We start from the raw sequence: 144179 nt of genomic DNA on the forward strand, positions 1-144179 counted from the left end.
CCACATCTTTTAATGATGCTCTGCGAATTGGGACATTGCCTACATCTATGAGGGAGGCGATAGTGGTGGTTATTCCAAAGCCCAATAAGGACCCAATAAGACCTTACTCAAGTAGACCCATTTCACTCCTATCAAATGATGTAAAGCTTCTAGCCAAAGTATTTGCCAATCGGCCTAATAAAGTAATCACTCCCTTACATAAGGATCAGGCTGGCTTCATGCCAGACAGAAGCACGGCCAATAATCCTTGTCGTCTATTCCTGAATATCCAGAGACCATTAAATACGGGGGGAGGGGGGGGGGGGTCGTGCAATGATTTCCTTAGACGCTGCCAAAGCTTTTGACAGCGTAGAATGGGAATACTTATGGGAAGTTTTGGAAATCATGGGCTTTGGACAGGGATTTGTCTCTTGGATAAAATTGCTGTATAAGTCCCCGCTAGCAAGGATTAGGGCAAACGGGATACTTTCCAATAAATTTCCATTACATAGGAACACACGACAACCTTATCTTCACTGCTATTTGCAATAGCAATTGAGCCTCTAGCTTGTCTTTTACGCACCTCCCCAGACTGGAAGGGATTTCCAATAGGGCCCCGGGATGAAAGAGTCTCGTTAAACGCAGACGATTTATTAGTATATGTAGGAGACTTACAGGAGTCTATAGACCCCATAATGCACGAAATTACCGATTTTAGGAAATACTTTGGATTAAGAATAAACTGGGACAAATCCACAATTCTCCCATTGGATCCTACCCCACCACAATTGGATCTCACTCGTATACCCCTGCAACTGACCACTCAATTCAAATACTTAGGGGTGATAACACCGATACCAGCTGAATATATAAAACTGAATCTAGAGCCATTGATTGCTAAATTTGTAGTCAAAACTAATGTTTGGTGCAAACTACCCCTAACGGTAATTGGCCATTGTAACCTACTTAAAATGATATTCATGCCGCAACTACAAACCGGATTCCAAAAAAGTTGGGACACTAAACAAATTGTGAATAAAAACTGAATGCAATGATGTGGAGATGGCAAATGTCAATATTTTATTTGTAATAGAACGTAGATGACAGATCAAACGTTTAATCCGAGTAGATGTATCATTTTAAAGGAAAAATACGTTGATTCAAATTTTCACGTGTCAACAAATCCCCAAAAAGTAGGGACAAGTAGCAATAAGAGGCTGGAAAAAGTAAATTTGAGCATAACGAAGAGCTGGAAGACCAATTAACACTAATTAGGTCAATTGGCATCATGATTGGGTATAACAAGAGCTTCTCAGAGTGGCAGTGTCTCTCAGAAACCAAGATGGGTAGAGGATCACCAATTCCCACAATGTTGCGCAGAAAGATAGTGGAGCAATATCAGAAAGGTGTTACCCAGCGAAAAATTGCAAAGACTTTGCATCTATCATCATCAACTGTGCATAACATCATCCGAAGATTCAGAGAATCTGGAACAATCTCTGTGCGTAAGGGTCAAGGCCGTAAAACCATACTGGATGCCCGTGATCTCCGGGCCCTTAAACAACACTGCACCACAAACAGGAATGCTACTGTAAAGGAAATCACAGAATGGGCTCAGGAATACTTCCTGAAACCACTGTCAGTGAACACAATCCACCGTGCCATCCGCCGTTGCCAGCTGAAACTCTACAGTGCAAAGAAGAAGCCATTTCTAAGCAAGATCCACAAGCTCAGGCGTTTTCACTGGGCCAGGGATCATTTAAAATGGAGTGTGGCAAAATGGAAGACTGTTCTGTGGTCAGACGAGTCACGATTCAAAGTTCTTTTTGGAAATCTGGGACGCCATGTCATCCGGACCAAAGAGGATAAGGACAACCCAAGTTGTTATCAACGCTCAGTTCAGAAGCCTGCATCTCTGATGGTATGGGGTTGCATGAGTGCGTGTGGCATGGGCAGCTTGCATATCTGGAAAGGCACCATCAATGCAGAAAAATATATTCAAGTTCTAGAACAACATATGCTCCCATCCAGACGTCATCTCTTTCAGGGAAGACCCTGCATTTTTCAACAAGATAATGCCAGACCACATTCTGCATCAATCACAACATCATGGCTGCGTAGGAGAAGGATCCGGGTACTGAAATGGCCAGTCTGCAGTCCAGATCTTTCACCTATAGAGAACATTTGGCGCATCATAAAGAGGAAGGTGCAACAAAGAAGGCCCAAGACGATTGAACAGTTAGAGGCCTGTATTAGACAAGAATGGGAGAGCATTCCTATTTCTAAACTTGAGAAACTGGTCTCCTTGGTCCCCAGACGTCTGTTGAGTGTTGTAAGAAGAAGGGGAGATGCCACACAGTGGTGAAAATGGCCTTGTCCCAACTTTTGGGGGATTTGTTGACACCATGAAATTCTGATTCAACATATTTTTCCCTTAAAATGGTACATTTTCTCAGTTTAAACTTTTGTTCCGTGATTTATGTTCTATTCTGAATAAAATATTAGAAGTTGGCACCGCCACATCATTGCATTCAGTTTTTATTCACGATTTGTATAGTGTCCCAACTTTTTTGGAATCCGGTTTGTATTATATATATTACACAACTCGACGGTATGGATCCCACAAAGGATCTTCTATCAGATCCAAGGAATCTTTAGATCACTGATATGGAAAAAGAGATTTTGCATAGAAACATTCCAAAAAAGTGAGGAAGAGGGCGGCCTGTATCTTCTGAACCCATGGTCCTATTATATAGCTGCACAATTACAACACATTAGAGGGTGGATTAATACAACTAATTTAGACCCCTCAGCTGATATTGTTGCCCCACTATGAAACAAAAAGCTCCTATTACCCTCTGGGTAAAAAACTACCCATGCTTTCCCTTTTATTTAAGGTTTGGGCAAAATTTTAAGAATTATTGCATATGACTGAATTCAATGACATTACACCAATATGGCAAAATCCCCAACTACCAGAAATATTCAGGCTGGAAGGTTTTTCTCCATGGGAGGAGAGGGGCATATTCTTTTTGGACCAGATTTGATCGCATGGAGTGTTTAAATCTTTTACTCAACTCCAGGAAGAGTTTGGCATACCCAAAACGGCGTTCTTCCAATTCCTTCAATTAAGACATGGATACCAAACCCAATTTCCAAGGAACATAGAAATTGCTGCCTCTCCTCCTGTGGTGAAAGAATTACTAGAAGTTAGAGTTGCCAAAGGCCTGATATCCCAATTATATAAACACATTCTTGACGCCAGTACCCCATCAAACCCTTTAGTTGTAAAGGGGAAGTGGGAAGAGGATGTTGGGACAATATCTCAAGACCAATGGAATGACATCCTGGCTTTAACTCCTAGTCTTACTTTGAATGAGTCTCAGAGACTCTCTCAGTTATACCTGCTAGACAGAGTGTACCCCTAAACTTCTATTCAAAATGGGTGTGCGACCGGACTCCACATGCCCTAGATGTGGTGCAATGGAAGCGACACTGCTTCACATGGTATGGAATTGCCGAAAGCTGGGAAAATATTGGGAAGAGATACGGGTAATCATAGCTACATCGACTCAGATACGATTGCCCAATGATCCCAGAGTCTGTGTGTTGGGTATACTGGATCCCACTGGATTAAATGATAAATTATCCTCATGTATCCACAGAATGTTGTTCCAAGCGAGGGTTCTAATCACTAAGCATTGGATAAGAGATAGACCTCCCAACAAGCAGGAATACATAAATAGGATGAATACAATCTTACGTCTTGAAAGAGGGGTATATGTCAAGAGGAAATGTCCAAACAAATTCTGGTTAATATGGCAAGGCTGGTTAGAATCTGGGAGTTTGGCTTCACTAGCACTGACTAGTGACTGCATGAGAGGACAACTGTCCTTAATGGGACATTTATCTTAAGTTTAGGCTACATATTAATGAGGATCGTGTGCTCAATTTTCTGTTAACTTAGGTAGTTATGACCTCCTTTGAGAGATGTTTAAATAAATTACAATGAAGATGGGATGGTGTAGTCATCTCTCTGCAAGATATTAAGGGGGGGGGGGGGGAGTTGGGTGATAGTTAAATTTGTTATTTAATACAATTTTTGTATTGCTCTGTATTATCATTGCATTCGATTTTTGTCCATGTAAATGACTGGCTGGATCCTGATCATTGTGTGCAATGTGTACTTTATTTAAAATCAATAAAAATGATTTTGATTAAAAAAAATAATAATAAAGGAGGGAAATAGTTTGTGGAGGGGAAAGGAGAACAAAGTGAAACATTTTTCTTCCCTGTTTTCACAGAGCTATAACGTTTTACATTTTCTGTTCACGTAGCTGTACAAGGGCTTGTTTTTTGCTGGACAAGTTGTACTTTCTAATACCACCATTTAATATAGCATACAATGAAGTGGGAAGCAGGGAAAAAATTCCAAATAGGGTGGAATTGGAAAAAAACATAATTCCAACACATTTTTACAGATTTCACTATTGCGTTAAAAACTGTGCCCTTCATACTCAGGGTCGGTACGATTACTGAGATACCACATTTGTATAGGTTTTAATACTTTTAACAAAAATATATATTTTTTTACATTGGCATATCCTGACCCCCATAACTTTTGGGAAGATCTGCAGTTTTTATTTATACTATTTTGGAGTGTGCGTGACTTTTTTTTTTATCCCATTTTATAAAAAAAAAATTGGTAAGAGAAATGATGAAAAAATTGTGAAGTGGCCATTTTTTACCATTACTCTATTCGCTGTATGGGATAAATATTTTTATATTTTAATCGTATGGCAATTTTCGGACACCGCGAATGGCCCCACAGAAAATTATGTGACTGACATCCCCCTGTTCTCGTCTGCAGGAGACTGCACCTAATTTACATGGCCTGTGCCTGCCTTGAATAAGTTAGATGCATCCTCCGGAAGAGCAGGGGATATCATAGACCGTTGTAAAACACCAGTCTATGTTAAATTCTATGCCGAATGATGAATTCCTTGAGTGTGTATTGTCAGTGTAGAAGAAGCTGGAGAATCTCCTTACATATCTCCTGCAAAGAAAGAGAATCCACAATTGTGTCTGGTGTTCTTCTACAAGGGCCATCATTGTGATGTCTGGGAATGCCATGATGTCATGGAATGATGTGATGTCACATGCTCATTTGCATATACAGCTACCAATCTGATGCTTTTAAACTCTTGAAACCCACATTAATTGCCTCCCGGATTAAAACTTTCCACCCATTGGATCCTGTGGATCTAATGTGAAACATTTTAAAAATCAATCTATCCATCCATCTATCCAGGTAAAACAAAAGTTAGCAGTACTCCAATAAAAAACGAGAAAGAAAAAGGTACCAGCAGAGGATTTATTAATCCATCATCCATGTGCAAAAAATGCAACGTTTCAGTCCTATCACAGGACCTTTCTCAAGCGAGATAACATAATAATGGTAAGTGTAGATAGAAATACATAGAGGCGCACAATGATTGGTCAAACGATAATTAGTGATTAAACAATATAAAACTACAATCAAAAGATAAAAAATTAATGTGCAGTTCATAGTACAGGGTGAGTCAAAAGTCATAAGACAACCTTTTATTTCAGAAACTAAAGGGAAAATGAAATATCTCAATACCCAGCAAGTAATGGATGAGGGGGCCTATCTTTTAGGCTATGATCTAGAACATGGCCGCCATCTTGAAAGCCGCTATATTGGATCAAAAGCAAATTTTTCCAAGGAAGGGGGTCATGTAGATAGATAAATAACGAATTCCCCCAGTGTGTCCTTCATGGAGGACTTTTCCTTCCGTCAAAAATAACACATCTCAGATGGAAATGGCTATAAGGGATGCAAGATAAGCATAACAGATGTTCAAAATAAGAGATTATTTTTTTTTGGGGGGGGGGGGGTCGTATTCTTCTGACAGATCAGCAACGTGATGTGAACCTACCGTAACTCCATTTGAGTTGTCATTCCTACTTCAAACAGAAGAGGGCAGTGCACACCTCTGAATTGAGAAACTCTTTCTTGAAGTGTACAGTTTTCTAAAGGTGCTGTCAGGCGTGCTGTTTTTGATGCATTTCTTTATGCAGATTTTAAAGTCAAAATAGGACTGTGAAAACTTTCTTATATACCTTTTTTTTACCTTCATAATCCACTACTTATCTTGGCATTGAAAACTACATAAAAATAAATTTGAACAGCACATGTGAATGCATCCTAAGGTTACCTTAATACGATGCAGATTCATATGCCGAAAATGTGCATTAAAATGCTATAAAGAATGCATATAAATATGCACTATTTATTGTGGCTTTTGGTGCAGATGTATATTTTAACAATCCTATTGAAGTCTATGGACAAACCACACAAAAAAATTGACTTCATGTGGATTTTAAAAGCTACACCACGGAGCCGATGTGTGACCTGTGAGCTCCACACCATTCACTGCTAATGGACTCCTTTAGCACTGCCAAGCAGCTCCACTAGCTCCAACTGGACCCTCCTCCCCTCTAGGACCATGACTAAGTCCAAAAAAGCATCTGGCCCGGCTGCATCTCAGCCTCTGTCACAGTCGATTCTTGTGACCACCTTGCAAGCGGCGTCCAAGATGGCAGACTCCTCTTCCACAATGGGAAGTGAAGAGCTGGATCGAGGAACGTCGAGCTCCCCTCCATCAACTCCGGTCTCTCCAGCACCTGATCCTGCATCACAATCGGAACTATTCCAGAATATAAGGTGCATGTTTAAAGTTGAGCTAGCACAGGCAGTAGCTGAATTTACCCGGCAGATTCAGGAGCTGAGTCAACGTGTGGTGGATGTGGAGGCCAGAACCGAAAGCCTGGTGGATGCCATAGCTGCATGACAAACAAGAAATTGGAGATTGAAGATTTGGAAAACCGATTTCGGAGGGCGAACCTCCGTATACGGGGGGTTCCCAAAAGCCAAACCTCAGTGAAGGAGGTTGCCATGAATTTAGTCAAAGCCTTACTGCCTTAACAGGAGGAGTCATTATTCCACATTGGTAGGATCCACCAGGTCCTGGGAGCACCAAGAAATCCTGGTATACAAAGGGACATTATACTAAAATTTTATCATCCAGGGGCCCGCAATTTGATTCTCAATGCCGCCCGCAACCTGGAGTCCCTCCCGGGTCATCTCCCCATGGTTTGATTTTATTCAGACATTGTGTTTTCTACCTTTGGGCGTCGCAGGGCTACGAAACCCGTCACCTTGGCCCTCCAACAAGCCCAGGTGTTCTCCCGTTGGGTGTTTCCATTTTTCCTTGGCTTTCACGCACAACTCTAGGCCTTACCTTTTCAGGAAGAAGGCAAAGACACCCTGGGAAGGACAGGCATCTCTATGGAATCTTCAGCGCCTCTCCCGTCTCAGACACCTAGGCCAGCACGTTCGTGGATCACTAAACAATGTCCTTAACCGATGGCAAGGCCCATGGCCTGATCCCACACTGACTCGTGCTTGATGGACATATCCTGATTCTACTACTTTGAACGATCACCTAACTTTGCTCAGGTTTTTCTTCTTGCTGTTTCCTTTATTTTTTCTTCTTTGGTTTATTTCTAGTTTTTCCTGCCTTGGCCCCATAATTTATGGCCCTGGGACACTTGTCTAACCAAGAGGGGACATAAGGGGAGTCCCATAGTTGGATTTCTTATTCATGGGACTCCAAGCAGTAATATGGACTACCATGTTGCTTTCCCACATCTCGGCCTTGGGACTCTATGTGTTGGGATTCCCATTCCAGACAAACTGTTCAGTTTTTGCTATATGCTACCTGTTCTTTGTTGTGTTTCCTTTATCCAGGCTTTTTTCTGGTGTTGTTATGGTCCCACGCTATCTATTTCTCTAATATGTGACAAGTGAGTACATGGTGGAGTGGTGGGGAAGAGGAGGAAGGGTGTAGGACTGGGGCTTCTATACAGATAGCTTTTTTTTTTGTTAATCTGTGATGTGTCGTATACTGTCACATAATGTATGGGGTTTTAATTCCCCTACTAAACGTAAAAATGCTTTCATAGATTACATGAAGCATGCTCCTGATATCATCACCACCTCTTCCCCCACATTTCTTCTTCCACAATACATAACTTTTTATTCGGCCTCTCTTACCTATAAGACTCGAGGGGTTGTTACAGATGATCTTTTGCTGACAGTCACTTATGCAGCAGTCTCACTCCCTAATCTCACTGTTTTGCTGAAGTAATTTTCTGTAGTATCTGGTCTTCAAATAAACCCTACAAAATAAGAGGTTATGTATTGCAATACCCTTCCCTCCACTATTGCCCTTGTAGAAAGTGAATTTAGCTACCACACATGTCATGCTAATCTTGCCTATCTTGGTATTTATCTGACACCACACTTATCAGACCTATGCAGATCCAATTATACCCCCCTCTTAACGGATATCCGAGCCAACCTTGTTAAATGGGAGTCCCTGCTACGCTCCTGGATAGAATGGATCCATTCTATTAAAATGGCCTTGTCTATTGTATTTATTTAGGTCTATCCCTACCCCTGTTCCCACAGCTGACCTCCAGGCATTACATTGTGATCTCTCCACTTTTATATGGGCGGGTCGGCGTTCCCGCATTAAACTTGCAACTATGTTTTTGCATAAAAGGTTAGGCGGTTTCTCTGTTTCTAACGTAATAAAATACTATAGAGTGGCTCGTTTATCCCAGCTGTTACTTATTTATAATCAGCACCCATCTCCTATCTGGGTGAATAAGTCTACCCTCATAGCGCCTTTAACTTGGCCCGTGTTACATAGTTACATAGTTAATATGGTTGACAAAAGACATAAGTCTATCAAGTTCAACCAAGGGATAGGTGGGGATGCGAATCCCAGAAGGAATTGAGACTCAGATTTCTACACGTTTTCATGAGCTCTAATGTTGTTTACTTTTAAGAATTAATCTACCGTAAACCCTTTTTAAAACTGTCCACTGTTGCTGCTGTGACCATGTGCTGAGGAAGTCTATTCCACAGATTCACAGTTCTTAGGCCTCTTTCACACGGCCGTTACGGAAACATGTGCGTGTGCGTTGCGGGAACACCCGCGATTTTTCAGCGCGAGTGCAAAACATTGTTATGCGTTTTGCACTCGCGTGAGAAAAATCACGCATGTTTGGTACCCAAACCTGAACTTCTTCACAGAAGTTCAGGCTTGGGATAGTTATTCTGTAGATTGTATTATTTTCCCTTATAACATGGTTATAAGGGAAAATAATAGCATTCTGAATACAGAATGCATAGTAAAATAGCGCTGGAGGGGTGTTAAAAAATAAATAAAAATAATTTAACTCACCTTAGTCCACTTGTTCGCGTAGCCGGCATCTCCTTCTGTCTTCATCTTAGCTTTGTGTAGCAACAAGGACCTTTGGTGACGTCACAGTCATCACATGATCCATCACCATGGTAAAAGATCATGTGATGGATCATGTGATGACTGTGACATCACCAAAGGTCCTTGTTGCTACACAAAGCTAAGATGAAGACAGAAGGAGATGCCGGCTACGCGAACAAGTGGACTAAGGTGAGTTAAAAAAAAAAAAATTTAACCCCTCCAGCGCTATTTTACTATGCATTCTGTATTCAGAATGCTATTATTTTCCCTTATAACCATGTTATAAGGGAAAATAATAATGATCGAGTCTCCATCCCGATCGTCTCCTAGCAACCGTGCGTGAAAATCGCACCGCATCTGCACTTGCTTGCGGATGCTTGCGATTTTCACGCAACCCCATTCATTTCTATGGGGCCTGCGTTACGTGAAAAACACAGAATTTAGAGCATGCTGCGATTTTCACGCAATGCACAAGTGATGCGTGAAAATCACCGCTCATGTGAACAGCCCCGTAGAAATTAATGGGTCGGTATTCAATGCGGGTGCAATGCGTTCACCTCACGCATCGCATCCGCGCGGAATACTCGCCCGTGTGAAAGAGGCCTTACAGTAACACGTCCAGAACTGCAACACTCCCGGCCAGCACCCCCATAGAACTGCCTATTCTTGTCCACAATTGTGGACAAGAATAGGACATGTTCTATTTTTTTTCGGAGCCGCGGACCTGAAGATCGGGGGTGCGCTCTGGAAATGCAAATGTGGACAGCACACCGCATACATTCCTGATCCATAGAGAATGAATGGGTCCGCACTGCGGAATGGATGTGGATCCATTCTACGGACGTGTGAATGGAACCTAAAGAAGCTTTGACGCTTCCGGAGACTGAACTTTTTCCTGTGCAGTCAGACACAGTGCCCCCGTGTCTTTTGAGCGCATTTTACACAGAGATTATTACTACCAAGATGCATAACTTTACATTTGTCCACATTGAACCTCATTTGCCAAATTGATGCCCAATCACTCAGAGTGTTCAAGTCAGCTTGTAGTATATGGACATTGTCACAGGGTGCCAACTTCGCACTCTGTCCATTCAGTGCCGCCGCCCTGCAATATGTTCGGAGCGAGGATGCGCACTGCGTCCTCGTCTCCAGAGCAACGGGGGGCGGGGAGGACCCAGCCACACATGCCTCCTTAGCGTGGCCGGCGTCCTCCGCTCCCATAGTGACTGCGACGTGTCTGAGAGCCGAACTGGGCACTCGGCGCTCAGCTGTATGCAGGGGGATGAGTCAGAATCTCAGGCCTTACTATCTAATCATGGATCCGTTGCAAACTCTCACGGATCATGTCCAAAATCTGTCTCAGATTGTCCAGGAGTTAGGGGAGAGATTTCAAGCACAGGAAACTGTCCGAAACCTCTGTGTTTCTTCGTCATCCGCTCTACAGGTTGAACCACATGTTAAGCTTCCTGATTGGTTCTCGGGGATTGCAATGGTTTTTTGGCCTTTAGGGAGAGCTGCAAACCGTATTTCCGTTTGCGCCCTCATTATTCTGGTTCTGCTGCAGCAAAGAGTAGGAATTATTATGTCCTTATTACAAGGCGACCCCCAAGACTGGGCATTTTCGTTACCCCCTGACTCTCTGTGTCTTAGGTCTGTTGACACGTTTTTTCAGGCCCTCTGAGTTTTGTATGATGAACCTGACAGAGCGTCTGTAGCGGAAACTCAGTTAAAATCCCTTGTGCAGGGTGAAGAAATTATTGTGCTCAATTTTGTAAATGGTGCGTTCCCTCTTGTTGGAATGAACCAGCTCTTAAAAGTCAGTTTAGGTCTGGTCTATCGGAGACTCTCAAAGATATGCTTGTTGGTTATCCCTCTGCTGACACCTTGGAGCAAACCATGACATTTGCTGTAAGACTGGACAGACGCATTAGGGAGAGAGCATTTGCTTTTTCCACAGGTTATATCCAAACCAGAGACCAGTCCTGTGGGGATAAAGTCCTAGCCTTGTACTGATGAACCTATGCAGCTAGGTTTGACCAGAAGAGACCAATGTCGACATCATGGTACATGTTTTTACTGTGATGACTCCGATCATTGGATCCAGAAATGTCCCAAGGTCCCTCCTTCCGGAAGATCACCCAAACCAGAGGGATCTAAAGATAAGGTACTCCCTGGGTTGGTAAAGCAGAAGTTATTGGTACCTGTTACTGTTTTATTTGGTTTAAACAAGGGGTCCGGTAGTGCCTTTATTGATTCTGGGTTGGCCTCTAACATAATTGATCTTAAATTTGCTCTTCAGGTGGGGATACCTATGTTAGTCCTTCCCAATCCTATCTACATTGTAGCTATTGACTCTTCCTCCCTGCTAGTGGACACTGTTAAGTTTTGTACTCCTGAAATAACCCTGACTGTAGGGGTAACCCACACTGAGAATTGCTCCTTGTTGATCTTAGAAAATGTGCCCGCTGAAATGGTTTTAGGTATGCCCTGGCTCCAATTACACAACCCTGTCATTAATTGGACCAGAGGTGAACTTGAAAAATGGGGTCCCATGTGTAACTCTTGTTTACCCATTATACAGCCGGGTACCTCTGCTGAATCTAAGACGTTACCTGCATATATAAAGGAATTTAATGATGTGTTCTCTCCATCTGACCCGGGAAGTCTGCCCCCCCATAGATCTTATGACTGTGCTATTGATTTAGTGATGGATTCCAAGTTCCCTACGGGTAGTATATATAATTTATCTGGACCAGAGCGCAATGCTATGAGGGAGTATATTAAGGAGAGTCTTAATAAAGGACACATCAGACCCTCTGTTTCTCCTATGGGGACGGAGTTCTTTTTGTAAAAAATTCAGCCCTTAGCAACCAGTCTGCATAAAACTGCAATTTCACTATTCAGTTAAGATGGCCGCCACTGCCCTCACCCTGAGGCTAATCCTGCCTGCCCTCACTAGCCAGTAACAATAGCCCCCCCAAAAGTGTCAGTAACCACATCCCTCCCCCTAAAGGGTTAATCTCCTGCAGCACAAAGGGGTCCTCTTACCACATGTTGCTTTCATTTATACACTGAGCAGACGGCAGATCTCCCTTCCCTGGTCTGCGCTGCACCAACTCTGCCTTCTCCAGCTCTGCTGAGTGGGGGAGCGTCTGACATGCGCAGGGACATGGAGAAGTGCACACAGCCCAGGCACTGTTATGAGCTGCTGGGGAGGACCTGGCTTTAATCATTTACTTACAGTCCCTGGCTGTCTGTAATCTGACTTTGCACGCAGCGTGCTTCTGCATCCTCCGTCCTTCAACAGATAGACGGACCCTGCATAGCAATCTGATTTTAAGCAGAGGTAAAAGTAGGCAGGACAGGGAACTAAACTGTGGAATTAAGGGGTAATTGAATACACTGTGAAAAGTTTAAATAGGGCCACCAAGGAGATATTAATCACCACAATCCAATACTCAAAAAAAATAATAATATGACAGTAATACTTTAATAAAGCCGTTTTTTGCTACAGTCTCCTTGTCCGCTGTACTGTACTTGAATCCTGCCTTGCGGTCTCTTCCTTCCCTGACAGCTACATTACCTCTCTGTTTTCGAGGATGCGATTGTCACGAGGGTGTCAAGAGCCACGTCTGACTCCGTTATACCCGGGGTCAGGAAGTCGCAGCGGGTGGCTGCGCGCTCTATGTCTAAAGATCACAGTGTTTCTTAGTGTTTGTTTTCTGTGTTTGCCTTGCTATCCTTTTTGTCTCACTCAGGGATCCGTAGCTTCTCCTCCTCAGCTGTTTCTTGTCTGCCACTCCCAAACTCCTTATATTCTCCTCTCACACTTCTCTTGTTGCCAGTTATAGAGCTTCCTGCCTGGACATCTATACTGACCCACTGGAGCTGTGAATCCTGGTTGTTGTTCCAGAGTGCTTCCCTCCGGATCCCTGTTGGGCTTTTGTTGTCTCCTGTTGTTGCCCACCTGGGATTATATGTTTAGTTTGTATTGTCTGTCCTCCCCTTGGTGTTTTCCTCTAGAGCTAGTGGTGCGGACTAGTGTTCCCACCGCCCTGTTCACTATCTAGGGCTCATCCTAGGGAAAGCCAGGGTTTTAGGCACGTGATCGGCGTACGGGTGAGGAACCCGTCTAGGGACGACAGGGCAGCCAGGTGCCAGACGCAAGGTGAGTCAGGGGTCACCACCTTCCCTCTCACTAGGGCAGGGCCTCCCTCTTTTCCTCCCTCCGTGTCACGTATGTGACAGTTACGCCGATTGTGATATTATAACTGGCCCTTATTTTTTGAGAAAAAAAAATAAAATATATATATTTAATTTTTTTTTCTCTACTTAGAATCCAATATGGATCCTATTGCTGCTTTGGCAAAACAGCTTCAAGGCCTGTCTTTGGAGGTGGCAGGATTGAAGGCGTCTGTCCTCCAACAGCAGCAGCAAATGCAGCAGACCGTAAGCCCAGCGGTTGCTATGGGTAACCAGGTTGTTACAGAACCCAAGGTTGTTCTTCCTGACAGATTCTCTGGGGGAAGGGACAAATTTGTGTTGTTCCGTGAGGCCTGCAAATTATATTTTAAGCTGCGCCCTTACTCCTCAGGTAATGAAGAACAGCGGGTGGGGATTGTTATTTCCCTGCTTCAGGGGGACCCGCAATCCTGGGCGTTCTCGTTGCCCCCTGGTTCCCAGGCTCTCCGGTCAGTGGAGGGATTTTTTGGGGCTTTGGGTCTCATATATGATGACCCTGACCGTGTCGCCCTGGCTGAGTCGAAGTTACGGAGACTCCTACAGGGAGATCGGCCAGCAGAGGAATATTGCTCAGAGTTCCGCAGGTGGGCTACGGATACTCAGTGGAACGACCCGGCTCTCAGGAGTCAGTTCTGCTCTGGGTTATCTGAAAGGGTTAAGGATGCGCTGGCGCTGTATGAGACCCCCCTTTCCCTTGATGCTGTTATGTCCCTTTCTATCAGGATAGATAGACGTCTTAGGGAGAGATCGAAAATTCCTGAGCAATCGGTAACCTCTCCCAAGCAGCAGTTAGTCTGTACGGACTTGGATGAGCCTATGCAGCTAGGAGGAACTTCTCGTCAGGTCCGTCCTCCTGAGGTTCGCCGTAGGTGGGGGGCTTGTTTTTTCTGTGGGGGGATCGGTCATTTCATTAATGTCTGTCCCTCCTTTCCCAAAAACAAAAGACCGTCGGAAAACTACTAACCCCAGGCTGTGCGGAGGATGTCAGCCGGGGGGTATACGTTTCCTCCATACGAACATCTCAATTTGTGTTGCCAGCGGTTATTGTTTTTGGTGTTAAGACGGAGTCTATTTCTTTTTTTCTAGACAGTGGTGCAGGGGTAAATTTGATAGATGCCCATTTTGCCCGCACTATGGGTTTGTCTCTCTGTACGCTGCAGAGACCCATTCCCATATTCGCTATTGACTCTGCTCCTCTGTCTCAGAGAAACCTCACTCACGTTGTCCATAACTTACATCTTCGGGTAGGGGACCACCATAAGGAGCGTCTTTCATGTTACGTTCTGGAGGGCCTTCCCTCTCCTGTGGTATTGGGTCTTCCCTGGTTGGTAGCGCACAATCCAGTGGTGGATTGGCAGGCCAGGGAGATATTGGAGTGGAGTGAGCATTGCAGAGAGAATTGCTTAAATAACAATTGCTTAATCGCCTCCATAGCTTCCCTACCTACATTTATTTCGGACTTTGAGGACGTTTTTTCTGAAAAGGGTTGTCAGAAGCTACCACCTCATCGTCCTTATGATTGCCCGGTTAACCTGATTCCCGGTGCAAAATTACCCAAGTCCAGGTTGTATAATCTTTCGGGTCCCGAGAGACAAGCCATGAAAGATTATATCTCCGAGAGTCTGGCCAAGGGACACATCAGACCCTCTTCTTCACCCGTGGCTGCAGGGTTTTTCTTTGTTAAAAAGAAAGATGGGGGCCTGCGTCCTTGCCTAGATTTCCGTGAGCTAAACCGGATAACCGTCCGAGACCCATACCCTCTTCCTCTCATTCCTGACCTTTTTAATCAGATTGCGGGTGCTAGGTGGTTCTCCAAACTTGATCTTAGGGGGGCCTACAATCTGATTCGTATCAAGGAAGGGGATGAGTGGAAGACAGCTTTTAACACCCCTGAGGGGCATTACGAAAATTTAGTCATGCCTTTCGGTCTGACCAATGCCCCTGCTGTCTTCCAACATTTCGTTAATGATATTTTTAGTCATCTCATCGGCAGGTTTGTAGTCATATACCTAGATGATATCTTAATTTATTCGGCTGATCTGAAAACACATGAAGTACATGTCAGGCAAGTACTGCAGGTCCTACGGACGAATAAATTATATGCGAAAATTGAAAAATGTGTCTTTGCCGTTCAGGAAATACAATTCCTGGGATATCTATTATCTGCTTCAGGTTTCCGTATGGATCCTGGGAAGGTCCAGGCAATTTTAGATTGGGATCTTCCTGAGAACCTTAAAGCTCTACAACGGTTTTTGGGTTTCGCAAATTTCTACAGAAAGTTTATAAAAAATTATTCAGTGATCGTTAAACCCCTTACTGACATGACTAGGAAGGGGACTGATTTTTCTAAATGGTCTGACGCCGCTAAAATTGCATTTTCCTCTCTAAAAGAGAGATTTACCTCGGCACCTGTCCTAATTCAACCTGATGTCTCCCAGCCTTTTATTGTTGAAGTTGATGCGTCGGAGGTGGGAGTGGGGGCTGTATTGTCTCAGGGTCCGTCTCCTGGCAATTGGCGTCCTTGCGCTTTCTTTTCCAAAAAATTATCTGCAGCAGAAAAGAACTATGATATTGGAAATAGGGAACTGTTGGCGATTAAACTGGCGTTTGAAGAGTGGCGTCACTTCTTAGAGGGAGCAATCCACCCCGTCACGGTAATTACGGATCACAAAAACCTTCTGTACCTAGAATCGGCTAAGCGTCTCACCCCTAGACAAGCTAGGTGGTCGCTATTCTTTACCAGATTTAACTTTGTAATCACCTATCGTCCTGGGGCAAAAAATACCAAGGCAGACGCATTGTCCCGTAGTTTCCCTGGAGGGGGTAATGTTAGTGATCCGGTACCTATTTTACAAAGAGGAGTGGTTGTCTCGGCTGTACACTCTGTTCTAGAGGGAAAGGTGTTAGAGGCCCAGGGGGACGCCCCGGCCTCTTGCCCCTCAGAGAAATTGTTTGTACCGTTAAACCTGCGTCTTGAGTTATTGAAGGAACATCATAATTCGGCACTTGCTGGGCACCCAGGTAGTAAAGCAACCTTGGAGCTATTGTCTCGTCGTTTTTGGTGGCCAAGGTTGCGTCAGGATGTAATAGATTTCGTGTCTACTTGTTCTACTTGTGCACGCGCGAAAGTCTCTCATACACGTCCAGCAGGGTCTTTATTGCCACTTTTCATCCCCAATAGACCATGGACACATCTATCAATGGATTTCATCACTGACTTACCTTTGTCTGCGGGTAAAACAGTTATCTTGGTAGTAGTAGACAGGTTTAGCAAAATGGTACACTTTATTGCGCTACCCGCACTTCCTAATGCTAAGACTCTTGCTCAGGTGTTTATCAGTGAAATCGTGAAGCTTCACGGGGTCCCTTCCGATGTGGTTTCGGATCGGGGAACCCAGTTTATTTCTAAGTTTTGGAAAGCTTTTTGTACCCGTTTAGGGGTACACTTATCCTTTTCCTCAGCTTTCCATCCTCAGTCGAATGGACAGACTGAGCGTACCAACCAAAACCTAGAAACATATTTAAGGTGTTTTGCGTCTGAAAACCAAGAGGTGTGGTCATCATATTTACCGTTAGCCGAGTTTGCCATAAATAATCGCCGTCAGGAATCCACTGGCAAGTCACCATTTCTTGGTGCATATGGTTTTCATCCCCAATTTTGTACTTTCAAAGAGGGGGGGTCTTCTGGGGTTCCCGAAGAGGAACGGTTTTCTTCATCTCTTTCATCGGTATGGCAGAAGGTGCAAGCTAACTTGAAAAATATGAGTGGTAAATACAAATGCATGGCCGATAAGAAACGGTCGCCAGGTCCGCACCTAGGAGTGAATGACTATGTGTGGTTGTCTACTAGGAATATTAAGTTGAAGGTTCCCTCTTGGAAACTGGGTCCTAGGTTCATTGGTCCTTATAAAATTGTAGCCGTCATTAACCCTGTGGCTTTTCGCCTGGAGCTACCTCAGACTTTTAAGATCCATAACGTCTTCCATAAGTCGTTGCTCAAGAAGTATGTTCCACCTCTAGAACCATCACCGCTGCCACCTCCTCCTGTTGTTGTGGATGGTAATCTGGAGTTTCAAATATCCAGAATTGTTGATTCTCGTCGGGTCCGCCGCTCTCTTCAGTATCTGGTGCATTGGAGGGGTTACGGTCCCGAGGAAAGAATGTGGGTTCCAGCGTCAGAGGTAAACGCCAACAGGTTGATTCAGGCTTTCCATGTCTCTCATCCGGAGAGACCTGGTCCTGAGTGTCCGGAGGCCCCTCGTGAAAGGGGGGGTACTGTCACGAGGGTGTCAAGAGCCACGTCTGACTCCGTTATACCCGGGGTCAAGAAGTCGCAGCGGGTGGCTGCGCGCTCTATGTCTAAAGATCACAGTGTTTCTTAGTGTTTGTTTTCTGTGTTTGCCTTGCTATCCTTTTTGTCTCACTCAGGGATCCGTAGCTTCTCCTCCTCAGCTGTTTCTTGTCTGCCACTCCCAAACTCCTTATATTCTCCTCTCACACTTCTCTTGTTGCCAGTTATAGAGCTTCCTGCCTGGACATCTATACTGACCCACTGGAGCTGTGAATCCTGGTTGTTGTTCCAGAGTGCTTCCCTCCGGATCCCTGTTGGGCTTTTGTTGTCTCCTGTTGTTGCCCACCTGGGATTATATGTTTAGTTTGTATTGTCTGTCCTCCCCTTGGTGTTTTCCTCTAGAGCTAGTGGTGCGGACTAGTGTTCCCACCGCCCTGTTCACTATCTAGGGCTCATCCTAGGGAAAGCCAGGGTTTTAGGCACGTGATCGGCGTACGGGTGAGGAACCCGTCTAGGGACGACAGGGCAGCCAGGTGCCAGACGCAAGGTGAGTCAGGGGTCACCACCTTCCCTCTCACTAGGGCAGGGCCTCCCTCTTTTCCTCCCTCCGTGTCACGTATGTGACAGTTACGCCGATTGTGATAGCGATCCTGTTGGATCAATGTACCATATCTGGTGGGCAAGTCCTGTTGTTAGCACATTCTAGACCAACATATTTTCTGTCATAGTGGATGAACTGGGTAAATCAGTCCACAAATTACCAGCTACATGCCTACTTAGGGACAGACCGGTGGGACAGAGACATGCTCCATTTAAACTGGCACAATTAAATGGAAAAGGAGGGGGGACAGAGAAATCGAGGAAGGGGCAGAGTACGCTACAGAGGTAGAGGTGCACGGGGGAACGAGACAATAATTCTTTATTTAGAAAAAAGTGGTCCCTATCAACTGCAAAATCGCAATCAGCACAAGTCACCCCCCTTAACGAGCATATCCCAGAGCAACACGGGCAGATAGTGAACCTCTCCCATAAACAATTGCAGCAAACAGAAACAACGATTCTAGAGAGGTTTATCGTTTGTCCCAACCTCCACATTTAACCTGTTTTAATGGATCAAAGATATAAACCTCTTTGCGTGAAAACTAAGATGGCATAAACATTTGACATTAAAGGAATTCTGTCACCTCTTTTTACCCTATAGAGATGCGGACAGGCACGGCTAGATCGCTGCTAGCATGTCCGCAATATACTTGTCCCATATCTCTGGGTGGTTTTTTTTAGGGGAAAAAATTATTGTATAGATATATAAATGAGCCTGGTAAGGAGCCCAAGGGGCTGTACGAATCGTTCTGGAGCCCAGCCACGCCCCCCTGTGAAGGAGCCCAGCCACGCCCCCCTGTGAAGGAGCCCAGCCACGCCCCCCTGTGAAGGAGCCCAGCCACGCCCCCCTGTGAAAGAGCCCAGCACCGCCTGTAACCAGCAATCTCCTCCTTGTTCACGAAGTCAGATCGTCGTAATCTCGCGATTATATATATAGTGCTATATATTCGTTTTTTACTCACGCCTGTATTGACTGCGCAATATTCGCATATGACGAGATCATTACCTTGCCGATTTTCACGTAAAAAAAAAAAGAATATACGAATTTGTGAATATATGACGAATATTCTACAAAATATTTGCATACTATCACAAATTCGAATATGACCCCTGCTGCACATCACTACTCGTCAACCCCTCACCTCTTTATCTGTTCACTTACTCTGAATGCTCTAGTAAGTTTTCTGTCTTACTCCAGTACTGGATTCACAGCAACACTGCTCAGTACTTCTATATAATATGATCCCTGCTGCTTCTTTTGAGGGTGAGATCGGGAGCAGGATCTCCTTTTTTGTATGTGAGCTGTGTATGGGAGACGTCATAGCAGCTTGTCTTATGCTCCTGCCCCCTGAAAAGCTATCTGATCTCTGGAGGTGGGTTTAATCCCTGAAATCACATTAACTGAATGATTTAGAAGTTAGATGGGGGAGTAAACGAGCCTCATAACTGGAGAAAGATGCATTTTCCAAAGTTTCTTGAATTTCCTTGTACTATTTATTTATGTAAAGTCTTTTGAAAAATCTGAGGTATACTTTAAAGCAAACCTGCCACTATGAAAATGCAGCGCAGCATGTAGGAAGCAGTTATAGAGCAGTAGGAGCCAAGAAGATCAATATATAATTTTATGAGAAAATATTCAGCAAAATGTATAATTTATTCACTTAAATCTGTTCATTTTAGGCTTAAAGAGTCATGTAGGAGTCCTGACAGCTATCTCTGTATGTTCAGCATCTCCTGCCCTATACCATGTTGATGTAGCAATAGTGTTGTGTATTTATGCACTGTGACATATTCAGATGATCTCACAGGTCTGAGCATCTATTTATCAGCAGTCCAGAACTGCAATGATGTAAAAAAAGATGTGTTTTTAATGCAATGTCATAATAGCTTCTGGGTGCATCGCAAGGTTGTGTTCTGTTGTGATACAGTCACAATAGTATTTAAACAGGATTAAAGTTTAAGGTGTCAGACGACCCTCAGTCTATATGCATCTCTGCTGCAGGCAATCTCCACTAGGGGGAGTCTCATATGTATGAATTTACACAAGTAGGTGACCAGTATTTTATTATGTAATGTCCTTAAAAAGAGAAGATTTGAAGCTTTGCATCTAAAAACCAGAACTCTGATATAATATGAACCTGGCTGACCTGTTACATGTGCACTTGGCAGCGGAAGGCATCCATGTTGTTCGCATGTTCATATGTGGCTGCATTGCTGAGAAATATTATTATTTAATATATTCAAATGAGCCTCTAGGAGCAATGGGGGCATTGCTGTTACACCTAGAGGTTCTGCTCTCTCTGTAAATGTGATCGCGGCTGCTTGGCTCTGTCAATCAAAATGGAAAGGGCACAGCAGTTGAAGGGACAGCTAAGCCTCTAGGTGTAACAGCAACGCTCCTGTTGCTCCTAGAAGCTTATTTGCATATATTAAAACTTAATTTTCCTCAGCAATGCGGGCACATATGAAGATGGGACCTACACAGATGCCTTCAGCTGCCAAGTGCACATCTAACAGGTCAGAAAGTTGCATAGGTACAAATCTGCTGCCAGATGCCCTTTAAATAGAATGGAAGCTGTATAAATCCTGACTGCAGAGAGCTCCTTCTAGTGGTGGCTTCAGACATAAAGATGTGAAACTGTATATTTCTGGGTGCACATTAATAGTGTGTATATATGTATTCTTTTTATTATCCTGTGATAATCTGATAATAGTATGTGTGTTTCTTGCCTTATAGACTGCATTATGTACTTATGCTTTTTTGGGATTGAGGATATCACAATAGTATGTGTATCTCTAAGTTCTGCTCTATTTAAGCAATGCCACAAGCTTTTTTACTTGTCAGTGTATTGTGAATTCTTAGGTGCTGTGCATGCAGCGGTATTTATCCAGCAGAAAGCCAGCATTTATGCCAGAAAACTGCCGGATCCCTGTTGGATCCCATTATATGGGAATCCAGCTCTGCCTGGCGGTGTGAGGCTATACTGGATATAGTAATTCCAGTAGTCTATTCCTCTGCCGGAGCAGACTACCGGAATGCCTAAGCGGAGATGTGAATGTGGCCTTTTAGTATTGTCGGTAAATATTTTAGTAAAAATGTAAAAGTCTAAAAATGTATTGTAAAGATGTTGCAATAGGTTGCATGTATTTATGAGCTATTTTGAATTCAGAGGGCCCTTTGTAACACCCCAGAGTTGTGTTACTACACACCTCCACCCCGATACTGTCTCCTAAGAGCCTTAACCTTGTCATATGATATGATTTTGCATTATGTCATTCACAAATGTGCATAAACCATTTTAAATTCCACTATTGTCATTTTCCATGTTCACCAGCAGGTGGCAGCAATGCATTGGTAAGGAGTTAGCTACAGTTTAGTATTTCTAAGCTGGAATGGTTCATCCAGCTAAGCTCCCCCTCTGTGGAGGTGTGGACTATTTTCATAGTCTACACCCTGGGTGGAGAAGGAAGTTAGTGAGGAGTGTAGCCATCCCCCTGTTAAGGGTAGGGTGTGTGCTCGACTGGTCGGTCTGTCGGTCATGTGACGCTGGCCACGTCACATGACCCTCACTCCCCACTATAAATACAGACTGCCTGCTGGACACAGGTTGCCTGTTAATTTAGGTTCCTGGCGTTTGTTGGATACCTGTATACTTACCTGATCCTGTTCCCTGACGATCCTTTGCCTGCTCCTCTTGTACTGCGCATCCCTCCTGGTATTTTGACCTCGGCTTCCATCTGACTATTCTTTGCGGACTCCTTTGGTACTTCTCGACTCTCCTGGTATTTATGACCCCAGCTTCTCCTGACCATTCTTTGCTTATCCCTCTGTACTGCGTTGTCCTCTTGGTTATGACCCGGTCCGTTTACTATCCGTTATTTGTCTTGCCTGTCCTTTCCCGCACGTAAGTTAGGGACTTCCGTCCAGTTGTCCCCTGTCATCAGGACTCGTGATGCAAGTAGGCAGGGCCAGGGGTGAGGGTGGAGAGCAGTGGTCACTATACTCCCCCCTGTGTGTGTGTGTACTTGACCATTACAGATTAACAGGCCCAATAACCACTGTATAATGAATCCTCTGGTGACCCTGACTGACTATGTCTCTAATCTGACGCAGATGATGCAGGAGCTAGGGGAAAAACTCAGTTCTTTTTAGTTAGGTCAAGGTTCTTCCACTCATCAGGCCTCCAGTCCGCATTTTGAGCCCTAGATTAAGCTCCCAGAACCCTTTTCTGGAGACCGGAAGAAGTTTCTCTCTTTTAAGGAGAGTTGCAGACTTTACTTCCGTTTGTGCCCCGTGTCCTCTTGCCCCGAGAGTCAACGTGTGGGCATTATCATTTCCCGACTACAGGGTGATCCCCAGGACTGGGCGTTCTCTTTACCTGCTGGCGCCAATTGTTTAACTTCTGTGGAGGGGTTCTTTCAGGCCCTGGGTACCCTCTATGATGAACCAGACAGGGCTTTTGTAGCCGAGACGGCTCTAAAGGCACTGGTTCAGAGCAATCTACCTGCAGAGGATTATTGCACCCAATTCAGAAGGTGGTGTGTCCCCTCAGGATGGAACGAACCAGCCCTGAAGAGTCAGTTCAGGTCAGGTCTGTCTGATAATTGTGGTACGGTGAGCTCATGTACCTCAGAGATTTCTCTAATCGTGGGTGTGTGCCACTCAGAGAGATGTTCCCTTTTAGTCCTGGAGAACCTACCGGTTGAGGTGGTACTAGGGTTGCCTTGGCTCCGACTACATATCCCCACTATAGATTGGTCCAAGGGGGAGTAGGTGAGATGGGGGCCTAAGTGTGACTCGTGTTTGTCCGTGGTAGAGGCTGGGGTCTCAGTAAAGTCTGATACTTTACCCACTGTTGTTAGGGAATATTCTGATGTATTCTCATCACCAACCCCGGAGGTTCTACCCCTCCCTCCCCCCCCCCCCCCCCCCATAGACCTTATGATTGTACTATAGAGCTAGTAAAGGGGGCCAAGTTTCCTAAGGGGCAAATTTATAATCTTTCTAAGCCTGAACGCAAGGCCATGGAAGATTATATTAAGGATAGCCTTGGTAAAGGGCATATTAGACCTTCTGTCTCTCTTATGGGGGCGGGGTTTTTCTTCGTTAAGAAAAAGATGGTGGTCTTAGGCCATGTATCGATTACTGGAGATTATATAAAATCACTGTCCAGAATAGATACTCCCTCCCATTGATTCCGGATTTATTTAATCAGGTTCTGGGGGCAACCTGGTTTTCCAAGATTGACCTGAAAGAGGCATATGAATCAAGGAGGGAGACGAATGGAAGACGGCGTTCAATACTCCGGCAGGACACTTTGAATATCAGGTGATGCCTTTTGGACTCAGCAATGCCCCAGCTGTGTTCCAAAACTTTATGAATGACATTCTTAGGGAGTTTATAGGTAAATTTGTTATTGTCTATCTTGACAACATTTTGATATTCTCTCCTGACTTTGAATCCCATGTGTCTCATGTTAAACAAGTATTAAAGGTGTTGAGGGAGAATCAGCTATATGGTAAGCAAGAGAAATGTGTCTTTGGTGTACAGGAGATTCTGTTTCTAGGGCATGTTCTGACTCCTCACGCCTTCAAGATGGATCCTGGTAAGGTACTAGCAATTAAGGAATGGGTAAGACCTTCATCCTTAAAGGCCTTACAACGGTTCTTAGGTTTCACCAATTACTATCATAAATTTATTATGAATTTTTCTGTAATTGCTAAACCGTTGACCGATCTTACTAAGAAAAGGGCGGATTTGGAGAATTGGTCTACTGAGGCCATTTCTTCATTTGAAAAATTAAAAAAGGCATTCAGTAGCACTCCCATTCTGATCCAACCTGATCAGGAGAGACCTTTTATTGTGGATGTGGATGCATCCGAGGACGGCGCAGAAGAAGTCCTTTCACAAGGTCCTGCTAGTGCAACACGCCAGACCTGCAGGGTATAGCGAAGTGAGGTCACGGTTATGGGCAATCGAGGGTTGCTCACTGTATTGGAGAACCCTGGGCAGGCATGTGGCAGTGAAGGAGAGGTAGACACGGTTCCTCTGGGGCACACTCTGGATGTAGGGACCAGGCCTGATGGTGGATGAGGTGCCCTGGATGTTACGGGTATTTTGAGTGCCTGGGGCAAGGTCCCTTTAAGTTTCGTGACGCCAGTGCCTTTGACGGTGGCACACCGGTTGATAGTTGGAATAAGTGAGGTACACAGGTGGTATAGTGAACCAAACGTTGCTTTACTTAACAGTCCAACTTTGTACATGCAGATGGTGACACAGTCTCTTAGTTCACAGCTTTACAAGCAGGCTTATTTCACAAGATGGCAGGTATTGATTATGCAAGATACTCAGAGGGTAAATCCACAATGCACTCAGAATCAGGTTGTACCTTTCCTCAGAAATAGCGTACACTGTTCTTTCTAGAACTCCTGTCTGGCTTTCTATCCCAAGGCCCATATGCCTAAATGGTGGCTTAAATCCTTGGTATATCTATATATCTTCCTCTTGTATTAAATCCTTGCTTTACTTTCTAATGCATCTGCCCATCAGGGTTACTTATCTTTGCCTGTGATATCCTTACTTGTCTGGTGAAGGACTGTGGGTTTCTCCCAGGAGGTTCTGTCCTGCTACTGGGGTGACTTCAGAGCTAACTAAGGCTCTCTTGGCTTCAGGCAGACTAGATCTCCTCACTAGCCTCCTGGTCATAGCTAGCAGCCAGGGCTATCAAGCTGCATGTCAGGAGGAGGCCCTCAGCATATCTCTGGCTGGTGCCTTCTAACTTCTGTCTTCTCAGACTCCTGACTCTGCACTAACCCTCCCTGTCTGGGCCTGGACATTTATACTAGGGGCTCCCTATCTCCCTCTAGTGTCTGGGATGTCTAACTACACCCAACTAGGCCTGCTATTGCATCATACAGGGGAACATTGCATATAAAAACACATTAGAAAATACATTAAATGCACAATTAAATATAACATTTCTGTCCCTTGTGAGTAGGAGTAACGCGCACACCAATTGACCCTTGTGTAGTGCCCACCCCTACCTAGTGGGACACTACACTAGTCTCACTAACCTGAGACCGTGTGCCTTCTTCTCCAGGAAATTCTCTCCCACGGAGAGAAACTACAACATAGGGAATAGGGAGCTGCTGGCCTATAAATGGGCATTTGAGGAGTGAAGGCATTTTCTTGAGGGGGCAAGGCATTGTGTAACTGTTGTCACTGACCATAAAAACCTTATGTTTCTGGACTCTGCTTAGAGGTTGAATCCCCATCAAGCCAGATGGGCTCTGTTTTTTTACTAGTTTTGATTTTTCTATTCCATTACGTTCAGGCCGGGAAGTAAAAATGTGAAGGCGGACGCATTATCTCGGAGCTTCCATGCTTTTTAACCTACTGAGGTACCACCTGAATCCATCCTACCAGCAAAAATCTTCATAGCAGCTCTAACCCAGGATATCTCAGCTCGCATTAGGTCTGAACAACATCTGGCACTGGTATCAACCCCAACAGATAAGTTGTTTGTTCCCATACAATTTCGTCTCCAGCTGTTGGGTCACGATTCTGCCTTTTGTGGACATCCGGGTGTTGCGGGCACTAAGGATCTGGTTTCTAGATCTTATTGGTGGCCCACTCTAACTAGGGATGTCAAGTCCTACGTGTCAGCCTGTGAGGTTTGTGCCAGGTCTAAGACACCTAGGACTCGCCCTGCTGGTAACCTATGACCCCTACCCATTCTCAGTAGACCCTGGTCCCATATCTCCATGGACTTTATAACTGACCTACCGCCGGAGGAGGGTAAGACTGTGGTTTGGGTAGTGGTCGATAGGTTTAACAAGATGGTCCATTTTATTCCCCTGTCTAAACTCCCGAATGCCAAAACCCTGGTGTCTATTTTTGTGAAAGAAATTGTTCGATTGCATGGTTTCCCTGGAAAATATTGTTTCTGACAGGGGTGTGCAGTTTGTGTCCAAATTCTGGAGGGCCTTCTGTCAAAAATGTCAAATTTCATTGTCTTTTTCCTCTGCCTACCACCCTGAGAGTAATGGGCAGACTGAACGTCTTAATCAGTCTGTGGAACAATTCTTGAGGTTGTATGTTGCTGATGACCAGCAATTATGGGTTACATTTCTTCCATTGGTTGAATTTGCTTTGAATAACCGTGTCAATTCTTCTGCTGGGGTTTCACCTTTCTTTTGTAACCATGGTTTCCATCCCCTTTTTTTATTCTGGGTCATCCGTCTCCTCCTCTAAACCTGAGGCGAATAGGCTCTCCTCTGAACTGTGCACAGTTTGGGCCTGGGTTAAATCGAACTTAGAAAAGGCTTAAAGTTTTAGAAACTCAAGGCCGATAGGAGACGTTCAAGGGGGGGGGGGGGGTAAATTTTCAGGTTGGGGATAAGGTATGGTTGTCCTCCAATAATCTCTCTCTTAAAGTAGATTCTAAAAAGTTTGCTCCTCGTTTTATTGGACCATATAAGATCACGGAGGTGATTAACCCAGTATCATTTAGGTTGAAGCTGCCCGAGTCATTCCATATTCATAATGTGTTCCATAAATCTCTACTCAAAAAATATTTTGAACTGGTAGTACCATCAAAAGCCTCGCCTCTGCTGGTTCTTGTTAATGATGCTGTCGAGTATGTGGTGTCTAAAATAGTGGATGTCAGGAAGGTGCGTAATTCCTTGCAGTACCTGATTCACTGGAAGGGCTATGGACCTGAAGAATCTTGGGTACCTGCCAGGGAGGTTCATGCTACTAGACTTGTTCAAAAATTTCATTTAGAACACCCTGAAAGGCCATCACCTAAAGTCTTGGGTCCGGTGGCCCCTCGTAAAAGGGGGGGTACTGTAACGGGGTGCCGAAGGCGCACTTGGTCTCCCACCAGCCGCAGACCTGCTGCTTAGCTTCGGGTGCGAGGATCTCTGTTTGACCTTGTTCCCAGGGCGGCTTTGCTAGCTGGGAGGCTCCCTGCTCCTAGGTCTGCCTTGAGCGCCGAGCTGATCACTCGGTGATCGACTGGTCGGTCTGTCGGTCATGTGTCGCTGGCCACGTCATATGACCCTCACTCCCCACTATAAATACAGGCAGCCTGCTGGCCACAGGTTGCCTGTTAATTTAGGTTCCTGGCGTTTTTTGGATACCTATATACTTACCTGATTCTGTTCCCTGACGATCCTTTGCCTGCTCCTCCTGTACTGCGCATCCCTCCTGGTATTTTGACCTTGGCTTCCACCTGACTATTCTTTGCGGACTCCTTTGGTACTTCTCGACTCTCCTGGTATTTATGAACCCGACTTCTCCTGACCATTCTTTGCTAATCCCTCTGTACTGCGTTGTCCTCTTGGTTTTGACCCGGTCCGTTCACTATCCGTTATTTGTCTTGTCTGTCCTTCCCGCACGTATCCTAAGTTAGGGACTGCTGTCCAGTTGTTCCCTGTCATCAGGACTCGTGAGGCAAGTAGGCAGGGCCAGGGGTGAGGGTGGAGTGCAGTGGTCACTATTCTCCCCCCTGTGTGTGTGTGTACGTGACCGTTACACTATCACTACACTCAATTTATTGCAAGTGAGCCAGGAGTCCAGCAGTACCCAGGTAGGAGACACCATTATCACCACCACACGGAGACATTATAGGCAAACACACCACTCTGGCATTCCTAACCTGGGGCGTGATTTATAACATCTTGGAAGGGCCCTGTGATAGTACCCTGCGCACGCTGCAATTGGCGTCATGAAAAAAACTATAGACTATCATCTACACCTGACCCAGTCATTGCATAATTTGCCATCAGTGTGTATACTCCGTATATGGCTCTATTGCACTTTGAATCCAGAGGGAAAAAAAGCAGGATGGTTTGAGAGCTACATTTATACAAGCAGGGTGTTAACCAGGTGAGTAAATTTGGTAAGGCTGTCTAATTAGGAGAAGTTAAATAGCCAGCCTTGAGGGCAGCTCGGTCCTTTGAATCCAGAGGAAAAAAGCAGGCTGGTTTGAGAGCTGCATTTATACAAGCAGGCAAATAATGCAAGTTTGTGAGCGTTGGCATGTTTGAGTTCAAGTGTGTGTTTGTAATAAGTGTGTGACTTTAGATGATGTGACTTGAGATTCAGGGACTTTAGGAGGGGACTACAGTAAGTTAGATTCTTATCACTGCACTATATTGTATTTTTCTCTTTTCCTGCGTAATCCCCATTTAGTATGTGTTCCATTATTGACAGCGCAGTCCAGTGCACATCTTGTCTAATGTATGCAGTCCTGGAACAGCCGTTTGAGGGTGCATATCTTTGTTAAAAATGTGAGCAAATTGACGCTTGGAATGCAACATTGAGTATCCAAACAGGCAAATTTCAACACAGAGAAGCGTTGACAATTTGGAAAAGAGTTTGCTGCTCACTGAGCAGGCACTCTATGGGGTAGATGTGGGGGAGGGTGGTAACGAGGAGGCTCAGGAAGGTGAGGTAGCTAGCTGGGTAACAGTTAGAAAGCGGGGTAGAGGGAAGAGTGCCAGGAAGGCTAGCCCTGATCTGACACACCCCAACAAGTTTGCAGGGTTGGCAGATGAGGAAGATGTCAGTTCAGGGAGAGCACTGCTGCAGCCGGACACTTCCTCTGCCAGTCAGGGGAATGTCAGCTCCAGTAAGCAGGGGACCAGGAGAGCAAGGCAGGCCAGACAGGTGCTGATAGTGGGAGACTCAATTATTAGGCGTCCAGATAGGGCGATCTGTCACAAAGACCGGGATCGTCGAAAGGTGTGTTGTCTTCCTGGCACTGGAGTTCGACACATCGCGGATCGGGTTGACAGATTACTGGGAGGGGCTGGAGAAGATCCATCAGTCATGGTCAGCTAGAGGTAGGTGTAGCGTCCTTAAAAATTATTTTAGGGATTTAGGTCAAAAGCTTAGGGCAAGGACCTCAAAGGTAGTATTTTCTGAAATACTGCCTGTACCACGAGCCAAACAAGAAAGGCAGCGGGAGATTAGGGAGGTTAACAAGTGGCTCAGGAACTGGTGTAGGAAGGAGGGGTTTGGGTTCCTGGAGAACTGGGCCGACTTCTCTGTTGGCTACAGGCTCTATTGTAGGGATGGGCTACACCTCAATGGGGAAGGGGCAGCTGTGTTGGGGGAGAAGATGGCTAGAAGGTTGGAGGAGTGTTTAAACTAGGGACTGGGGAAGGGTAATTACATTATAGGATAGGAGGACTGGGGGGAAATGAAAGGAGGCACTAGAACAGTTCAGAAGGAAAAGTGTAGAGTACAAAATATACATAAACCCCTTAATTGTATGTATACTAATGCCAGAAGCCTGACTAATAAAACTGGGGAACTGGAATTAGTTATGTGTGAGGAGGACTATGATATAGTGGGAATAACTGAGACATAGCTGGATGAGAGCTATGACTGGGCGGTTAATGTACAGCAAGCATGTCAAACTCAAAGGCTAACATGGGCCAAAAAAACTAAATTTAAGTTTATGTGGGCCGCATAAAAAAAAAAAAAAAAAAAATCGGATCCACCGTCTGCATTATATGAGCGGATCCGTCGCAGACGGATCCGCTCTGAACGCAAGTGTGAAAGTAGCCTTAGGGGCGAGAACCTGGGATCTTTCATCCCTTGTCCTATTCAGCTCTATCAGGGTGAATAGGACTTCACACTGTCCCTGCTGCTCTGTGCCTTGTGCACACAGCATCAGGGATGTTACCATGGCAACCAGGGCTTCTGTAGCGTCCTGGCTGCCATGGTAACTGATCGGAGCCCCAGGCTTACACAGCTGGGGCTCCGATCAGAAGCTGCCACTGCACCACCAATGAGGGGGAGGGGAGAGGTCCCTGTGGCCACTGCCACCAATGATTTTAATACTGGGGGGGTTGAGAGGGGCTGGCGCACTGTGCCACCAATGATTTTAATGGGATGGGGGGTTGAGGGGGGGGGGCACACTGCACCACCAATGATAAATTACCCCTTTATACAGGAGGCTAGTACTGGCAGATCAGCAGTTAACCCCTCAGGTTCGGCACCTAAGGGGTTAACTGCCTCTGATCGCAGCTCCTTGTCAGCGGCAGGGTGCCGGCAATGCGATTCTGCTGCCGGCACCCGCCTCCTGTATTGTGTTAAAGACTGACTTTCACTATCAGGCCACACAGAGCGGCGCCCAGCGATGTCTTAGCACTCACCATTAGTCCTGGGCGCTGCTCCGTTCGCCCGCAGTGCTCCATTACTGTCTCCTGCTCCACATGCTGCTGATTACTATCGGAGCGATGGGAGGAGACATCAGCTTCACTAGTGGGCGTTCCTTCTTCCTGGCTGTAGCGCTGTCCAATCGCAGCGCAGGGAGAAGGAACGCCCACTAGTGAAGCTGATGTCTCCTCCCATCGCTCCGATAGTAATCAGCAGCATGTGGAGCAGGAGAGGAGACAGTAATGGGGCACTGCGGGCTGGGACATCGCTGGGCGCCGCTCTGTGTGGGAAATGGGAATAGTCCTATCATTGGTGGCTCAGTGCGCCCGCCCCTCCTCCGCTCCTCTCTCCTCATTGGTGGCGCAGTGCGCCCGCCCCTCCTCCGCCCCTCTCTTCTCATTGGTGGCAGCGGCAGCAGCACAGGGGGAGGGAGGACAGCTTCCTTCTCCCTGTGCTGCTGAGAGAACATGAGCGCGCCGATAGCAGCCCAGTATCGAAAAAACGGAAATCCCGGTATCGTATCGATACCGGGACAACCGCCATCCTTCAACCGCTCCTGGACCACCTCTGACTTTTTTATTTTATCTCCGCCTGCCTTCAGGTAACCAGAGCAATGAATATCTTTGCCGGGCCGCAAAGATATTCATTGCGGGCCGCATGTTTGACACCCATGATGTACAGGGTTACAGTCTGTTTAGAAAGAATCGCCAAGACCAGAGAGGGGGAGGGGTCTGCCTTTATGTAAAGTCCTATCTAAAGCCCACACTCCGGGAAGATATAAGTGAGGGACATGAACATGTGGAGTCACTGTAGGTAGAAATAAATGGAGGCAAAAACAATAATAAATTACTAATAGGAGTTTATTATAAACCACCTAGTATACCAGAATCCACAGAAAATCTGCTTCTAAATGAGATAGAAGAGGCGGCAAATCATAATGAGGTGGTTATTATGGCGGACTTCCACTACCCAGATATAGTCTGTGAAACTGAAACTTGTATATCTCATAAAGGAAACAGGTTCTTGGCAATAACCAAAGACAATTATCTTTCCCAACTGGTTCAGGACCCGACTAGAGGGATGGCCATACTGGACTTAGTATTAACCAATAGACCTGACAGAACAACAGATGTGCAGGTCTGGGGACACCTGGGAAATAGTGACCATAAAGTAATAACCTTCCAATTATCATTCAAAAGCTAAATTTAGCCAACTAAGAGAGACCATGGGTCTAACTTACTGGGACAAAGTCCTCAAAAATAAAAATACAGCCACAAAATGGGATATTTTTAAAAGCATCCTAAAATCTAATTGTGAGGTACATACCTTATGGGAATAAAATGTTAAGGAACAAGAAAAAAACTACAGTGGGATGCAAAAGTTTGGGCAGCCTTGTTAATCGTCATAATTTTCCTGTATAAATCGTTGGTGGTTACGATAAAAAATGTCAGTTAAATATATCATATAGGAGACACACACAGTGATATTTGAGAAGTGAAATGAGGTTTATTGGATTTACGCAAAGTGTGCTATAATTGTTTAAACAAAATTAGGCAGGTGCATAAATGTGGGCACTGTTGTCATTTTATTGATTCCAAAACCTTTAAAACTAATTATTGGAACTCAAATTGGCTTGGTAAGCTCAGTGACCCCTGACCTACATACACAGGTGAATCCAATTATAAGAAAGAGTATTTAAGGGGGTCAATTGTAAGTTTCCCTCCTCTTTTAATTTTCTCTGAAGATTAGCAACATGGGGGTCTCAAAACAACTCTCAAATGACCTGAAGACAAAGATTGTTCACCATCATGGTTTAGGGGAAAGATACAGAAAGCTGACTCAGATTTCAGCTGTCTGTTTCCAGAGTTAGGAACATATTGAGGAAATGTAAGATCACAGGCTCAGTTCAAGTTAAGGCTCGAAGTGGCAGACCAAGAAAAATCTCGGATAGACAGAAGCGACAAATGGTGAGAACAGTCAGAGTCAACCCACAGACCAGCACTAAAGACCTACAACATCATCTTGCTGCAGATGGAGTCACTGTGCATCGTTCAACCATTCGGCGCACTGTACACAAGGAGATTCTGTATGCGAGAGTGATGCAGAGGAAGACCTTTCTCCGCCCACAGAACAAAAAGTGCCACTTGATGTGGGCTAAAGCACATTTGGACAAGCCAGCTTCATTTTGGAATAAGGTGCTGTGGACTGATGAAACTAAAATTTAGTTATTTGGCCATAACAAGGGGCGTTATGCATGGAGAAAAAAGAACACAGCATTCCAAGAAAAACACCTGCTACCTACAGTAAAATATGATGGTGGTTCCATCATGCTGTGGGGCTGTGTGGCCAGTGCAGGGACTGGGAATCTTGTCAAAGTTGAGGGACACATGGATTCCACTCAGTATCAGCAGATTCTGTAGACCAATGTCCAGGAATCAGTGACAAAGCTAAAGCAGCGCCGGGGCTGGATCTTTCAACAAGAAAACACTGCTAAAATCCACTAAGGCATTTATGTAGAGGAACAAGTACAACGTTCTAGAATGGCTATCTCAGTCCCCAGACCTGAATATAATTGAAAATCTGTGGTGTCACTTAAAGAGAGCTGTCCATGCTCGGAAGCCATCAAACCTGAATGAACTAAAGATGTTTTGTAAAGAGGAATGGTCCAAAATACCTTCAATCAGAATCCAGACTCTCATTGGAACCTACAGGAAGCGTTTAGAGGCTGTAATTTCTGCAAAAGGAGGATCTACTAAATATTGATTTAATTTCTTTTTTGTGGTGCCCAAATTTATGCACCTGCCTAATTTTCTTTAAACAATTATAGCACACTTTCTGTAAATCCAATAAACTTAATTTCACTTCTCAAATATCACTGTGTGTGTCTCCTATATGATATATTTAACTGACATTTTTTATCGTAACAACCAACGATTTATACAGGAAAATCATGAAGATTAACAAGGTTGCCCAAACTTTCGCATCCCACTGTATGTGGATAAATAGAACTATAAAAAAGCAATAAATGACAAAAATAAAGCATTTACACTAAAAAAGGATGGTAGCAAGGAAGCAGTGAAAAACTATAAGGACAAAATAGAATATGTAAAAAATACACTGTCAGATGAAATGCAGAATGTAAAAGCTAATTCCCCATTAAAAGTGCCCTGTCTGACCCAGGAAGAAGTTAAGCTGCGTCTTAAAAAGATTAAAATTGACAAATCGCCAGGGCCAGATGGCATACACCCCCATATCCTAAGAGAATTAAGTAATGTCATGGCCAGACCCTTATTTCTGATATTTAGGGACTCTATACTGACAGGGAGTGTTCCACAGGATTGGTGCATAGCAAATGTAGTGCCAATGTTCAAAAAGGGTCCAAAAACAGAGCCCGGAAACTATAGACCGGTAAGTTTAATATCTGTTGTGGGTAAACTGTTTTTTTCTAAGAGATGCTATCTTGGAGCACCTCAATGAAAATAAGCAAATAACACCATATCAGCATGGCTTCGTGAGGGATCAGTCATTTCAAACGAATTTAATCAGTTTCTATGAGGAGGTAAGTTCTAGACTTGACAGCCGCAAATCAATGGATGTCGTATATCTGGACTTCTCCAAAGCATTTGACACTGTACCGCATAAAAGGTTAGTATATTAAATGAGAATGCTTGGACTGGGAAAACATGTCTGTATGTGGGTAAGTAACTGGCTCAGTGATTGAAAACAGAGGGTGGCCTATTAACGGTACACAGTCAGATTGGGTCACTGTCACTAGTGGAGTACCTCAGGGGTCAGTATTGGGCCCTATTCTCTTCAATATATTTATTAATGATCTTGTAGAAGGCTTGCACAGTAAAATATAAATGTTTGCAGATGACTCTAAACTGTGTAAAGTAATTGACATGGAAGAGGACAGTATTCTGTTACAGATGGATCTGGATAGATTGGAGGCTTGGGCAGATAAGTGGCAGATGAGGTTTAACACTGACAAATGTATGGTTATGCACATTGGAAGGAATAATGCAAGTCACCCGTACATACTAAATGGTAAAACACTGGATAACACTGACATGGAAAAGGACCTAGGAATTGTAGTGAACATCAAACTAAGATGTAAAAACCAGTGTCAGGCAGCTGCTGCCAAGGCCAATAAGATAATGGGTTGCATCAAAAGGGTCATGGATGCCCGTGATGAGAACATAGTCCTACCACTCTACAAATCACTAGTCAGACCACACATGGAGTACTGTGTACAGTTCTGGGCTCCTGTGAACAAGGCAGACATAGCAGAGCTGGAGAGGGTACAGAGGAGGGCAACTGAAGTAATAACTGGAATGGGGGGACTACAATAGCCTGAAAAATTATCAAAATTAGGGTTATTCACTTTAGAAAAAAGACAACTGAGGGGAGGTCTAATTGCTATGTATAAATATATCAGGGGTCAGTACAGAGATCTCTCCCATCATCTATTTATCCCCAGGACTGTGACTGTGATGAGGGGACATCCTCTGCGTCTGGTGGAAAGAAGGTTTGTACACAAACATAGAAGAGGATTCTTTACGGTAAGAGCAGTGAGACTATGGAACTCTCTGCCTGAGGAGGTGGTGATGGTGAATTCACTGGAGTGTAATAATATTAGTTATTCTGATTGCCAGATTGGAGTCGGGAAGGAATTTTTTTCCCCTTAAGTGGGGAAAATTGGCTTCTACCTCACAGTTTTTTTTTGCCTTCCTCTGGATCAACTTGCAGGATAACAGGCCGAACTCGATGGACAAATGTATTTTTTCGACCTTATATACTATACTCTGTTACTCTCTATGGTGACGGTCACAATCGCGTGTGTATTTACAGGCTGCACTGTATTGTCCTTTTGCACAGGCAGATGCAGGGCCGTAATGACAGCTTTCTATACGGGGTGATGCAAACCATATGGAGCACAAACCATTAGCACAATCTTTCGCCACCCATACATTTGACATACTATTGGCAGCACACCCCCTATTTATATGTCAACATAAAAGATGATCAGCTGACAAATGAGCTTGTTTGGTGGGGTGGTTAGATGGGCCGATGATCAGGAACGATCTTATGAACACTGGTTCGGCTCATTATCCGCTTTAGGGCCTTCATCATATCACAATAATGTGTGCAGCTCTAGGCTGTTTTATCTACAGGACTCCTTTCTGGATTAATATTTACAGACCACTCACTGCTCCGCATACTATATTCAAGTTTAAGGGGAGGCCCTGCATGGGGGGCATTTGCAATCCAAGGCAATGATTGGGAAGAATGAAGGCGGAGGATCAGTATGGCCATCTTAGCAACATACATGGCATATTAGACTGATGCTTGGGAAAGGGTCCTCAGGATACAATGTATATTGTCTATAGTATGGTAGAACATAGTCCAGGTAGTAAACCTCCTAGACACGGTCCAGTCATTGAAGCCTCATAGACATTATCAATGCAGTACAATCACTATGTATTGTATTACAATATATTATTATTATTTATTATTAATGCGCCATTCATTCCATGGCACTGTACATATGATAAGGGGTATACATACATAATACAGACAATTTCACTAAGCATGACTGGTACAGAAAGAGAGGACCTTGCCCGCAAAAGCTTACAATTTATGATTACCAGTATTTCACGTTAATAACTGATGGACACATTCAGTGTAAAATCTTTATTTAATAAGACACATGGCACACTAGCCTAACTTTGTACAGTATGTACTGATTACTGTAAGAACAACTTAATTACAGTAAATCAATGAGGAGAAAAGCAAGAAGTCTGTGTCTATATAAAAACAAATAAATATGACTGCAGTGTTATGCTGTGATTCACACATAGGAAACCTCCAGAAAGGGACATAATGCAGAATATGGAAGTGCTGGCATAGTAAATGGTAGACTGGGGATTCAAGGTCACAAGCCATTTATCTGGGGGGGAAAAAACAATGGAAAAAGGTTGTATTCTGTAGCATGGCGTAGATGTTGTCGACTTGTCATGTTGTAATATATTACCATTGTGTGTGGCAGAAGCTCATTGGTATACCACATTGTGTTACATTCTCCTGCATTTGAAGTTTGTATTCAGCTGGAAAACTTTGTATGGCTGTCCAGAAATATGAAACCAATATATAGTAGTTCTATATGTCTGCCAAAGAATTCCATTTAGAAATATTCTTTTAAAATACAGCTGTATTGAAAAGGATCGCACTTTTCAATATAATTGGGGCTGTGGGGTCCCATAGTATACCCAGCAACTGCGTGCCAAAAGGTCACCCTTTTGGAATATGTCTGCTCGTAAACATCTATGAGCACATTGTCTTATACATTGAGAAGGTTTCTGGGCTTATACACATGTATTGCACCGCAAAAATGGTGTAAATCGAGTCTTGGGGTGGGCATTCACACTGTAGAAAACTAAGGGCTGTATGTAATGTACAGATTGTCTGACAGATCTTCTGACCAATCATTGGTCACACGGCCAATTACACACACATATCTTTTGTTATACACACCAACTATTGGTCTGATTGGACAGATATTGGTCAGACAATCTGTTGGTGTAATACATCCTTAAGGGAAAAAAAAAAAATCTACAATCAGAAATTTCAAACAGATTAGAAAGAAAAGTTATTTATCAGTATCTGGTATCTGGCTTTAATTACAGGTGATGCAATCCCTTTAAGGTGGGGCTATTCTACTGCCTTATTTTTATAGGGCACAAGGTCACTTACTCTTTTTTATGTCATACTTTTCTTAAAATCCCTGTTGAGAAGCTCCAGTGGGACCTGAGCGCTGGAGTCCTCATATTCATGGTCTGCAGCTACCCCCGGTGTATAGGGGAAAAGGTGACAATCAGCGCCGGGGAGCCATGAATATGAGGACTCCTGAGTGTGTGCATTACACTGAGCAGGCACCAGTGCAAAGGAACCTCTGGATCCTTCCTAAGAGTCCCTCAAGGATTTTAAGAAATCTAAAGCAAACCAAAGTAAGTGACCCTGCGCTGTGATCAGGGATAAGATTCAGTCAGAGCGGTAAACATGCTCTTCATCCTTGGATATCCTTGTATGAGAGGTACACGGTTACTACAGTTATTCAGGCAAATTTAAACAGCTCCTTCACCCTGCATATTGAAAGAAAAAAAGAAAAAGAATATCAGTAACAAATCATAGTAAATAAATTGGGTACTTACACTTTGACATATATAGTAAAGCCTGCTAAACTGATCATGAAAACTTAATTGTACTACTGATACCGTGAAACTTGGAAATTCTTAACTGGTTATGTGGACTGTATTAGTTTGGCGGTGTGCAGCATGGATTCATGTCTACATTACTGTCTGACTACAGCAGTTATTCCTAAAAGGTGATTATTTCCAGTGCCTGAACTTAATCTGGGTCATGTATGAAGACTCGTTCACAGTGGCGTACATATAGAAGTAAGGGCCCCATAGCAAGGATCAAGCCAGCCCCCCCACAAAGGACAGAAGGGTTTCTGCCTAAACCCTTTTCAATGACCCTTGGGCCATTTCTCCACTGCCTCATTTGCTAAAAATTGTTCCTTTGGAGGGTAGAGTCCTGACCAAGTTCCAGTACAAGAGGAGATAATCCCAACTAAGACTGGGCCCCCTCTTGCCCTGGGCCCCATAGCATTCGCATGGTCTGCCGCTATGGTTGTTATGCCCCTGCTCGTTCACCACCAGTTTACAAACAAGAAAATTGGATATTTTTAATTAGTTTCTCACATGAGATCACATAAACTTTTCATGATACAAATGGAGAACATGTTTAGATATAAAAAAAAGAATTGGAGAACCTTCATATATAAGTGATTTCTGCCAAATTGCACATTCTTAAAGAGATTTTCTAGGGGTGTGATACTGATGGACTATCCTTAGGGTAGGCCATCAATATCTGATCAGTGGGGGAACCAACAATCAGCTGAATGAAGAGGCCACAGTCTACCAAGGTTAGCCACATCCACTTTATTGTGGCTGTACCTGATAATGCAGCTTAGTCCCATTCACACCACCATGGGTTGCAGGAAATTCAAATCATGTGACTTTTTTACAATCTGACAAAACTCATCTACCCTCTATTGGGAAGATATTATCTGGTCTGTTGTGGCCATAGTGTACACCGTCAGGTGAAATGAATATTATAACACTCATTATTTCATGACAATGGCACCTGTCAAGGAACTAGATTTATTATGCAGCAAGTGAAGTCAGTTTTTGAAGTTGATGTCTAGGAAGCAGGAAAAATGGGAAAGCTGATGGATTACAATGACCTTGATAAGGGGCCAAACTGTGATGGCTAGACAACTGGGTCAGAGGATCTTGAAAATGACAAGTCTTGCGTGGTGTTCATGATATGCAGTGTTTAGTACCTCCCTGAAGTGGTTCAAGGAAGCAAAACCGTTGAACTGGCATCAGGAACGTAGGAGCCCAAAGCTCCTGATGCGTGTAAGGAGGGAAGGCTAGCTCATCCAGTCCCACAGAAGATCTACTGTAGGACAGACTGCTGAAAAAGTTAATGCTGACTAGAGTAGAAAGGTGCCAAAATGCACAGGGCATCACAGCTTTCTGCATATGGGGCTGCATATCTGCAGACTATTCAGAGTGCCCATGCTAACCCCTGTCTACCAATGAAAGAGGAACTGAAGTATTTGAACACCCTGCGATTTTGCAAGTTCTCCCACTTAGAAATCATGGAGGGGTCTGAAATTCACATTGTAGGTGCATTCCCACTCTGAGAGACAGATTTAAAAAACAATTCAGGAAATCACATTGTATGATTTTTAAAGAATTTATTTGTCTTGCCCTGCTGAACATAAGTATTTGAACACCTGAGAAAATCAGTGTTAATATTTGGTACAGAAGCCTTTGTTTGCAATTACAGAGGTCAAACGTTTCCTATAGTTCTTGACCAGGTTTGCACACACTGCAACAGGGATTTTAGCACACTCCTCCACACAGATCTTCTCTAAATCTTTACGGTTTCGGGGCTGTCGCTGAGCAACATGGAGTTTCAGCTCCCTCCAAAGATGTTCTATTGGATTGACTTAAGCAGGGGAACCTTCCATGCAATGCATGATTTTGAAACCATGATGGCGTTCTACCGACAGTGATCTTTGAAACTGTGGTCCCAGCTCTCTTCATGTCATTGACCAGCTCCTCCCTTGTAGTTCTGGGCTGATTCCTCACCTTTCTTATAATCAGTAATACCTTGCCCATGGTAGTAGTTGGCATCTGACTGACTGTGAGGTGGAAAGGTGTCTTTAAAGAGCTCAGATAGGTGCTACTAAGTTAGATTAATGAGTGGAGTAGAGGTGGACTATTTAAAGGCACAGTAACAGGTCTTTGAGAGCCAGAATTCTTGCTGTTTTTCTTCCAACATGACAACGACCCAAAGCACACAGCCAGGATAACCAAGGAGTGGCTCCGTAAGAAGCATATCAAGGTTCTGGAGTGGCCTAGCCAGTCTCCAGACCAAAATCCAATAGAACATCTTTGGAGGGAGCTGAAACTCTGTGTTGCTCAGCGACAGCCCCGAAACCTGACAGATCTAGAGGAGATCTGTGGGAAGAAGTGGGCCAAAATCCTGTTGCAGTGTGTGCAAACCTGGTCAAGAACTACAGGAAACGTTTGACCTCTGTAATTGCAAACAAAGGTTTCTGTACCAAATATTAACACTGATTTTCTCAGGTGTTCAAATACTTATGTTCAGCAGTGCAAGACAAATACATTCTTTAAAAATTATACAATGTGATTTCCTGATTTTCTTTTTCTGTCTCTCAGAGTGGGAATGCACCTACAATGTGAATTTCAGACCCCTCCATGATTTCTAAGTGGGAAAACTTGCAAAATTGCAGGGTGTCCAAATACTTCTGTTCCTCACTGTAAAATGGACATTTGAGCATTAGAACTGGAACATGGAAAATAGAAATAGAAGTTCGTGTCTGATGGATCATGTTTTCATTCACATCATGTAGATAATCAGGTGTGTGTGTCACTTACATAGAGGATATGGCATCAGGATGCACTTTAGGAAGCCTCTTTCACACGGGCGAGATTTCCACGTGGGTGCAATGCGTGAGGTGAACGCATTGCATCAGCACTGAATCTGGACCCATTCATTTCTATAGGGCTTTGCACATGAGCGGTGATTTTCACGCATCACTTGTGCGTTGTGTGAAAATCGCAGCATGCTCTATATTGTGAGTTTTTCACGCAATGCAGGCCCCATAGAAGTGAATGGGGATGCATGAAAATCGCAAGCATCTGCAAGCAAGTGCGGATGCGGTGTGATTTTCACGCATGGTTGCTAGGAGATGATCGGGATGGGAACCCAATCATTATTATTTTCCCTTATAACATGGTTATAAGGGAAAATAATAGCATTCTTAATACAGAATGCAAAGTAAATTAGGGATGGAGGGGTTAAAAAAATAATAATTATAATTTAACTCACCTCATCCACTTGTTCGCGCAGCCTGGCTTCTCTTCTGTCTTCTTCTTTGATGACCAGGAGGAAAAGGACCTGTGGTGACGTCACTGTGCTAATCACATGGTCCATCACATGATCCTTTACAAAGGTGATGGATCATGTTATGGACCATATGATGAGTGCAGTGACGTCATCTCAGGTCCTTTTCCTCCTGGTCATCAAAGAAGAAGACAAAAGAGAAGCCGGGCTGTGCGAACAAGTGGATGAGGTGAGTTAAATTATTTTAAAAAAAATGTAACCCCTCCATCCCTATTTTACTAAGCATTCTGTATTAAGAATGCTATTATTTTCCCTTATAACCATGTTATAAGGGAAAATAATAAAATCTACACAACACCTAACCAAAACCCGAACTTCTGTGAAGAAGTCCGCGTTCAGGTCTGGGTACTAAACATGCCGATTTTTATCACACGCCTGCAAAACACATTAAAACGCTTAGCAGTCGCTCAGAAAAATCATGCATTTTCCCACGACGCGCCCGCATCTTATCTGGCCCTCACACGCGACGCCCGTGTGAAAGAGGCCTAAGACAAGTGGTAGAGGCAGTTTGATGCTAAGGGCAATACTCTGCTGTGAAACTTTGGGTTCTGGCATTCATGTGGATGTAACTTTGACATGTACCACCTACCTAAACATTGTTCCAGACAAACCTGTTGGGAACAGTGCTCTGCTACACTGCAAAAATTGTTTAGAAATGGTGTGAGGAACGTGACAAAGAGTTGAAGGTGTTGACCTGGACTCCAGATTCCCTAAATCTCAATCTGATCAAGTATCTGTGTGATGTGCTGGAAACAACAAGTCTGATTCTTGGAGGTCCCTCCTCACAACTTCAGATCCACGGCTCACATCTTGGTGCCAGATACAACAGATAACCTCAGAGGTCTTGTGGAGGTTAGATCAGTTTTGGAGGCAAGAACGAGGCCTACACTGCTTTGTGTGACCAAAATGCGAACCACGGTGATATGACATCACTTGACTTCAGATGCAAAGAAACATTCCACTGCTGAAGTCATTATGCCCTAACCTTCGCTGTACATGAAATCCAATATACTTGTATTGTGTAGAAATGATAATGTAACCTAAACCTACCCCACAGCATGAAGAACATTTGCAGTCTCCACAAAAAGTCCCAATAAGACCATTGATGGCTTGAATGGCACAGAGAACCGCTTGAACTGCGCTCATTATCATTAGCAAGCTGAACAGTGTCAGGTTCCATGGGATTATGTCCTTAGGTGCTTGACATGTACTCCATATATCAGGGTGCCCTAGGTAATTTCTGTAAAACAAGATTAAATCACTTAAAGACTGAAAAAGGGGTTGTCACACTGATACAATCTCTTTAAAGGGCATCTGTCAGCAGATTTGTACCTATGAAATTGGCTGACCTGTTGCATGTGCACTTGGCAGCTGAAGGCATCTGTGTTGGCCCCATCTTCATATGTGACCGCATTGCTGATAAAAATTATGATTTAATATATGCAAATGAGCCTCTAGGAGCAACTGGGATGTTGCCTTTACAACTAGAGGCTCTGGTCACTCTGCAACTACTGCTCCCTCTGCACTTTGATTGACAGGGCCAGGTGTGATAATGTTTTCACTGCCTGGCCCTGTGTTAAATAAACTGCTGAGGACAGGGCAGTTTGCAGAGAGAGAAGATCCTCTAAGTGTAATGGTAACCCCCCTGTTGCTCCTAGAGGCTCATTTGCATATATTAAAACTTCATTTTTCTCAGCAACGTGAACACATATGAACCTGGGACCAACACAGATGCCTTCAGCTGCCAAGTGCACATGCAACAGGTCAGGCAGTTTCATAGGTACAAAACTGCTGACAGATGCCCTTTAACAAAATTATTGGCAAAAGAAGGTGACTGAAGAAGGTATGATGACTGCCTGTACAGTTCACAGCCAAACAGTGCACACATACAACTGTATATATTATCGTATAGTAGCTGAAGGGCTGCAGCATGACTTCAGAGTCATGGTGACTGTAACCGCACCTGCAGAATCACTATGGCCATACATTGGTTTAATCAAAGGATTTAGAGTAAATAGAGCATGTTTCTGGTATACTTTCAGTTTATGAATTTTTGTTCCTTCAGAGCATTTCGCTAGACTATGTGTCACAAAGGTTTAATTGTCCCACTAGCAAAGCTGCAGGCTAAAGCACAAGGGTGAGATGAGGGAAAGAAGAAAAGTCCAAGCCTTTAGAATTATTGAAAATGAGACAGGTGTTTAATGTTTGCCACCAATACAATAAGTATTCTTAGGCTGTTTTCACATCAGAGCTTATTATTGTCCGTTCTTCTGCTCCATTATAGGAGCAGAAGAGGAGAAATAACGGAAGTGATGGATTTAGCAATAACTGACATGAACAGCACTCAATACTTTTCTTTTATATTTATGTCTATGGAGCTTATGAGGGCTATTTTTTTTTGGGGGGGGGACAATCTTTAGTTTTTATTGATACAATTTTGCAGTGTGCATGACTTTTTGATCACTTATTCCATTTTTATGGAGATGAAGTGACACAAAAAATGTACAAATTATTTTGTTTGTTTTTTCAATTATGCATTCTATTTTTGTCAATTTTTGTAATGGAAGCTCCTTTTTGGTAAAGAAGCCTTACAGATGTGAAAGAAGCCTTTGTAATCTAGAGTCATAGACAGCAGATTAAAACTACTTAGCCTACATTCACATCTCCGGTATGAATTCTGGCAGGATGTTCTGGCAGAGAAAATCCTACGAGAGTTCTCTAGATCTGGCGCCGCCTGATGCAGACGGAATGTCTGCTGGCCCCATTTTAAACCCTCCGGCATCTCATTCTCCGATGCTCTCCCTAGCCCTGTGCCATTTTACAGGCTAGTGCAGCGCTAAAGTCTGCCCATCAGTACTGGTGACATCACTGGGCTCAATGCTAGGCAGAAGCCTCCGCCTAGCAGTCCCCATGGACAGCCTGGTACATCACCGGATCTCCAAATGCCAAAAGCCTTTGCCCATGCTCCTAAGCTCATATCAGGGAGGCTGTATGGGTGAAAATGGGGATATGTTTGGGTTCATCTCTGAACCTGGACAACCCCTTTAAGTATAATGGGGTCCGGGGAAGAGCTGTACGCATTCCAGCAGACAAGCGGAGAACAGGCCGGACACAAACAGCTGCATGCTGCGGTTTGCGTCTGACCGATTCTCCACTCGTCTTCCGGAACGGCCATGCCGGAGTTTCATACCGTAGGGGTGAAAGTAGCCTTAAATGCTAGAGAAGAATACATTTTTATTATGATGCTTCTGCATTTCCTGTGCACCGTGGTGATATTCAAGAATAGCTGAGAAAACAAATGGATGCTGCTCCAAACATGTACATATTTAGGATTTACTACCTTAACCTTTGTACTTACCCCCCATTAAAAGCATATGTCCAGTTTCCAGAACCTATATCACACTTTGGACCGTTATGTATTCCAACTATAGAGATGATAAAGCTGTAGCCAGCTCCAACAAACCCAATGGCAGCAAATAGTATAGAAGAAAACATCTGGAAAAGCAATAATCATAAGAAACAATAAAGCATCATGTCCTTATCCTTCAGATAATTGTACACACATGGGAGACTATTCCGAAAACACCTTCCCTAATCTAGTTCAGGTTCTTATGTGACTTTCAATTGCCACACATTTTGTATACTGTGAAAACACCTTCCCTCTAGAAGATTGTAACAGTAATTTTATATGGCTGTTCAGAAGTGTAACAAGGAAAGGCTGGGTCCATAGCAAACATATGATCGCCCTCCCTTGAGCATGAACATTACACACTAAAATACACACTGTTATGTGCATGAGGCCTAAATCTGCTAAAAAGTTTTCTGGTTGCACACAAAAAGAAAAAAAAAAATCAGCATTCAATCTTACTGTATTTTTTAGGTCAGATGATGATGTTCTGACTACATTTTTACTCCTCCAGTGTAAATGCCTTGTGTTTACATCCCGGCGCAAGGCTCAAGGGCAGGGGGCGTAGCTAAAGGCTCATGGGCAGGGGCGTAGCTAAAGGCTCATGGGCAGGGGCGTAGCTAAAGGCTCATGGGCAGGGGCGTAGCTAAAGGCTCATGGGCAGGGGAGTAGCTAAAGGCTCATGGGCAGGGGCGTAGCTAAAGGCTCATGGGCAGGGGCGTAGCTAAAGGCTCATGGGCAGGGGCGTAGCTAAAGGCTCATGGGCCCTGGAGCAAGAGTTCAGCATGGGCCCCCCTTCCCTCAGTGCTTTGTGGCCAGGGGCAGGGCAGCACATAGCTTTCGTGCTGCCTGAGGTAAAATTGAAACAGCACCCCCCCCCCCATGCCAAATTCTTGACCTTACCTCTTTCCTCTAGCCAGAGGTGTAACTTGACTAGCATGCACTTTCTGTAATACTGGTGTCTTCTTATGTGGCACAAGGGTCTTTGGGCCCCTCAGGCTCCTGGGCCCAGTAGCGACTGCTACCTCTGCACCCCCTATAGTTACGCCCCTGCTCATGGGGAGTGTCTGTAGCATCAGGTCTCTGCCTCTCCTTCCCCTCCCAGCTCGAACATCTTAGATCCAAGCCTGGTTGAAGCCCTGCTGGAAAAACTCTAGGCTGGGTCCAGGGAAATGAGCAGAACACCGTCGTCAGACGCAAGGTAATTAATATTGTGTTGACAGGGCAAAGCTTTACAAGCCTTGCCACTCCTTTAATGTGATGGCATCGGGATAGGGAAACAATACAGCAGAAAATGCCACATGACCATGATAGCGTGCAGGAAAACTTGGCATTACAGATAAACAATCATTAATAAGTGATAATGTGTTGTTTTCTGTCAATTGATGCTGAAAATTGCAAAACCAGAATACCCCCTTTAATGAAGTTTTACAGCCAGCATAACTGTAGAGCAGGGATCAGCAACCTCTGGCACTCCAGCTGTTCTGAAACTACAACTCCCAGAATCCTCCTTTCACTTCTGTGGTAGTTACCAGAACAGCTGAGTAAGTGTGCATGCTGGGAGTTGTAGTTTTACAGCAGCTGGAGTGCCGAAGGTTGCTTATCCCTGCTGTAGGGAATGTGATAAGTTACACAAAATTGACCATTATTCACCTGGTAAATCTTCCCATTGCCAAGACCACCAAGGCTAGTGATTGGCTGCAGCGGTTACTTGAATGTATGTGACATCATCACTGCAGGACAAGTAAAGAAAGATTGGCAGGGACCACTGGAGCATAGGCACACAAGCATTGGGGGATTTAACAATTTAACTGGTGAGTAATTTTTTTAAATGTTTTTTTTTTGTTTTGCTTTTTAAATATCACATTCCTACTTTTATGCTTATTTTTTTCACTCTCAAACAACCCTTTAAATTTTTTTCTGGGCCATCTAATATTATTTATATACTACATACAGTACCATACATAATATATACAATAAGATGTACAAGAAGTACTTAAAGAGGTTGGCCACCATTTGCGGGGTTCGGGTGTTGGTAAACCCCACCTCCTGGGCAGACCTGCAAAGGGAAGCATACACACCTGAACATACATCTGAATAGGGTTGTTTTCACATCTAGCACATGGATTTCTACAAGTCCCGTTCACACGAATAGGACAGGTGCAGAAATTTCTTTACCAGATTTGCTGTGTATAAATTTACCCTTCCAGTTACGGATCATGTACATGAACGTATTGTATTTTCTTCCCGTGTCCATTCGGGTTTTTTGCGGACTGTATGCGGAACCATTAACTTCATTGGGGCCGCAAAAATGGAAATTACTCCCTGTGCATTCTGTTTCTGTATGTCCGTTCCGCAAAAAAAATAGAACATGTTCTATTATTGTCCGCATTACGGACAAGGATAGGACTGTTCTATTATTAAGGGCTGGCCCTTCCGTTCTGCAAAATACGGAATGCACACAGCTGGTATCCGTGTTTTGTGGATCCGCAATTTACAGAGCGCAAAACAACAATGGTCGTGTGCAGGAGCCATTAACCCCTTAAGGACACAGGGCGTACCGGTACGCCCTATTTCCCGAGTCCTTAAGGACCAAGGGCGTACCGGTACGTCCTGACTTAAAATCGGCATTCCGGCGCCGCGGGGGTTAATCGGAACGGGATTTCGGCTGAAATCATTCAGCCGGCATCCCGTAACAACGCCGGGGGGGGGTCATTTGACCCCCCCGTATCGGCGATCGCAGAAAACCGCAGGTCAATTCAGACCTGCGGTTTTCTGCGTTTCCGGTCCATTCGGGTGTCCGGTGACCCGATGAACCGGAAAAAGACTGCGATCGGTGGCGTAATTATACACCACCAATCGCAGTCCGAGGATTTGAGGAGGCGGTGCTGGCCCTGGTGCTGAACACTGCTGTCCAGGGTGCTGATTGGTGCAGGGGAGAGAGGCGCGAGATTCAAACTTCCTGCGCTCCTCTCTCCCCTCCTCTTCCTGTTCTGCACGAGCCCCCGGCAGCATCGTCCAGCACCAGCTCCTGTGTCCCCCTAATCGCCATCCATCACCCTCCTGCACCCATCGCCACCCAGGTAGGTTAGGGTCAGTGAGGGAGAGGCATCGTTAGGCAGGGAAAGAAGGGAAAAGTTAGTTAGGAAAAAAAAAAAAAAAAAAAAACTTTTAACTTTTACACAAAACTTTTTTTGATCCATCTAACAGACCCCAGACCCCCCCCTGCCACTTGCCCCCCCCTACCAGCCCCCCACCACCACCAGCCCCCCCACCCCCTCCACCCATCCCCCCCACCACTCCCCCCAACCCCCCCCCCCCACCACCACCACTAGCCCCCTCACCACCACTTTTTTTCTGCGTTCGCTGACTGGTCGGCACTTTTTAGCGTCCGTCCACTGTTAGCGCATCGCCTGCCCCACCGCTGATCAGCGTTGTACCGCTAATCAGCAACTTTTTTTTTTTCCTAACACTTGCCCTTTTTTCCTTTTTTTAGTACGCGAACACCCGTTGCCCCCACACACACGCACATATAATAAAGTTTTACACACACGCACACCTACACGCACACACACCCATGGCCCGCCGGGTGTTCTCGGCCGAGGAGGCATATGCCCAGATTGCCTCCGACTCCGAGAGCCCCAGTGAGGATGAGGATGACCCCACATTCCTCTTATCATCAGCATCCTCCTCATCATCATCGGATGACGATGAGCCACCAAGGCGGCGGAGACGCCGCCAGGCGGAGCCAGGGGCCGCACATGCTAGGGATCCTGTGGCCCACCCTAGTACGAGCCGCCCTGGGGTTCGTACTGGTTTCCCGGCCCACCAAATAAGTTCACCGGAGACCCCTGCCGATGAACTTAGCTGGTGTCCCCCAGTGGACTTTGAGCCTGAGATTCCGGATTTCGCTGGCAATCCTGGAATCCAGATTCCCACAGTGGGGTTTACTGAAATTGACTATTTTAGTTTTTTTTTCAGTAACCCACTGGTGAATTTGATGGTGGAGCAGACGAATCTGTACGCCCAACAGTTCGTCGCTCAAAACCCAGGCTCAGTTTTGGCTAGACCCGGTGGCTGGACGCCGGTCAGTGCAGCCGAAATGAGGACATTTTGGGGCCTCGTGCTGCATATGGGTCTAGTCCAAAAACCCAGTGTCAGGCAATACTGGAGTGGGGACGTCCTGTACCAGACCCCACTGTACAGTATGGTCATGACACGCTCCCGGTTTGAGGCCATCCGGAAATGTCTGCATTATTCCGATAATGCAGCATGTCCACCCCGAGGTGATCCTGCCTATGACCGGCTGTATAAGATACGGCCTGTCATCGATCACTTTGGGGCCACATTTCAGCAGGCCTACGTACCTGGAAGGGAGGTCGCGGTTGATGAGTCGCTCATTGCGTTCAAGGGGAGACTCAGTTTCCGCCAATATATTCCCACAAAGCGAGCGAGGTATGGCGTGAAGCTATACAAAATTTGTGAGAGTACCTCAGGGTACACTTACAAATTTCGTGTGTACGAGGGGCGAGATTCCCGTATTCAACCCCCAGAATGTCCCCCCACTCTGGGTGTTAGCGGGAAACTCGTGTGGGACCTTATGTACCCACTGCTGGATAATGGTTACCACTTGTACGTGGATAACTTTTATACCAGCATTCCCTTGTTCAGGTCCCTTGCCGCCAGATCTACGTTCGCTTGTGGGACCGTGCGGAAAAATCAGCGCGGCCTCCCTGCCTACCCCCTCCAGGTACCTATCCCCAGGGGTGAGACCCGTGCACTTACCAGTGGAAACCTGTTGCTGGTCAGGTATAAGGACAAGAGGGATGTCCTTATGCTGTCCACAATCCACGGTAACGGCACCACCCCAGTCCCTGTGCGAGGTACCGCGGCAACGGTCCTCAAGCCCGATTGTATCGTCGACTACAATCGGTATATGGGAGGAGTTGATCTCTCGGATCAAGTCCTCACGCCATATAACGCCATGCGCAAAACCCGGGCATGGTACAAAAAAGTTGCGGTCTACTTGGTGCAGGTTGCCATGTACAACTCTTTTGTACTATCCCGAAGCGCTGGCAGCACAGGGACATTCCTCCAATTCTATGAGGCAGTCCTCAAGGACCTGATCTTTTCGGACCGGGAAAGAGCAGGCCGGAGTACCTCGGGAACTGGAGGCGCCCGGATCGTCCCTGGCCAACACTTTCCAGGTGTGGTCCCCCATACTGGAAAGAAGGGACGAACCCAAAAAAAGTGCAGAGTGTGTCGCAGGAGGGGGATACGGAAGGACACCACCACTCAGTGCGACACGTGCCCCGATCATCCGGGCCTCTGCGTTATCGATTGCTTCAGGGAGTATCACACTTCCATGGAGTACTAAATTTTTATAATCCCCAACAGTTCACTAGAGAACATAAAACACTATGGCTCTCAGACTTTGGAGACACGAAAACTATTTTTCTTTCCCCCAAAAATATTAGTTTTAGTGCAGGCATCCTCAAACTGCGGCCCTCCAGATGTTGTAAAACTATAACTCCCAGCATGCCCAGACAACCTACAGCCATCAGCAGGGCATGGTGGGAATTGTAGTTTTACAACATCTGGAGGGCCGCAGTTTTAGGATGCCTGCTTAGTGTCTCCAAAGTCTGAGAGCCATACATATTGGGCATCGTCGCGTGCGTAAAAGTCGTCGCTATAAAAATAACATTTGACCAAACGCCTCGGATGAACGGTGTTAAAAATATAAAATAAAAACGGTGCCAAAACACCTATTTTTGGGCAAAATTTCAATTTAAATCCATTTTGCCGGTAATAAAGCAAGGGTTAACAGCCAAACAAAACTAAATATTTATTGCCCCGATTCTGTCGTTTGCAGAAACACCCCATATGTGGTCGTAAATGGCTATATAGCCGCACGGCAGGGCATAGAACGAAGGGAACGCCATACGGTTTCTGGAAGGCAGATTTTGATGGACAGTTTTTTTTTTTGACACCATGTCCCATTAGAAGCCCCCCCTGATGTAGCCCAGACTAGAAACTCCAAAAAAGTGACCCCATCTAAGAAACTACACCCCTCAAGGTATTCAAAAGTTACTTTACAAACTATGTTAACCCTTTAGGTGTTCCACAAAACTAAATAGCGAATGTAGAAACAATTTTAGATTTTAATTTTTTTGTTACATTGCCTCAAAAAAGAGTAATATAGAGCAACCAAATATCAAATTTACCCCAAAAATAGTCCCAAAACAACAACCACCTTATCCCGTAGTTTCCTAGATGGGGTCACTTTTATGGAGTTTCTACTCTAGGGGTGCATCAGGGGGCTTGAAAGGGTACATGGTGTAAATAAACCAGTCCAGCAAAATCTGCCTTCCAAAAACCATATGGCGTTCCCCTTCTTCTATGTCCTGCCGTTTAGCCAAATAGTAGTTTACCACCACATATGGGGTGTTTCTGCAAACTACAGAATCAGGGCAACCCATTTTGAGTGTTGTTTGGCAGTTAACCCTTGTTTTACTCCTAGAAAAAATTGATTATATTGGAAAATTTTCCAAAAAATTGAAATTTCATAATTGTTTCTCCATCTGCCATTAACTCTTGTGGAACACCTAAAGGGTTAACAAAGTTTGTAAACCCAGTTTTGAATACCTTGAGGGGTGTACTTTCTTAGATGGAGTCACTTTTTTGAAATTTCTATTCTAGGGGTGCAACAGGGGGCTTCAAATGGGACATGGTATAAACAAAACCAGTCCTGCAAAATCTGCCTTCCAAAACCCATATGGTGTTCCCCTCCTTCTATGTGCTACCGTTCGGCCAAACAGTAGTTTACGACCACATATGGGGTGTTTTTGCAAACTACAGAATCAGGGCAACCCATTTTGAGTGTTGTTTGGCAGTTAACCCTTGTTTTACTCCTAGAAAAAATTTATTATATTGGAAAATTTTCCAAAAAATTGAAATTTCATAATTGTTTTTCCATCTGCCATTAACTCTTGTGGAACACCTAAAGGGTTAACAAAGTTTGTAAACCCAGTTTTGAATACCTTGAGGGGTGTACTTTCTTAGATGGAGTCACTTTTTTGAAATTTCTATTCTAGGGGTGCAACAGGGGGCTTCAAATGGGACATGGTATAAACAAAACCAGTCCTGCAAAATCTGCCTTCCAAAACCCATATGGTGTTCCCCTCCTTCTATGTGCTACCGTTCGGCCAAACAGTAGTTTACGACCACATATGGGGTGTTTTTGCAAACTACAGAATCAGGGCAACCCATTTTGAGTGTTGTTTGGCAGTTAACCCTTGTTTTACTCCTGGAAAAAATTGATTATATTGGAAAATTTTCCAAAAAATTGAAATTTCATAATTGTTTCTCCATCTGCCATTAACTCTTGTGGAACACCTAAAGGGTTAACAAAGTTTGTAAACCCAGTTTTGAATACCTTGAGGGGTGTACTTTCTTAGATGGAGTCACTTTTTTGAAATTTCTATTCTAGGGGTGCAACAGGGGGCTTCAAATGGGACATGGTATAAACAAAACCAGTCCTGCAAAATCTGCCTTCCAAAACCCATATGGTGTTCCCCTCCTTCTATGTGCTACCGTTCGGCCAAACAGTAGTTTACGACCACATATGGGGTGTTTTTGCAAACTACAGAATCAGGGCAACCCATTTTGAGTGTTGTTTGGCAGTTAACCCTTGTTTTACTCCTAGAAAAAATTGATTATATTGGAAAATTTTCCAAAAAATTGAAATTTCATAATTGTTTCTCCATCTGCCATTAACTCTTGTGGAACACCTAAAGGGTTAACAAAGTTTGTAAACCCAGTTTTGAATACCTTGAGGGGTGTACTTTCTTAGATGGAGTCACTTTTTTGAAATTTCTATTCTAGGGGTGCAACAGGGGGCTTCAAATGGGACATGGTATAAACAAAACCAGTCCTGCAAAATCTGCCTTCCAAAACCCATATGGTGTTCCCCTCCTTCTATGTGCTACCGTTCGGCCAAACAGTAGTTTACGACCACATATGGGGTGTTTTTGGAAACTACAGAATCAGGGCAACCCATTTTGAGTGTTGTTTGGCAGTTAACCCTTATTTTACTCCTGGAAAAAATTTATTATATTGGAAAATTTTCCAAAAAATAGAAATTTCAAAATTGTTTCTCCATCTGCCATTAACTCTTGTGGAACACCTAAAGGGTTAATAAAGTTTGAAAAAACAGTTTTGAATACCTTGAGGGGTGTAGTTTCTAGAATGGGGTCATTTTTGGGAGGTTTCTATTATCTAAGCCTCACAATATGACTTCAAACCTGAACTGGTCCATAAAAAGTGGGATTTTGAAGATTTCTCAAAAATTTCAAAATTTGCTTCTAAACTTCTAAGCCTTGTAACATCCCCAAAAAATAAAATATCATTCCCAAAATGCTACAAACATGAAGTAGACATATGGGGAATGTAAAGTCATCACAATTTTTGGGGGTATTACTATGTATTACAGAAGTAGAGAAACTGAAACTTTGAAATTTGCTAATTTTTCAAAATTTTTGGTAAAAAATGTATTTTTTTATGCAAAAAAAATAACTTTTTTGACCCAATTTTAGCAGTGTCATGAAGTACAATATGTGACGAAAAAACAATCTCAGAACGGCCTGGGTAAGTCAAAGCGTTTGAAAGTTATGAGCACTTAAAGTGACACTGGTCAGATTTGCAAAAAATGGCCCGGTCCTTAAGGTGAAAATGAGCCCGGTCCTTAAGGGGTTAAAGAAATGATTGTATAATCGCAAGAGATTAAATAAGGGAAGGTGACTAGACTTTTATTGGCCTCCTTTAGGCTCCATTCACACGTCTGCAGAATGTGTCCACATCCGTTCCGCAATTTTGCGGAACGGGTGCGGACCCATTCATTCTCTATGTGGACGGAATGGATGCGGACAGCACACAGTGTGCTGTCTGCAACTTCAATTGCGGAGTGCGTCCCCGATCTTCGGGTCCGCAGCTCCGCAAAAGATAGAACATATCCTATTCTTGTCCGCAGCTTGCGGATAAGAATAGGCATTTCTATGGGGGTGCTGGGCTGGTGTGTTGCAGACCCAGTTAAGCTGGCAGTGGCTTATCTCCTTGAGAACAAAAAGATTGGGCATCATGAAATCTAACAAGCCCAACCCTTCTCTCTGCTGTCCGGGTAGAATATGTCAAATCAACAGATCACCAGCTCTCTTCCTTCTCCAGTGTACATACAGGGTATAAGAAGGTAACCACATACACAGTACAATAAAAAATTATCAAGTTGTTAGTTTTTCATTCATTTCTATAATTTTTTTTTACATTTTTTTTTACTTACAGCGAATCTCTTTCCACATTTCTCATTTCCACAACATCCACAGCAGTCATTATTCTTCAGCCCGAGAAATACAAGAGCTGGGAACACCATCTAGAAAGAAACAATTAGATATTTACAGCAGTATACATAACAGAGGTTACCCAAATGAATGACCAATCTGTTACTGAAGGTTATTTGTAACATGGTCCTTGAAGAAAACGTGTCAGAATATACTGTATAAGTACCCAAAAACAGACTTTTATCCTAGGAAGTATAGTAGGTGACTAGGAAACCACAATGAGATGGGAAAAGAGCCTAATATTCACGTGACAAGGCACAATACAATAAAAAGAGACATAGTACATTATGTACACACATCACATGTGTACATATAGAGACGGCTGGTTCAGTTCTTGGGCCTGGATCTTCACATTCCTCTATGCCTCATGAAAGCGTGTGGCCTATGCTGCGGTCTGCAATGCATGGGCACCGGCCGTGAAGCTGCCATTTGCTGATGAAGACCCATTCACTTGAATGCGCCAGCAGTCCGCAATATTCTGTCCACACCACAAAACAACATGCACGGACCAAAATCTACCGAAAACTATGGAGCAATTTGTGCCTCCGCTCCACACCACTCCATATATCACATGAATGTTTGAGGGCTGCAATACAGGCATGGCCCGTGCACGTTCGTGTGCATGAGTCCTTAGTCAGTTTTCTTCCAAGAGCAAGGACTGACAGAAAGTTTACTCAGGGAGATCAGTCATATCATGGTGTGGATGCAGCAGCAGCCAATGATGGGAGCAGTGTTTGGGCAGAGCAGAGGCCAACCATGTCTCTTTTTTGCAGCAATTTTTGCAGAATTGCAGGGTTCTACCAAGACTTTGTATAAGGCCTCTCGCGCACAACCGTTGTTTTGGTCCGCATCCGAGCCGCAGTTTTTGTGGCTTGGATGCGGATCCTCTGGATAGGTCATCAGTATCTGATCAGTGGGGGTCTGACACTCGGGACCTTCACCGATCAGCTGTTTGAGAAGGCTGCTGTGCTCACAGGTTACCATAGCCAAGTGACATCACATCTGAGTGAATGAGGATGAGCTACAATACCAAGCACTGCCACTATACAATGGATGGAGCTGTGCTTGGTAAGCAGTGAGGCAGGGGCGATTGTGTCCCAGGTTTTAGGAATGTCAAGTGGTGATGCGGCTTTATTAGTGTTGTGCGTCACGGTGCTCCTACCTGAATACCGTTGCTCCCCAGGGTTGGCTTTATAGCAATAAAGGGGAGAGTTGTAGTTGGTGGAGAATAATCCAAGTCCAGACTTTATAAAGTTGCAGCCAGACAATAAGTGGTCTTTCTCTGGCTCCAGCAGGTTTTGGGGTAAACTAGCAGGCAAACTTAGATACCTGGCTTTCACTTTCTCTGCTGTGCTAAACTCTGGCTTCAGTCTGGTAGCTGGACGTTTGGACAGTTCTGATGCCTTTGAGTGGGGTGTCTTTGGCCTTTGATCCCCTCATAATACTCTATAAGCTGTAAGGCGTTATGGTGCTCTATGAGCTGCTTCCCTTGGAAGACTCCTGCTGGGTTCAACGGTGTAGGTTCCAGCAATCCAGCAGAAATGTCACTAATATTGTAGCCAAGGAATAAAGGTCAATTTTGGGAAATATTTTTTATATTATATGTAGTGGGATCCTCCAAGACAAGATTATATGTAGTGGGATCCTCCATGACAAAATTATATGTAGTAGGGTCCTCCTGTCCAGTTCAGGACACCATAAAAATGATCGCTTTGCCTCTGCCTTGAATATCAGGACACTAGAGAGCTTTTCTCAGATCACCATGTTTATCCCCCTCCCCATCTCTTTCTTTGAATTAACTGGAATTTTTTTTTTTACTAAGGCTAGTTTCACACTAACGTTTGCGAGATCCATGCAGCAGTTTTAGTCCGGCTGATTCTCAGCATATTTGCTAGGTAGTGGCCGGATATCCGCCGTTCCCCTTTATTATTAATGTAACAGCCTGTCGGATCTCATTATCGCTAGTCTGAAACTAGCCTAACAAGGTATACAAAAGAAAGCAATTATGTGTTAGATCGGGGTGCGCAACCTTTTTTGATCTGAGGGCCGCAATGTCGCATTGCTCTATTTCAAGGGGCCGCAAATAAAAAAAATGTTGATCAATGCTCATTTGCATCACCCTATTACACAAGCCAATGCAAAGTGAATGGGGAGGAATGATCGCTACCACAGTCATTCCACCTTCATTTAGTTCTATTGATTGTTGGTAGCACATCCATGATTACACAGGGATATGTGCTGACGATAATTTGACATCTTTAATTCTGATAAAATATGCAAATCAGACGACAAACGAGTGATTCCTTATCAGCTAATTAGCGGCACGATTATACAGGCCAGGTATCGGGAATGAGCGTTCCTATGAACACTTGTTCCCAGTAATTGTCTCAAATATCGTCCAGTGTATTAGGGGCTTAAAGGGGTTATCTGAGGATGGAAAAGCATCCCCATATGCCCGGGACCCTCACACTGATTCTTACTTACCTGGCTCCCGCGTTGCTCCTGGTCCCCACACAGCTGCCGCTGCTTCTCTCTGTGTGCGGGTGAAAACATCTGGTGTCGGGGGAAGCCAATGGCAGGCGGTGACAGGGATGAGCCTCCCTAGCATCGCAGGTGACACTATTTTTTAACAAGTTCCTGCAGCATGGCCCCTGAAACTGAAGATTTATACTTACCTACTCCCTGCTGCTCTGGTCCTCCACACTGCCCCTGCTGCCTCCATCTTCTGGTGCCTGCGCTGTTTTCACCTGGCAGTGCATGGGCATGGTCACATGTACCTCTCCAGCCAATGATTAGCCTCAGCGGTGATGTGGCCACAAGCAGCATGTCACTGCTGAAGCCATTGAGTAGGAGCATTGTAAGGCTATGCCCATGCACTGCCAGGTGTAAACAGCGCAGGGACCGGAAAATGGAGGCAGTGGAGGACCGGAGCAGCGTGGAGCAGGTAAGAATGAATCTTCTATTTTAGGGGCCATGCTGCAGGAGCTTGTTAAAAAATAATTTTTACTGAAAAAAATGGAAAAGATTCATAAATCATCGCTTTCATTCACTGGTTATTACCGCCTCCTGTCCCCAGTTATAGGTGCCCTGCAATAACCAGTAAGCACTTTACCTTATTACATTTTTTAACCCTTTAATGAGCAGGGCTGAAAATGCCTTAAAGGGAACCTGTCACCTGTATTTTGGGTATAGAGTTGAGAACATGGGCTGCTAGATCGGTCCCTGCACATCCGCAATATCCAGTCTCCATAGCTCTCTGTGCATTTATTGTGTTAAAAAAAAGATTTTATAGATAGGTAAATTAACCTTAGATGAGTCCTGTCTCCTCCATGCTTGAGAGATGAGTCCAGCGTTCTGACTGTGAGCCCACCCACGGCCACTGTGAAGGAGCCCAGCACTGCTCCGCATCCTCCAAATCTCCTCCTTGCTCCCCGACATCACAATCTTGTGATGCATAAGCTAGCGCATGCACAGTTTGTTCCCTGAGGCTGATGCCAGCACAGGAAAGGAAAACTATGCTGACACTGTGCTAGCTTGCGCATCGTGAGATTACGGCGCTCTAGCTTTGTGACGTCGGGGAGCAAGGAGGAGATTCGGAGGATGTGGGGCGGTGCTGGGCTCCTTCACAGTGGGCGTGGCTGGGCTCCGGAAACCTTAGTAGCCTTATTTACATATATATAAAATAGTTTTTTTGACACAATAAAAGCAGAGAGAGATACTGTATAGGGAATGGATATTGCGGATGTGCTAGTGGCCCATGTCCTCAGGTCAATACCTAAAATCCAGGTAACAAGTTCCCTTTAATGACCAGACACTTTTTTTGTGATTTAGAGCACCTAGTTGTTCAAACAGTTGTAACTTTTTTACTGTTGGACTACCAAAATCATTTTTGCACAATTTTCTTTTTACGTGACACATAGGGCTTTATAATTTATTTTTTAGTTTTATTTGGAAGAAACTGTACAAAACATTTTTAAAAAGTCATTTTTTTCAAACTTTAGCTCCTTATTCTTTAAATATGTAAACGGAAACCGAAATAAATAATTATAATTAGCTCCCTAGTTTGTGTCGGTTGTTTTGTTATATAATAGCGTATTTTTCGCCCTATAAGACGCACCTAGGTTTTTGAGGAGGAAAATAAGAAAAAAAATATTTTGAACCAAAAGGTGTGCTTTTGGTGGGTTTTGAACTAATGGTGGTCTGTGAATGACACTATTATGGGGGATCTGTGGTTGGCCCTGTTATGGGGGCATCTGTGGATGGCACTGTTATGGAGGCATCTGTGGATGGCACTGTTATGGGGGCATAACACGTCCCACGTTTAACATATATGTTGCTTCATTCATAAAGTGGGCGGAGCAGGCGCGTGATGTAGTGAGCTATGCTGCGAGCGCCCGCCCTGCCTCCTGACTGCCAAGAGGTTACTAGTAAGTACAAGCGCTGGATTTCAGATGATTTGAATACTTTAACAATACCCGCATGTTAGATATGATTATACTACAGTGAGCGGGGCCCAGTGTAGTAGAATACAGTGACTGCACCAAGGACCAGCTGCCATTACAGAACCAGATGCCGGCCCCCAGCCCCTCCTCCCTCTCAGCCGATACACCCGACGGTCGCAGCATTCGCCCCATAAGACGCACTGCTATTTTCCCCCCACTTTGGGGGGGGGGGGAATGCGTCTTATAGGGCGAAAAATACGGTATATATAGTTTCACATAAAACATGGTGACAATTTTGGTTGGGGTGGGTGTTTATTCTTTTATATTTTTTTTTAAACTTATTTTTTATTATATTTCTGCTACATAATATGTCCCCAAAGAGGTCATGAAAAGACCTTTCGGGCACACTGACACTTTTTTTTTTTTTGCACATTTTTATTTTTTACTTTTATTTGTATTTTATTATTTTATTCTATTATTTTTTATAATTAATTTATTACTTTTTTATATATATATATATATATATATATTTTTTTTTTATTTTTTTGCCACATAATATGCCCATTTTCTTTCATTTGTACTTATATAATATATAAAATATAATATAGTACAAGTGAAAGAAAATGGGCATATTATGTGGCAAAAATATATATAAAAAAATAAAGGAACAAATCAATTATAAAAAAATAATAGAATAAAATAATAAAATACTAATAAAAGTAAAAAAATAAAAATGTGCAAAAAAAATAATAATGTGTCAGTGTCCCTGAAAGATCTTTTTATGACCTCTTGGGGACAAATGATGTTAAAACTATAAGTTAAAAAATTATAAAGAAAATTGAAAACACTATAAAATAAAAAATATAATAGTTTTCACATAATTTGTCCTCCAGAGGTCACTAAAAGACCTTTGGGAGACATTTAGACTTTTTTGCACTATTTCCACTGTAACTGGGGCATCCAAAGGAGGAGGAGGTTCTGGGGATCGCATGTAGCCTCTTGGACTGCGGGTTGTTCACCCCTGTGTTAGATACTGTATTGTTATTTGTTACTGTATTGTTATTTAGATGTTTTTAGGTGTGTTCTGGGTCAAATGGATATTGGTCACTGCTTGTAACTATGCTGACGTTTGTGTAGTAAAATAGATTAGAAGCTGTTCACATCCATTTTTTGTCCCACGTTTAACCTATATGTTGGGGAAAAAAGGATGCAAAAGAGTGATACACTACCCCTTTCCATCCTGCAGAGTCCAGCAAAACAAAAGTATCAAAAGTATATGTTAAGGTATACTTTTTATTAACCACGAAACCCTATGGTGAGGGGTGAGGGATGCATTGCATGGCATCTGTCAGAGCCATCTGTTCAACATATACGTTATGTGTAGACGTTAACGGGGGGACAGAAACATGATGTGAGCACAGGCTTAGGTCATGTTCACACTTCAGTTACTTGGTCAGTTTTTTCCATCAGTTATTGTGAGCCAAAACCAGCAGTGAAGCCTATACAGAGATCAGGTGTAATGTAGAGATTCCACCTATTTAGTGTTTTTGACCTGCACCTGGTTTTGGCTCACAGTAACTGATCGAAAGTACTGATCAAATAACTGAAGTGTGAATTCAGCTTTAGGCCTCTTGCACACAAACGCATTTTCTTTCCATGTCCATTCCGTTTATTGCGGCCCGTATAGGGAACCATTCATTTCAATGGGTCCGCAAAAAAAAACGGAAGGTACTTCGTGTGCATTCCGTTTCCATATTTCTGTATACCCATTCCGCTAAAAGATAGAACTTGTCCAATTATTGTCTGCATAACGGACAAGGATAGTACTGTTTTATTAGGGGCCAGCTGTTCCATTCTGCAAAATACGAAATGCACACGGACGTCATCCGTATTTTTGGCAGATCCGTTTTTTGAGGACCGCAAAAGACATACGGTTGTGTGCAAGAGGCCTTACTCTGACAGTTTTGATAGCAATGCAGATAGCACAATATAAGAGAGAAAAAAAGGTTTTATTGACATATACCTCTTGTTAGAAAAAATGTGCTACGAAGGACATTGATAACTATCTCTTACTCAAGGTTATTTTAGTGAGTCTTCTCAACATATACGCAAGGTCAATACCCTCAGGTATATGTACAGAAGAGGTCATTACTACTGAGTAGAGTGACCTGAATATTTTCGCTGAGGGTGCAGAAATTTGGATGCTTATGTTAGATCATCTTTAGGGTGTAACATGAGTTTGCTTACAGTGATTGTTTAATTTCAGCTAAAGCTGGCACATGATGATGGATCCTGTTGCCGATGTGTATGGGGATTTATGCAATTATATACTGTATGTATATGTATATATATATATATATATATATATATATATGTAATATATTTTATGTTTTACTTCTTTTGCACAATACAAATGCCAAAAACATGTTTTGTGTAACCATGGTCCAAAAGCCACAACCTTTTTTCCTTTAATTCCTCATTATCAAACCCATATAAGGACATCTTGTTTGCAGAATCATTTGGCGTTTACACTGGTACCATTTTGAGGGTTGCAGTTTCAGATGGTGATGGGGACAGCCAAACTAAATTGTCTGGATGAAGAAAATTCTAGCTACACCTCTGCCTAAGGCCTCATGCACACAACCGTTTTTGTGGTCCGCATCCGAGCCGCATGTTTTGCGGCTCGGGTGCGGACCCATTGACTTCAATGGGGCCGCAAAAGATGCGGACTGCAAAAAATGGCACGGTCGTGTGCATGAGGCCTAACAAGGCATACAGAAGAGGGTTCTCAAGCTGGGTCGGTCACATTAATCCTTCATGGGCTATTCACTAACATGTGACTTAGTTGCAACCTGTTCTCTAGAGGCCAAATATTTGCTCTGCGTAAGCAAATGTACCAAGTGCCAGGAAAGTTTACTGTCAAGTGTAGGTTTGAGCCATTTTCCAAGGAACGTTTAACAATGCTCTATGGGGTCGAGGCCCGATAGATTTGTCAACATTAATGTAGCAATGTATGCCATTCTTTGTCATCAAATTTTCAAGAGGCTCAATGCTTTGTTCTCACTAGACACAAGATGTCTGGAAGTGGCTTATTCCCCTCTCCCCGTTAAGAACATATCCACACCAGAGCACAAGTATAGGGGGATCAGAAAGAATAGCTGCCGGCTGGCCACGCTTTCGACAGCTATCTAAGGTATACGGTTACCTTAAAGGGATTGTTTAAGCTAAATGAAATTGGGGCTGCAGCAGTAAGGCCTCATGTACACGACCGTGGTGTGTTTTGCGGTCCGCAAATCGCTGATCCGCAAAACACGGATGGCATCCGTGAGCGTTCTGCAATTTGCGGAACGATACGGACAGCCTTTAATATAAATGCCTATTCTGTCCGCAAAGCGTTGACAAGAATAGGACATGTTATATTTTTTTAGCGGGGCCACAGAACGGAGCAACAGATGCGGACAGCACACGGAGTGCTGCCCGCATCTTTTGCGGCCCCGTTGAAGTGAATGGGTCCGCATCCGAGCCGCCAAAACTCGGATGCGAACCAAAACAACGGACGTGTGCATGAGGCCTAAATGTGATAAAATACCAAAACTACCACCTTTTCTCCCCTGCCTCTTCCAGCATCTCGCTCTGGTCCTGCATCACTAACACCATCTTTCTGACTGCAGCGTTGATGTCCCCTGCATTGGCTGCATGGTAAACTGGACGTGACTGCTGGGGTCAGAGATTGGCCATAGCAGTGACACGCTGTGTACAGGATGTCAACGCTGCAGCCAGGAAAACAAACACTGGCAGGAAGGACCGAAGCGTGACGCTGGAAGCGGTAGGAGAGAAAATGAGTGACTATAACTTTTTTGTTATTTTATGACATTTACCGTTGCTGACTCCTATTTTTAGTTATCAAGTACAACCCCTTTAATGCTTCATAACATATCTAGTAATTGTTTCCCATATTTACATACACAATTCAGTCTAAACTCAGCTCTTGAAATTAGAGCTAAAAACAAGCGCTGGCCGAATCTAGAAAAATAAAAAAAATTAATAATAGCCTAAATCAGAAACTAATTTAAAAATGAAAGGTAGAAAGACCTAACCTAATCATCAGATAGCTTACGTATTGGGTAATTCCACCGCAAGACAGAATCACCAGCCTACTATACTGAATAATTAAAGGTCCGGTTACACGGACAGATTATTGAGACAATTATGAATGAACGTTCATCTGAACGCCTGTTCCTGATAACTGTCCCGTGTAAATGGCGCCACTGATCACCTGGAGAACAAACAAATGCTCTTTTATCAGGAGATTGCATTTTTCCTGTGGTACATAAAATCATGGTTGTATAAATATAAAGGCTAACAATTCTGCATGGGGATAAGCAACTGCAGTAACAATCATTTGTCCCCATACAAAGGAGATAATTGCAGCATGTAAATGCAGCTATCACCTCCGCTAACAATCAGGCAGTCATCAGGAACATTTGGTTCGCTCCCGATAATTGCCTGTGCATCGGCCTTAAAAGTGCCCATACTGTAATTACACCATTATGTGAGAGACAAACCATAAGTAAAAAATAAAAATTCATAGATTTTAAAGGTTTCATGGCATCATATTAAGGAAACATAAACAGTTAAATACGGAGGTGGACATCATATTACTCACCAGAACCCCAGATCCCAATATTCCACCAAAATACCAGACTTCATTTGAGATGTGCTCATTGCTCTCGGCAATCTTCCCGCCAGGAAAGAAAAGCAGAGTGTTGGCAAGAATGCATAGAATAGCTAAGGGAATCAAGGCAATGCCCAGGCATTTTGCACAACCCCCAGAACACATGCTGGCAATGTCTGCTACTGGAGTGTCTGAAGTACGCCCGGTGGTAGAATCCAATAATCCCAGTGAGATGCGTCTACACAGCTGGTCTGATGCTCCTTCTCTGTGGTCTCAACGACCTAGTCATTTATATGACCACAGTCAATGGAATCCCATAAATGAAATTACGCATGTAGCAGCCTTACATTTTGCCATGACAACTGAAATTCTCTGTTAATATTCTACTTGAAAGAACAAGATACCTTCATTGATCTGTCTTTTCCATCCTGATACAGGTATTGAAATACCTCCCATGTTACAGCCCAAAATTTCAACATACATAACCTTTTCTTACCTTTATCTTTTATGAATGATTAACTATTGGAATTTGTGAGGGATTGTCCTCTCCCTTTCTAATAACGGTGAAATCATCTCAGTGGTTACTTCGGTGGGTGGTTTGATGGCTAGTGAAAGTCTTTCTTACCTTGGACATCTATGAACAAAAATGCCCAACATGAACTTAAAAAGCCAATGTCACACTGTCAGAAAGCCCTCGACTTGTGGTTGGTTTTATGCCCGGATGTCCAACAACTGATGGCTCAAAGACCATATTAGAGAATATCTGCCATTCATATAATATTCTTTGATGTGTGCTGACAAGTGATGAAAGAAGGACGCAGCACCACAAAAACCATGCTTCAGCCACTTCTATACAAATACCTACCAGGGCCTAATAACTAAGGGACCTGTTTGATACATATGGTGCAGTTATTGCTGACTAAGGCCCCCTGCACACGAACGTGTGTGACCCGTGCCCGTGCTGCGGGCCGCAATGCACGATCGCCGGCCGTAGGTCAGCCGCATCGGATCGCGGACCCATTCACTTGAATGGGTCCGCTATCCGGCCGTTCCGCAAAAAGATAGGACATGTTCTATCTTTTTGCGGAATGGAAGTAAGGGACAAACACCCACGGAAGCACTCCGTAGTGCTTCCGTAGGGTTCCGTTCCGTGCTTCCGTTCCACATAATTCCGCATCTCCGGATTTGCGGACCCATTCAAGTGAATGCGGAATGCCCACGGAACGGCACCCGTGTATTGCGGATCCGCAAATGCGGTCCACAATACGGCACGGGGTGCACACGTTCGTGTGCAGGGGGACTCAGGATGATGGAGGGGAGTGTGAATAACTAAATGGGTCTTCTACAATAGTTTCCCATTGCATTACTTTTGGTATTATTTATGTGATGTGACATCACCACATTATTCCTGTACGGGGACAACATGTCTTTTTTTCCGATACTATGATTTTAGAGTGAACATGGTGACCTCTCTTTACGTCCATTTTTCTTGGCATGCATTATACCTGTATTGTAACATCACTGTGCGTACAATCCCTGTGCTGTAACTTCACTGTCTACATTATGCCACTATGGTGAAATTACCTGTTATTCCAATATCATGGCATTACTGTGTGCATTCTCACTTTGATGTATTATCACTATGTGCGTTATCCCTTTACTGTGACATTAGTGATTGCATTATCCTTGTACTGTGGCATCACTGTGTGCAGTTTCCCTGTGAAATTATTGTGTACATTATCCCTGTACTGGGGGAACTATATCTCTTTGGGGAGAGAGCACCTTAGTTGGCGTGAGGAGACTTATAGGCCATACATGCTCCTCTGGAATTCTGGGAAGAAAGGGATGTAAATGCGCACTTAACAAGCTCTGCCTCTAATGCCACCAGATATAAGGCAGCTATCCTATTATTGTTGACCCTTTAAATAGTCCTTGAGACATGACTCGTATATTAAATAAGCCAGCATCTCATCTGCAGACAGCTGTTTCAGGGTGATTGCCCCTCATCAGTGCAGAGAGTATTAGCTTAACTGGGCCAGAGGCCTAAGTCAGGATTTGGGGGGTACTATCTCCTTACTGCAAAGTTATCAAAAATGATGGGAATCGGCAATCACGCAGGGTGATGTGGTGACGTCACACATCAGCGTGCGTGAGATTTGGCACATTTTCTTCAATGAAGATTACCACGAAGCGCTAGCAAATTCGGCTTTGTGATTAATCAAATTTTTCCTGAAAATCAGATCAAAGTCCATTTCGTTAACTTCAATTTGCTCAACACTAACTGAGACATTACTGCATGCATTATCTCTGTACTATGGCATTACTGAGTGCAAAATCCCCATACTGTGACATTACTGAGTTCATTATCCCTGTACTGTGACATCACTGTGTGCATTATGAATTCCAAAAGAGTGGAGGGAGGCCACAATAGAAGTTTTGATAAGGCTGAGTTCACATAATTTTGACCATATACTGTACATCTATATACTCTTTCTTCGGAGTATATGTGCAGAGGGTCTTTTTATTTACTCAAAAAGGTATAATTGATCTCTGAAATAATGCAGACAGTGGGAAAGAGTCCTAAAATAATTCTGTTTGTGAAAAAAGGCCCAAAATAATCCTTGAAATTCAAAACACTGACAATCTCAAATCTGGCAGAGAGTACTGACCTGAGACTGCAGCTAACAAGGGAGAACACCTTATAAAATACAGAAAATGGTACAGAATTTCAACATATGTTATATAGTAAGTGTCAAATAATTATCTTACAAACACATTGGTCAGCAGCATTGGCGTAGTGTGGGTTGCCAGCGCCCTGGGCAAGCCAAAAACTGCCCCCCCCCCCGACCCCCCGCCTGTGGCATGCCCTTTTTAACAGATAATGTAGTAGATCACTTGCAGTCCTATGTAACACCACAGATAACAGTGATAACTCTCTGAGTACAGATAATGTAGTAGATGTCACCTGCAGTCCTATGTAACACCATATATGTATCACTAAACCATATATGTAACACTAAACACTGGGCTACCGCAAGGCTGTGTGTTGAGCCCTCTCCTTTACTCCCTCTTCACAAATGACTGTAAACCTATTCACAATACCAATACCATTATAAAATTTGCAGATGACACGACCATGATAGGCCTAATCTCCAACAATGAAACAGCCTATAGGAAAGAGGTTGAGAACCTAGAGAGATGGAGTAAGAACAACAACCTCATACTCAATACCAAGAAAACAAAGGAGCTAATTCTGGATTTTAGGAAGAAGAAACAAAATGGACACCATCCCATTAGCATTAATGGTGGAAACGTGGAGATAGTTCAAAGTTTCAGATTCTTGGGAGTTTATATTAGTCAGGACCTGTCATGGATAAAAAACAGAACAGAAATTACCAAAAAAGGCCTTCAGAGGCTTTATTTTCTGAGGAGTCTGAAGAAAGCACAACTCCCAAAACAGCTGCTAGTCAATTTTTACAGGTGCCCCATAGAATCTGTTATCACATACTGCATCACAGTGTGGTACTCCGGCTGCTCTTCTGAGGACAAGAAGACCCTCAAGCGCATCATCAGAATGGCTGGAAGAATTACTGGTACTCAGTTACCATCACTGGATGACATCTTCACTGCTCGCTGCAGCAACAGGGCAAAAATTATCTGCAGGGATCCAACTCACCCCGGCCACAGCCTTTTCATCCCCTACCCTCTGGTAGGCGTCTTAGAGCCCTACATGCCCGCACCACTAGGCTGCAGAACAGCTTTTACCCCAAAACAATCAGTCTCCTAAATGCTCGGAGATTATTGCCCCAGACTGAAAGTGACTGCTGCATTCATGAACTCATGATGACCTCTTGTCTGCAGTGGTGTCTGAATCAGTGTGTATATACACTCACCTAAAGAGACCCCCTTTTGCCTTGAGAACTGCCTTAATTCTACATGGCATTGATTGAACAAGGTGCTGATAGCATTCTTTAGAAATGTTGGCCCATATTGATAGGATAGCATCTTGCAGTTGATGGAGATTTGAGGGATGCACATTCAGGGCACGAAGCTCCCGTTCCACCACATCCCAAAGATGCTCTATTGGGTTGAGATCTGGTGACTGTGGGGGCCATTTTAGTACAGTGAACTCATTGTCATGTTTAAGAAACCAATTTGAAATGATTCGAGCTTTGTGACATGGTGCATTATCCTGCTGGAAGTAGCCATCAGAGGATGGGTACATGGTGGTCATGAAGGGATAGACATGGTCAGAAACAATGCTCAGGTAGCCCGTGGCATTTAAACGATGGCCAATTGGCACTAAGGGGCCTAAAGTGTGCCCAGAAAACATCCCCCACACCATTACACCACCACCACCACCAGCCTGCACAGATGTAACAAGGCATGATGGATACCTGTTCTCATTCTGTTTACGCCAAATTTGGACTCTACCATTTGAATGTCTCAACAGAAATCGAGACTCATCAGACCAGGCAACATTTTTCTAGTCTTCAACAGTCCAATTTTGGTGAGCTTGTGCAAATTGTAGCCTCTTTTTCCTATTTGTAGTGGAGATGAGTGGTACCCGGTGGGGTCTTCTGCTGTTGTAGCCCACCTTTCTTTCCCATTCTGACATTCAGTTTGGAGTTCAGGAGATTGTCTTGACCAGGACCACAACCCTACATGCATTGAAGCAACTGCCATGTGATTGGTTGACTAGATAATCGCATTAATGAGAAATAGAACAGGTGTTCCTAATAATTCTTTAGGTGAGTGTATACTCACAAGCACTTACTATATATATGCTGTGAACTGTGAATAGTAATGCCTTCTAGTGCAATGTTTAGTTTTTTTCTAGTGTAATGCTTTAGTTTAAAGGGGTATTATCATCTTAATGATCACTGTTAAATATGTTAATGATTTAACAGTGATCATGTTTCTAAATATATTTCATTAACAAATCCCCACCCCTTAGAAAAAATAAACCTATACTTACCTGACTGTTGTCTTCCGTCTCCCCTGGTTACGGCCATTGCTCTTCTCAGGAATCACGGTGGCCGCGCGTGCGCAGACGTCTTTTTTTCTTCTCCCGGCCGGCCGCGCGCTGTACTGAAAGCGCACGCCGAGTCCGCGCATACGCCCTGGTGACTTCTTCCTGGCCAGTATACTATACTGGCCAGGAAGAAGTCACCAGGGCGCATGCGCGTACTCGGCGTGTACGTTCAGTACAGCGCGCGGCCCGGCTGGGAGAAGTCATCAATCAAGATGGAGCCCGTCCCCTGTCGAGTGCCGAAACCAGGATGTGGACGGCGCGTCGGGAAAAGGTAAGTATAAACCTGCGTGTTGAGAAAACCCCTTTAAATGTCAGTTCTTGTTCCTCTGTCCATGGCATCTAGGATTGCTCCAAACAACATTTCATTGTATTGTACATTGTATTACATTGTATTGTACAGTGACAATAAAGGCATCTTATCTTATCTTATAACAGTAATAACTCTCTGAGTACAGATAATATAGTACATGTCACCTGCAGTCCTATGTAACACCACAGATTACACAGTGATAACTCTCTGAGTAAAGATAATGTAGTAGATGTCACCTGCAGTCCTATGTAACACCTCAGATAACACAGTGATAACACTATGAGTAAAGATAATGTAGTAGATATCACCTGCAGTACTATGTAACACCTCAGATAACACAGTGATAACTCTCTGAGTACAGATAATTCAGAACACACACAGTGTGACCTGAAGTCTGGGGCAAGGATGCGGCAGGGTGGGCCATATTCTCAATCTCCTCCCCCAACCCTACCGTGAAACAGATATGTGGATGGACATTATTATATACAGTAGAATACAGCACCATACCTGTTACATCCAGTGACGTCTCCTGTGATGTAGACTTTCCTCATAATCTTCATTCGGAGATAAGACCGCCATGATACCTTCTTTCAGCCGCTTCTTGTCTCTGCAGAGTTTCACAGAAAAAAATGTAGGTTCCTCACTTTACAATAATCCTCACCTTCCTGGTGTCTCAACACTGTCATCCTACTGCCCCCCAATACTGTGCTAGAGCCAGACAGATAGTCCCCCATTCCCCATAATATTATTCCCCCTGTATATTATAATGGCCCCCTCTGTATTAGTATTATTATTAATATTAATGACCCCCTCTGTATTATTATTAATATAATGGCCCCCTTTTTATTATTAATATAATGGCTCCCTCTTTATCTAATATATAAAGCTTAGTGTATGTGTGTCCGCTAAAGTAATCCGCACTGTCACATTTACAATCACAACATTTGGCACACAGGTACATCAGGTGTCCGGGAAAGTTTTAGACCGTGTCTCAGCTCTCTAGGACTTACCATTCCTGAGATATTCCCCCAAAAAATGCATTAGGCAATAGAAGCTTGGTCACATGACCCTTATCAGCCAATAGAAGCTCGCAGGTCCTCTAGCCTCCACGCACAGTTTTACTCCAGGTTTCAGTCAGCTGCAGGGGTGGGAGGGACGGTGACTTTCTCCCTGCAGCTCACACTCAGACAGCACAGTGCTGCTGTCTTAGACTGAGAAGATGAAATGCTGCCATGGCGCCATTGCAGCATCTTTTCTTCTCGACAAGGATGATTGGCACTCTCGACACTCTCTGGATGATTGGACCCCCTTTCCAGGAGAGATATTACCTGCGGCTGCAGCCCTGTGGAATTGGATTTTACTCCATTTATATCTACAATAGAGTTGTGCCTATCTGTAGCACAACTCAATAAGGTGAGCCTTGCTCTTTCTTTTCAATAATTTAATTTATTTGAACGTACTATCCTATTGTGCGCCACTTTCTCTCTCTCTCACCACGAGTGGAGGTTAGAGACGTCCCCTTCTACAACTACACTGTCTTAGACTGAGCTGTTCAAACAGACACGCCCCTGATCCAGTTAGGCCACGCCCCTCACACTCCTCAGCCGACAGGGATTGAGAAAATTAGGTTAAAAATCAACTTCTGTCAGCTGCAGGGGTGGGAGGGACGGTGACTTTCTTCCTACAGCTCACACTAAGACAGCACAGTGCTGCTGTCCAGTGGCGTACACACAATCCATGGGGCCCCGGTGCGAAACTGATCTATGGGGCCCCCTCCCCGTCGCCCCCCCCCAACCTGCCTCCTAGCCCCCCCCCCCACTACCTCCCCTACCAGTGGTGTAACTATAGTGTTATGGGCCACAGTGCAAACATTTTTTCAAGGAACCGGCAGATTTTTTTTTACTAAGGGCTCTTTCCGTGCGGCTAATCCGCGGCGTGACTGAGTGCCAAGCCCCATTCTAGACAGCAGAGACACGGAGCAGTGACATGATTGACTGTGATCTTTTTACTACAAAATCACGGTGACAACTTTATGTCTCTGTGATTTTGTAGTAAAGAGATCACAGAGAGGCACGGAGCATAATCAGTCATGTTAATGCTCTGTGTCTCTGCTATCCGGAACGGGGCTTGGCTCTCATTTACGCAGCGGATTCCTCGCACGGGATCCGCTTGTGTTAAAGAGCCCTAAGCCCAATGCATGGCTACACTCACCTAGTCCTAATAAAATCTGGTCCTACCTCATCCAGGGTGTCGCTGGCGTCGGCGTGATGTCCGCTGGATCCAGAACAAGGTCCCTGTGGTGAAAAAAAAAGAATAATCACATAAGGAAGGGATGGTGACTGCCCCTGTGAAATCACCAGCAGGGGGCGCTGTGCTGGCCTGTAAGACTGAGCCATGCCAATGTGTAGCAGGGTAATCTAGGACATTTCCCCTAAGTGCAACCACACGGTACTAATGCCCACCTTGTGGCCCCTCACAGTAGTTATGCCCACCTTTGTTCCCGTCACAGTAATTATGCCCAGATATGTGCCCCCTCATAGTAGTTATGCCAAATATGTGTCCCCTTACAGTAGTAATGCCAGATTATGTGCCCCCTCACAGTATTAATGCCAGACTATGTGCCCCTCACCTAGTAACGCCAGATTATATGCCCCTTACAGTAGTAATGCCAGATTATGTGCCCCTCACAGTATTTATGCCCAGTTATGTGCCCCCTCAAAGTAAATATGCCCACATATGTGCCCCCTCAGAGTGGTTATGCCAGATTACGTGTCCTCTCACAGTAATAATGCCAGATTATGTGCCCCTTCACAGTATTTATGCCCGGTTATGTGCCCCCTCAAAGTAAATTTGCCCAGATATGTGTCCCCTCAGAGTGGTTATGCCAGATTATGCGCCCCTCACATTAGATATGCTCACATATGTGCCCCTCACATTGGTTATGCCAGATTAGGCTCCTTTCACACTAGCGTTCGTCGGTCCGCTCGTGAGCTCCGTTTGAAGGAGCTCACGAGCGGACCCGAACGCCTCCGTCCAGCCCTGATGCAGTCTGAATGGAGCGGATCCGCTCAGACTGCATCAGTCTGGCGGCGTTCAGCCTCCGCTCCGCTCGCCTCCGCACGGACAGGCGGACAGCTGAACGCTGCTTGCAGCGTTCAGCTGTCCGCCTGGCCGTGCGGAGGCGAGCGGATCCGTTCAGACTTACAATGTAAGTCAATGGGAACGGATCCGCTTGAAGATGAGCCCATATGGCTCAATCTTCAAGCGGATCCGTCCCCCATTGACTTTACATTGAAAGTCTGAACGGATCCGCTCAGGCTGCTTTCACACTTAGAATTTTTTCTAAGTTATTAATGCAGACGGATCCGTACTGAACGGAGCCTCCGTCTGCATTAATATGATCGGATCCGTTCAGAACGGATCCGATCGAACGCTAGTGTGAAAGTAGCCTTACATGCCCCGTCACAGTAGTTATGCCTTCATATGTGCCCCCTCATAGTTATGCCTTTATATGTGCCCCCTCACAGTAGTTATGCCACATTAGGTGCCCCCTCAAATTAGTTATGGCAGATTAGGTGCCCCTCAGTAGAGATGCCAACTTTTGTGCCCCCTCACTCTAGTTGTTCCCATCAATCCCCCCCCCCTCTGCCCCCTGCCCCTCTGCCCCTCTGCCTCTCTGCCCCTTTGCCCCCCTGCCCCCAGTCTGCAGCATTAGAAAAAAAAATTCTTACATACTTACCTTCTTCCCTGATGAGAGTATGCAGCTTGCCGGGTTTTTAGGTCTCCTCCCACAGTGACAGGCAGCAGCGCGATCTGGGGCCAGCAGGGGGAGCTCCTGAGCTCTGAAGATCAGTGAAGCAGGGAGGAGAGAGGTTTCCCTGCTTCACTATGGAAACGGAACTGCCTGGCCGAGTGTGAGTGCCATAGGCTCCCGTGGCCCTCATTGAAATTCCTGCTGCCTGTTGCCACCTGCAATTTGGCGCCCGGGGCGTGGTAAATGACTGTTGGAGGATTAATGTCATTTTGAGGGACTGGTATACAACCACAGAATATTTTGACTGTGTAAAGAGCAGTAAACTGGCTCTTTTCTTCCGTGAAGCTTCATTGATATTCATTATTTGTGTGACTTGCAGATTCTCTTCAGTTACACCAACAGCTTTCATTAAGGTCCTTTTACATCAACTGATGCACAGACAATTATCAGAAACAAACCGATAATTGCCTAATCTCTGCATTTACATGTATGGGGATGAATGATCATTACTGAGATTGTTCATCCCCATACAGATTCATTGTTTGTTGGCAGCACATCCTTGTCAGCACAGGGCAATGTGCTGCTGGCACACTATGATTCTATGTACGGCATAAAGGAGATATGTGTAAAGAGATATATTTCTCAAAACCAAAATTTAGTGCCATATATGTGCTTTGTATATTTGCTATGGGGTAAACCAGCTGGGTGAACAGCTTCTAAGTGTTGTGATTCCATAATGTTTGCCAGGGTTATTAGTTGTTGGAGGAGGCAGAGAATTGCAATAAATTGTCTTCTGCTTGATCAGGAGCTGCTCCATGAACAAGGATGTGTTTCTTCGTTCTTGTCCACTTCTCTGCTTGGTTACTTCTTTTCTGCCTTCTTCTCCAGGTCACATCTTACCTGCAAATCATACCTTTTAACTCAAATGGTAAGCACCCGACTGTATAAGGAGGGTGATTAGGGACTGATGGTACCCCCTCCCCTTTCCCCCCTTAGGGCGTTAGGGAGCTGGCCCTATTACATTAGTGCTTAAGAAGGTGGTTGTTTAGGGCCATTAAGGGTTAATGCACTGGGGAGCCTTCTTAGACAGGATGTGGGCGGTTCAGGGGATCCTGGAGATACATATACTCCCTCCCGGTGCCGCTATTAAGGTTTGCCGCTTTAATAAAGAAGCTGTGGCCGATCACCACTCAGCAATAAAAGTGACACCGTTGTCAGTGTTTTTGTTATGGGTCAAGGTTGGGTAAAGGGGCCAGAGGTGAGTAAATGGTGGTCCCCTTCCCCTTCTTCCCTAGATACCAGCAGTCTTGCAAGGTACATGCAAAAGGCAGTGTGTGTTACCATGACCTGGCATGTCCAACTATTAACGTCTCCCTCTGGAAAGTAGCAATGCTTGATTAATCAGAGCAGTGCTGGGCTCCATGTTGGTCAGCATACGTAGTGCTAGTGCAATGTTGTGACTGTGCTTGCCCAGCTAGAGCCAGCGTTGGAGCGAGGGCAGGAATTTTTCCTACACTATCCAAACAACTAGAGAGCAGTGAATCAACTCTACACAAAACAGATTTGTTACAAAGAAGATAAAAAGTTGAAGAAGAATCACCCCGGTCTGGCGGGCTTGCCCATAATGCCCCGTAGGCAGCTAGAGCCAATCATAAAGGACTGTAGATGTGATGCAGTGATGACTCAGTGGCCTTGCCACAGCCAATATATCACATCCCAGCCAGGAAATGCATGTTTTACATACTGTAAAGAAAGATATTAAAATACAGAATACAGATACTTTAGTGTCAGTAAGTGTGTTCACAGTGAGGAGAAGTCAGCAGCTAGTAAGATTTATAATTAATTGATTTTAGAGAAAGATTGGAGTCAGTCTTAGTAAGTGGGGATAGCTATCTTACATTTAGACCATTTTCTACACTTAAACCAGGCATAGAAAATGATAAATGAGACAGGCTTACTGGGCAGTCCCCTTCCCCACAGATCTGCGCCAAATATAAGCCACGAAAGTAGCGTATATCTGGTCATAAATGACCCCCTATACTTTTATTATTTATAGCAACTTTTTCTGTTCCTAGTTTTAATACTAACATAACATATCGGTGGCCTGTGTTCTTCGCTGCTCTGCGCTGTCTGTAGGGCACTGCTCACTTGCCTCTCCTCCCTCGTGCCCCGATGGCCCAACCTGCAGTTCTTCCTCTCTACACTTATGTAACATGTGTTTTCACTGTCATGTACCTGTAAACTTCAGGCACTTTGTAAAAATGGATCTTCGAGGGCGATGCAATGCTGTTGATTCTGTACCTCTGATTCCTCAAATGAAAATGTCCAAAGTGCTCTGCACAATATAAGTTCTTAACACCACGGCAAAACAATATGGGTATGTTACTGCACAGGTGGCAAAAAGACACCCCTTCTCTCATACTACTTCCTATTGGTTAAAGCTTCACCTCACAGACTTCCTGCTCTGGCATCCCCTTTATTTACTCTTTATATAATACTGAACATATAGTAATGGGCGTCAGGGGTATAAATTGACTAGAAAAAGCTCTATAGCAGACATCAAAATATCGGCTCAAGTTATGGTGTCTAGTTTTCCACCGAGGACAAAAGTGGCTGGTGCAGGCTTTCTAATTCATGCTCTTCATGCCCTTCTGGGGAACGTGGTGGCCATAACCCCTTGCTCAAAGTTCACTCCTCCGTAAACAGTTCATGAACCTGTGAGAGTGAGTTCCCTGAGGTGCAGCATGTTGCCTCATCTTGTTGGAAAAGCAGGACATTTTTTCTTCTGCAGCATCACTGCCGAAGATCTGCAGGCAGCATCGGCCAACATAATCCGACGTGCTCAAAGATGCAGAGACGTGAACGGGGACCACCTTCAGCATCTTTTGTGACTTGCAGGTAACTAAAAAAACTATCTACTTGCTTGTTCATCTGGTCATACTATCGCTGGAGACTGGCTACTTTTTTGTGGACCACCCTGTGGCATATTTTGTCTCTATGGTAGGTATACCCTTGGCAAACACTGCTCCAGAACACAGGCTTATTACAGCCGTCTTATTAATAAATAGCAGACGTAAAAAGTCTTTGGAAACAAAAACTAAACTTTAGCCAAGTAGATTCTCAACACATATATATTCTAATAATTGAATCATTTGCAAATTGTCATATTCCTGGTTGTTTTATGATGAAAAGGAACATTTACTGATGTACCATGCCTTTGACTGATAAAAAGTGTTAACAGTCATAGTAGTTTGGCTTTGGCTATATGACTTTGAAAAGATTAAAGGGGATTTCTGGGATTTTCATATTGATTGCCTATCCTCAGGGGACCCTCACCAATCAGCTGCATGAAGAGACCACGCCGCTCCATGAGCGTTTAGGCCTCCTTATAGGCCATGCAATGTCACGTTCATCGGTCACATGATCAAAATTCAGCTCAGACTAATTCAAGTGAAAGAGACAGAGCTGTAATACCAAGCAGAGTTGCTATCGGTGAGCTCTGCAGCTTTCTTAAACAGCTGATTGGCGGGGGTGTCGGGAGTCAGACCCCTGCCAATCTCTTATTGAAGACCTATCCTAAGGATTGGCCATCAATATGAAAATCCTAGAAAACCCCTTTCACCTGTAAGTGGTCTAATATCATTGCATGTTTGGGTGTTAATAGCCCTCATGCATAATTATCAACCTCGTGAAATTGAGAGGTTTATTTTAAGGCAAAATGTATAATATGCTGTGAACGCAGTGATACCGTAAAGATCCATTTACATAGGTCTATGATCAGCTGAATGATTGTTCATATGAATGTTTGTTCTCAATCACTGCTCAGCACATGCTCTGCAATCAGCCAGCAAACAAGCAAACACATTTGTTTGTTGGTTGTCACATCTTTTATGAGGACATAAAAATGTTTGTTTGCCAGCAGCACATTTCCCTAATGTAATCTATGAGAAGAAGGGTTTGAAACAAAGGATTAAAAGAACAATCATTCGGGCACAGATACCCTGTAAAAACAGATTGATTTCCTACATGATCAATCAGCGGTAGTCAGGGGCAATTCATCTGCCCATTAAAAACATTAAGGCACTAGCCTCCAACCTGTGGATCTCCCAGCAGGCCGTGACAGCGGAAGAATGTTATGTATAAACGTCAAGTTCTTTGTCGAAGATGTAGAATATAGAGCTATATATTCGTAATCGCGAATATTCTAGAGTTTTTTTCATCAGTAACCTCCCTTCTTGCTTGTGGGCCAATGAGAAGGCTGCAATGTCTTTGTCTGAGCTTAGCAACATCCCTAGCAACCAATAGGAAAGCTGCCTACCCCTTTACTACAGTTTTCTAAATTTTCTACAGTTTTTTTGCAGTTCTGAGAAAGAGCAGTATCATTGCTGTTCTCTGGGATTTCATCTGGATCCTATTCCTTAGGCTACTTTCACACTTGCGTTTCTGGGTCCGCTTGTCAGATCCGTTTCAGGGCTCTCACAAGCGGCCCAAAACGGATCAGTTTAGCCCCAATGCATTCTGAATGGATAAGGATCAGTTTGCCTCCGTTCAGCCTCCATTCTGCTCTGTAGGCGGACACGTTTTGGTGTCTGCTGACGATGCAGAGCCAAACTGATCCGTCCTGACTTACAATGCAAGTCAATGAGGACTGATCCGTTTTCACTGACACAATATGGTGCAACTGAAAACGGATCCGTTTTGACTTACACTGAAAGTCAATGGGAGGCGGATCCATTTTCAATTGCACCATATTGTGTCAGTGAAAACGTTTGCATTATCATGATAATAGTAATGCAAACGGATCCGTTCTGAACAGATACAAGCGTCTGTGCTGATACCAGATGGATCCGCACCTAACGCAGGTGTGAAAGTAGCCTTATCCAATTACATTAGTTAGTTAGCTCATATATATAATACAGATAGTTAGTGGGAGATAGTCAGTGTAGGTTAGATAGTGATATAGTGTAGCTGATAGGTTCCAGTGCAGTGTGTTAGGTAGTGTGATAGGAATTACTGTTTCTCTGCAGTCCATACATACATGCTACAGACATAGTGCTGTGATGTCAGAACAATACTTAGTGCACCAATCAGTAATATCTACTCAGACCTGATAAAATGTGAAATTGCATGTATTGTGCACATTATTAGTGACTAATTGCGCAACTGCGAATGACTGGAGATCACAAATTCTAGAATTCGCTAATTTATTGCAAATATTATGCAAAAAATTCACGAAATATCGCAAAAACAAATATTGCCTATGCCGCTCATCACTACATGGCATCCTCTTTCTAATAAACTTAGAACCAGCCCTGTACCTCACATATATCCAGAGATCCCCCCACTCATTGCTCCAATTGCTCTGATAGGTTTATTTCAAACTGGCAGCTGGTGGCAGTAGAAGGATGGAACTGAGCATGTGCTTCCATGTCAGTGATCAGGAGAGAGAAATTAGAAAGACAGCAAATGGTGGTGCTATACATATTCTGCAGTTATAGAGTTTTCAGTGAATAAGTCAGTGGCTATACTACATTTTTTATTACACGGAATTAGAAAAATATTCAGATCCAGCTGCTGTTTTGAAAAACGTAGAATATATTTTGTTACCTGCAAGCATGTACTGTAAGAAACTGTGCCAAATGTATCAATAGTTACAGCAGTTTTCTGGCGTAAGAGGATTAAAAAGAATGGCGTACATCTTGAGCACCATATAGATTAAGAATCTTTGTTACCTTTTATAGTTGCCAGAAAAGTTGTATTTTTAGGGCCCAGAAAATTGGAAGTGAAATGCTCTGTAATACTTGCTGATGTTCAACAGCCGTGCCGTGCCCTTCAATACATGTGCACTGCTAAAGTTCAGTGCTTCTACAGTACAAGTAAATCTGCCCGACTGTACCAATATTCAATCTAGACCAAGACAAACAGAAACATAGGGATATACAACACAACCCACGCCGGACTTTGTTAGCCACAACACATTCACTTGGAAGGTTTGACCTTATTCACACTTTAGAATTAGATCAGAATTTTACATATTTTATTTTTTAAGCCAAAATCGGGAATAGATTTATTAAAAGAAAAATCTTTCTATTGTATGATTACTCTTTTAATGTTCCACGCCTTATTTTGGCTTAATACTGCATTTCCCAGCAGCAGTTTCTGCAGGCAAATAAATGGGGCCACCAGCAGTCAGTGGTTTAGGAATCAATCAGCTAATGACCAGGATGGCTGCAACCTTATGGGCCGTCATAGTGCCAGTATGCTGCCGAACCGCACGCCACTCTGTGCAGTATCTTAGTGTTGTACACTTACCAAACAATCCTGCACCTGCTCCTGATGAAATGCGGGCTCCCCACCGCATGGAAACGCGTTGAGCAGGAGAAATGAGGGCTAGCTGGCAGGGGTGGGAAATCCTGTATAGGTACTGCAATTACCATGCTTATATAGGGAGACAAGATACTTAGCCCAGACAGCTAGATAGATTAGGCAGTTTCTGGCAACATAGTAATTGCTCCATACACTAGTGGGCAGCTGCTTGTTTGCTATGGTGGCAGTGCTGCTCATTAATGCGCTCAGGGACAACATAGCAATTGCTGTATACATCAGTGAGCAATTGCCTCTGGATTGCAGCAACACTGTCACTTTATTAATGCTCAACAAAGTGTTAGTGGGTGCTGAGAGGTGCGCCTCTTTATCTCAACATATCGATTTTTGAGATAGGAGGATTACAATATAGAGTACCCCTCCCCCGCAAATGGGGTTACACCCTAGCCTGATTCACTTCTATAAAAGTGTGAGTTTGTGATTCCTAGTTTTAGATAAATTTAACAATAAAGATTTATTATTTTGTTCTTAACGTTCTATGCAGGCAAGGTTTGAGTTTCAAATTGTAGGAACGTATACACACATACGAATACTTATTTACTAGATCAGTTGTCCGGTTGAGACAACCTAAGGCACAAATGGCTTATAAATGGAATATGACATCCCTTACTATGAACTATCATGCATGTGATATGAGATGTGGAGCGTGCAGTGGTGATTTAATCCTTTTATAAGGTTTTACTTTTTTATTTTACAAAAGAAAGTACAGTCAAAGTCATTGGAACTCTTCATTCGTCTTCCTCTTTTTGTGGGTCACATTTGTTTTGGACAGTACAAGCGATGTAATATAAAAAAGAAATCGGGGTTAAACAGGTCCATCATTCTGTAAAGGAGAGCAGAAAATATATTAAACCTGCTTGTAATTTAATGACATAAAATAATGAGCTTTTAGGACTCATATGGCCTTGCAAGACTTGGTCTATTCACATGGGGTTACATCTACCATGACTTCTATGAAATGGTAGCGGCTATGAGTTCTGTGCAGAAGCAACCAACAAACTGAAGGTTTCTGATGTCCCAGCAGGCAGCCATTGTAGTAAACATGCATGGACTAGATGTGCTACACTTTATTGTAGCCTGCAAGCCTGGTATTTAAACGAATCAGTGTGGCTGGTATTTTTCCATGGGCACTGTGGGACTATTGTGGATATTGTGGAGTTTAAAATCCATAGGCACAATTTCTCATTTCATTCCACATAACATAAAGGTTACAATCTCCACTATGGGGGAGATTTATCAAGACTGGTGCTTAAATTTGTCGCAGGAGACTTCGGTGAAGAACTTTGGCCTTCGATTCTACAACTTTAAAAACATTTTAAAACAGCAATCCCCCATTCGGCTGGTACCTCGGTAGCGAAGCCGACTTTCTTTTGCTGTTTTAAAATGTTTTTAAAAGTTGCTGAATCGAAGGCCGAAGTTCTCGAGACTTCGGACTTCATACATTTTAATGCTGTAACGAGACAGGTCTCAGTACGGCATTAAAATGAAGTTGGGGTACAAATCGACTTTGAATCTTGGATCTGAAGCGGGATTCGCTCACCCCTAATAGCAACCAATCAGATTCCACCCTTAATTTTTGAGGGCTTCTATGGAAAATGAAAATGGAAAATGAAAAGTGGAATCTGATTGGTTTCTATGGGCAACTAAGCCAGTTTTTCTTTACACCAGCTTTAATAACTCTCCCCCTATGTGTATCTTATATGATGACAGACCTAGCTGGGAAAATGAGAGCTTTAGATCATACATCTTCTCAGCATGGTTGTAATATAACTTCTCTAGTTAAAGTAAGTAGCTTGAATAAAATACATGTGTAGGTGATGACAAGTTTGAAGGCATAAAGTGTGGTCCTTTATTTATGGACCGATGGTGGAAATGGTATCAACTTACGCCACAGCATCCACAGCACTTGCAGTCCCCGCAGATTGTCCCAATCAGACCATTGATAGCTTGAATTGCACAGAGAACACCTTGTACTCCACCAATTATCAAGAGAATGCAGAAGAGGGTGAGATTCCAGGTGATAATAACTTCTGTGTCAAATGTAGACTTTTCATTGATTTGATATGTTTTGCAATCCTCCCATAATGTCTTGTTTCCTAAATAGTTTCTAAAAAGAAAAATATATTCTTCTAATCACAAGCAACATTTCAGATAAGATCATTTAAGAAAATGCTTGAAAAAAAAGAAATTCTTCATAATCTTAACACATCTTAAGGCCTCATTCATACATTCCATGACAATATCCGTGAACGGTCCATGTTTGGTCTGTATGTTTGCCTTCCATGTGTTATGTGTATTCCACGTGCACTAATAGGTTGAATATGGATTTCCAGAGCATCTCCTTCCATTGGTCAGTGAAAACCACTGACATTCATGTTCTGTCAGTAGTTTTCTCGGATCCACAGACCTCAATGGACGTGTTTGGTCTGCATGACGGACCAAAGAAGTGCACGTCTCCATTGTTTTTCCACTGACCCATGGACAAGCATGTGTGAATAAACACATTGAAATCAAAGGACACACGTGCTATCCATGGAGAACATAAACAGCAGACATCCGCACTTTACTGATGGGTGAAATGAGGCCTTATGCGTCATGTAATTAACATCCGTGTAAAAATACAACTATAATTGAAGAAAACACAGTTTTATCTAATTTCATAATACAAATGTATAAATCAATGTGTACACAATGGAGGTCACTTGGGTATCACCATGTGTAGGGCCTTATGCATGTGACAGGTCCTTAGCATGAAACTGTAGGTTGGTAGAATGAGCCCCTTCTGGAGCATGAAGCAGCAGTGACTCCTTGTGCCATGGAACCATGTTTCATCAGGCTCTGTATGTGCGAGATATTCTCTCCTAGAAACAATGTTTTTACACAAATATATTGCTGTACTTCTGTATGTGAAGGTGTATGAAGTTTTTGATGTAGTTCTTTGAGCCACCACAGTTGTTCTGTAAGGATTATACGTGAGCATTAAAAATTGCAGAAAAGGAAAAAAGTTTTATTTCAACCAATTTTTAAGGTAATTTTTTAGGCATTTTTATAGAAAAGCCTGTAATGAAAAAGGCATATCTACACCATGTTGTATTTTGACCAAAAAATGCAACTGAAACCAAAACACAACAAAAATGTCAAAAGCCATAATCATTCTGTGTATGTTGCCCTTCTCATATCCAAGAAACCTCACTGAGATTACTGGTCAAAACTGCATTGGTAAGTGGTCTTCTAGTGGGGGATGAAAATCTCAAAGAAGTTGGCCAGTATGCATAATATATGGTGAAACTGAAAATCTAACTTGGAAATCTGTCTGGAAAAGCGGGTTACCAGTATTTAACGTGGCTTGTCAATGAATATACCTCATCAAGGATCCACTGAAAAAATAAAGTACAGGGGCAATCCACAGCAAATGAGGCAGAATGTTAAAGGGAACCTGACATGTTGAACATAGGGGGTGATTTATGATTTAGTTTGAGCCTGAAAAGTGTCGTTAAAAAAGTTGCAAACTGTGTGTTGTGGTGCTCCAGCCTGTAATGCCTCCCTGTAGTGCTCCAGCCTCTAATGCGTTCCTGTTGTGCACAAGCCTTTAATGTCCCCCTGTAGTGCTCTAGCCTGTAATGTTTTCCTGCAGTGCTCCAGCCTGTGATGCCCCTGTAGTACTCCGGCCTCTAATGCTATCCTGTAGTGGTCCAGCCTGTAATGCCCCCCTCCCCCCAGTAGTGCTCCAGCCTGTAATGCCCCCCCCCCCCCCCAGTAGTGCTCCAGCCTGTAATGCATTCCTGTAGTGATGCAGCCTCTAGTACCATCCTGTAGTGGTTCAGTCTGTAATGCCCCACTGTAGTGTTCTAGCCTGTAATGCCCCCTGTAGTGCTCCTTCCTGTAATGCATTCCTGTAATGCTGCTGCCTCTAATGCCCCCCTGTAGTGCTCCAGCCTGTAATGTTCTCTGTGGTACTCCAGCCTGTAATGCCGCCCTGTAATGCCCAAGCCTGTAATGCCTACCCCCTGTAGTGCTCCACCTTGTAATGCCCACTTGTAGTGCTCCAGCCTGTAATGCATTCCTGTAATGCTGCTGCCTCTAATGCCCCCCTGTAGTGCTCCAGCCTGTAATGTTCTCTGTGGTACTCCAGCCTGTAATGCCGCCCTGTAATGCCCAAGCCTGTAATGCCTACCCCCTGTAGTGCTCCACCTTGTAATGCCCACTTGTAGTGCTCCAGCCTGTAATGCATTCCTGTAATGCTGCTGCCTCTAATGCCCCCCTGTAGTGCTCCAGCCTGTAATGTTCTCTGTGGTACTCCAGCCTGTAATGCCCCCCCTGTAGTGCCCAAGCCTGTAATGCCTATCCCCTGTAGTGCTCCACCTTGTAATGCCCACTTGTAGTGCTCCAGCCTGTAATGGGCTCCTGTGCCCCACTTTAAACTCCTGCCCTCACAGAGGCAGGTCGGCCCTCGCATAAATCAAGATGCTCTTCTAGCCTCATGGAAGATGCGGCCGTGTGGGTGGAGGTGCTCCTTTCGTTGCACCTGACTTCCCCAGCTCTGAAATCACAGGGACTTTTAATCAAACAAGAGGGGGAAGCACTGGGCAACATTACTAGAAGGGTGATGGTCCACCAAATGGATGACCAGATTTAGAAAACAAAGATATGGTTAGGTTTGGAAGCACCTGCCCTACATGACAGTATGCTTACTTTGAAACCAATTTTGCAGGTGACAGACTCCATTTAAAGGAGTATTCAGTGAGTTATGGAAACAGCGTAGCTTGCTGTACTACGCTGTTAGTGTAGGTCCGATTTACTGCTATGGCAGATACAGAAACAGCACAGTGCTGGTCTCTCTCGCATTTCCGCAACTCTTCCTATTCACAGCCTATTACTGTGATTAGTCCTTTCTTGACCATGATACCCCGAGATGAGACTAACCCTTTAATATATGTGGATTTACTGCATCTACCAGCATTTTGCTTGCAGTGCCCCAGAGGATGACTGCAAAGGGTTAATCACTGTTTAAAGGGTTAATTTAATACTGCACTCTACATACATTATTATAAAAATGAAATACTTTATTACAATGCATGATTAAAAGACAAATACAGGGTATTGACATTTACACCACAGATAAAACCCCAAAAAGTGGTCACAAATGGCACAATAATAGCAGCAAAGTACAACCAAATAAAGCAGGACATATATCCAAATAGATATACAAAACTGCACGCATAAGTTATACAGACCCAATATAGCGCCTCAAATCCACCCCAACACAACCTTCGCGTTTTGCTTTCTCAGGGGGTATTACTGACCCTTGTTGATCAGTGATCCAATCATGTGACGTGCTTCTGGCTATTCAGGCATTTGATCTCATGATCATTACTTCCTTCATGTATTATGCTGATATAGGAGCTGTTTCTCTGCTCCTAAGAGTTGTATGTTTGTCTTATCTTTTCTGAGTACCATATATTGATAATTTATGTATACTCATCTATCTCTATATTGGAAGTATAAGGGGCAGAGGGTGGGGTATCAGGTGATTCAGCCTCGTCACATGACCGGCGCCCCAGCTAGTGCACCTTTGGCTTGATGATATGTGTTACTCCTGAATACCACCCAGGTGCAGATAGTTTAATACTAGGTGTTTTCTAGAATTTTCAACCATGCATATATATGCAACAGGTGTTAGCTTGGTCAGGGGAGGTATTTATAATTGTTAGGTGAGCAAATACCCCCTTAGGAAGCAAAACTCAAAACACGTGTTAGGGTTGGTTTAAGGTGCCATATTGGGTCTGTATTATGACCTGCTTTATTTGGTTGTACTTTGCTGATATTATTGTGTCTTTTGTGACCACTTTTTGGCATCTCATCTGTGGTGTAAATGTCAATACCTTGTATTTGTCTTTTTATTGTGCATTATCATAAAGTATTTCATTTTTATAATAATGTGTGTAGAGTGCATTCTTTATTGGTATTGCTATTTTGGTATATGAATCTACATGGTTACTAATGGGTCCTATAATTATGGGTGATCACTGTGTATAAATAATAGCGATGTATGGGCAACAAAAATAGAAATATAGAAACATAGAATATGTCAGCAGATAAGAACTATTTGGCCCATCTAGTCTGCCCAACAGTTAACTCTGGCATATTTTGTTATGTTGTTGGGGTTATGGACCGGGTCCGCCCCATGGTTAGTAAGTCTTAGTTGAGCAAAGCTACAGACAAGACCTACATGTGCAAACTCTTGCAAACTACACCAGAGTCCAGAGAACCTCTATCTCTGAGGCTACAGCTGCCAGAATGATCCTTTATCATCAGAGTACCCCTCAAAGAAAGAGACCAGCCATCTTAGATGGTCAAGAACCATAAAGGCTGTGCAAGTTAAAGACAGCAAGGTTTTCGCTTGTTTCTGGCGTTGAGACTTTGCTGCTTTGTAAAGGGAATATTTGAGATGGACTGGCCATCTCACTCTTATATCTGCACTCCTCGGCCCAGGAACTCCAGAAAGGCTTACCAAGAACAGTATAGACCTAGGAACAACTACTACCATCATTGTTGCTAACTATACACAGCTACTGGGAAAAGAACTACACTGTGATTTACTATGGAACTGTTACTTTTGCTGCTATATGTACTACCCACAAAGACTTTATTTTTATTGCAACCAAAGGGCCTGATTATTGACACCATCTCACGTCCACTAGGCCTCTGCATCTGACCTCCTACCTTACACCCTGCCAACTATCTACCATCAAGGGCACCCCATCTACCACCAGGCAGGCAGAAGCTCTAATACCAGGGTGTGCCCCGAGGGAAGAAAGGGTGCACCTTCTATTCACTGTGCATTCACTGCTGCGATGAACTGTGAGTACCTTCATTATAGCCAGTTCCAGTCCCATTCTCGCCTTCCCTCCGAGTCACTGCATGCTTCTAAAATTAAATCTGCAACATGTAACCCACCCATTGTTTTTTAACTTATTAAAATATACGGCGTTATGGGCCCTCGGGTGTATGGAGCGGGCCTCTGCAGTGACCCTGCTCCACAGGTGCCGCTGATCGTGGCACCTGTGAATAAAGACAGAGGGATGCGATTCCCTCTGCCGTCCGATTGGAGCCTCCACAGTGAAATTGCGGGGCTCCGATCGGTTGCCATGGCAGCCTGGACGCTTCTGAAGCCATTCTTTATGTTGAGCTATGCACGAGGCATAGCTCAGAATGGAGGGAGTAACAATCCTATTCACCCTAATAGATCTCTATTAGGGTGAATAGGAGAGGGGATCAAAAGATCCCATGTACGAGAACCCTATGGGGGCTAATAGTTATAAAATAAAAAGTGAAAAAAATGCAAAAAAACACCAATATATTAAAAGTTTGAATCACCACCCTTTCCCTATTTTACATATAAAAATACATAGACAATAAAAAAAAATTGGGTATTGGGTATCGCCACGTTTGAACTATTAAAATATAAAAATAAAATAAAAATCTGTGTGGTGAACGTTTTGTCCCCCCAAAAAATTGAATAACGTTGTATATACTACAAAAATATATAAAAAAGAAAATGGCTGCACACCATTATACATACAAACAATAGAGCCAAGAAATGGGGATCATTCTAAATAAAAGTGGTAGCATACCTACTATAAATGAGTCAATGGAAGCTCATAGCGCACATATTTGATCAAACGTGTGTCGGGCCCATCTACCAGGCGTCAAGGTGGCTTCCGCAGATAGGTCCCTAACACTAAATATACTGCCTCTCTTTGGACTTACCTAAGCCTACAATATTCAGGGCAGTGTGGGAACCAGCTACATAAGTACTCTGCTCAGAAGTCCCAGGTACATGGGCGTGTTCAGTCTAAAAGAGGAGCTACCCTCAATTAATACAAATTTAGACTAGAACCTTCAGAATCACAGGTGCACAGGTTTGTATGTATAATGGTGTGCAGCCATTTTCTTTTTTATAATCATGTTTGCTTCATGGATATGCACCTGTGATTCTAAAGGTTCTAGTCAAAATTTTCTTGTAGTATTAATTGAGGCCTCTTTTAGACTGAACACGCCCATCTACCTGGGACTTCTGAGCAGAGTACTTATGTAGCAGGTTCCTACACTGCCCTGAAAACTGTAGGCTTAGGTAAGTCCAAGAGAGGCAGTATATTAGTGTTAGGGACCCATCTGCGGAAGCCACCTTGACGCCTGGTAGATAGGCCCGACACGTATGTGCGCTAAGAGCTTCCATTGACTCATTTATAGTGGATATTGTACCACTTTTATTTAGAATGATCCCCATTTCTTGCTTTATTAATTGTATGTATAATGTTGTGCAGCCATTTTCTTTTTTATAATTATGTTTGCTTCATGGATATGCACCTATGATTCTGAAGGTTCTAGTCTAATTTTCTTGTAGTATTATACTACAAAAATAGTATCAATAAATACTACAGTTCGTTACGCAAAAAAACAAGCCCTTACACGGCTCTGTAAACTGAAATATAAAAAAGTTATGAAAATGTTTGGTTTTTCCTAAGGGTTTTTTATTTTTTATAAAGTAGTAAAACAAAAAAAGTTCAAGTTTGTTATCCCCACCTTTGTATTGAGCCGTAGAATAAGAACGTCAGGTCATTTTTAGTGCATAATAAACGCTATAATGTCAAAACCCCATAAACCTTGGTGGAATTCATATTTTTTTTTCAATTTTGCCACACAAATAATTGTTTTCCAGTTTTCTAATACAAGACAAGGTAAATTAAATTGTGGCATTAAAAAATGTAACTTGTCCAGCCAAAAATAAGCCCTCATATACAGTTGCAAGAAAAAGTATGTGAACCCTTTGGAATTATATGGATTTCTGCACAAATTGGTCATAAAATGTGATTTGATCTTCATCTAAGTCACAACAATAGACAATCATAGTCTGCTTAAACTAATAAAAAAATAATTAAATGTTACCATGTTTTTATAGAACACACCATGTAAACATTCACAGCGCAGATGGAAAAAGTATGTGAACCCCTAGACTAATGACATCTCCAAAAGCTAATTGGAGTGAGGGGTCAGCCAACTGGAGTCCAATCAATGAGATGAGATTGGAGGTGTTGGTTACAGCTGCCCTGCCCTATAAAAAACACACACCAGTTTTGGGTTTGCTTTTCACAAGAAGCATTGCCTGATGTCAATGATGCCTCGCACAAAAGAGCTCTCAGAAAACCTATGATTAAGAATTGTTGACTTGCATAAAGCTGGAAAGGGTTAAAAAAGTATCTCCAAAAGCCTTGCTGTTCATCAGTCCACTGTAAGACAAATTGTCTATAAATGGAGAAAGTTCAGCACTGCTGCTACTCTCCCTAGCAGTGGCTGTCCTGTAAAGATGACTGCAAGAGCACAGCGCAGACTGCTCAATAAGGTGAAGTAGAATCCTAAAGCGTCAGCTAAAGACTTACAAAAGTCTCTGGCATATGCTAACATCCCTGTTATCGAATCTACCATACGTAAAACACTAAACAAGAATGGATTTCATGGGAGGATACCACAGAGGAAGCCACTGCTGTCCAAAAAAAACATTGTTGCACGTTTGCACAACAGCACCTGGATGTTCCACAGCAGTACTGGCAAAATATTCTGTGGACAGATGAAACCAAAGTTGAGTTGTTTGGAAGAAACACACAACACTATGTGTGGAGAAAAAGAGGCACAGCACACCAACATCAAAACCTCATCCCAACTGTGAAGTATGGTGGTGGAGGCATCATGGTTTGAGGCTGCTTTGCTGCATCAGGGCCTGAATGGATTGCTATCATTGAAGGAAAAATGAATTCCCAAGTTTATCAAGATATTTTGCAGGAGAACTTAAGGCCATCTGTTCACCAGCTGAAGCTCAACAGAAGATGGGTGTTGCAACAGGACAACAACCCAAAGCATAGAAGTAAATCAACAACAGAATGGCTTAAACAGAAGAAAATACGCCTTCTGGAGTGGCGCAGTCAGAGTCCTGACCTCAACCCAATTGAGATGCTGTGGCATGACCTCAAGAAAGTGATTCCCACCAGACATCCCAAGAATATTGCTGAACTGAAACAGTTCTGTAAAGAGGAATGGTCAAGAATTACTCCTGACCGTTGTGCACGTCTGATCTGCAACTACAGGAAAAGTTTAGTTGAAGTTATTGCTGCCAAAGGAGGTTCAACCAGTTATTAAATCCAAGGGTTCACATACATTTTTCCACCTGCACTGTGAATGTTTACATGGTGTGTTCAATAAAAACATGGTAACATTAAATTCTTTGTGTGTTATTAGTTTAGGCAGACTGTGATTGTCTATTGTTGTGACTTAGATAAAGATCAGATCACATTTTATGACCAATTTGTGCAGAAATCCATATCATTCCAAAGGGTTCACATACTTTTCCTTGCAACTGTAGCTATGTGAATGGAAAAATAAAAAAGTTATGGCTTTTGGAACATGAGGAGGAAAAATAAAAAATTTAAACATTACAATAGACCCTGTCTTTAAGGGGTTAAATCTATGCTCCATTTAACCCCTTTCTGATGCAGGGATTTTCAGTTTTTGCTTTTTTTATTTTTCCGTTCACATAACCATTTGGGATAAGTTTAGTTATTTAATATTTCAATAGTATGGGTGTTTTCATACGCAGTAATGCCCCATGATGTTATGCTTTTTTTTTTTTTTTTTTTTTTTTTAATTTTGAGGAAAGGGGGGTGATTACATTTTTTTAACACTTAAAAAAAAAATGTTTTTACTTTTTGTTAGGTTCGTCCCCATTTGAACCTGAACTTGCAATCATCAGATTGCAATTTCTACTGAAAAATTGAACTTTCTCTCTACAATATTATAGTTCAGTGCTGCCACTTGCTGACCTGAATGGTATATATAAGTAATGAGGCTGGAAGCCTAGTACAGGCTCAGACTCATTACTATAAATGAACGCCTTCCTAGATTTACGATGGGGGCAGACGTTCCTTACACAGAATTTCTCGCTTCTGTGTTTTAGCCACTCAGGATGCCATCTTTAAAGACCTGAGATCCGGTTGTCGGGAAGAGGTTAAAGGGGTTTCCCAGTACTTAAATATTGAAATACCTGGGATGAGTCATTCATTTCTAATTGCTGGAGTCTGACTTCCAACACCCCCCACTGATTAGCTTTTTGAAGGGGTCTCCTTGGCAGTGACATTATGTTCATCGGTCACATGGCGTTTCTGCAGAACAGTCCAATTAAAGAGAATGGTATTGAGCTACAATACCAGGCACTGTGACTACACAATGTACGGCCCTGTGCCTTGTATACTATGAAGAGGCCACAGTACTCATGTGAGTGCCACATGCCCCATTTAAACAGCTGACGTGAATGTCCTGTATGCCTTGTGATGCCTCTAAACTGGCTTAACTTAAAGGGTCATCCCACTAACATAAACAGAGCTCAGACTTTAGATCTTTTGAAAATGTCTCTTTGTAAAGCTATTTTCTTATCATGGACTGATTTCCCACTTTTGTTTTTGAAGATCACTTGCGAATGGTCATGTCCATCGGCCTTTGAGAGCTGTCTTTCCTTAGCAGGTGACAGAGGTGCACAGAGCAGTGCGCTGGGGAACTGTGCAAGAGAAGGCAGTGTGTTAACCCCTTAGTGACCAGCCTGTTTTGGGCCTCACTGACCAAGCGTTTTTCTTCCTTTTTTCATCATCGCATTCCAAGAGCTATAACTTTTTTATTTTTCCATCTATGTAGCTGTATGAGGGCTTGGTTATTATAGGACAAGTTGTAGTTTGTAATGGTGCCATTTTAAGGTAAATATAACTTTCCGATTAACTTTTATTAACTCTTTCTGGGAAGGAGATGGGAAAAAAACAGCAATAGTGCTACTGAGTTTTTACATTATAAATTTTGTGCCGTAGATTTTTCTGCATAAATAACATGATATCTTTATTTTCTGGGTCCGTACAATTACAGCTATATCAAACACGTCATAAAAAAAAAAAGTTTTTATACTTTTGTGCAATAAAACCTCATTTTTTTTTAAAAAAGAAGAAAATCTTTTTGTATCAATGCATTCCAAGACCCATAACTTTTATATTTTAATTTCTATGGAGTTGTGTGTGGTCTTGATTTTTGAGAAATTACTTGTAATTGTCATTGGTATCATTTTGGGGTAAATAGCACTTTTTGATCGCATGTTATTAAGTTTTTTCGGTGGCGACTAAGAATAAATTTGCAATTCTGACATTTTTTGTTGTTTTTCTTACGGCATTCACTGTAGGGGACAATTTACATGATATGTGTGTAGTGCGGAGCGTTATGGATGTGCGCAAGATTTTATTTTTGCAATTTTTTTAAATTCAAAAACGTATTTTCAATGGAATAAATGCATACTTTTTATTTGAATTTTTTTAATGAATATTTTTTTTTAAATCCCTATACTGCATTGCATTTTAATGTCAGTGCTATACTTGCAGACTGCTGGAGAACACTCATGGCAGGCTTGGGGCCTACAGCAGGCCCCAGCCTGCCTTTACACACATCAGCACCCTGCAATCGCATTTGCAGGGTGCCAATGGGAGATAGAGGGAGTCTGATCCCTCTGTCACCGCTTACATGTGGCGGGCGCCATTGTGTCCAGCTCATAGACCGGACCACTGTGAAAAGGCGGTGGCCCAGCCTAAGGCCCATTAGTGATCGCCCCAAAAGGGCGTATTGGTGGTCACTAAGGGGTTAAGGGAAGCTTTAACCTGTTTATAAAAACAGAAGACCATTTCTATTGTGGTACCATAAATAATTGAGAGAGTTTGGTTTGTGGGGGAAAAACCTTTACGTACCTGCTTGGTTATGTGCTTACATACAGAATTGTCAGACATATAAAAAAAGATGCATTTTTTAACCACATTTCTTGTTCAGAAGCACAGAACTGAGCAAACTAAATGAAACAGTATTCTCAAAAGCTTTATTTTGTAGAATAATTTGAATGTAAGTTTACACATACCCATCGGCGAAAGGATAGCCCCAAATATCTTCGGTACCTTCTTTTCCCAAATAACATATTGGCCCTTTATTTATAGCAACTATAGAAACAATGAAATTGTAAGCGGCTCCAACAAATCCTATGGCAGCAAAAAGGATAGAAGAAAACATCTGCAACAAAAAGCCAGAACAGAAATTACTCGCAATATTGGTTTATCATTTTGGGTGGCTAGATTATGAGAAAATATGGCAAAAATTTAATTCCACTTAAAAAAAGGCTTACACTTGGTAGAGTTTGAACAGAGTAGAGGTCGAGCATGAATGCTGCCACTCCATTCAAACTCTATGGGAGTAACAAAAAAAAATTGTTTTAGTTTTATGTTAACTATCCATAAAGAAAAATCCTAACATATTCCAGTTTTCAAAAATAATGCTAAAAACACCAACCCACTAGGCTGACAATTTGGGAACTCTGCAGCTCACTTTTCTGCTTTGCTGTGTAGACTGACAAAGAATATACAGAGTCATCCCAGTATCATTAGGGAGCCAGTCCAATTTTACTGATGAAGGCCTAGATAAGACCGGATAGAAACACAACACAGAGGCATCTCCCATGTTGTCAATAGTCACTGGAAGAGCGGATGTTTGCCTTCTATTCCTGGTAACAGTATTAAGGTGGATTTACACGGGCCAACGAGCTGCAGATTGTCGGGAAGGAAGCGTTCCTTCCCGACAGACGCCTGCTCCTTAGGTAAAGGTGAAACGCTGCATTTACATGCAGCGATTACCTCCATAGTATGAGGACGAGCGGTCGCTATTATGAACGCTCGTCCTCATACAGCTACACTGTTTCTGGGTCATGCTGTCTAAACAGCGATCTGCTGCCAAAAGAAATGATCATTTACTAGCCTGCACAAATGACAGTTTCGCCTGATGAACAAGTGTCCGCAGGAACGTTCCCAATAATCTGCCCGACTATCTGCACATAAATGTCCACCTTTAGTCTCTAGACACACATCTTTCAATTGACTCCCATTTATTGCAGCTGCCATAAAGCAAACATACCCTGCCCCATAGTCTATTTATAGGCAGGCTACTTGTGTCTCCAATATGTCGGGAATATAAAAGTAAGGCATTAATTCTCTTCTACTCACCGAAATTTAGGACTGAACTGAAAAAAATAATAATATGATACATTCCCCTATAAAGAAGACCTGTCAGGTCTCCAATCCTACCCTATGAAACAGCAGCATGGGTTGCGAAGAGACACAATGATCTCGGGGATATATAGCTTTTAAAAAGTCTTTGATGTCTGCCCTCCCCACCTACTACTAATACAGAGTGATTGATAGTATATACGAGGAGATTGCTGTATGCATAGGGTAAGAGCTCATGCACACAAACTTTTTTTTTCACTATCAGTTAAGTTTTTTTGCGGCTCGTATGCAGATCCATTCATTTCAATGGGGCCGGGAAAAAAAAGGTAATTACTCCTTGTGCATTCCGTGTCCGTATGTCCCCATGGCCATTCCGCAAAATAATGTTCACATTACCGACAAGGTTAGGACTGTTCTATTAGGGGCCGGCCCTTCCCTTCCACAAAATGTGGAATGCATGTGGTCGGTATCCATGTTTTGCAGACGGCAAAACACCCAATGTGCATAAGCCCTAAGTAGGATTCAGAGGTTTTCTTTATATGTTCAGGAAGAATCTACTAAGCAATGTGCATGAAAATACTGAATCCAATCCTAAATAAATATACATCCCGCAGCTCAGTGTCTCTCCATTTATCCCACGCTTTCCATTTCCAATGATTGATACTCTTTTAAAGAGAAAGTTCTGCTGCTTTCACTTGAGTACTTACAGCAAATCTCTTTCCACAGCTTTCATTACCACAGCATCCACAGCAGTCATTTTTCTTCATACCCAGAAACACTAGAGCTGGAAAAATCATCTACATAAATAGAAGAAGAGAAATATGTGAAATAGGTTCCTCATTATTGTCCATCCTGTATCTTAGATTGAGTGGTTCAGATCTGCATTGTCATAGGTGCACTGAGAGTATATTTCTATATTATATGTATAATCTTCTACATACAACCCATATTTCATTTACAAAATCAAAGACCATTGGACTGGTTTCACTTATAAGCGCTGTTCACACGTAAGTCAGTTATTTTCTATCAGATTGTCATTGCTGCTAGTAGGCCAGTGAGTAAGTTAGGAAGTGATAATGTGTTGTTTCTTGTCATATGATGCTGAAAATTTGAAAACCACCTTTAATTTTATTTTATTTTTAACTTTATTATTAATTTATTAAAAAAATTAATAAACACCTTCAATCCTACTCCAGTAAAGGAGTGCATTACAAAATGGAGCAATGTCTTAAGACAATAGTGTTACACCTAAAGGGGTTGTCTCTAGGGAAGAGGTAGAGACCGCTGTATGGAAGGGGTTAACAGAGCGAGGGCGTTTCCTCTCCCATCGATCGGGCCACTGTGTTGCCATGGCACATAAATGTCCACCTTTAGTCTCTAGACACACATCTTTCAATTGACTCCCATTTATTGCAGCTGCCATAAAGCAACAATGGTTAAACAGTTAACAGAGTGAGGGAGATCCCTCCCCGTCGGGATGCTGCGCTGCTATGGCATCGTCCCAATGATTACTATGGCCACCGAACACCTTACAAAGGCATCCAGGCTTGCCATGTACCATAAGCCTGACAGGTCCTGACAGAGGCTTAGTGTCAATACACTGCAATAGACTATTGGAGTGTATTGAAGATCTATCAGATCCATTGAATCTTCATGAACCAAGTGGGTATTGGTACAAAAAGTGTTAAAAAAGTAAAATACTCTACACATGTTTGGTATCGACGCGTCTGTAACGTCCAGATCTATAAAAGGATTATGTTACTCTTCAGGTGAACTCCATTAAAACAAAAAATAATGACGGATTTTAAATTTTTCCAACCTCAATTTCCGAATAATTGTATAAAAACTGATCAAAAAAGTCATATGTATCTCAAAATGGTACCAATAAAAACTGCAGCCCTTCCCACAAACAAGCCCTCAGACAGCTAGGTTGGCTGAAAAATAAAAATGTTATGGAAAAAAAATTGATTTGACGCTGAAAAATTTGTAAAACATAAAAAAACTATATAAATGTCTTATCTTTATAACTGTATTACCCACTGAATAAAGTTTTAAAAATGTAAAACATTGATAGAATTGCAAGGTTTGCCCACCTCACTTCCCTAAAAATGGTATAAAAAGTGATAAAAAAAGTCATATGTACCCTTAAATGACACCAATAAAAACTGTCACCTGTCCCACAAAAAACAAGCCCTTAGACAGCTACATGGGTGGAAAAATAAAAATGTTATGGATGTTAGTGTGCGGTGATGGAAAATATAACTTATTTTTAATAAAAATTGATTTTATGCTGAAAAATTTGTAAAACATGAGAAAACTATATAGATGTGGTATCGCCATAACTGTATTGACCCAGAGCATAAAAGTATCATATAATATATACCGCATGGAGAACCCCATAAAGAATAAAAATTAAAAACACTGATAGAAATTTTTTGCAATTTTTGCCCTCCTCACCTCCAACAATGGTACAAATACAAAAAAACAACAGTTTCTCCCTCAAAGAAAGTCCTCACACAGCTCAGTAAACAAAAAATAAATAAAAGTTATAGCCCCTAAAAACAATTTAGGCAAATTCTATGTTAGAAAATACATATGTCCTTCCTTCCCTCTGAACGCTGTCATGTCCCGAAAGAGCAGTTGTGGGTGCATTTTCACTGATTACCCATTGTGAAAATTAAAAATTTCGGGCTAAAGCAACATTTTATTGGAAAAAATAGAATTTTTCATTTTCATAGCCAAGTGTTCGTATATTCTATGAAACACTTGTTGGGTAAATACAGTCATCACGCCCCTCAATGAATGCCTTGAGGGGTACAGTTTCCAAAATGGGTCCAGTTTTGGGGGTTTCCTTTCTAGGGTTACCTCAGGGTTGCTTTAAATGTGACATGGCATCCAAAACCTATCCCAGCAAAATCTGCCCTCCAGAAGCCATATGGTGCTCTTTCCCTTCTAAACCCTGCGGTGCACCCATATGGCAGTTTTATGGCCACATATGAGGTGCTACCATATTCAGGAGAAAATAGCTAACAAATAGTGTGGTGCCTTTTCTCCTGTTACCCCTTGTTTAAATGAAAAATTTGGGCCTAAATTGACATTTTCTTGTCAAATATGTAATTTTTCATTTTCAGAGCCAAGTGTTTCTATGAAACAAAGTGCTCACTACCCCCCTTGAAATATTCCTCAAGGGGGTGTAGTTTCCAACATGGATTTACCTTTTGGGGGTTTCCACTGTAGGAGTGCATCAGTAGATCTTCAAATGCAACATGGGCCAAGAAAACTATCCCAGCAAAATCTGCCCCCCAAAAGCCATATGGTGTTCCTTCTCTTCTGAGCCCTGGGGTGTGGCCATACAGCAGTTTACAACATCATATGGGTATTTCTGTTAACCGCAGAATCAGGGTAATAAATATTGAGGTTTGTTGGTTGTAAAACCTTGCTTGTTTTACAGGGAAATTGGTTTGAAATGGAAAATTACCTAAAGGATTAACATAGTTTCTAAAATCCGTTTTGAAAAATATGAGGGGTGTAGTTTCTAAAGTGGGGTAATTTATGGATGGTTTCTATTGTGTAATCCTCACAAAGTGACTTCATAACTGAATTGGTCCTTTAAAAAATTGATTTTGGAATTATTATTTTTTTAATTGTAAAATTTGCTTCTAAACTTCTAAGCCTTCTAACGTCCTAAAAAAAAAAAAAAAATTTACAAAACAAAATATATAGCAAATTTTAAGTAATAACTATTTTAAGAGGTATAACTATCCGTCTTAAAAGCAGAGAATTTCAAATTTAGAAAATTGTGAATTTTTCAACATTTGTTGGTAAATTTTGGAGTTTTTAATAAATAAAGGTAAAACTTATCTACTCAAATTTACCACTAACATGATGTATGATGTGTCATGAAAAAACAAACATTCTCAGAATTGGTTGGATAAGTAAAAATGTTCCAAAGTTATTACCATAAAGAGACAGATTTCCAAAATTTGGCATGGATCTTAAAGGGGTTGTGTCACATCAGCAAGTGGCATTTATCATGTACGTAGAGAAAGTTAATACAAGGCACCTACAAAGGTATTGTGATTGTCCACATTGCTTCCTTTGCTGGCTACATTCGTTTTTCCATCACATTCTACACTTCTCGTTTCCATGGTTATGGCCACCCTATCACACTGTGTAAACGGGAAACTGCTACTGACAATATGCAGTAAAAATTGGGGATGAACAACTGTAATAATGATTTTTCATCTCCCCATTGATTTTGTACCTGGTCATGTGAAACGCTGATTAAATGAGACCCAATTGATTTTAATATCATTAATCAACACTCAGTAGTGGCCTGGCCCATGAAAGAGGACCCTTAGAGTAATCAAACTATGTAATACTGTGCCCCATGAGATACTAATAACACATACTATGGCAGCATTTAAGAAACAGCTACAGTGGTGCTTGAAAGATTGTGAATCCTGCATAATTTTCTATATTTATACAGAAACTTAAACTTAAAACTACATCAGATTTTTACACAAGTCCTAAAAGTAGATAAAAATAACCATATAAAAAAAATGAGTCAAAAATATTAAACATTTTCATTAGTTTTTTCAGGAAAATTATCCAATATCACATATCTGTAAGTACCATAAAATATCCAGGAACACACAACACTGTGTAATCTTAAGTAGGCTCCTGCACTGGAGTTTCACCACACCCCAAATTTGAGGATTATAACACCACATAATGAATAGTACTAGTGAATGAAAGACACATTGCTCACTCTCCTCTTGGTATAAAAATACCTTCTCTTTATTCTCCAAACTTGTACATTCTACAAACTAGGATATCAAATCCAGATAGCGGTCATGAAGAACGTAAGACTTTCAGTGTATGCTCATCATGCACAATGTTTTGACTAAGAGGCATGCCCCCTGAAACACTGCACGTGATGAGGATATGCTGAAGATCTAAAACTATCCATGAGCGCTACAGTATCTGTATTTGATATCTTGTTTGGGGAAATTTACAGTTTTAAATAATAAAGAAAAGGTATAGTTATACCAAGATGAGAGTGAGTAATGTGTCTTTTATTCACTAGTACAATTCATCATGTGGAGTAATACCTGCACGTGTTATTAAACTGGTTGCAAAAGTATGTGAACCTTTATGATTAGCAGATAATTTGAAGGTGAAATTACAGTCAGGTGTTTTCAATTAATGGGATGACAAACGGGTGTTAGTGGGTGACTGGCTTTATTCAAAGAACTGGGATGTATCAAAGTATGATTTTCACAATACATGTTATGGAAGTGTATCACAGCATGAACAAAGTAGATTTCTGATGACCTCAGAAGAAGAGTTGTTGATGCTTATCAGGCTAGTAAATGTTACAAAATCATCTCTAAAAAATGTGGATTCCACCAATCCAAAGTCAGACAGATTGTGTAAAATACAGGACCATTAATACTATTCCCAGGAGAAGTCAACCAACAAAGATCACACCAACAGCAAGGCATGTAATAGTCTGCAAGGTCACAAAGGAATCGAAGGTAACATCTAAGCAACCAAAGGTGTTTCTCTCATTATCTAAAGTTAATGTTCATGAGTCCACTACAAGAAAGATATTCTCAAATATTTAGAAAAGGCTCCACCAGCAAACTACTGGAGCTCAGCCTTTCAGTTACCAGCTGAAAAAAAGGGATAAATCAATAATAATATAGGCTGGCTCACAGTATTTTTGCATACAATTTTATTAATACACTAACTCAAAACAAACTGACTAGATGTCAGCATATCAGCATACATACATAAGAAAAATAGGTATATGAGTGCGGAGCTCACGCACAACCTAAATAGCTGGAGTACTCCTAAGAATAGAAACCTAATGGCTAGGGTGAGGTTTGCAAGAGGCATTCAATTGGACCGCTCAAATGTCCATGATTTTGAATGTCAGTTTGCCGAATAGTTGGAACCAAAGGTTCAAAGACGTCCTAGTTATAATTCCCCGCATGGAAAACTGTGTTCAAATGTCAAATGGTAACCGCACTTCCTCCGATCAGCAGTGTTCCACTTACTTGTTACTTGCAGAGCAATCCTTGAACCCGTTCGATTCACCACAAGAAAGACACTGAACAATAATGGTGTGCATGGCAGGATTGGAAGGAGAGATACACTGCTCTTCAAAAAGAACATTGCTGTCTGTCTGCAGTTTGCTAAAGATAACCTGGACAAAATAGAAGGCTACTGGAACAATGTTTTATAGATAGATGACACCAAAATTGATTTTTTTTTTTTGTTTAAATAAGAAGTGTTATGCTTGGAGAAAGGAAAACACTGCATTCTGCCATTAAAACCTCATCCCATCTGTGAAATACGGTGTTGACAGTATCATGGTTTGGGGATGTTTTGCTACATCTGGGCCAGGAAATCTTGCCATCATTGATGAAATAATGAATTTAGAATTTTACCAGCAAATGCTAAAGAAAAATGTCAGGATATACAGTTGCAAGAAAAAGTATGTGAACCCTTTGGAATGATATGGATTTCTGCACAAATTGGTCATAAAATGTGATCTGATCTTTATCTAAGTCACAACAATAGACAATCACAGTCTGCTTAAACTAATAACACACACAGAATTAAATGTTACCATGTTTTTATTGAACACACCATGTAAACATTCACAGTGCAGGTGGAAAAACCCCTAGACTAATGACATGTCCAAGAGCTAATTGGTGTGAGGTGTCAGCCAACTGGAGTCCAATCAATGAGATCAGATTGGAGGTGTTGGTTACAGCTGCCCTATAAAAACACACACACCAGTATCTCCAAAAGCCTTGCTGTTCATCAGTCCACGGTAAGACAAATTGTCTATAAATGGAGAAAGTTCACCACTGCTGCTACTCTCCCTAGGAGTGGCCGTACTGTAAAGATGACTGCAAGAGTACAGAGCAGACTGCTCAATGAGGTGAAGAAGAATCCTAGAGTGTCAGCTAAAGACTTACAAAAGTCCCTGGCATATGCTAACATCCCTGTTAGCGAATCTACGATACGTAAAACACTATTAAGAATGGATTTCATGGGAGGATACCACAGAGGAAGCCACTGCTGTCCAAAAAAAACATTGCTGCACGTTTACAGTTTGCACAAGAGCACCTGGATGTTCCACAGCAGTACTGGCAAAATATTCTGTGGACAGATGAAACCAAAGTTGAGTTGTTTGGAAGAAACACAAAACACTATGTGTGGAAAAAAGAGGCACAGCACACCAACATCAAAACCTCATCCCAACTGTGAAGTATGGTGGTGGGGGCATCATGGTTTGGGGCTGCTTTGCTGCATCAGGGCCTGAACGGATTGCTATCATCGAAGGAACAATGAATTTCTTAAGGCCATCTATCCACCAGCTGAAGCTCAACAGAAGATGGGTGTTGCAACAGGACAACGACGCTAAGCATAGAAGTAAATCAACAACAGAATGGCTTAAACAGAAGAAAATACGCCTTCGGTAGTGGCCCAGTCAGAGTCCTGACCTCAACCCGATTGAGATGCTGTGGCATGTCCTCAAGAAAGTTATTCCCACCAGACATCCCTGGAATATTGCTGAACTGAAACAGTTCTGTAAAGAGGAATGGTCAAAAATTACTCCTGACCATTGGGCACGTCTGATCTGCAACTACGGGAAACGTTTGGTTGAAGTTATTGTTGCCAAAGGAGGTTCAACCAGTTATTAAATCCAAGGGTTTACATACTATTTCCACCTGCACCGTGAATGTTTACATGCTGTGTTCAATAAAAACATGGTAACATTTAATTCTTTGTGTGTTATTAGTTTAAGCCGACTGTGATTGTCTATTGTTGTGACTTAGATGAAGATCAGATCACATTTTATGACCAATTTGTGCAGAAATCCATATCATTCCAAAGGGTTCACATACTTTTTTTTGCAACTGTATGTCCGTGAGTTAAATCGCAAGAGAAGGTGGGTCATGCAGCAAAGACAACAACACCAAGCACACAAGTCATTCAACCAAAGAATGGTTAAAGAAGAATAAAGTTTTGGAATGGCCAAGTCAAAGTCCTGACCTTAATCCAATAGAAATATTGTAGAAGGACCTGAGGTGATTATTTGATGCGAGGAAAGGAAACCCACCTGCATAACAGAGTTGAAGCTGTTTTGTACGAATGGACTAGAAGTGAAGGTTCACCTACTTTTGCCATTCACATACATGTGTTACTGGATCATTTTCCTCAATAAATAAATAACTAAGTTATCTTTATCTACTTTTAGGACTGGTGTAAAAATTTGAATTAGTTTTAGGTTCAATTTATACAGAAATATAGAAACTTATGAAGGATTCACAAACTTTCAAGCACCACTGCAGATGCTTAGCTAATAAATTCAATTGAGGGTTATAATTAATCTAGCTACTAAATGTTTTCTAGTGATCAGGGAGGGTGGAACCTAACAGACGTGTGTCTTTTTGCAACTACTGTATGTAAAGTCACTGCTTGTCCATCATTTCTGCTTCATGAGACAATGCTATCCACTGCAACCTGTGGTTTTAATATAATGGCTGATCAGTATAAAGTTTCCCTGCTGTGTGAAGGCAACATCATTACTACATCTCTCTATAAATGATAAATGTACAGTAATTAAATGTCACACATATGAAGAGACCCCAGCAGCTACAGTATATCAACATGGTCACATCCACATTCCTATGACTGCTTGTCACTCTGCTTGCCACATTCCTATAACTGCTTGAAACTTGGCCGCGGCAATACCACAAACTCTGTCACTGTCCTGGGGCAGAGAACCCCATGGTGATATACACTTGAGAAACTATTTTCCAGTGGATGCAGTGGTGGTGTTCCTGCTATCACCTGTGAGTTGCTGTCATAGTGAGCAGCTTACGAAACCGAGTCTGAGGCACAGCTGACAGGCAGCCTGCCAGAATCATAACGATGGCAATGGTATTCTATTGCAGTGTATGGTACAAGCAATCAGAGGATCACATGTACAAGTCCCCTAAGGGGACTAAAAAGTACAAATCACTTTTTCAATTTTACACATAAATAAACATAATTGTTAATGCTGTATCCAAAAATGTCCAAACTATTAAACTATAACAATATTTATCGAGCACGATGAACAGCATAACAGAAAAAAAATAAAAACAGATGATCTGCTGTTCTTTGGTCACATTGTCCCCTCAATACATTGAAGTGATCAAAAGGTTGTATGTACTCCCAAAAGGTAGCAATAAAAACTATAACTCGTCCTGCAAAAAATTATCCTTCACGCAGAAAATAAAGACCTATAGCTTTCAGACTATGGGATACAAAGAAAATAAATGTTACAGTTTTTAGTTTGGCAGTTTTAGTAGTAAAACATAAATTATAAAAATATGTCATTGCCGCAATGCTATCATGTCATTTCTAGGGCATAGTGAACACAGTAAACACAAAATCCCAAAAAACATAGTGGATTTGTGCTTTTTTTTAGATTGACATCACAAATAATTGTATTAATGTATTCCAGTCCAAGCTATGGTAAATTAAATGGGGGAATAAAAAAAATGCAACTTAGCTCGCAAATATAAGCCCTTATATGGCTATGTGAATGGAAAATTACAAATTTTATGGCTCTTGGAAAGTAGGGAGGACAAAACAAAAAATGAAAATTGGTCCTTAAAAGGTTTAAATCTATTTCATATTAAAGATGTTTTTACATAAGTCCACTCAAATATCATTGTATTACAATAACAAAGTAGCAGACTTCACATTACCACTATTAATTTCTATTCATCTGCTCCTTAAATAATAAATAATGTGTCAGATTTGGCACATAGCTGACCCATACAAAACTCATTGACTGTAAATAGTGCTGGTCGGGGGACAGGAATTTAAGAAGAGAAAAAAAATTCTACATGTAGAAATTTCTCCGCTATTTAATCTGCAACAGTGGGCCTGAACAAAGCCTCTAATGCAGATGTGAACGCAGCCTTACTATTATTAAAACATTTAAAGGTACAGGGCGGCATGCAATATTTTCTAAGTAAATCTTAGTGTCATCTATCTTGAATTTTCAGTTTTCCATTTTGTCTATAAAAATATTGTCTCTATGTAATTTTTGGCAACGTTTCCAGGAAGAAAAACAAATCAAATGAGAATGGAGTTGTCAACTGTGCATGTGACGTCACTAACATTTTTGGTAGAGGGCAGCTTCAAGACACAGGCTTAGCAGCCAATATTGTAGCTATGGAACGTCCTCCACCCGCACTGCTCAGTGATCTGAATACTTGACCTTGTTTGGAAAAAAAACTGGCTCTTGCGGCCAAATAATACTTTCTTTTCCTGAATCATTAGATGATCACGAACATTATATCACGATAAGGTGATTTTGAGCATTCACAAACACTAATTGCGCACTCACCAGAACACCAGAACCTAAGAGTCCCCCGAGGTAAAAGACTTCACGTGAGATATGATCATTGCTCTTTGCAACATTACCAGCTGGGAAAAAGAGCAAAATGTTGGCCAAAACAGACAGAATAGCGAGGGGAATGAGGGTAATGCCCAAGCACTTTGCACAGCCCCCGGAACACATCTTTAAGTACGACTTGGTTATTAGCGGTTATGAACTGGTTGGCTGGTGGCTGTAAGAATCCGATGTAATCCCCGGAGATGCTGGTACTATCTGTGGTTTTATGGTGACCTGACAATTTATATACTGCACAACCTATGAATAAAAGTCTATGAGATAATGTTCAGAGTAATAATTTGCCATGACAACTAATAACCCTGTTAATATTCTACTCAAGCACACAAGACACTGGCAGGAGATTTCCTTGTCCACAAGATGAACATATGATAATATTATCTCTACAGCTCAATTGCATTGTTTGGTGCTGCTCCCATCTAGGTGTCATTTTAGAATTGCTTTATAGAAAATTCTAAACATACTGTATATCCAGGCATTTTGGGTTTTGGACCTTCAACAAATCATTGACCATCACTTGGAATTTGGGATAGTTTTAAAGAGACTGTTGATTAGTAGTTGTCTGTATCTTCAGGTGGCATACAAAAGTACATTGGTAGAACATTTTTTTTATTTCTTACTTATTAACATCATTTTGAAAGTTTTCTAAATCAGCACAGTGAGATTTTAATTTAGATTACTAGAAATCAGCATGATTTCTCTTTTGCCCATGTGATCATAATGACTTCTGCTTTTTCCTCTTGATTGTTCAAAAAATCAGGGGAAGAGGACAGACATAGCCTTCCCTTCCTGTGATTTCTCATCTTTGTGTCAAAGCATCTAACCCTGAATTCTTGTCCCATGGACACATTTTTTGTATTTAATTCTGGTGGGATACAAATACATTTTGGTGCAAGACTTTTGGGTTGAGCACAGAACAACCTCCACCAGATAGACTGTTCATTTGATGATGGAAAATTGGACAATGTGATAAAATGTCTTTGAATTTGGAACTAATGAAGTGTCCAGAGATCTTTTAGATCTAGCGCCAAACCAGAATTCTCCTCCAGAATGTTCATCAAAACCATTGGAATCATGGGCAGGGAAGAAAATGTATAGCCTTGCTGAAAATGTCATATTTGACACAAAGCATCAACCCCAAGTTTTTGTTCCCTGGATTTAGAGAGAAGCGTTTTATTTTTCTTGCATTCTCATTCCTTAGAATGAATAGGCCGAAGCACTGCGTCTGCTTTTAAATTTCCCCTACACAACAGTGCTTTCAGTCACCAGCTGTGCAGGGATCTGCAGCACTGCCCCTTTCACTTGAATGGATTATGCTGCAGTTCACCTGCACATTGGGTGGCTAGCATCCCTGTACAAGTTAAAAACCATAGAGGAGCTACAGCCCCTTCATTCTCAGGACCGGTAAAGGTCCCAGAAGTTGGACCTAGTGATATATCATCACTTTATAAAATACTAGTGTATGTGGGAAGTATGTTAACTGTTGCCTGGTGGGGGGTTTATAGGTTGGCTAATACTTAGTCAGTAGGTGCAGCAGTGCCTGGTGCAATTTGTGAAGAGGTGGTAGGCAGTTCCTGTTGGTGTGTTATGAAGTATCTGGGTTAGATAGTGTCTAGTAGGTAGCTATAGGTGTAGCTATGTTACCTGATACTGGTTATAAGAAAGAGTGGTAAGGTGCTTGGTGTCTAGTGGTGTAGGGTTCTCAGTGTCAACTGAGTAGGGGTAGGTTGGTTACATACAAAGGGAATTTGGTTAGCTGGTGGGGATTAGATCATTTCTGGTGGGGAGGGTGCTAGGCAATTGTGTGGTACCTTGTAGGGAAAAAGGGACATAGTTTATCTGGTGTCTAATGTTGGGGACAGTAGAAAAGATAGATGATGTCTCAAAGAATGTAAAGGAAAATTGTGGTAGGGGTGAGTAGGCAGATTGCCTGGTGTTTACAGGTATTTGTGGGAAAATATGGCTCACAGTTTGTCCCATTTCCTGGCTCAAACTGCTAGGACTAATACTGTAATTCAAAGAGAAGTAAACAACCAGTAAGACAAGGGTGTCTGTCTACTGCCAGATTCAGAATTCTTTTCACATATGGGCGTTTTTTGGGGTTTAAAATGTGGAATTATGTATAGACTGCAATCTACATTACTTGCGTTCCATAATCTAATATTTAAAGCTGAGTTTATGTACAGTATATATGTATGTATGTATGTCCGCTAAAGGAATCCGCACCGTCTCATTTACAATCACGAAGTTTTGCAGCCACCTCTTGTGACTTGGGGAACGTCATAGACTATGTTGTTAGTGGAAATTTTTACGCCGCACTTTTCAATTATTTGTGAAAAATACTCTTCGTAACCTATCCGCCAAACTACAGGAGCCATTGTCTGTTGGCTCTTGTGGCAGTTAGCCTGGATATTCATCAGGTTGCATATAGCAACCAATCACAGCTCAGCTTCTATTTTGCTACAGGTCATTACAATGAGCTCTGATTGGTTGCTATAGGCAATGAAGGACATTCTTAGTATAAGACAGCTTATATGTGATTTAATATGATTTGAATTGCGACGCTCAGTTCTTGTAGAGGCTGATGTAACTTACATGACTTTAAGTGTATGCTTAATCTGTAGGGTTTTATATACTGTCAATTAAAGACTGGATGATTGTCAGGCCACTGTGGAGGTCACTGTTAAAGGGGCAGACACTGTGGAGGTCACTGTTAAAGGGGCAGATACTGTGGAGGTCACTGTTAAGGGGGCAGGGGACTGTGTAGGCCACTATTAAATGGGCAGCTGCTGGCAAGGTCACTGTTAAGGTAGCAGGGTACTGTGAGGTCACTGTTAAAGGGGCAGGCGCTGTGGAGGTCTCTGTTAGGGTGGCAGGGAATGGTGGAGGTCATAGTTAAGGGGACTGTCCCCTATGGAGGTCACTGTTAAGGGGCGAGGTGCTGTAGAGGTCACTGTTAAGGAGATGGGGTGTGGAAGTCACTATCAAGGGGTTGGGATTGTCACGGAAGGTGTACAGGAAACAAGGCAATGCAAAATGAATATATGACTCACTGGATCCCAAACTAAGGAACAAAAGGGAGACCCCTGCATAAGACCTGGCACTCTCCCTGACTCTGCTCAGCCTATGCGAACACCCCAATGGTGGATGATTGCATATCCTCGTACCTTGACTATATAACACCTGAACACCCTACAATAGTGAGGGGACACGACCACCGGCTCCCTACACTAGACACAGAGGGAGTCAGGGTCACCTGGGATCCAGCAAACATAAAATCACAAATGAATGTACAACACTTATCTTGTAGAAGACTGGGAAATAGGATCAGCATGCACACACACTCCAGGAAGTTGTATAAACCGCACACTAATGCATTATGGGGAGGAATTTAAAGGGATACAATCAGTCCAACTACAAGACAGCTGAGAGAGGCTAACGAGATGAGGAACTGAAAACCAAAACAAAGAAAGCTCAAGGAGGAGGTTCTGAAAGGCATCTGTCAGAGCTTCTCAGATGTCTGGTTGTGACAGGGATGCTGTGGAACTCACTGTTAAAGAGGCAGGCTGCTGTGAAGGTCAAAGTTAAGGGGGTGGGCTGCTGTGCAGGTCCCATTTTAAAGAGGTGGGGCACTGTGGGGAGCTCAGTGTTAAGGGGTGAGGTGCTGTGGAGGTCACTGCTAAGGGGCGGGGTGCTGTAGAGGTCACGTTATAGGGGTATACTGCCAATATCTTTTAATGACACACACAAACATTAAATGAAATTGATTAAATATACCCGTACAAAGCTGGGTCATTCTGCTAGTGGATAATAAAGATTACATATAAAATGTTTTTAAAAAGATTCAGAACAGTGAATGTGACTCACTGAACCTTTTCTGCGTAATGAACTCTGGTAGAGATTGGTCATCCCATGTTCAATGTTATAGCAGTCAGAAGTGTATGACTCATAAACATGGCTGTAAAAGGGCTAATAAATAAGCCATTAAAATTAGACCTTTATATTTTTTCTGCTTCAGCTAAGCTGACAATCAATTGTTTGAAAGGGAATGAGTCATTTATTTGGAAAACCTGATGAAAGCAGACTTCTTTTTGCAAATTGATTAATTGTATTTCTCCATATCAAAACTAAAATAATGTTTCCCATCTAGAGCAGGCTTCGTTAAAGTTTAACCCATCCCCGTCAATAATCCCCTCCTCTTGCGTAGCAGAGAACTGCAATAAGGAGTGAATTTAGTTTAACTCCTTAACGACTAGTGCTGTATACCGCATATATGGCGTAAGTCATCACTTTAAATATAGCTCCCGCTCATGAGTGCAACGGGTGCCGTAGCCGCTGATTGTTGGCTATTTTAATGCCGACCGCAGGGATTAACCCCTTACATGACATGGTCAAATGTGACCACAGCATCTGAGAGCTAAAAAAAAACGGGAGCACAGGGTTGGAACACCTACCCTTCGGGGAAGGTCTTCCTTAGTAGTAATAGGCCTGAGTCTGTATAAGCCTACTTGGCCTATTGGAATATTTCATTACAGGCCTGCCAGCAGAACTGCTTTAGAATATACAGAATTTTCTATTCAGTAATTAATTCAATTCTATTACTGAATTCTAATGATTGCATGTTGCAAGTAAAAAAAAAAGTTTTTTAAAAAGTAAAAAATAATAATATCTCATATCACACCAAATATAATAAATATAAAAAGGGAATAAAGAGTGATCAAAAAGTCATAGACACCCCAATGGAAAAATAAAAAAACGTATGCCTCTGGGATAGCAGGGAGTAAAAAAGAAAACTCAAAATTGCCCAGTCCTTTAAGGGTTAAAGAGGGTTTCACAGCCGCATACATTTCTAAAATCTACTCCTGGCACCTGCGAAAAAGACTTTATTTTGCCAGAGGAAACCAGGGCTGAGTGGTGACTCCCCTCCCCCATCTCTACAATGAAAACTCACTGTTCCAAGGAACGTTTTGCATCATGTAAGCAGTTGAAGGGGTTCTCTGGAAATGATTTAAAATGTCTTCCAGCAACCTGTCCTACAATGTGAGCAGGACTGTTCGCCCCCGACACCACTTGCAGAGCTGCCTAGGGGGGGGTGAGGGGTGGACAGGTTGCTGGTGGCCATTTTAAATCCTGGAGAACCTCTTTAACCGCCTCCGGACCACCTAACGCAGATGTGCGGTCCGGAGGCGGCAGCGCTGCGCACGACGCATATAAGCGTCATCTCGCGAGACGCGAGATGACGCGCTATGCGGCCCGCGCATGCGCAGTTCGCGCCGGCATTTCGAAGAGGACCATTTCGTCATCAGCTTGCCAGCCAATGATCGCGGCTGGCAAGCTGATGATTTTCAAAAAAGCCAATCACAGAGCCATATATCAGATCATATTTGTAAATATGATCTGTTATATGGCTGCCTGCTCCTCTGCTGGTTCTTTTCGTCGGTTGGATCCAGCAGAGGAGCAGGCTTCACAGTGAGTACACCAAACACTACACTTTATCCCCAGATCACCCCCCTGAACCCCAATTAACCCTTTGATCACCCCTTTGTCAATCACTAGTGAAAGGAAAAAAGTAATCAGTGTAAACTGTCACTTTTTTTTTTCACTGGTATTGACCGTTAGGTTTTAGGTATAGTTTAGGCCCCTTGGTTAGGTAGTTAGCGATCAGTTAGCGCCCAGCCCACCGCACCGCAGTCCGTTATTCGCTGATTAGCGTATCGCTAATCAGCATTTGTACTTTTATAGTATCTGGAAGTGATCAAAACTGATCACGGTCAGATCTATAATAGTACTAGTGTCACTTTAGTTCGCCCTCCACCCAAAACGCAGTGTTTGCCCGATCAGGCCTGATCGGTCGCCCACACGTGCGTTCGCCCACGCCCGCCCCACCGCAGTGACAAAAAAAAATTTTTTTTTGATCACTGCACAATCACTTTACACGCACTGCGGCGATAAAAAAAATCAGTTTTGATATTTTTTATCAGTGAAGATGAAGAAAGTCACAGCACTCCAAAAGCTTGTTCAGTGTTCTTTAATTCACCAAAGGTTCAGCAGCAACGTTTCGACAACAGTCTTTATTGAGCTTGATAAAGACTGTTGTCGAAACGTTGCTGCTGAACCTATGGTGAATTAAAGAACACTGAACAAGCTTTTGGAGTGCTGTGACTTTCTTCATCTTCACTGGTAATTTTGGGGTCTCTGAGGCCGAGACCTGTCGTCACGAGCACCGCCGCAAAGCACCTTGAATGCATTCAAGTAAGTGGTGCTGTCCTACCATCCATTTTTGTTTGATATTTTTTATCAACCGCAGCGGCCTCCGGTACTTCGCTAGCCTCCCCTTTGTAAGACAGGCTTGCTTTTTTTTTCTTGGGTAGTCTCAGGGAATACCCCTAAATTTAGTTGCCCAAAATGTCAAACAGGGGGTATTCTTCTGAAGAGGCCTACAGGCTTCTGACCCAGTCGGATGAGGAGTGGGAACCCTCATCTGATGAATCCAGCGGGTCAGAATATGAACCTGTAGAAAGCAGTGGCTCTCTGACCCAAAGTTTGGACGAGGAGGCTGAGGTCCCTGATACCACCAGGCGTACCCGGCCCTGTGTCGCTAGACCACAGGTTGCGCAGGATCCGCTTCAAGAGCAGCAGAGTGGGGCTGGTGCTGTCGGATTATGTGGTGAGGCATACACCAGCAGCCCAGCCCTCCCTGGACCTAGTACCAGCACTGCCGTACAACCTGGTGAAGTAGCGAGCCCCAGAAGGGCAGTTGAAGCTGGTACGGTGGCACGTGCAGTAGTGACCCCGTCGCAGCCACCGCAAAGACGTGCCCGTAGAGCCCCTAGAATCCCAGAGGTGCTGGCAAACCCTGATTGGCAGTCCCCAACTTCAGCCGCACCCGTAGTTTTCCCTTTCACTGCCCAGTCTGGAGTTCGGGTTGAGACAGCTCAGATCGGTTCGGCCCTGGGATTTTTTGAGCTGTTCTTGACTGCGGAGCTCTTAGGCATAGTTGTGGCCGAAACAAACAGGTATGCCACACAATTTATCACCGCTAACCCGGGAAGCTTTTATGCCCAGCCTTTCCGGTGGAAACCAGTCCAAGTTTCCGAAATTAAAACTTTTCTGGGCCTCCTCCTCAACATGGGCCTGACAAAAAAGCATGAATTGCGGTCATATTGGTCCACGAACCCGATTCATCACATGCCCATGTTCTCTGCTGCTATGTCCAGGGCACGTTTTGAGGCCATCCTGCGTTTCCTGCACTTTAGTGACAACACCGCCTCCCGTCCCAGGGGCCACCCTGCTTTTGACTTGCTCCACAAAATTCGGCCCCTCATAGACCATTTCAACCAGAAATTTGCAGATTTGTATACCCCAGAGCAAAACATCTGCGTAGACGAGTCCCTGATACATTTTACCGGGCGCCTTGGCTTCAAACAATACATCCCAAGCAAGCGCGCCCGGTATGGGGTCAAATTGTATAAGCTCTGTGAAAGGGCCACAGGCTATACCCACAAATTTCGGATCTATGAGGGAAAAGATCAGACCCTGGAGCCGGTTGGTTGCCCTGACTACCTGGGGAGCAGTGGGAAGACAGTTTGGGACTTGGTGTCACCCTTATTCGGCAAGGGGTACCATCTTTATGTGGACAATTTTTACACAAGTGTGGCCCTCTTTAGGCATTTGTTTCTAGAACGGATTGGCGCCTGTGGTACCGCGCGAACTAGTCGCGCGGGCTTCCCCCAACGGCTCGTTACCACCCATCTTGCAAGGGGGCAGAGGGCCGCACTGTGTAACGAAGAACTGCTCACGGTGAAATGGAGAGACAAGCGTGACGTTTACATGCTCTCCTCCATTCACGCAGACACAACAATACAAATTGAGCGAGCAACCCGTGTCATTGAAAAGCCCCTCTCAGTCCACGACTATAACCTTCACATGGGAGGGGTGGACTTCAATGACCAGATGTTGTCTCCGTATTTAGTTTCCCGCAGAACCAGACGCTGGTATAAGAAGGTGTCTGTATATTTAATTCAATTGGCTCTGTACAATAGTTTTGTTCTCTACAGTAAGGCTGGGAGAACTGGATCCTTCCTCAAATTTCAGGAAGAGATCATCGAGAACCTCCTGTACCCAGGAGGTTCCGTGGCCCCATCCACCAGTGTAGTTAGCCGTCTACACGAGCGACATTTCCCCAATGTCGTTCCTGGTACCTCAACCTAACCGTCACCCCGAAAAAGATGTCGTGTCTGTAGCAGGAGTGGAATAAGGCGTGACACCCGCTATTTCTGTCCTGACTGTCCTGACCACCCTGCCCTATGCTTTGGAGAGTGTTTCCGGAAGTACCACTCACAGGTACACTATTAGCATGGGGATCATCTCACCAGGACAGGCACACAGGGCTATTAGGGCCTATTCACTCACTGCTGCTGCAAACGTCTCCTTTCACATGGGACAAAGTGCATAACGCACTTCGCCACATCTTTGGGCGATTTGCGCTTTGCACATTGACCCATGGGGAAGGAGAGGTTTGTTCTATAAAGGTAAAAAAACAAAAAAAAAACAAAAAAAAACAAAAAAAAACACCAGTAAGCAAAAAGGTTAATGTTCAGTTAAAAAAGTTAAAGTGTATATGTTCTGTTGCAAAGTTAATAAAATTATTGCGTTGCGGCCTGTTTTTTTTTTTTTTTTTTTTACCTTCCAGGTGGACCAACCGATCGACCAGCTGCAGCACCGATGTGCATTCTGACAGAAGCATTGCGCTGCTGTCAGATTACACGCAATTCGGTGTATGCGGCGCTGCAAGACGGGATTTTCTCCTCTGCAGTAACAGATATGTTTGCCGAGGCATACAAGCTGAGGAGGAGGCGGTGTTCCTATGCTTTGGCAAACACTTTGTATATATATAAAAAAATAAAATAAAAAATCCTGGCAATGATTTATTCATCCACATCGATTGATGTGAATGGAGAAATCTGGTTTGCCAGGGCATACGAGCTAAGTGGGTATGGATGTAAGGCAGAGCTCCTATGTCCTGGCAGACGCCTTTCCCCTCCATTTTTTTTTTTGGGCAGAGATTTTTTCATCCACATTGATCGATGCGAATGAAGAAATCTGTGCCGTTCATTTTTTTCTTTCAGCCCAGAGGCTGAACGGAAAAAAAATCTCATTACCTGTATGCTTAATATAAGGAGAATAGCAGAAACTCCTAATGCTGGCCATACATGTAATGATTGCGGAGACCCTCAAATGCCAGGGCAGTACAAACACCACACAACTGACCCCATTTTGGAAAGAAGACACCCCAAGGTATTTGCTGAGGGGCATATTGAGTCCATGAAAGATTTAAATTTTTGTCCTAAGTTAGCGGAAAGTGAGACTTTGTGAGAAAAAACAAAAAAAAAATCAATTTCCGCTAACTTATGCGAAAAATTTTTTTTTCGATGAACTTGCCAGGCCCCTCATTGGATACCTTGGGGTGTCTTCTTTCCAAAGTGGGGTCACATGTGGGGTATTTATACTGCCCTGGCTTTTTAGGGGCCCTAAAGCGTGAGAAGAAGCCTGGGATCCAAATGTCTAAAAATGCCCTCCTAAAAGGAATTTGGGCACCTTTGCGCATCTAGGCTGCAAAAAAGTGTCACACATCTGGTATCACCGTACTCAGAAGAAGTTGGGGAATGTGTTTTGGGGTGTCATTTTACATATACCCATGCTGGGTGAGATAAACATCTTGATCAAATGCCAACTTTGTATAAAAAAAATTGGAAAAGTTGTCTTTTGCCAGGATATTTCTCTCACCCAGCATGGGTATATGTAAAATGACACCCCAAAACACATTCCCCAACTTCTTATGAGTACGGCGATACCAGATGTGTGACACTTTTTTGCAGCAAAGGTGGGCAAAGGGGCACATATTCCAAAGTGCACCTTTCGGATTTTGCAGGCCATTTTTTACACATTTTGATTGCAAAGTACTTCTCACACATTTGGGCCCCTAAATTGCCAGGGCAGTATAACTACCCCACAAGTGACCCCATTTTGGAAAGAAGACACCCCAAGGTATTCCGTGAGGGGCATGGAGAGTTCCTATAATTTTTTATTTTTTGTCGCAAGTTAGTGGAATATGAGACTTTGTAAGGAAAAAAGAGAAAAAAAAAAAAAATCATAATTTTCCGCTAACTTGTGACAAAAATAAAAAAAATCTAGGAACTCGCAGTGCCCCTCCCTCACGGAATACCTTGGGGTGTCTTCTTTCCAAAATGGGGTCACTTGTGGCGTAGTTATACTGCCCTGGCAATTTAGGGGCCCAAATGTGTGAGAAGTACCTTGCAATCAAAATGTGTAAAAAATGGCCTGCAAAATCCGTAAGGTGCACTTTGGAATATGTGCCCCTTTGCCCACCTTGGCAACAAAAAAGTGTGACACATCTGGTATCGCCATACTCAGGAGAAGTTGGGGAATGTGTTTTGGGGTGTCATTTTACATATACCCATGCTGGGTGAGAAAAATATCTTGGTCAAATGCCAACTTTGTATAAAAAAATGGGAAAAGTTGTCTTTTGCCAAGATATTTCTCTCACCCAGCATGGGTATATGTAAAATGACACCCCAAAACACATTCCCCAACTTCTCCTGAGTACGGTGATACCAGATGTGTGACACTTTTTTGATGCCAAGGTGGGAAAAGGGGCACATATTCCAAAGTGCACCTTTCGGATTTCACCGGTCATTTTTTACAGATTTTGATTGCAAAGTACTTCTCACACATATGGGCCCCTAAATTGCCAGGGCAGTATAACTACGCCACAAGTGACCCCATTTTGGAAAGAAGACACTCCAAGGTATTCCGTGAGGGGCATGGCGAGTTCCTAGAATTTTTTATTTTTTGTCGCAAGTTAGTGGAATATGAGCCTTTGTAAGGAAAAAAGAGAAAAAAAAAATCATCATTTTCCGCTAACTTGTGACAAAAAATAAAACATTCTAGGAACTCGCCATGCCCCTCACGGAATACCTTGGGGTGTCTTCTTTCCAAAATGGGGTCACCTGTGGCGTAGTTATACTGCCCTGGCAATTTAGGGGCCCAAATGTGTGAGAAGTACCTTGCAATCAAAATGTGTAAAAAATGGCCTGCGAAATCCGAAAGGTGCACTTTGGAATATGTGCCCCTTTGCCCACCTTGGCAGCAAAAAAGTGTGACACATCTGGTATCGCCGTACTCAGGAGAAGTTGGGGAATGTGTTTTGGGGTGTCATTTTACATATACCCATGCTGGGTGAGAAAAATATCTTGGTCAAATGCCAACTTTGTATAAAAAAATGGGACTTTGTAAGAAAAAATATATATATAAATCATCATCATTTTCCGCTAACTTGTGACAAAAAATAAAAAGTTCTATGAACTCACTATGCCCATCAGCGAATACCTTAGGGTGTCTACTTTCCGAAATGGGGTCATTTGTGGGGTTTTTCTACTGTTTGGGCATTGTAGAACCTCAGGAATCATGACAGGTGCTGTTTCAAAAAGCGGAAATTCACATTTTTGTACCATAGTGTGTAAACGCTATAACTTTTACCCAAACCATTTATTTTTTTGCCCAAACATTTTTTTTTTTATCAAAGACATGTAGAACAATAAATTTGGTGAAAAATTTATATATGGATGTCGTTTTTTTTGCAAAATTTTACAGCTGAAAGTGAAAAATGTCATTTTTTTGCAAAAAAATCGTTACATTTTGATTAATAACAAATAAAGTAAAAATGTCAGCAGCAATAAAATACCACCAAATGAAAGCTCTATTAGTGAGAAGAAAAAGAGGTAAAATTCATTTGGGTGGTAAGTTGCATGACCGAGCGATAAACGGTGAAAGGAGTGTAGTGCCGAAGTGTAAAAAGTGCTCTGGTCATGAAGGGGGTTTCAGCTAGCGGGGCTGAAGTGGTTAAGGCTGTTTGATGGCAGTGGGCAGTGGAAAAAGGGTAAGTAGGTTGACTGGCATTCAATAAGGACAACTGAAAGAATTAAACAGACATTGGAAATAAATCCTTATACATGGTGCCCTAAATGGAAATCCAAGCAATGGTTAGAAAGAAGTAGAAAGAAGGAATGACTATATACTCTAAAGGGCATACAATTGTTTTATTGTAGTAATGACTTTACTTGACGGTTTCTATTTTTTGCTTATCATTGACTCAAGGATAATATATAGTTACTGCAACACATGACAAATAATATAGGCTCATAGTATATGATCCATAGTGAAATCTTGATAACAGGAACTTGTGAGGCGTGGGAGGCTGATGCCACCAGGCACCTGCTAATATAGAGAAATGAATGTTATCTTATCTAGCATGAGAAGTAAAAGACAAAAAGAGCGCAGTCAATTTCTGGACTATTGGACTTACAATCTCATTGATTGAAGGAATTTCCTTAAAAAAAAAAAAAAACACGAGGATCAATTTAAATTCACAAAACAGGTAAAAACTTAGACAAAACCAAGTTTATGTTCCGCAACAATTGCAATGTTCACAAAGATGATACCACCATGATCATCATAAATTGTGACAAGTCAACTATCCACAGGATGAGGGATAACTATTAGATCAGAGGATAATACCAAGGGGCCCCAACCATCCCTCCTTTCGCTTTCCGCCCCATAGTTATTTTTTTCTGGTAAATATTAAAGAAAAATATTCAACATATATATAGTATAACACTCACAGCCTCACAAAGTATATACTATAACACCCCCAGGTCCTCACAGTATATAGTGTAACCTACCCCACAGTATGCAGTATATAATGTAACACCCCACAGTATCTTATATAATAAAAGCTCTGTGTGCCTGCGCTGTATCCATGCATGTGTGCTGATTTTCGCACTGGGCATGCACAGCGTCCAATCAGGACACAGACACAGCGCTACACACAAGTTTGAAATTAAGAGAAAACACAACGGCACGCGGCGCGGTGGGAGGAGCCAAGAAGGGAAGCTTACCGGCTTCAGTGTGTTCTGTAGGTCCATGAAGATCTGGGACCTGATCACACAGATCAAGCTACTTCCTGGAAGGAGGAGGTGGGCACCTCCCGCACACAACAGCTGTGCCCTCTGTCCCTGGGGATGGCACAAGGCAGACATGGACCAAGTGAAGGAAAGACAGAGGACAGAGGAGGGTACGGTGCAGAGACACAGGGGCATGGGTGCAGAAAGATATGGGCCCAATAAGGAAGGGGTGAGAGGACAGAGCAAGGGTGGAAATGGAGGAGAAGATGGAGACACAGGGCAAAGAGGGGAGAGAGAGGAGAAACAGAGAGAATAGATGCACACAGATAAGGACAGAACAAAGAGACAGAAGTGAAGAGGACAGAGACAGCAGAGGTGAAGAAGACAGAGATAGCAGAGGACAGAGGTGAAGAAGACAGAGAGACAGCAGAGGTGAAGAGGACAGACATAGCAGAGGCAGAGGTGAAGAGGACAGGGATAGCAGAGGCAGAGGTGAAGAAGACAGAGATAGCAGAGGTGAAAAGGACAGAGATAGCAGAGGCAGAGGTGAAGAAGACAGATATAGCAGAGGCAGAGGTGAAGAAGACATAGACAGCAGAGGTGAAGAGGACAGAGATAGCAGAGACAGAGGTGAAGAAGACAGAGATAGCAGAGGTGAAGAAGATAGCAGATAGCAGAGGTGAAGAAGAATAGCAGAGGCAGAGGCGAAGAGGATAGATAGCAGAGGCAGATGGTTAAAGGACAGAGATAGTAGAGGCAGGGGTGAAAAGAACAGAGATAGTAGAGGCAGAGAACACAGACATTTATAACTAAGGACACAGGCATTGAATTAACTAGCTAAGGAGCAGATATACAGTAGGTAGACAGTAAGCAGACATAGGAGAAACAGAAGTGAAGAGGTTAGAGATAAAGGCAGAGGTGCAGATGATACAATGACGATCATAGCTAAGGAGCAGAAGCAGGAGAGGCAGAGAGAATCCTACATAATAAAATCCCTGTGTGTGTGCGCTGTGTCCGTGTGTGTGTACCTAGTTTTGCACTGGGCATGCGCGGCGGGGCATCCAATCAGGAGACAGCGCTTCACACGGACACAGCGCTACACACAAGTTTCCCTGCAGGGTGTCAGCAGCCTGACTGCCCATAGATACCTCCAAGACCCTATAGGCAGGCTACAGTACCCCCGCCACCGTCCGCTCCTGCAACAGCTCCCCTGCCGCCATCTGCTTCTCTCTTGGTTCACCAGCAGCGTAGCGCCGCCCTCGCCAGTGCAGACCTGATGAGCGGCCATGAAGGAGTATTAAAGCGCGCCTGCACTGCCTACATGCCATTTAGTGCACTGCATCCGTGCATACACAGTTTTACACTGGGTATGCTGCGAACACAGCGCTCCACACACTGCCCACTCAAGCGCACTGGCAAGTAGGATATGTCGCTGAAGAAGCCGCCTGTACTGCCCACACACCATTCAGTTTGTCGGCACTGTCCACAGATGGCGCCTGCACCGCCCACACCTGCTCGCTGGCAAGCAGATCTGACTGCCATCATATTAGTTAGTCAGTCACTAGTGCTATTTCTGTTCATCAGTCATCAGTCACAGCACTATAACCCATATAGAGAGGAGCCCCTGTCAGTAGTCTGACCTACCAGTTGCTACCAGCAGCCTCAGCACCAGCAGTCAGTGCCAGTCGTCCAGCCACAGCCACCAGTTACTGTGCCAGCTGTGTTAGCCACCAGTCAGTTTCAGCAGTCTCAGTCACCAGTCGCAGTAGCACCAGTCAGTGCCAGCCGTGTCAGCCACCAATCTCACCCACCAGTCAGTGTCAGCAGTCACAGCCACTAGTCACAGTGCCGGCAGTCTCGGCCACCAGCCACAGCCACCAGTCAGTGCCAGTGCCATTTAATATAGACTGTTCCTACTAATGTTTATGCACTAATGTTCTAGCGCCCGTTATTGTAACAGGCTTAATGTCTAGTATAGTATAACATCCCTATAACATACAGTACAACTCCCACCAGTATACAGTATATAGTATATAACACCCCACAGTTTGCAGTGTATAGTATAACACCCCACAGTATACAGTATATAACACCCCCACAGTTTACAGTACCCAAAGTATGCAATATACAGTATAACACATCATAGTATATAGTATAACACGATGCAGTATACAGTATATGGTACCTCACAGTATGTACTATATAGTATAACACCCTCTGTCACTTTCTCCTGAGGTAATCTCCCTATAAACCTACAAACTCCTGCATTAAGACTCCTTCTGAATGCTGGTAGGAGAAAGGACCTGTGATGACTTTATTACTATGTGACCATTAACATCCATATATAACTGATCACATGGTGATGACGCCATCACAGGTCCTTTCTCCTACAAGCCCAGCACCTGCAAGTCAAATAAGACAACAGTGGTCGAGGCTGTTTGCTCACATTCACTGAATGGGAACAGACAGCCTGACACTCTTATTTTCCTCCCTCTCTACCTCCCTGAAGGATGCTCTCTTTCCTTGTAATGTCGAATTTGGGTGCCAATGGGCCCCGCAGGGACTTCAGGCTTGGGGCTACCGCCCCAAACCTCTCTGTTATGATCGGCCATTACAGAGGGGTACAGGGTATCCATTCATATGATCAGTGGGGGAGCTAGCAGTAGGACTACTGCCAATATAATAGCTATCTCCTATCCTGTGGATAGGGGTTAATTTGTCACAACTGAAAGCTCTGAAAAAAAAATATCCAGGTCACCTATTTGAAGTAACTAGCCAATAGAGGTGGACTGGCCATAGACGCTACAGGGAAACTTCCCAGTAGGCTGATGCCTAGAGGACTGCCTGGGCCCCACTCTCAGCCGCCAGCCAGGTAAGTCATGATCTGATGCTCCCCTGAGGTAATTAACACTGGAGTGTTAAGAACCTATGTACTTGTCTGGCAGGGGCCCTCCTGACTCCTGAATTCAACCGTATTGCCATACTGAGGCAACTGGAGTAGGAAGAGGAAACGTCTGAGCTTGCGCTGGCCACCACAAAGGGGCAGATTCTGGGGAGGTATTTTGTGTTGCTTGAGCATTATTTTATGCTGCACTATGGTATTTGGTTCTGCTAGGGCAGTACTCTATGGTGTAATATGGTACATCTTATCGTGTAGCCCCACCGTCTGTTGGTTTGAACCTGCCTACAACATGGGTTTTTTCAAGGGCCACTTTAAGTTCGAAATTCACAGTAGAAAATATGTATACAATGTAGGAATATAAACTATGTATCACTGAATAATTATCCTACTTAAAACTTAACTTTTAGTCATTATTAGTTAAAAATAAGTCCCACAAAAATAATGTGTATATTTATGATAACTGCATAGGTCAGATACTATGGACTTAAGTACAATAAGACACAGGGTAAATAAGCAATCTCATATGCTCGGATTTGGACCAGGGGTCCCACTCACGATTTGATGATTTTTTCTTGTATGGAGATGAACCACAACAAAAGAGACGTAGTAGGAAGGTCCACAGAGATCTTGGTAAAAAGGAGTTGAGATGAAACGATTTTTCTAGTGCAGGGTAGGAGCAGGCAGGGGCTGGGGAGATAAATATCCCTACCAGGCTATTAAGATTCTGCCTAAAAGCGGAGAGGTCTCCCGCCTAAATGCGGGAGAATCACCTCCAGAGGAGGCGACCCCACTTATCGATGGCTGTCCCTGTTGTCCTATCCCTATAAAAGTTGCTCCCAGTGTCTGTACAGCCAAAAATAAAGAGATTTAGAATTCCCAACGCGTTTCCTCCAATACAAATGTGACCGGATTCATCAGGGGAAAAAAAAAAAAGGAAGATGTAGATATATATAATAAAGATGTGGCACAATCGCCCTCAGCACAATGGCTCTCTACCGATAAATCCAACTGAATAATGCAGTCCAGAGATCTCTCTGCAACTGCGCCTCTATATATATGCTGAAATAAATTGACTTAACAAACATTTGATGAATTAAATACCTCATGGTGTGAGTGAAGAGCGGCGTGCGTTCCACCATCGGCCGGGCAAACCGGAAGTGCGTCATGTCGCGTGCGCCGACCGCTGCTATTGGCCGGCGGTGGAACGCAGACCGAGGATGAACCGCATGTAAACCGGAAGTATGTAATATGCACCGGAAATGACGCATGCGGGACGCTGAAGCGCATAAAGATATGCGCTCCAGGGTAAATAACTAGCGAATATATGCAGAAGATAGAGAATTACATGTAGAGATGGAGGAGAGACTATTTTATGTATAGAGATATAGTCAGTAAACATTTTATTATAATACTATCATGTAGAGCATATATAGAATTAATTTTGAAGAGGGTTGGATTGAATAGTGTGGGACACTAAATGGAAACAGGGAAGAACATTGTATTGTCAATACTTTTACATAATAAAGTCCTAGCAACTGATAGAGGTTCCATTGAAATGTAGATATTACAAAGTAGACCTATTGCGGTCTGATGCCTTCATTTGTGTGGTCCGAAGAATAATAAACAATAGTCTTGATCAATGCAATGAGGTATATCAAGTTATCAAGAAAAATATTTTCTTATATTTAATATTAATTAAACCGTGACAGAGAAAAGATTTTTGATGAGAGCATGGCAGAATTAATAATATATAAGACTAGATATTTAGAAGTAACGCCATTCAAAAATATTCAGATGAAGCAACTAAATGACAGAATTTCATTGAGTCCGGAGGGGCCCTTCTTTTTCAGGACCTCTGCAATTCGACTAGGCATGCAACTTCTGGGCCAATTCCTGACTGATAGCAACCCATTCTTTCATAATCACTTATTGGAGTTTGTCAGAATTAGTGGGTTTTTGTTTGTCCACCTGCCTCTTGAGGATTGACCACAAGTTCTCAATGGGATTAATATCTGGTGAGTTTCCAGGCCATGGACCCAAAATGTCAACATTTTGGTCCCGAGCCACTTAGTTATCACTTTTGCCTTATGGCACGGTGCTCCATCGTTCTGGAAAATGCATTCTTCTTCACCAAACTGTTGTTGGAAGAAGTTGCTGTTGGAGGGTGTTTTGGTACCATTTTTTATTCATGGCTGTGTTTTTGGGCAAAATTGTGAGTGAGCCCACTCCCTTGGATGAGAAGCAACCCCACACATGAATGGTCTGAGGATGCTTTACTGTTGGCATGACACAGGACTGATGGTAGCGCTCACCTTTTCTTCTCCGGACAAGCCTTTTTCCTGATGCCCCAAACAATCAGAAAGAGGCTTCATCGGAGAATATGACTTTGCCCCAGTCCTCAGTAGTCCATTCACCATATTTTCTGCAGAAGATCAATCTGTCCCTGATGTTTTTTTTTGGGAGAAGTGGCTTCTTTGCTGCCCTTCTTGACACCAGGCCATCTTCCAAAAGTCTTCGCCTCACTGTGTGTGCAGATGCGCTCACACCTGCCTGCTGCCATTCCTGAGCAAGCTCTGCACTGGTGGCACTCCGATCCCGCAGCTGAATCCTCTTTAGGAGACGATCCTGTCACTTGCTGGACTTTCTTGGATGCCCTGAAGCCTTCTTAACAAGAATTGAACCTCTTTCCTTGAAGTTCTTGATGATCCTATAAATTGTTGATTGAGGTGCAATCTTAGTAGTCACAATATTCTTGGCTGTGAAGCCATTTTTATGCAATGCAATGATGGCTGCACATGTTTCTTTGCAGGTCACCATGGTTAACAATGGAAGAACAATGATTTCAAGCATCACCCTCCTTTTAACAGGTCAAGTCTGCCATTTTAACCCAATTAGCCTGACATAATGATCTCCAGCCTTGTGCTCGTCAACATTCTCACCTGAGTTAACAAGACGATTACTAAAAATAATGATCTCAGCAGGTCCTTTAATGACAGCAATGAAATGCAGTGGAATTTTTTTTGGGGATTAAGTTAATTTTCATTGCAAAGAAGGACTATGCAATTCATCTGATCACTCTTCATAACATTCTGGAATATATGCAAATTGCTATTATAAAAACTTAAGCAGCATCTTTTCCAATTTCCAATATTTATGTAATTCTCAAAACTTTTGGCCACGACTGTACATGCCTGCATGTCCGCCGTACCGCCTTCTACAGGGATCAGCACAGCTCAGCTTCAACAGTATAGAACTGAGCATGCGCTGTTTTCTTGCCACACAAACCACCAATAAGAAAAATCCTCATAAACAATCCACATTTATTCATTAAAACATCAGGAAATATTTAACATTCCCATAGATGCTGTAACCTTAGACATGTATCAGTGGGCCAAGCTGGATGATAAATGAGGTGAAGGGCCAGGAACCTTTGTGTAGCTTCACACCAACAACTGATATATTCACGTCTCCATTAGAGATGATCAGGAATAAATACTGTCTGTCAGCCGGACAAAAAAAAAACGTATTTGTTTGGCTAAAAACCGACATTTATGCCGGAAGTGGTTGGATCACCAATGGGTCCCATTATAATCAATAGGGATCCAGAGGTGATCTGGCAATGCTGGATCTGGTGACTGCCGACAGGTTTGTTTTCTGCCGGAACACAGCCTGCCATAAATCTTCACTGGAGGTGTAAACTGGGCCTTAGTTTGAGACATTCAGGTTTTGGAAAATTGACCGACGTTGGGAAAACTCTGTAGGGCGTGTTCACATGTGCCATAAACATCCACAAGCAGCAAATACACAAACTTGGACAGTAACAGCAAAATAGATGAGATTTTAAGAAATCTCATCCACAAGCTGTGAAAAAGATCACAGCCATTTTTGTTGCAAAAATTACTTGGTTTTTGGCTGTCATTTATTTAGGCAAAAACCCCAGTTTCAGATGTTGGAAGTTAATGGGAAATATTAAATTCAGTACAAACAGTTATATTCTTACCCTTGAGGTGCTTTTTTGGGGTCAGTGTTGTTTAAGTCACAGCGTACTTTGGCATTTTTCTCTCAGACAGGGGCGGATTGGGAACTTAACGTGGCCCTAGAAAAAATAAATTAAAGTTGGCCTCATGTTGTAGGAGTGTCTATATTGACAAGAGGCAGAGGAACACAAGTAGGGGGGGTCAGCAATACCAGCACAAAATACCAAATACCACAGTACAGCACAATATATTGCCCCAAAAGCTTTCCCTCTGTGGTGACCATCAGTAGCTGAAATGTTCTGTTCACCTCCACCAGTTTTCTATGTAGCAAGGGGCTAAGGAGGTGAGATGCAGGGCATAGTTGAATTCAGGAGGGTATGTTGCTGGCCAGGTACATGGGTACCTGATTCTCACAGCATGAATTACCACTAAGAGCTCATTATGTATCCAGCCAGTGGCAGAGAGGGGGGCTTGGGCAGTCCCCTGGGCATTGGCCCACCGGGAAATTTCCCTGTAAGGTCTGTGGCCAATCCGCCGCTGCCCATAGACATCCATTGTTTTTTTTTTAGTAGCTTTAAAAAAAACATATTGTCACAGACATACCAAGATATTCGGACGTTCCCGCAACAGGTGGCAGGAGACCTGTGAGACTGGCAACACATGGTTTTATCTCACTTGTTTTACTTTGGGATCAAATTACGTCTGTGTTGTTTCTGGTGCTTGCCACACCTTCTTTCCCCAGATATGGCTATTGTGGTCATTTAACCATCTCTATTTATTGTTTTTTCTCCCACTATGCTATGCAGTTTATAGCTTCTGATGGACTTGTGGTTAGCTTGTGTTTGGTTCTTGGCTGAGTTCCTGATGCTACTAAAGCTTCATTGAAGATAAGTGTTTCCTTTCCCTTTTGTATTTTGTTTATATATATATATATATATGTGTGTCATTAGGCCTGAGGAAAACTCCTGTTCGTCCTTCCCTTTGGAGGAACAGGTAGATTCAGTCTTGACATTAGTTCCAGGGTCCTATAGGGTGAGATAGGATTATAGGTATCCTGTGTATGAAATTGCCTACCTTTGGGGCCTGTTCATACTGGTAGTCTATCAGGACTGGAGTTAGGGTTTTCTCTAGGAGGTGTCCATCTTCCTTCCCTAGTTTCCAGGCCTTATTATGGTATTCCCTTTCCCTCCTATGCTCGGTGTAGTGTTTTCCTCCCACACACGAGTGTTTCACATAGGCAATGTGTGTTGTTATATAGGTGTTGCTGCATGCCATTTTTTGCACAAATGGATTTTCCCCATGCTTCTCTACAGAAGATTTGACAATAAAGTTGGGTAAGGTACTTATTTTCCTATAAAAACTGCAAGGCATACAAGAAAATGGCATTTTAGTGACTGATTGGCTCTGTTAAATGAAACCTAGGGTGAGTGCGCACAGTGCAGATTTGTGTGCAGAAAATCTCCATGAAATCTGCACCAAAAACGCACAAAAATCAGGACTATTTATTGCGGTTTTAGTGTAGTTCTATATGTTTTTGGACTCATGCACACGGCGTTTGGGCGGCCGTGGCTGTATTGTGGCCCGCAAACGGCGGATCAGCAATCCTTGGCCGCCGGCCATTTGCACCCCGCATCACTTGAATGGGTCCGCAATTCCGGAGATGCGGAACGGAGTCACGGAACAGAACACCGGAAGCACTACGGAGTGCTTCTGTGGTGTTTCTTTCCGTTGTTCCGCACTGCAAATAAATGTCATATTTTTTTGCAGTGCGGACAGACCACGGCCCGCTGCACAGATGTTGCCCCTGCGGTCCCCAATGCACAGAAACGGTCGCACAACGGCCGCTTGCATGTGGCCTTTTGGTGTAGATTTTCATGCAGATTTTACGTTTCTGTAAAGAACCCCATTGAAGTCTATGGGTAAAAACCACTCTACGGAAGGTGCAGAATTGCACAAACAATTAACATATTGCCGAATTTAAAATCCACACAGCAGGTCAATTTCCGTACCAATGAAAAAAAGCAAAGTGTAGATGAGAGTTGTCAAATCTCATTTGCTTTGCTAGTACTGTATTACGCTGCAGTTTTTCAGCATGAAATCCACACAGAAATAAAAGTGCATAATCCGCAAGAGGTTGTCTGGTGCCATTGAAAATCTTGGACAGGTCCTGCAAAAGCATAAGGCATTTTCACACAAACTATATGGATTGTGGCAAAATCTGTTCATGGAAAAACTGATGGTTTTGCACGGAAAGTTGAATCAGTTTTTTCTGGAATTGCGTTCTGTGTATGCTTTTTTCTGTCTGGATTGTATCCGGATTGCATGTGTTTTTTACATGCGTGAAGAAAAACCAAAGAATAACAATCTGTATCTCCTAGTGATCATGAGTGAAAAACGCATTGCATCTGGATGCCTTCTGTTTTTCATGCAAGCCTCATTCACTTTTATGGAGCCAGGGCTACATAAAAAAACACAAAATATACAGGTTCTTCTCAAAAAATTTGCATATTGTGATAAAGTTCATTATTTTCTGTAATGTACTGATAAACATTAGACTTTCATATATTTTAGATTTATTACACACAACTGAAGTAGTTTCAAGCCTTTTATTGTTTTAATATTGATGATTTTGGCATACAGCTCATGAAAACCCAAAATTCCTATCTAAAAAAATTAGCATATTTCATCCGACCAATAAAAGAAAAGAGTTTTTAATACAAAAAAAGTCAACCTTCAAATAATTATGTTCAGTTATGCACTCAATACTTGGTCGGGAATCCTTTTGCAGAAATGACTGCTTCAATGCGGCGTGGCATGGAGGCAATCAGCCTGTGGCACTGCTGAGGTGTTATGGAGGCCCAGGATGCTTCGATAGCGGCCTTAAGCTCATCCAGAGTGTTGGGTCTTGCGTCTCTCAACTTTCTCTTCCCAATATCCCACAGATTCTCTATAGGGTTCAGGTCAGGAGATTTGGCAGGCCAATTGAGCAGGTGCCAGGTAGTGCTGAAAAATGAATTCTTCATCTCCATAAAGCTTTTCAGCAGATGGAAGCATGAAGTGCTCCAAAATCTCCTGATAGCTAGCTGCATTGACCCTGCCCTTGATAAAACACAGTGGACCAACACCAGCAGCTGACATGGCACCCCAGACCATTACTGACTGTGGGTACTTGACACTGGACTTCAGGCATTTTGGCATTTCCCTCTCCCCAGTCTTCCTCCAGACTCTGGCACCTTGATTTCCGAATGACATGCAAAATTTGCTTTCATCCGAAAAAAGTACTTTGGACCACTGAGCAACAGTCCAGTGCTGCTTCTCTGTAGCCCAGGTCAGGCGCTTCTGCCGCTGTTTCTGGTTCAAAAGTGGCTTGACCTGGGGAATGCGGCACCTGTAGCCCATTACCTGCACACGCCCGTACACGGTGGCTCTGGATGTTTCTACTACAGACTCAGTCCACTGCTTCCGCAGGTCCCCCAAGTTCTGGAATTGGTCCTTCTCCACAATCTTCCTCAGGGTCCGGCCACCTCTTCTCGTTGTGCAGCGTTTTCTGCCACACTTTTTCCTTCCCACAGACTTCCCACTGAGGTGCCTTGATACAGCACTCTGGGAACAGCCTATTCGTTCAGAAATTTCTTTCAGTGTCTTACCCTCTTGCTTGAGGGTGTCAATGATGGCCTTCTGGACAGCAGTCAGGTCGGCAGTCTTACCCATGATTGCGGTTTTGAGTAATGAACCAGGCTGGGAGTTTTTAAAAGCCTCAGGAATCTTTTGCAGGTGTTTAGAGTTAATTAGTTGATTCAGATGATTAGGTTAGTAGCTCGTTTAGAGAACCTTTTCATGATATGCTAATTTTTAGAGATAGGAATTTGGGGTTTTCATGAGCTGTATGCCAAAATCATCAATATTAAAACAATAAAAGACTTGAACTACTTCAGTTGTGTGTAATGAATCTAAAATATATGAAAGTCTAATGTTTATCAGTACATTACAGAAAATAATCAACTTTATCACAATATGCTAATTTTTTTAGAAGGACCTGTAGAAGAGGAAAACAAAGATTCAGTCCGGATGTTCTACGTTCACAACTCGTGTGAGTGGCCTAGAGTACATCCTATACTCACCCCTTTCTCCAGAGCCATATCTGAGGCACTGGTCCGGTCCTCCTTCTGCTTCTTTAAAATCTGCAGGAGGACATGCCAGTATACGGTACAGGTCCGCTGCACCCATTTACTGTCCTTAGCGCTCTACAGCTGATAACAGTGATTGGCTGCAGCGATAACGTTCTCTACAGCTGTGAATAAGCAGCAGCGGGAGGACTGCACCAGTGCCCTTTATAATAGCGCTGGAGAAAGGGGTGAGTATAAGATGATTTTTTATTTTAAATTTAAATAAATTTTTTATTCTAAAGAGTCAGACATACCTCCAAGAGTGGCCGACCCATGGTGGAGATCATACTTACCTAGTCACAACCTCTGGGTTGGGTGTCTAATGCTCCCTGGCCAGCTGTTCCTCTCCTTGCTGTGCTGAGGTCAACATCCATCGACAAGAGGGCATGTGACTGCTGCAGCCAATCACAGGTCACAGCGGTGACCTGCTACCCTTGCATCATGTGACCAGTTGTGAGGAAAGAGTCCTTGTATGCATGAGCTGCGGGGAGTGCTCTGCCCACCCACTGATGAGTCTCCCAATGTCCAGTATCAATCATTTAGCGAAAGGCCGGGCTATCCCACCATTAGGCATTCCTCTAATGAGTATGGGCACATTTGCTGCAAATTTCATCCCCTGCATTGCATCGTGTAGGTTTAGTACAAGAGATCCATGTTCAGATATGAACATAAAAACACTATGATACAGTCAGTTCAGTTCAGGTGAGCGAGGTCGGCCGAGGAGATTTGGCAGGAACACTGCATTTTTCCTGGGCCAATCACGTTCGTGTGAAACAGCCCTAGGTTTTAGACAGATGAGTTAAACAGAGGTGTGAATCTACCCTTAAGGCCTCTTGCTGTAATAAATATGTATATGAAAAATATAACTACTGGTTTGGTAATCCTCTCCAAATATAGTGTATGCGATATTTGGAGTAAGAAACACCCGGAGGACTCATTCCCCAGGATTCAACAAGAGTTATATAAAAAATGAATAATGTGATTTATTTTCGGTCTTCATCAAAGTTCATTACTTACAAAAAAAGTTTAGGAAAAGTCTTAGTCTATTGTCCATGAGTGAATATGAATGTCCTTAAAGTATCATTGTTGAAGGGTAGGAATATTCTTCTAAGGCTCCATCTGTTTCTTCCATCATCTTCAGCAGCAACCACCCCCAATAAAGTGAGTGTAAGAAGACGACCCCCTTGTCTGTCTCTGTCATTTATACCATAGATACAGGCATGCCTTACTAATGTATGTGTCATGGAACCATGAACCAGACGTACAACAGAGATGAGTGGAAATAATAAGGCTTTATTGGAAATCAAGCCGTAGCAAAAGTCCAAACGGATGGCTGAACCGAAGCAGGGTCTTGCGTAGACAGAGGTCAGGAACCAGGAGGGTGGTCAGACGAAGCCAGGATCAGGAACCAACGGGGTAGTCAGACGAAGCCAGGATCAGGAACCAACGGGGTAGTCAGACGAAGCCAGGATCAGGAACCAACGGGGTAGTCAGACGAGGCCAGGATCAGGAACCAGAAGCAGCAGCAGTCTTAGAAGCATGTGAACACAGGAGGACCAAGCAAGGAACTGAAGCCACAGACCTTCTATATATATGAGCTAGGCATCCAGCTCCTCCCAGTGGGAAGGAGAAGCCGCAGGGTGGGAGGCTACAAGAAACCCAGAAACCAAGATGGCCGCCAGCACATGTCAAACGAAGGTAAGACCATGACAGTATGTGCCTCTACATTGTCATATATGGAGACTTCAAATATAGGTCTTGACATTGTCATACAGACCTCCCATCGCCCATGTGTATCACTATAGATGGTGTCAGTGTGTAGTGTAATAAATCCTTTATATTAAATACCAATATTATATCACATATTATTTAACATTTACCCCTCTTGAGGGTGAGATATATCTTTTCGAACCCACAACATCAAATTTTACAATCATCTTGGACTCTTCATTCTTCTTTATAAATTAATTGTCCTTCAATTATTTATTTGACAACAAAATAATAATATTTGCTGAACATATGGTAAACTGTGATTGAATACTAATGAAATAGATTTAAGAACTAATCTAATATCATATTAGGCATCTTCTTCTCTTCATCATCTTCCTATGGTCTCGTCACGGTCTTGATACTGTAGTTTAACTTATTCATCTTAAATTTGACTCACCTAAAGTCTATGATAGGATTGATAGAACTGTATGTAGATGATGTGCACTCCTTCAGTTAAATTGTATCATATTATCCCAATGATGTTCATGTACAATATCTATCACTTTATACCATTTGTGGTGACACAGCTTTCCTGGGCACAGATTTTGACTCTGGACAGCTGTCATTCCCCTTCTTTCTCACCAGTTATAACTAGACATGGCCTTGCGTCTCGCCCGGCGGTTGTTTCACTGCGAACTTTGCTCGTTCACGATTCGCCGAACGGGCGAACATATAGCGATGTCCGCCGGCGCCATATTCTTTTACATTGTGATGAACTTTGACCCATGACACATCCATCAGGTGGTACAGGACAGCCAATTGAGATGTTTCAGCACATGGACATACCCCCTACCTTATAAATAAACCCGATCTGGCAGCCATTTTACATTCAGTGTTTTGCCAGTGTAGGGAGAGGTTGCTGTGTGGAGCAGGGACAGGCTGTTAAGGACAACAAAAGCTAGCTAATAGGGCCACAAAAGTCCTTTTAAGAACTGGTATAGGTGTGCTATCGATAGCTGTGACATACTGAGGGGTGTGATATACTTATAATATACTTTCTAACATAGAAAGTATATTATAGTGCATTTGTATTGTGCAGCAGTTGTGTGCGGTTCTGCTGCGATACTGCAGCTATACAGAGGGGCAAACGCTATTGGAATAAATAATTTCTACTGGTGTGATATACCAGTTGCCCCCCAAAAAACTGATTGAAGCAGGGGTGTTATATACCAATAATATACTTTCTATATAGTGCATTTAGGTATTGCAGCATTTGTTTGCGGTTTTGCTGCGTTACCGCAGCTTGCAGGATGAGATGACGGTTTGATTGGCACTATTTTGGGGTGTGTATGACTTTTTGATTGCTTGCTATTACACTTTTTATAATGTAAGGTGACTAAAAATGGCATTTTTGACACAGTTTTTTTTTTTTACGATGTTCACCTAAGGTGTTAGGTCATGTGGTATTCTTATAGAGCAGGTTGTTATGGACGTGGCGATACCTAATATGTGTACTTTTTTTTTTTTTACATTTAACACAATGATAAGCATTTTTGAAACAAAAAAACATCTTTTTTTAATTTTCTGGGCTATTGTCTTAGTTAGGGTCTAATTTTTTGTGGGATAAGATGACCGTTTGATTGGTAGTATTTTGGGGGGCATACATCTTTTTGATCGCTTGGTGTTGCACTTTTAGTGATGTAAGGTGACAAAAAGTTTTTGGGGACAGTGTTCATCTGAGGAGTTAGGTCTTGTAATATTTTTATAGAGCCGGTCGATACGGACGCGCGATACCTAACTTTTCTTTTTTGTCCTACTTTTACATATTTTTTTTTACTTTGTTTTGGGAAATGGCCCTTTTTTTTTTTTTCTCAAATCTTTATTTTAAATTTGACAATATCATCATCAATCAGTAAGACAATTGCAGTGGTATAAACATGAACATAAAAGTAAAAAATAGTAAAATATAGTAAAATATAGTATAATATAGTATACTCCATTCATTAAGATAACACATATATTTTGTCAGGTACAGTTAAGGTCATTACATATATTGCAAAGGAAACCACAGACGCCTCTTATATTAGAGATGTATGATAATCTAGCACTATTGTGCCCTTGTGTCGTACATGAAATGTGCATTATGACTCCTGAGCGGAATGAGTACCCCACTATCCCAACCTATTCTACTTCTGCCAGCTTCTTTGCACTCCAGGAAGGAACAGAAAGGAACATTCACTCTCTAATCTCTCAGCCCCTATAATTCTTATACCAATCAGACCAACCCTCCCAGGCTAAAATAAATCTGTCGTGAGAGAGCGTCTCCCAACTGGTCAGTTCCTCTAACTGATAAATCTCTCTTACTTTGAACACCCATTCTCTCAGACTAGGAATCTCCTTGGACAACCAATATTTTGGAATAAGTAGCTTTGCTGCTGCTATCAGCTGAGCAGGTAAGGAATTCTTGGCCAATTTAAAATGACTATCAGGGATGTTGAGCAGGGCCACTAATGGATTGATGGGAGAGCTGATCTTACATATCTTCTGAACCTCTGTTGACACTGAATCCCCAAACTTTTTAATTTGAGGACACGACCACCATATGTGGTACATTGAGCCCGTGGTTTCCCCACACCTCCAGCAATCGGCTGAAATTGACGAAGAAATGGAATGCAACTTATCTGGGGTTTTATACCATCTCGTGACTATTTTAAAAGCGTTCTCCTGAATCTTGATGCATCTAGAATAACCATGAGAATGAGCTAATATTCTTTTACCGATGTCATCATCCAAAGCCATTCCCAGATCTTTACTCCACTGTACTACAAATGAAGGTATAGGGTCAGAGTTGATCTCTAATATTTTATTATATAATGTCGAAATGACTCCCTTCCTGTGAATTGATTGGTTCCATATTGCGTCATACCACGTAGGTGTATAGTTACATGTGGAGTGTAACAAATACCATTCACACACCCTCTGGAACTGCGAGTAATGGGTTGTAGCCCATGGGACGTGTTTGAACTTTTCTCTCAATGTTTGGATCGAGGGGACTAATCTGTTCTCTAAGATATCTCCGATCGCTTTATCCCCTAATGATGCCCATAGCCCTGTATCATCTTGGAAATTGGATTGGTATAAATAAGGAATATATCCAATAGGGATAAAGGGAGATAGGTAACTGGAGGGATGTAAATGTTTCCCCAATCTAAGCCAAATGTCCCTCATACCCTTTAGTGAGCAGGGGATCTTTTTCCCGCATAAGGACTTCTTATCAGGGTTCCATAATACAGCTAAATTGCATGGCCCTAGAATCTTTCTAGCGATCTGACAACCTAATTTAGTACCTCGGGGGTTTGTTACCTCTGAATGTAGTCTCATTTGTATTGCTCCGTAATAACTGCTGATATCCGGCAATCCAAAGCCTCCTTTATGTCTGGGTAATGTCAGTCTCCTATATGCTAATCGGGGTCTTGCCTGGTTCCAGATGAACGTGGAAAAAGTTTTCCTTACTTGAGCTAGATAATGACTGGGTAGTGCTATAGGCAAAGTCTGCATCAAATACAAAAATTTCGGGAGAACATACGTTTTCAGTACATTCTTTCTCCCTAACCAAGTTAAAAAAGGGACTTTCAGATCTTTTAATTGGGTTTTAATGTCAGTTAGTAACTTGGGATAGTTTTGCACAAACAGTTGATCAGGGTTTCTAGTTATATTTACTCCTAAGTAACATATACTATCCGGATGCCATTGAAATGGAAAATTGGCCTTAAGTTGTGCTATGGTAGTTTGGGAGATATTAATTCCTAAAGCTACACATTTGGATAGATTAATTTTAAAACTAGACAAAGCCCCAAAAACCTCTAACTGTTTCAATAAGGCTGGGAAAGCCTGTAATGGATTGGACACCAACAGAAGCATATCATCGGCGAATGCTGCGACTTTATGGGTCTGAGAGCCTATGTTAAGCCCATGTATGTCCCTATCTTGTCTTATTGCTTGCAGGAAGGTCTCCAAACACAATATGAACAAAGTAGGCGACAACGGACAACCTTGCCGGGTTCCATTTCTTATTTCAAAATGGGGCGTGAGTTTTCCATTGATGCGTATCCTTGCCGTGGGGGAGGAGTACAGAGACAACACAGCGGTCACAAATTGAGGAGGAAAGCCAAATCTATGTAAAGTGGCTTCCATGAACTTCCAATCTACCCTATCAAAAGCCTTTTCAGCATCTGTGCTTAGGAGAGTGAGCCCCTTCCCTTGCGACAGAGCGAACTGTTGAGCTTGTAATACCCTGAATGTACTGTCTCTGCACTCTCTACCCCCCACAAACCCAGACTGATCAGAGGAAACTAATATCTTAAGCAAAGCCGCGATTCTATGTGCCAGTATCTTAGCCCAGAGTTTGATATCTGCATTAAGCAGTGATATTGGCCTATAGCTAGCGGGCAGGGCCGGATCCTTGCCTGGTTTAGGTAATACCGTAATATGCGCCTCAAGAGATTGTCTAGGCAAAGGTGTTCCTTGTAAAAGGGCATTGAAGAGGGAGACCAGATGGGGGCCTAATATGGGAAAAAATTTCCTGTAATATGCTATTGTTAAACCATCTGGTCCCGGGCTCTTACCTTTGGGAATAGTTTTTAGCACTTTCTCCACTTCATTTAATGTTATTGGAGCAGTCAACGCTTCTTTGTCCGTTCCAGACAGCATGGGTAGATTAAGATTATTCAAGTAGGTTTTTATCTTATTACAGTTTTCTGCTGAAAACTCTCTTGACTCATCTTTTCTTATGTTATACAAGTCGTGATAGAAACTTGTGAACACTTCAGATATTTCCTTGTCGTCTGTAGTAAGTGTACCATCTGCTGTTTTCATCTGTTTAATAAATGACTGCTCTGCTCTCTTTTTGATCATTGCCGAGAGTATTTTGCTACCCCTATTCCCATGAACGTAATGTTTTTGTTTGATTCTCAGATACGCATTAGCGGATCTTATATTAAGCAGGGACTTCAAATCTTGTCTGAGGGTTACTAGTGCATCAAATTCCTTCACTACCAATGACCTTTTATGCAATTTTTCTAGCTGAGAGATCCTGGACAATAAGTCCACCATCTGTTGCGTGCGTTCTCTCTTGAGATGCGAACCTAAAGCAATAAATTCACCTCTAATCACCGCCTTATGCGCTTCCCAGGCGATCGCGGGTGTCGTCTCCGGATTTACATTTATCTCAAAATAATCTCTCAGTTTATTCGAGATACCATCAACTTGTGCTTTTTATCTAGCAGCGTGTGGTTCAGCCTCCACGACCACTCTCTCCCAACTACCTCCGGGAGCGCAATGGCACAGTGCATCATGGCATGGTCAGAGATCGTTATGTTATCAATATTTGCTGACTTGACTAGTGTTAGTTGCTGTTCAGGAATAAACAGGTAATCAAGTCTTTGATATGACTTGTGAGGATTTGAGTAAAAGGTATAATCCCTTTTGTCTCCGTGCAATGAACGCCATACGTCCACAACGTGTAGGTCATTCAGACGCGTTTTCAGAGCTTTAAGAGCCCTGAACGAGACAGCCGATCTCTTTGATGAAGAATCTAGTAGTGGGTTTAAGGTTAGGTTCAGGTCGCCTCCTATCAATATCCACCCAAAAGAGAAAGCAGCAATCTTGTCCAGAATCTCCAACAGCCAACTCACTGGTTTCACGTTAGGTGCATATAAATTGCATAATGTAATTTTTGTGTGTCCTATCTCACAGTTCACTAGTATAAACCTGCCCTCTGGATCTATCAGTTGGGAATGGAACGTGAAAGGTAATCCCCTTTTCAGCCCTATACTAACTCCCTTGGAAGCTGGTTTATCTGAGCATGCATGATACCAATGGAGAAACGAAGAACCGCTCAAATTGGGTATACCCCGGGACGTAAAATGAGTCTCCTGTAACATTATTATGTCAATTGCAGCATTTTTAATTATTCGGAACGTACGACTCCTTTTGACAGGGCCGTTACATCCATGTACGTTAAAAGTAGCTATATTAAATACTAAAGGCGCCATTTTATCTTTGTATTCGGAATTTTGCGGCTAAATTGCAGTGCATGTGACCTGTGTGACCTAGAATGGAGCAAAACAATAAATACATGAAAAAGGTTAACCAACAATAAACCAAATAGGAACCTCATGACAATTCCAATAACTGCCTTGTCTAAGGCGTAATTCCTTTCGGTGGTTGGGGGGGGGGGTGATCAGTTGACAATAGTATATCCTGATCGGCCTAGATCCCCTCTCAGCCCGATTTGAATGGCTACATGTCAGTAGCAATGAACCACCTCATATCTATCCACCAACCCCTCTCAAACTTATTGAATCAGACCCAGCCCAAAGAAGCAGAATTAGCTTATACCTGTAAGACATTATCACCTGGCATCAATAACATCATAAAGCCTAGTAAGTGTATAACGGAATACTGAACTAGCACATAACGGTAAAGTGATGTATCTGCATAATGGTTGTTTAAGCAAGAAAATGAACAGCAAGACAGCGAGTAAGGCAAAGGCAAATAAAGCAAATAAAGCAAACCAGCAGCTTTCTATCTCATGGTCCAGTGTCCATTCCTCTGGTCACCGCCTTCCTGTTTCGGCCTGTTCTCTGCTGCTTTGGTTTTGACCACGGCGATAATTTTGGTAAGGGTGGTAACTCTTCCTCAGATGCCACAGGTAACCATGATGGAACTTCAACAGGCGATATGTCCGTCATTTCCCAAAACTGTATCAGATCCGCCGGAGTGCGGACTGTAAAACGACGGTTCCCTGCAGATATCAATATGCCAAAAGGGAATAACCATCGGTATGGGATCTTTGAGGAACGTAGGAGGTCTGTCAGTGGTTTTAACAACCTTCTTTTCTGCAGTGTGGAGGCCGCCAAATCTTGGAAGATCTGTATATTCCTCCCTTGTAGTGTTAACTCTCCTTTTTCCCGCGCCTTGAGTAGTATATCCTCTGTATCCCTGTAGCTTAGTAAACCACATATGATGTCCCTGGGATTTTCAGAGTGTCCTGGCTTGGGCCTCAGCGCCCTATGGACTCTTTCAATTACAATGCCCTTGGCTCGTTCTGAACCTAGTATAGAAGTGAATAGTGTGTCCATGACTACGAACAAATTCTCACTGGCGTCTGCTTCAGGGAGCCCCCTGATTCTTATGTTGCGCCTTCTGTTCCTGTTTTCCTGGTCCTCCATCTGGAGTAGCAGGCTGTTCATGGCTCTAGTGTGTGAGCCTAATGAGCTTTTAACTGCCGTATTAAAGACAACTATGGTGTCTTGGGCTTGCTCAAGGGATTCCACTCTGTCCCCAATATGGCGGACCTCTTCCTTTATGGTTGTTAGATCGGCCGCGATTGGAGCCAGGGCCTTTTGCAGAGCACTCTCCAAGAAATCTCTGGTGAGAGCCGCCGGGTCTCCCCCTGCGTGCGATCTGCTCACCTCACAAGTTCCGTCCAGTGCTGCTGCTCCACAAGCGTCTCCGGCCGCCTCTTCCTCCTCGCTGCGCTTCGGCGCCATTTTGCTTGCGCATGCCGGTGTCTGAGGAGCCGGTTTTTGGAGATACTTCTCCATGTCCGTGTGCTGCGGGATTTCTCTCCTCTGCTCTCCGGTGATTCTGTAAGATTCCTTCGGCTGAATCTTCATCTTTTCATTCCGGTGGTGCTTAGAAAAGTGCTGAGACGGGATCTAGTGGCAGGAGCTCTGTTCTCAAGCTGCCACCATCGAGCTCGGTCAGGCCACGCCCCCATGGGCACTTTTTTTTACTTGAAACTTTTAATATTTTTGTAAAAACTTTATTTTTTAACTTCTTTTTTCAATTAATTTTTTGTCCCACTATCGGACTTCAACATTTCAGGTTCTGATCCCTGTTTCAATACAGCACAATACATTTGTATTGTGCTATATTGAACTGTGAGTGTCTTAGGCCTCCTGCACACGTGGGCCACAATGCACGAACAACGTCCGTGGGGCAGCCGCAGTGGATCGCGGACCCATTCACTTTAATGGGGGCGCGATCCAGCCGTTCCGCAAAAAGATAGGACATGTTCTATCTTTTTGCAGAACGGAAGTACGGGACGAAACTAGGGTTCTGTTCTGTGCTTCCATTCCACACCATTCCGCATCTCCGGATTTGCGGGCCCATTGAAGTGAATGGGTCTGCATCCATGATGCGGAATGTACATGGAATGGTGCCCGTCTATTGCGCATCCGCAAATGCGGTCCACAATACGGCAATGGGACACCTATGGTCGTGTACAGGAGGCCTTACATTGTAAGACGCTAACAGTTGCCTAGGAGGCCTCCTGGGCTTCCGTAGCTGGCAGTCCCGCTGCCTGTTCAAGGCATCGGGGCTGCCATAGCAACCATTGGGTCCCTGTCACCGCAGCATGGGGACCCGATGGGGATGTACAAGCTGCCGCAAACCCCCTGTATGCTGCAGTCAGCGTGACCGCGGCATACAGGGGGTTAATCCGCCGACATCGGTGATACTGCTGATCGCGGCAGCGTGTGTGGGGCAGCCGGTTAACCCTAAAACGAGAATGCTCGTCCTAGTGCATTAAGTACCGGCCATTTAGGACTAGCATTCTCGTCCTAGGTCGACAACGTGTTAACAAAGCATTTAGCTTTAGTATTACAAGTAGCAGATTCCTGAACTTCACAGAGGTGTTTATGGCAATCCATTGGAATCGCTTTTTCAGGAAAAAAACAACAACCTAGGCCGTACATAGGCGCTAAATATCTCACTTCTTGAACCCTAGCTATTCTAAATCTAAATCACTTACTGAAGCTCTTCAGCACTCACTCTCCTTGAGCTCAGTTCTTCATTTTGGATGCCAGTCCCTCTGTCACAGACCTCCTTTCTGTGTGGACAGAACTTTCTTGCTGTGAGCTTTACCTCTGGAGATGTCTATGGACAGGTGTGTTCCAGGTACACTTCACCCTTATCTTTTGGTCACTCTCCAGTGCCCTCTATCTTCACACCTTTCCCAGAATATAACACAGATTTTTTACCTCTAAATCTTTACCCGGTACTCTGTGCACATCAGTCTTTATGTTTATAGACTTAATGAATATCACAGTCTCTAGAAAACATTACATTTCCCGTTGAGTTTAGTCTTGATTAAAGATATCTTCTTCTTTCCTATTGCTACACCAAATATTATCCTAATACAAAATCACCTTTAAGTAAGTGTAACTTTTTTTATCTTCCTTCGGTCATGTATCTTTGTGTATGTTTGTGGAATTTGTATTAATACAAACTATATTTAGTAATTAGCTGAAGGACCCGGCTTCACTCTGGTATATTTAATCTATTTCATTTAATGTTTGTATGTGTCATTAATAGATATCAATACTATCCACTATAACAGTGACATCTACAGCACCCCGCCCCCTTAACAGTGACCTTCACAGCCCCCCACCCCTTAACACTGACACCCCCCCACAGTGCCCCGTTCCTTAAAATTTGACTTCCACAGCAGCCCACCCCCTTAACTTTGACCTTTACAGCAGCCTTCCCCTTTGAAAGTGAGTTTCACAGCACACCACTCCCTTGACAGTGACCTCCACAGGGGCCCACCCCCTTAACAGTGGCCTTTATAGCAATCTGCCTCTTAACACTAACCTCCATAGTGGACCATCCCTTTAACTGCGACCTCCACAGCAGCCTGCCCCTAGGGTGGCCAGAGGTCCAGTTTTAGGCCGAACAGTCCGGCTTTCAGACTCCCTGTCCTCTGTCTGGTTCAGGGCCTGGACGGACACAAGGATGTTCTTTCGAACAGCTCACTCTCAGACAGCAGCACTGTGCTGTCTGAGTGTGAGCTGCAGGAAGAAAGTCACCGTCCCTTTCACCCCTGCAGCTGACAGAAGTTGATTTTTAACTTCATTTTTTCAATCCCTGTTGGCTGAGGAGTGGGAGAGGGAATGGCCTAACCAGATCGGGGCGTGGCTTAGCGGGACCTAGAAATTGATTTTTAACTTAATTTTTTTAATCCCTGTTGGCTGAGGAGTGGGAGGGGCGTGGCCTAACTAAATCAGGAGCGTGGCTTAGTGGGACCTAGAAATTGATTTTTAACTTCATTTTTCAATCCCTTAAGGCATACATAGTAGACAAACGTCTATGTAAAAGATCTATGACAAACTAGGCCATATCATAGGAGAAACATACATAATGTATAAAGAGTAAAATCAAGTAGAGTAGGCTCACATGGTGCACCTTAATAGTCATCAAATGAAAAACAGGATGGGCTGGATATGATAACCAACATGCAGCAGCAGTGGAGATAAAGTAACAGTATACGCCAGCAGTGAAAATTAGAAATAACCACATAAAGTAATCAGAAGAAGTAGTCTTTCTTACCTATGTCTGATAAAAGTGTATATATGGAACCGGCATGTCCGCCATACTGGCGGTCTAGGTATAAATGCTGATGCGCTATGTGCTATTGGTATCCACGCTATAGTGGGCGGGAAACACCTGGTAGTAATTTTCCCTCTATTAGTCACCTACGGTTTCAATCAAAAGAGCCCAGGCTGTGATGCCGAATGGGGCGATTCCGTGGAAGAATAGTTGGCGCTTGCGCAGTAGAAAGAAGCGCATTAGTTCCGGTAATCAAACAGAGCTAGCGCACTGGAGAGGAGTTGTTTACACCATGCATGCGTGGAGGGGGGCCGGTGCTCACTTATAGGGATGCAGGAAGAAGTCACTGGTAGCATCGTGCGCATGTGCAAGTGCAGGCATACATTTATAGCGGCAATATTGGAGAAGGGCAATTACCCTTGTGGTACGAAAGGCTGCTAACTAAACTGTTAACAAAAAACTGAGGCACCATTACATCAACTACCGTAAGATAGGCCTGCCAGTTGATACAAGCATTGATGGCCCTATTTTATAAAGAAAAAAAAAACTAAAATAAAACAATCTTATAGAAAGTAAATCCCATAAAAATATTACCATGAAACATTGGTAAATTAAATTGAAACATTTACCTGTGGATCTTTATGATTCTATATACTGGATCATCAAATATTTAACTTAATATAACATGTTATAGAACATTTAATCTGTAACACTAGGATCAAGTGTCTTGCACATCTGTGGCACATTACTATTATAAGGCATCAATATTATCCATATTCTTAACACGATTTAGACAAATTTCCATTATCTCATTTCCAGTATAAATGTTTAGATATATAATTCTCAACACAAATAATGAAATATGTTGTATAATCTCACAATATATCTGACATGACATTCTAAGTAATATGACCTCTTTTAACTACGTATTGTTTATTCATTTCTAACAAATATTGTATGCTCGGTCTTAGAATAGCATTCATACATACACACATGGCACATACTCACATGGCACAGCAGCTGCTCACATCACTCTTACATCATCACACACTCATATAGCCAATTAACTTCAATTAATATAATGATATCATTTAACCAATATGTATATATTATTTTTTAATGCGCATTATAAAAAGAAATTTCAGTTATAAACCTGAAATACTTCATTTGTGGACCACAAATAAACAACAATTTAGTATGTTACATAAACCTAAGAACCTTGAATTTATAGACTTAGGCCTTGCCATAAACATAGACAGACCATTAACCTATTCTTAGACAAAAGATCACAAATGTCATCATGTGCTCCTGTCCATCAACTGACCACATGCTTTTTCACCATGGCTGAACACAAGAAAAACCATGCTCATGCACAATGTAAGTTTTCTCTTTACATTTAGTGTTATTCTGTTAGTCAAACATTGTTACATAGATTAACAGTTTGATTCCAAAAAAGTTGGGACACTATACAAATCGTGAATAAAAACGGAATGCAATGATGTGGAGGTGCCACCTTCTAATATTTTATTCTGAATAGAACATAAATCACGGAAAAAAAGTTTAAACTGAGAAAATGTACCATTTTAAGGGAAAAATATGTTGAATCAGAATTTCATAGTGTCAAAAAATCCCCAAAAAGTTGGGATAAGGCCATTTTCACCACTGTGTGGCATCTCCCCTTCTTCTTACAACACTCAACAGACGTCAGGGGACCGAGGAGACCAGTTTCTCAAGTTTAGAAATAGGAATGCTCTCCCATTTTTGTCTAATACAGGCCTCTAACTGTTCAATCGTCTTGGGCCTTCTTTGTTGCACCTTCCTCTTTATGATGCGCCAAATGTTCTCTATAGGTGAAAGATCTGGACTGCAGACTGGCCATTTCAGTACCCGGATCCTTCTCCTACGCAGCCATGATGTTGTGATTGATGCAGAATGTGGTCTGGCATTATCTTGTTGAAAAATGCAGGGTCTTCCCTGAAAGAGATGACGTCTGGTTGGGAGCATATGTTGTTCTAGAACCTGAATATATTTTTCTGCATTGATGGTGCCTTTCCAGACATGCAAGCTGCCCATGCCACACACACTCATGCAACCCCATACCATCAGAGATGCAGGCTTCTGAACTGAGCGTTGATAACAACTTGGGTTGTCCTTGTCCTCTTTGGTCCGGATGACATGGCGTCCCAGATTTCCAAAAAGAACTTCGAATCGTGACTCGTCTGACCACAGAACAGTCTTCCATTTTGCCACACTCCATTTTAAATGATCCCTGGCCCAGTGAAAACGCCTGAGCTTGCGGATCTTGCTTAGAAATGGCTTCTTCTTTGCACTGTAGAGTTTCAGCTGGCAACGGCGGATGGCACGGTGGATTGTGTTCACTGACAATGGTTTCTGGAAGTATTCCTGAGCCCATTCTGTGATTTCCTTTACAGTAGCATTCCTGTTTGTGGTGCAGTGTCGTTTAAGGGCCCGGAGATCACGGGCATCCAGTATGGTTTTACGGCCTTGACCCTTATGCACAGAGATTGTTCCAGATTCTCTGAATCTTCGGATGATGTTATGCACAGTTGATGATGATAGATGCAAAGTCTTTGCAATTTTTCGCTGGGTAACACCTTTCTGATATTGCTCCACTATCTTTCTGCGCAACATTGTGGGAATTGGTGATCCTCTACCCATCTTGGCTTATGAGAGACACTGCCACTCTGAGAAGCTCTTTTTATACCCAATCATGTTGCCAATTGACCTAATTAGTGTTAATTGGTCTTCCAGCTCTTCGTTATGCTCAAATTTACTTTTTCCAGCCTCTTATTGCTACTTGTCCCAACTTTTTGGGGATTTGTTGACACCGTGAAAATTTTAATCAACGTTTTTTTCCTTTAAAATGATACATTTACTCGGATTAAACGTTTGATCTGTCATCTACGTTCTATTACAAATAAAATATTGACATTTGCCATCTCCACATCATTGCATTCAGTTTTTATTCACAATTTGTTTAGTGTCCCAACTTTTTTGGAATCCGGTTTGTAGATATTGAATGCAATTATTTAGTAATGTTAAGAAATTTGCTATGGAAGGAAAATTTTGATTTTGGTCAAATGCTGCTTGTCAAGAAAATTTCTACTGGAGAAAATATAAAAAAAGAAAACAACATTAGATACAACAGCAATATTCCCAGCAATAATATCTGTATAAAGAATATACAAAAATCATATTCTTCTATTCTCTGACCTCCTATGGTATAAAGAAAGCAATGTCTTTAGACTCATGCCAAGGGAGAATATTATCCTGTTACTTCTACAATTATAGCTTATGTCTTCTATACCATAGAATCTGCCTTAGAAATCTGACCGTGTTCCCTCTGTAGATCCTGCTCTGGAGTCGGTCTATTTGAACATTGCTGACATTGAGAGTTCTATTCAGTTACAGTTGGTATCTGTGGATTTGTGTGTGTGACTGGTTTTATCATATTATAGGGTCTAAACATTACATGTAACTTTCTATGTTCCTCATAAAGAGTATCTTTGCTTAGTTTACATGTATATGATATTTGGGTCTTTTTAGGCCAGATTCTGTCTATTTTTACATCTAGTGGTGTTCTCTCAACACTTATATGTGATGGAGACATGTTCTGCTTCATGTGTTTCCTCATAATGTCCAGAAACTTTGCAGCCTGAAATAATGTTTGTTTCTCTGATGCCAACACTAATATAGAAGGCTCTAGAAATTTGAACTTTCTGACAAACATGTAAATGATATGTGAAGGTTTGGCATTCTCAATGACAGCTTTGTATGTCCATTCAAACATGAACATACTGTAAATCCAAATGTGGATTCCTTTCTGCCAATTTTTATTTATTTTAGAATTTCGTATGTGGGCATGCTGTCACTTCTAGTGCACAAAATCAGCTCTTTTAATCTTTGAACATTACTATGAAAAACCCACTTGTTTGACTCCTTATCATCAGCCTGCTTCATTGCTAGACTCTTAAGAGAAATTCACAGGAAGCCACAATCTAAATAATCGATTCCTTAGTTCATTTGATAATTCAAATCTGTCTGCATGGCTCTCAAGAATCTTAGAATTCCTGCACACATGGAGGTTTGCATCATATGTGGGGATTTCTTAGCATATTTTCATTAACTGCTTCTGCAATTTTAATTGTAAGCTGGCCTCTTGAATGTGCAATGTCTGCTGGAGTATAGACCTTTCATTCTCTACTGTCACAAAGTCACCTTCAGCAGAGATCTGCAATGTCTTCCCAAGTTGTATTGACCTTTACTCATCTATAAGATTATGGCCACTTTCAGCAGAGATCATACATATGTGTTTCATCTCGTCCTGCTGAGTTCTCAAATCATCATTATTCTTATTTTCCTCTACTTTAATGCCAATTCCACTCTCAGTTGATGCATCTTGACAGATAACAGTGTCTGTGGTTGGAACTGCACTGGTGCAATCTAACACTAGTCTGTAAAAGACCTTCACCATATGGACAATATTCCTTATTTTCTCTTTCTTTTTACTGACTAAAATACGTTTACAGTCTATCTTCTTATTTTCCTGTTCACATTCTGCATATAAATCAAACCATATCTTCTGCAGATCTAACTGTTCACTAGGCATAAACGTAAATTGTAAGCTACTCTTATTATCAATGGAATGTATTATTTCTGTACTAACAACCTCAGTAGATTAAACGCTGGACTTCTGTCATCAGAACGTCTTGGTACGTCTGGCACTTGTTGTCCTCCTTCAGAAGATTCTTTTTAGATTCTCCAACTTACTAAAGCTTG

The 144179-nt window shown here is 42.8% G+C and overlaps 2 protein-coding genes across 2 annotated transcripts; both read right to left on the reverse strand.

Moving 5' to 3' along the window:
* Positions 1-36148: 36148 nt before the first annotated feature.
* On the reverse strand, positions 36149-63554 carry LOC122934956 (transmembrane 4 L6 family member 4-like). The gene is made up of 5 exons (XM_044290638.1): positions 63137-63554; positions 53971-54060; positions 44589-44725; positions 42281-42470; positions 36149-37806 (listed from the first exon to the last, which is right to left on the reverse strand). Exons 1-5 carry the CDS (start codon positions 63308-63310, stop codon positions 37789-37791), a joined length of 609 nt encoding a protein of 202 aa, XP_044146573.1. The 5' UTR covers positions 63311-63554; the 3' UTR covers positions 36149-37788.
* A 15745-nt stretch (positions 63555-79299) lies between these two features.
* Positions 79300-103421, reverse strand: LOC122936103 (transmembrane 4 L6 family member 4-like). The gene is made up of 5 exons (XM_044292123.1): positions 103181-103421; positions 93459-93548; positions 91617-91765; positions 80516-80735; positions 79300-79451 (listed from the first exon to the last, which is right to left on the reverse strand). The coding sequence occupies exons 1-5, from the start codon at positions 103352-103354 to the stop codon at positions 79434-79436; spliced, it is 651 nt and encodes a 216-aa protein (XP_044148058.1). The 5' UTR covers positions 103355-103421; the 3' UTR covers positions 79300-79433.
* Positions 103422-144179: the final 40758 nt, after the last annotated feature.

Source organism: Bufo gargarizans, chromosome 4 (genome assembly GCF_014858855.1).
Source record: "Bufo gargarizans isolate SCDJY-AF-19 chromosome 4, ASM1485885v1, whole genome shotgun sequence".
NCBI lineage: Eukaryota > Metazoa > Chordata > Amphibia > Anura > Bufonidae > Bufo > Bufo gargarizans.

What these genes read in the sequence shown, in the direction of transcription:
- LOC122934956 (XM_044290638.1), bottom strand. Translation starts at nt 63,310, where the DNA reads ATGTGTTCTGGGGGTTGTGCAAAATGCCTGGGCATTGCCTTGATTCCC. An exon ending in TATTGGGATCTGGGGTTCTG is followed by an intron (nt 54,061 to 63,136) that starts GTGAGTAATATG and finishes GTTTCTTTCTAG; the next exon opens with ATGGTGTTCCCAGCTCTTGT. An exon ending in ACATATGCTTTTAATGGGGG is followed by an intron (nt 42,471 to 44,588) that starts GTAAGTACAAAG and finishes CTTGTTTTACAG; the next exon opens with AAATTACCTAGGGCACCCTG.
- LOC122936103 (XM_044292123.1), bottom strand. Translation starts at nt 103,354, where the DNA reads ATGTGTTCCGGGGGCTGTGCAAAGTGCTTGGGCATTACCCTCATTCCC. An exon ending in GCTGTGGAAAGAGATTTGCT is followed by an intron (nt 91,766 to 93,458) that starts GTAAGTACTCAA and finishes TTTTTGTTGCAG; the next exon opens with ATGTTTTCTTCTATCCTTTT. An exon ending in GGCTATCCTTTCGCCGATGG is followed by an intron (nt 80,736 to 91,616) that starts GTATGTGTAAAC and finishes TTTTCTTTTTAG; the next exon opens with AAACTATTTAGGAAACAAGA.